Source organism: Gymnoscopelus braueri (assembly GCF_963280865.1).
Source record: "Gymnoscopelus braueri genome assembly, chromosome: 9".
NCBI classification, from domain to species: Eukaryota; Metazoa; Chordata; class Actinopteri; order Myctophiformes; family Myctophidae; genus Gymnoscopelus; species Gymnoscopelus braueri.
Genome location: NC_137610.1, coordinates 30,190,559 through 30,334,737, shown reverse-complemented (window position 1 = coordinate 30,334,737; position 144,179 = coordinate 30,190,559). Strand labels below are relative to the sequence as shown.

General features: G+C 41.2%; 8 protein-coding genes across 11 annotated transcripts in view; 6 read left to right on the top strand and 2 right to left on the bottom strand.

Annotated features, from left to right (window-relative positions):
• The window catches only part of cpne2 (copine II), a 55,373-nt gene extending 31,719 nt beyond the window's left edge, over nucleotides 1-23,654 (top strand). For both annotated transcript variants that reach the window (XM_080437927.1, XM_080437926.1), the window contains exons 10-16: nucleotides 2,905-2,964; nucleotides 10,067-10,200; nucleotides 10,557-10,611; nucleotides 12,433-12,484; nucleotides 13,896-14,029; nucleotides 21,072-21,308; nucleotides 21,974-23,654. In XM_080437927.1, coding sequence (XP_080294053.1) covers nucleotides 2,905-2,964; nucleotides 10,067-10,200; nucleotides 10,557-10,611; nucleotides 12,433-12,484; nucleotides 13,896-14,029; nucleotides 21,072-21,308; nucleotides 21,974-22,081 — 780 coding nt within the window. In that variant the 3' untranslated portion in view covers nucleotides 22,082-23,654. The remainder of the gene's footprint in view (nucleotides 1-2,904; nucleotides 2,965-10,066; nucleotides 10,201-10,556; nucleotides 10,612-12,432; nucleotides 12,485-13,895; nucleotides 14,030-21,071; nucleotides 21,309-21,973) is intronic.
• Nucleotides 23,655-25,385: 1,731 nt separating this feature from the next.
• Nucleotides 25,386-33,983, bottom strand: psme3ip1 (proteasome activator subunit 3 interacting protein 1). Its single transcript, XM_080437639.1, has 8 exons — nucleotides 33,933-33,983; nucleotides 32,371-32,427; nucleotides 32,011-32,181; nucleotides 31,745-31,843; nucleotides 30,731-30,854; nucleotides 28,010-28,147; nucleotides 27,172-27,266; nucleotides 25,386-26,226 (listed from the first exon to the last, which is right to left on the bottom strand). Exons 2-8 carry the CDS (start codon nucleotides 32,417-32,419, stop codon nucleotides 25,994-25,996), a joined length of 909 nt encoding a protein of 302 aa, XP_080293765.1. The 5' UTR covers nucleotides 32,420-32,427; nucleotides 33,933-33,983; the 3' UTR covers nucleotides 25,386-25,993.
• Nucleotides 33,984-40,222: 6,239 nt separating this feature from the next.
• Nucleotides 40,223-76,840, top strand: LOC308091320 (cytochrome P450 2F2-like). 3 transcript variants are annotated; one of them, XR_013933695.1, is made up of 12 exons: nucleotides 40,223-40,644; nucleotides 41,853-42,015; nucleotides 42,386-42,538; nucleotides 43,749-43,909; nucleotides 44,326-44,394; nucleotides 44,838-44,942; nucleotides 47,273-47,414; nucleotides 48,140-48,225; nucleotides 48,348-48,449; nucleotides 49,910-50,051; nucleotides 51,556-52,111; nucleotides 76,599-76,840. XR_013933695.1 is itself a non-coding variant. In XM_080436833.1 (11 exons), exons 1-11 carry the CDS (start codon nucleotides 40,483-40,485, stop codon nucleotides 51,741-51,743), a joined length of 1,473 nt encoding a protein of 490 aa, XP_080292959.1. In that variant the 5' UTR covers nucleotides 40,223-40,482; the 3' UTR covers nucleotides 51,744-53,109. The 3 variants fall into 3 exon arrangements, 1 of the variants encoding a protein (XP_080292959.1); XR_013933696.1 differs by lacking the exon at nucleotides 76,599-76,840 and adding an exon at nucleotides 52,914-52,952 and having other exon boundaries at nucleotides 51,556-52,155; XM_080436833.1 differs by lacking the exon at nucleotides 76,599-76,840 and having other exon boundaries at nucleotides 51,556-53,109.
• On the top strand, nucleotides 66,141-93,675 carry LOC308092267 (uncharacterized protein; the record flags this gene model as incomplete). Its single annotated transcript, XM_080438115.1, has 30 exons — nucleotides 66,141-66,411; nucleotides 67,991-68,153; nucleotides 68,522-68,674; nucleotides 69,151-69,311; nucleotides 69,718-69,786; nucleotides 69,933-70,037; nucleotides 72,570-72,711; nucleotides 73,474-73,559; nucleotides 73,670-73,771; nucleotides 74,536-74,677; nucleotides 76,043-76,226; nucleotides 78,111-78,279; nucleotides 79,672-79,834; nucleotides 80,466-80,624; nucleotides 82,241-82,348; nucleotides 82,801-82,886; nucleotides 83,419-83,520; nucleotides 84,898-85,039; nucleotides 85,403-85,589; nucleotides 87,895-87,988; nucleotides 88,214-88,376; nucleotides 89,006-89,164; nucleotides 89,363-89,523; nucleotides 90,067-90,135; nucleotides 90,264-90,370; nucleotides 90,563-90,702; nucleotides 91,018-91,103; nucleotides 91,351-91,452; nucleotides 92,914-93,055; nucleotides 93,485-93,675. The coding sequence occupies exons 1-30, from the start codon at nucleotides 66,250-66,252 to the stop codon at nucleotides 93,673-93,675; spliced, it is 3,999 nt and encodes a 1,332-aa protein (XP_080294241.1). The 5' UTR covers nucleotides 66,141-66,249.
• A 4,734-nt stretch (nucleotides 93,676-98,409) lies between these two features.
• Nucleotides 98,410-109,038, top strand: pdia3 (protein disulfide isomerase family A, member 3). Its single transcript, XM_080436793.1, has 13 exons — nucleotides 98,410-98,730; nucleotides 99,922-100,000; nucleotides 100,640-100,757; nucleotides 100,972-101,079; nucleotides 101,792-101,912; nucleotides 102,725-102,841; nucleotides 103,958-104,083; nucleotides 104,689-104,871; nucleotides 105,369-105,477; nucleotides 105,806-105,934; nucleotides 106,621-106,703; nucleotides 107,508-107,565; nucleotides 108,347-109,038. The coding sequence occupies exons 1-13, from the start codon at nucleotides 98,597-98,599 to the stop codon at nucleotides 108,446-108,448; spliced, it is 1,467 nt and encodes a 488-aa protein (XP_080292919.1). The 5' UTR covers nucleotides 98,410-98,596; the 3' UTR covers nucleotides 108,449-109,038.
• A 2,215-nt stretch (nucleotides 109,039-111,253) lies between these two features.
• isg20 (interferon stimulated exonuclease gene) lies at nucleotides 111,254-116,796 on the top strand. Its single transcript, XM_080437874.1, has 4 exons — nucleotides 111,254-111,300; nucleotides 113,414-114,095; nucleotides 114,544-114,744; nucleotides 115,340-116,796. Exons 2-4 carry the CDS (start codon nucleotides 113,439-113,441, stop codon nucleotides 115,535-115,537), a joined length of 1,056 nt encoding a protein of 351 aa, XP_080294000.1. The 5' UTR covers nucleotides 111,254-111,300; nucleotides 113,414-113,438; the 3' UTR covers nucleotides 115,538-116,796.
• Nucleotides 116,797-124,181: 7,385 nt separating this feature from the next.
• On the top strand, nucleotides 124,182-126,570 carry rlbp1b (retinaldehyde binding protein 1b). Its single transcript, XM_080437741.1, has 6 exons — nucleotides 124,182-124,307; nucleotides 124,463-124,667; nucleotides 125,226-125,404; nucleotides 125,568-125,726; nucleotides 126,115-126,225; nucleotides 126,389-126,570. The coding sequence occupies exons 1-6, from the start codon at nucleotides 124,194-124,196 to the stop codon at nucleotides 126,515-126,517; spliced, it is 897 nt and encodes a 298-aa protein (XP_080293867.1). The 5' UTR covers nucleotides 124,182-124,193; the 3' UTR covers nucleotides 126,518-126,570.
• Nucleotides 126,571-129,512: 2,942 nt separating this feature from the next.
• LOC308092424 (monoacylglycerol lipase ABHD2-like) lies at nucleotides 129,513-142,505 on the bottom strand. Its single transcript, XM_080438309.1, has 11 exons — nucleotides 142,334-142,505; nucleotides 141,167-141,248; nucleotides 140,431-140,665; nucleotides 138,173-138,348; nucleotides 137,179-137,346; nucleotides 135,707-135,890; nucleotides 135,251-135,343; nucleotides 134,766-134,867; nucleotides 134,390-134,459; nucleotides 134,079-134,163; nucleotides 129,513-132,036 (listed from the first exon to the last, which is right to left on the bottom strand). Exons 3-11 carry the CDS (start codon nucleotides 140,652-140,654, stop codon nucleotides 131,828-131,830), a joined length of 1,311 nt encoding a protein of 436 aa, XP_080294435.1. The 5' UTR covers nucleotides 140,655-140,665; nucleotides 141,167-141,248; nucleotides 142,334-142,505; the 3' UTR covers nucleotides 129,513-131,827.
• Between the last annotated feature and the right edge of the window lie 1,674 nt (nucleotides 142,506-144,179).

Here is a 144,179-nt window from a genome sequence, read left to right as displayed (position 1 = left end):
AAAGAGGGACACAGGTATGGGAAAAATGACACAGGTATGGGAAAAATGAGTAGGAAAAGAGGGACAGACCGACAAAGCCTCATGTAGGCCGACCCCCTGGGTCTGGCAAATATATAAAAACAAAATCGAACCAGAGACCTAGGCTAGGTCTTGTTAATATAAATGAAGAAAAAAAAAAGAAATATATATATATAAAAAAAAGAAAGAAAAAAAAGAATATATATATATATATCTTACTACTATATAATTGACAAAAGCTCCGAAAGTTTGTGCGGGATTCGCAAGCACAGGATCACTCCACATGCCTCCAAGACCCGCCACAGAGCTATGGCTATGTTTTAGGCATCTTACCCCACCTCGATCAGTGATCAGACTCTCGGCTTAATTGATTCTCTGATTTGCCTATCAGACCCTCAGGTTGCCATAGCAACCAGATACAGGAAGTCTGACCTCTTTATCACATGACCGAGGTTGGGAGGTTGGGACTAGAGGTTAGGGCCGCAAAGCGGGGAGGGAGGAGAGGAGAGGAGCCGAGAGGAGAGGCCAGAGGGGCCGGACTTCGCATGACGTGTGTGCAGAGTGACTAGGCCAGTGCTGTCTGGACGGATCGGGCCTAGATGTGAGGGCCGCGAAGCGGCCCTGACATCTAGTATATATATATATATATATATATATATAATTTCCTGTGACATTGCTTTTCTTAAATAAAACCAACAAAAAAGGACAGTCAGGATCCAGTAGTAATGGATTTCTGACATCATAGTGATCATCATTCAATTTCTAGCATTGTGTTGTAGGTAAAATGGACACTGACACACTGGTGTTTCTGGTGTAACAATAAAAAAAATAAAAAAATAATTATATATATATATATATATATATATATATATATATATATATATCTTATCTTACTATCTTACTACTATATAATTGACAAAAGCTCCGAAAGTTCGTGCGGGATTCGCAAGCACAGGATCACTCCACATGCCTCCAAGACCCGCCACAGACTGTTGATCAGAGCTCTGGCTATGTTTTTGGCTCCTCACCCCACCTCGATCAGTGATCAGACTCTCGGCTTGATTGATTTTGCGATTTGCCTATCAGACCCTCAGCCTGATCTGGCAGGTTGCCATAGCAACCAGATACAGGAAGTCTGACCTCCTTACCACATGACCACGGTTGGGAGGTTGGGACTAGAGGTTAGGGCCGCAAAGCAAAGCGGGGAGGGAGGAGAGGAGAGGGGAGAGGCCAGAGGGGACGGACTTCGCATGATGTGTGTGCAGAGTGACTATAGGCCAGTGCTGTCTGGACCAACCTCGGATCGTGCCTAGATGGTCTGCCTTCAGCCTTTCACTTCCGGTGGTGCGACTATGTTTTCATTCCCACTAACAATATTTCTACACGGAACACTAACACCACTTCTCCCAGAGAACATGGATCGTTTTGGTTATAAGCCCACTTGTTTCTATGATGAAAGAGCAAGTTAAAATGTGAATATCTTTCTGTGGTTTTGTCTGCTCCGAGGACGCTATTGTTAAATGAGTTTCGGTTTGTCAGGGCCGCAAAGCCTGTGACATTGCTTTTCTTAAATAAAACCAACAAAAAAGGACAGGCAGGATCCAGTAGTAATGGATTTCTGACATCATAGTGATCATCATTCAATTTCTAGCATTGTGTTGTAGGTCAAATGGACACTGACACACTGGTGTTTCTGGTGTAACAATGATGTTATATGACCATATATGTGACTGTTATATGTCAGTCATCTCCAAATGTGGACATCCAGTATATCAAATCTAAAGGAGCAATTCACCCATTTTCAACCTTACCGTTGGTCGGTAAGGTTGAAAATGGGTCGGCTATGGACAAACCTGCCTACCACTTATATCATCAATCATCAATGGGGATTCCAAGCTAATAGAAACTACAGTCTTGCTGAAATAGAAGCCATTGTTCTTGCAGCCATTGTTCTCGCATTAATAAAAAAAATGAAGTTTGAAATCTTTTACAGAACTTACCTTACCGATTATGTCAGCGTGTAGACAGACATGGTGAAGGTACCATCTTCTAATGAGCATTAGTATGAACCGACTATGATATATATGATGATATGATGATATGTATGGAAAAATTACATGAACAGGTTGAAAAAGGGTGAATTGGTCCTTAAAAAAAAAATCAAAAAATATATTACATGAAAAAGAAGTGTGCTATTTAGGGGTTCTTGCGAGTAAGTTGGCCTACTCGCAAGAAATATGGCGCTGATCGGTACAGTAGTTTTGCTCCACAGTCCACTGTGCTTTGCTGGATGGTGCTTTGCATTGCGCCGCCACTTTCATCTGCTTCCCTCACCACACATCTCTTACTTTCTGTTCCATTGCGCACGCTGCCACTTATATTACCAACGTGGCACAAACAAAGCGAGGCCAATTAGTTAAGCTGACGGGGTGGGGTGGCCAATCAAGGACTTAAATTGACTATGCTTGCGTTGCTAGGCGTTGTAGATCGTCAATTTTCTACATTTTTGCCTCACTTATTTGACATTTTGGACAATGTTTGTCCAGTTGTTATAGTATAGTTGTGTTGATTACTTTTGATGCAGTTATGGTTCTTATTCTTTTTTTTTTAAGGTATTAGAAAGGTCTTACAAGTCCTTAAATTGTCACTTCACTGTTATCTGGGGACCAAATCATGTGGGACCCCCCTGGGGGTCTCGACCCACAGGTTGAGAACCACGTGTGTCTGTCTATGCGTGGCTCTTCTCAGAAAATACACTACTACTACTATACTGATCATCAGATACTACTGTCGTATACTACAGTATGCGTTGTGTAAGGGTCATTGGAGGCTTTGAAGGCTGAAAATGTTGTCTCCTCTGTAATGCTGTGATTCTTGTGTCTCTAGATAACGAGGAACTACACTTTCCTGGACTATATTCTGGGAGGATGCCAACTCATGTTCACTGTAAGAATTACAATGTCTTTCACCACCACTATTATGTATGCTGTATCTCTCCCTTACAATTGAGTACCTCACTTTTTATCATCTTTCTCGGTCTCACCCTCTCTCTCTCTCCCTCTCTCTCATGCGTGAACGCACGCACGCACGCACGCACGCACGCACGCACGCACGCACGCACGCACGCACGCACGCACGCACGCACGCACGCACGCACGCACGCACGCACGCACGCACGCACGCACGCACGCACGCACGCACGCACGCACGCACGCACGCACGCACACACACACACACACACACACACACACACGTATAGACCTTCTCAGTTCTGTAGACTGGACATGTGTACATATACCATGAGCCTGCATGTGAAATGTTAGGCAGTTGTCTGGCTTACTCAATGATTTGGTGAAATGTTCCTAAGCCAGTCTGTTTTCCTGCACTTCTACTGTGCCCCCCCCCACATACACACACACACACACACGCACGCACGCACACACACACACACACACACACACACACACACACACACACACACACACACACACACACACACACACACACACACACACACACACACACACACACACACACACACACACACACACACACACACTCCTCATTACCACCGTCAATGATGACATACATGTTTCCACATGCTTAAAAACAAGGTCTAAAAATAAGGTTCCATCCTTGTGTTCATCATCATCCATATTTCTATTTCCGTGGGGGGTACGACAGGATGGCAGCCATTTACATACGGAGAATAACGATAAAGAAGAAAGGGATTTGGTTGGGGGGTAATTGAGGAAAAGGGAATGAATGGATGTGGATATACTGAAACATGGAAATAGAGAGGGATATCTGTACTAAAGACATAAAAAAAGACAAACAGACAAAGAAAAAGACAATAAACTAGAAAATGTGCTCCTCGGAGCACAAGTCTCCGCCAGCAGACTATAGCAATTATATTATCATAGCAATAACTAATGAGATACAGTAGAGTAAAAGATATATACTGTAGTTAAATAAAAAGGTGTATGTTAAAGAAATATTTATTTAAAAAAAAATGATTTAAAAATCATATTTTGTCTTCTAATGTTTAAAAATATGTTTCTTTTTTTCCTTTCGATGTTCTCTTCAGACTCTTCTACTTTTTCTTCCAGAGATTGTAGCAATCTTTGCTGTGTCATATTGTAAGCATTCATGGCTAGTCTTCGTCTTTTGTCATTTAGCGATTTTTTGTCTCTGATTAATTTCATTCTTTCTTTATGATTCTTAGCTCTGTTTAATTGAAGCAATGCTCTGTTTACATTGAAGCAATCTATCATATGGGAGTCGTCATAATTGACTGGTTTGTTCAAATACTTGTGTCTTCTTCATCTTCATTGTCTTGAACAGTTTCAGCAGTTGATTGGTGTGTTTGATCAGCTTTGGCCTTCTGCGCCTTTGTTTGACCAATGTTAGGTGTTCTCAGAGGGACACACACACGCACGGACGGGTGATTTGGACTAGAAGATACTGTTCCAATCAAGACTGATTGATCCTGTCTTACCTCGCTTCAAAAACGTAAACGTTTTTTTGAAGTGACACACCTATTTATAGAATTGTATTTCGTCATGCATTCCTCTAGCCAATCAAAGGCATTGGTGTCAACATATTAATACGTATTAAGATTTCGGTCTTGTTGTGGGATCAATTCAACTCTAGTCCTCTTCTGTGTTACTGTTGTAGATGAGTATGCTTTCTTAGCTTTGGCCTTCTGCGCCTTTGCTTGACCAATGTCAGGTGTTCTCAAAGGGACACACACACACGCACGGACGGGTGATTTGGACTAGAAGATACTGTTCCAATCAAGACTGATTGATCCTGTCTTACCTCGCTTCAAAAACGTAAACGGCTTTTTGAAGTGACACACCTTTTTATTATAGGATTGTATTTCGTCATGCGTCCCTCTAGCCAATCAGAGACATTGATGTCAACATATTGACACGTATTAAGAGTTCGGCTTTGTTGTGGGATCATTTCAACTCTAGTCCTCTTCTACGTTACAATTGTAGATGAGTATGCTTTCTTAGCTTTGGCCTTCTGCGCCTTTGCTTGACCAATGTTAGGTGTTCTCAGAGGGAAACACACACGCACAGACGGGTGACTTGGACTTACTGAAGGTACTGTTCCAATCAAGTCTGATTGATCCTGTTTTACCTCACTTCAAAAAGTAAGGGCTTTTTGAAGTGACACACCTATTTATAGAATTTTATTTCGTCACGCGTCCCTCTAGCCAATCAGAGGCATTGGTGTCAACAAATTGACACGTGTCACGTGGAGCTTGCCCAATGTTAGCTTGGCTAACAATGTTTGCTCACACAAAGCGAAAACATATTCTCCACCTTCGGCGGAGACAACAAAGCGAAAACATATTCTCCACCTTCGGCGGAGACAATAAAGGTATGTTTGAGAGAGAGAGAGAGAGAGAGAGGGAGAGGGAGAGGGAGAGGGGGGGGGGGAGAGGGAGAGGGGTGGGAGAGAGAGAGAGTGTTTGAGAAAGCAATAGAGGAAATCATCATTATGCTATTTTGGTCCCTCTGGAAAAACTATCCTTTTGTGTCCCTAGTGATGTCATACCTTTGTGTCCATATAAATGGGCAGGCATGATTTGATTGTTGACTGCAAATACACACACACACACACACACACACACACACACACACACACACACACACACACACACACACACACACACACACACACACACACACACACACACACACACACACACACACACACACATTATCAGTAATGCGTCACTCATCCACTTCAAGACATTGCTAGAAACAGGACGGAGATTCCTCTGCTGTTGTGACAAATGTGTTGTGTTTGTTCTTGGAGACGGTGATGACATTTACTGTTCACTGGTTCTTCCGTGGTTTGGGGGGTGGTCCTCCTGGTCTAAGGCCTCCATTGTGTACGGATGAAATATTCTTGTGCCGAGGCACACCGCCTGCTTCAGTAACTCTGCAGGGATGTTGTCACTATGGTGTTGTTACAGATGGACACACACACACACACACGCACGCACACACACACACACACACACACACACACACACACACACACACACACACACACACACACACACACACACACACACACACACAGACAGATTGCTCTTTGTGTCCGTCCATTTTTACCCTCTCATCTTGGTGTCAGAAATGACACTTTAAAGCAAATAGAACATTAGCGTTGCCATAGTTACGCGTTGTGCTGTCGAGGATGGTATGTGTGTGCCACAGTGACAGAAGCAGACACATAAAGATGCTAAAGAGAGCGACAGAGAGCGACATTATGTGAGAAGGAAAAGAGCACATTGAATTCTTCCTGTCACTGAACCACTGGCACATGCAGTGGTGGACAAAGTATATACTCAAATAAATAAATACTAGTATAGTAAAGTATTCAAAAGTACAAATTATGAAGTACATTTTCTTTTTTATATCAATGCATTGCTGTATTGAAATTTAGTGCATTTCAAAAAGATATATATGTTTATTTAAATATAGCTTGCCTGCTTGCTCAGCAGAGAAATTAAATGTTGACCTTCGGTTCAAAAGTGTCAAGCCAGAAACAGGGTTGTGTCAAAGGTTCGTATCCAACCTAGACACAGAATCTCAATGTCTCAATAGAAGAGCCGGGGGACCAAAAACAACCACCCCAATTGTATGAGTTATATTGACATACTACAGATTGGACAAAATAAAATTTTATACAACTAAAATAAGTTACGTAATACAGGTTTAAGTTTATCATTACATCCACCCACTAAGCAGGTTAGTGGGTGGTGGGGCATAACTGAAAGAGATACAGTACTTGCACTGGGTGTAATAAATGAAGTAGGCACCTTTGCAGTTGTCATTATAACAGTACTCTGCATTAAAAGTTGCATTTACATTCATGTTCCTCAATATTGACCAGATTTGAATTTAGATTCCATAGAATCCCCTTTTCGACAGATTTATACCTTAATATCTAACTGAAAATGCCTCCAATCAAGTACACAGACTATATCATATAAGGGATTGTATTTTAATTATATATATGCTTTAATAATAATGGATTTCACTGAAAAAAATATGATAATTATAAAATAACTTTAATTATACCATACTTTTGCTAGCTGTAGTTACTGCAAACAACCTTTAAATCCAATCCAATTCACTTTATTTATAGAGCACAATTTAAAACAGTATTGAACCAAAGTGCTGTACACTCAGTAACAAAAAATTCAAAAAATACCAAGAGCAAAAACAATACACAATACACAATAAACATGACAATATATAGACAACATCCTAACCATCAACCTGAAACCAACAATGTTAACTTCCTACCTAGAAGTGCAACCTAAATATGAAGTTTCTTTGGTATGGAAAAACAAGTTGTGTGATATGACTAGTTCAGACAGCCATGCAGAGATTATAAGTAGTTAAAAACATCCTTTAAATGCAGCTGAATGTCAAATGCAGATGGAAGCATGAAGCCTGTTCTTCTGTGTGCTCTACTTTATGCTAATGCTTCCGCACTAGTGGGCCGGGACCCAAAAGTGAATGTTCTGACAAGGTTGCAGACAAAAATAACACTAATAGAGGAATATTGTGTTATTATGTCGTGCCCTGACTTTACACAGAGTCCAACATTTCTCTCCTGATGCAGCCACAGCCATGACCACAATTCCAGGTGAATCAACTGATTTGTCAAAAGTAAAAATGTGGTTATGCAGATCAACTATTACCCGAAATATTTAACACAATTTGGGTCTCTTTTCTCGATACTCTGCCTTCAATAACTCCTCTTGGTTGAGGTTATAAAGTTGCTGTTACTGCGAAGGTTGTTGTAGTCAATGTTGTTTATTGTGCCATTCTGGGGTGGGGGGAGGGCTTGGAGGGGAGGGTTGTTTTTTGTCTTTTTGCATTCGTTTTTGTCTTTTTGCATTCGTTTTTCTATTGTCTTTTTCCTTTGACTTTTTCTTGCTTTGGTGTGTAAAAAAGGAAATGGATGGATGTACTTTGTACACTGTCAAAAAAGAAAGTGCAACTATTCAGTTTCACAGCGTGGCTCAGAAGCTAGTGTGGCCACTTGGGAATCGGAAGGTTCTCAGTTCGACCCGTGACTCCTCCTGGCTTAGTGTCGAAGTGTCCTTGAGCAAGACACTTTAACCCTAACTGCTCCCGAAGAGGTTGGTGCTTTGCATGGTTGCCTCCACCATTGGTGTGTGAATGGGTGAATGTAAAGCACATTGTAAAGCGCTTTGGATAAAGGTGCTGTATAAATGCACCATTTACTATTTATAACCTGTGAACTAAGATTTTTTCTGAAAAAAACATACAGCTTAAAGAAAAACACAAACGTGAGTGTCTGAGGTGCAGGGTACCTGTGGCATTTTGTCCGGCTTGTTTAAGAGGAACGAGAGCTGTTGCCTTTGCTGGAACTTCTGGTTCTGAGTAGTAGTGGTATTGAGATAAGCAGTTTAAGCCAGAATGGAGCACTCTTGAATCCCTGCTGATTTCCCCTCAGGTTCAGTTAATCTTGTGGCTTTTGTCGCAGACCTGCAGATCTTTCCTCATTGCTCAAACATGCAAATAAATGTGCACAGTGCCATCTTCATACATGCAGTTCCTCCCCCCTGCTGCTAACTCTGGTTTATAGACACGCATGCACGTACGCACGCACGCGCGCGCACACACACACACACACACACACACACACACACACACACACACACACACACACACACACACACACACACACACACACACACACACACACACACACACACACACACACACACACACTCACACACGGGCAACATCTTCCTCACTCTTTCTCTCTTGCTTCTCCTCCACTTTCATACTATGACCAACCAAAAGGCACTTGCCAAGATGCACTCGCACACAATCTTTCTTTTGCAGGAACTCTCCTGCTACTACACTCTGACCAAGACATCTGCATGTTGTGCACATAACCAAACATGCACAAATAACTCCTGCTTACATGCACTGACCCATTTACACATGCACATGCACGCACAATCTCACACATACTGTATACACACACACACACACACACACACACACACACACACACACACACACACACACACACACACACACACACACACACACACACACACTCACACACACTCACTCATATACAGGGAGAGCAGTTCTACGGTGTTCAATCAGACTTAGTATGGCTCTAATCCTAATCTCTGCACAGGGAAAGACTTCCCTGGAGGCGGTGGGAGGGAGAGAACGTACGCGCCCCTGTTCTACACACTGTAACACAAAGAGACAGCATCCTGCTGCTGATGATGGGATGTTTGTGGAAGAAAAATAAATGCTACAGTATTTTGCATATGTGTGTGTTAGATGCCGCTTTAGCCTAGCTGGTTCTATGGAGTTTTGAGGAGAGCAGACCATGGGGTTTCTGGTGGGTGGCTCAGAAGGAAAAAAACGCTCATTAAGGTTTGACCGTTTTGGTAGATATGCAGCAGTAAAGTAAAGAGTGAGGGGCTGTGCACCTGCTCTTGCATTGTAGGTACCACGGTCTCTGTATATGTCTCTTTTTTTAAATATATATTTTAGTTTGGGAAAATTATAAGTACATAGTTACAGGTGTACTTTTTTGCTTTTTTCCCCTTTATTCCCCGGTAAGGATTAGGCCTGACCTCCACTAGTCACTGTTAATAATTGAGGGCATTTTGCTGATATTCTTATTCATAATGACTTACTGTGAGTAAACGTGTAGCCTCTTGAACCACTACTAGACCAATGCTGCCACCATCATTCTAACGGAATTTACATGTGGCATCCAGTTGCATAAGATGCTCTTTTATTTTTCTTTATTTAAGTGGACACTATTTAATAGAGATGTAAGGGGGGGGGTGTAAGTGATTAAATTGCTCGCACTTTATCATGACAGGTTGTGAGCTTGTAGATCGGCTATCTTTGGTGCGGGACACAGTGCACATCAGGCATTAACGGAAATACTAAATGGCATAGAAAAATGTCCATTTCAAACACTGAGCTATTTGTTTCTATCCCTCTAGGTCGGTATAGACTTCACTGCATCCAATGGAAACCCTCGGGAGCCCTTCTCTCTCCACTACATCAATCCACTGGGCAGCAATGAGTATCTGGCAGCCATCTTGGCTGTGGGACAAATAATACAGGACTACGACACGTGAGTACCTACAGTATAAAGTTGCCATTTTGGCTGGAATCCCTGTTGAAGAAGAACACATCAAAAACAAGTTGGCCATCATCTTGGCCATGTGCCAAATTATGGCTAGATCAATACATCAGCACTAATTGGATGTATTGATATATAATAAAATGTCTCTTTTGGGTCTCGAGCTAAAAAACATTGCTCTCTTCATCACTTTACCAGCTGTTGCTCCGTAATGTGTGTGAATACACAGTACAGTATCTCACTGCAAAACTAAATGTAACACCATTGTTTTTGTTTACTGTCAACATCCGTTACTGACATAATGGTCAAAATAACCTTCCAATCTGTTGCCATGGTTTCCTCCTCAGCGACAAAATGTTTCCTGCTCTGGGATTTGGAGCCCAACTCCCGCCAGACTGGAAGGTGTGTGTGTGTGTGTGTGTGTGTGTGTGTGTGTGTGTGTGTGTGTGTGTGTGTGTGTGTGTGTGTGTGTGTGTGTGTGTGTGTGTGTGTGTGTGTGCACGTGCACGTGCACATGCACGCTCCTGTGTGTCTGTCTGTCGGACTGTCTGTCTGTTTGTATAGAGAGTGAAAGAGTGGTGTCATTATGTGTAATTTGTGTGCATAATAGAAGTTCATATCGTTGCTGTCGGGCAGAAACCTCCTATCTCCGTATTTCAACTTTTTGTGTAAATTAACACCCTACTTGACAAAAGCATCAAAAGTAGCAGATGTACAAGCTCGAAACGCAGCGCAATCTAATACTTTTGCTGCTTTTGAATTTGAATCCTGAAAAGTGTTTTGGACATATGAGGTTTCCACCCGACAGAGACGATATATTTTTGTACATGAGACGGCAAGAGATGAAGAAATAGAAAAGTAGACAGTGTTTAGTGGTAAAGCTTGCAATGCAACACACTCAGGTGTGTTTATACTCACAAGTATGTATTGGACACGCACATTCACACACAAACACATGCACAAACAAGTGCACACAGACAGAGTGTACATATTGATATTATACATGCATATTCACATGATTACGCAACTGTCAACCCATCTGTGTTGCCATGGTACTGAGCTGATGAAAAGGACAAAGGAGAGAGAGAAAGACAGAAAGAGAGAAGGGATGCGGGAATGGTGGAGAGAGTGGGAGAGAGGCAGAAAATGGACAGATGAGTCCTTCCACTAGTCAGTGTAATTATAACAAGAGCCTATCGGTGCTGAGAGAGGAAGTGAGACAAGAGGAATGAGAGTGACAGAGGTGGATAGATATGCAGTAGCTGGAATAGTTAATGGATGAGAATATCCTGTGGTACAGGAGGCCACTGGAACCTTCCTCTGGTGTTGAAAATATAGAAATAAATAGGCATATTGCAACAACAAATTTGACCCTGGTGTTGGGTAGCACACTGTTAGTAGGAGCCTAGCTCCTGTTTCTGTACCGCTTGATGTACAAATACACCCCCTGGACATGCTACTAGCTATGTCACCGGCACTTACCCCCAATCCAACCATTGATGCACCAAGCAGGGAGAAAGTGGGTACCATTTTTATAGTCTATGTTATGACTCTGCCGGTATTGAACCCTGACCTCCCAGTCTCAGGGTGGACACTCTAATAATAATACAACTTTATTTATATAGCACCTTTCAAAACTGGGTTACAAAGTACTTTACAAAGGAAACAACAAAAGAAAGCAACACACAAAACAAAACAATCATTAAAAACTATGCAGAAAAATATGCAAATAAATAAGGACATACTACCTTCATACTGGTGAAAGACCAGCTGAGATAGATTAGAATCAAGAGGAATGGGCATTAAAAGCTAATCTATAAAAGTGGGTTTTAAGGAGCGATTTAAAACGGGGGACAGACTCATCAAGCCTGATATCCAGGGGCAGGGCATTCCAAAGGGTAGGGGCTCTGAAGGCAAAGGCCACACGACCTTTGGTATTTAACTGACCTTTTAACCACCAGGCCACTGATCTGTTTGGTTGACAATGTCAATAAAGTGAATTTGAAGCAGAAAACGCACCAGATGTATTTATTGTAGTTCAGGCACTGTTGCAATTACCTCTCTCTTGAGGGAGACTTAAAACGTACAGATTGTTGCTTCAACATCTCTGTCATGGCTTCATTTGAATGGATCTTCTGATGAATATGGAGAGATGATGTACAGTATGTGCAGATGGATGGGTGAGGATGGAGTGAACAGTGTTCTGTATTTCTTTGTTTTCAGGTGTCCCATGAATTTGCCATCAACTTCAACCCCACCAACCCTTTTTGTTTAGGTGAGCTTTCCTTTGCATTTTATGTGTAATTTCTTTTAGAAAGACAGCCTGGGGAATGTTGAGGCAAACAGTGGATACAAGGGTGCTGGGCCACTGACAGTATGGGCAGGAACCGTTCCATAGAGCGCTCACCCAGGGGCACACATCAATAGTGTACCGAAGTCCTGATGTCAACACCACGCCCCCGGGTCATGAAGAATTTTACCCATTAAAAATCCCATTTGACTGTTTTGACTGTGTTCCAAAAACCAAAAATGAGTCCTTTTGGTTTTTTTTACTAGACCCTTGCCCTTTGGGCATTGGCCTACTCGGGACCACACAAGTCGGGAATGATGCAAGTCGGGATTGATGCGAGTTTGTCCCATATATGGAGTTATATTTTAGCATAAAAGGAGGTACATATATGGAGGTACTCCATATATGTACAGATATGCCCATATATGGGCATATACTGATGATATCATAGATCTCCATATATGGGCATTACATATAGGCATGTCCAGTATGGAGATCCGGTTGTCCAGAATCACCGATCCGACAGATATGCCCATATTTGGGCATATACTGATGCCATCAGGAATATCCATAAATGGGCACAAAAAGGGACACAGGCAGACCGGCAGACAGACGGGTACTCTGGCACGGGTACAACAGGTTTTGCATAACCGGGTTGGGCATGCATTTCCAACTTACATTGTTCCCGACTTGCATCGTTCCCGGGTAGGCTGGTGACCAGTCTAGTAATAGTAATTCCAAAGTTATAACTTACAGTTGTGACTGTTCTCCTCCACCATATAGCGCTGTAGTTGGTTTGTGTGACATGTTGTATTTGATACAGACTGTATCAAATATAACTAAATACCATAAATGACACAGAGCCATCCCTGACAAAATAGCTGGACGCTTTTTTTCTGGAACACAATTATTAATAATTGATTTAAAAAAAAAGTCAATGGGAGTTTTTTTATTTGAAAAAATATTTATGACACAGGGGGTGTCATTTTAACTTTAGACTTCGGTATACTAGTCTATATAGCGTCCATGTGTGAAACAAACATGGCGACTGACTGCTACAAGTATGTTATGCCAACAAAAGCTGTGTGTTGGATTTGTTTATTTTGTGCAGTGTACAGGCAATGTTTTGTTACATTTCTCTTCCATTTTTGCTGGTAGATAATTTTGGTTCCCACCCAGTTACAAAAACACAGATGAACTCCGGTCCACTCTTGTCACTACTCAATGATAACATACATTTAAATAAATGATCTGACCATGCATCTGAAAATATTTCGCCCCTGGTGTGTTAGGACCATAATTGTAGTGAGACTAACACTTTTACCAATTTTAACAAACTTGTTCAAACTGGTGTATTTATAACAATAAGTGTGCTCTGTCTGTGTGTCTCCTGTAGGTGTGGAAGGTATAGCCCAGGCTTACTCTACCTGCCTCCCTCACATCCGTTTCTACGGTCCTACTAACTTTTCTCCCATCATCAACCACGTGGCGCGCTTTGCCTCCCAGGCCCTGCAGCAGGAAAGGGCAGCTGTAAGTGATAATGTTGGCCTATATCTGCTACACACTGAGCCACAGAGTCATTCTGCGTCTCTGCAGAGATGCAGAGTGACTGTCCTCTGTCAGCCTCTCATTCTGTCCTCTCTGCATGCTGGCTTTAAAAGTGTATTTTAAAGTTGACCACTTGAACCCCAGCATCCTTATTGTGGGGGAGCTCTTTGCCAAAAATAGCCGATCTACAAGCTCACAACGCGTCGCTTTTCGACGTGTTGTGAGCTTGTAGATCAGCATTTTTTTTTGGCAAAGAGATTTGATGTTGACGGAAAAAAAGTGGTCCATGTATACAGAGCCAACTCAGGTCCAGTTTACTAAGTCTAGAGGGTGTAAGTGATTAAAGAGTAACAGTGCTTGAGTTGGCTTGCAAAACTTATTTTGACCTGAAGAGTGTGAGATTTGAACACATAATTCCCATAGCTTGCCAGAGCAAAGAAGTGTGTGGGTGTGGGGTGGCTACCTTTCAGCAAAATAATTTATTTCACTGTACTCCAGCCAAGGACCTTTCTATTTGAAGTGTTAAAAAAAAAGAGCTAGTGGCTCTAGGCTACAATATAAAACTCATAGTGCCAAAGAGCCTGAATAAATTAATAAGCTTTGTGTTGTTGCTCACAGTCTCTCAAACACATTAACTAAACACATTGAATGACACAGCATTAATTGATGCCAATACATTCCTCATCACATTCAACTCATTATTTAATCTCAGTTGACCCATCATTATTGCCGGTCCCGGGGGACGGCCAATATGAGTCCATGTCGCTTACAGACTGGCTGGGTAACTGACTTGCCATTGTTGAACATGCATAATATGTGAGAAATGGTCCCGCCAGCAGGCTATGGGATATAGTATATCCTCTGTTGGCCTAACAAAAAACTAGCCAATTAATAGCCGAGTAATCGTCGCTCCGGACCATGGGACTAACGAAAAAGCTGATGAGAATAATGGCTGCTCATCTGGGGACAATCTCTATTCCACCTATACAGTCGCTAGTTGCTCAATCTTGATTAATTTCACATGTACAACGGTTAGTTTAAAAGCCTGACATCTGTTGTCTGAACATTCATGAAATACTTTTGCGCTCTAGCTATTACTGTACATAATGCTTCTAGCAATGCTTCTAATTAGTGTGGTTGCCCGAATAGGGCAACCAGACTATAGTACTCTATAAACTTTCTTTATTCTTCTTCTAGATAAACTTTATTTTGTCGCGCTACTCCTCCCACAGTTTTTTTCCCCCAATTTCGTGCCATATGTCAAATTGACCAGCTTCATCGGGAATCACAGGCTTGTACTTTGCTAAGAGATACGTTGTACAGTTTAATTGATATTGATTTATTAGTGCATTAAATTTCCCCATCCACTTTAATGGGAAAATGAAAAAACTCAAATTCTGAAGTATTTTTTTCTCAGAAACCGTAAGGGCTAGAGTTACAAGACTTGGAGGGGAGGTTCATAATTTAGTGTGAAATTATTTAAAAAATAATTATATCATTCGGCCACATGGTGGCGCTATAAAATCCCACTTTACGTTTTGGCCTATAACTCTTGAACCTTAGGTCGTAGAATAAAAATATCCCCCCCCTAGATTCCTTGGGTCATGACGCAACTCCCTATATAGGCCACGCCCATTTGCGTCTGGATAGATTTTCCGCCATTTAGAATTTTCCCTTTCCCACATATTTTGTCCAAATCTCACAAAAATCGGTACACATGATCTCTGGACCCATGCAATAAACACCTCCAAATTTTGATAGTCCTTACCGTTCGTCCGTAATTGGCTTCCAAAGTTAGTGGGAGGGGCCCGTTTTACATTTTTTATGTGCGTGTGTGGAGGGACATGCAGTGCACACATAACACAGTATGGCTATATGTGGCCCATCAGAACATCATACATGTTGCTTAAGCTCCATCCCAATTACACAAAATTTAACAACTCAAATGTTGTTGCCTAATGTTCACCTATTATGCCCAGAACAGGGACGCTACGGTGCTGTATATGTGGTTAAGAACATTTGAAGAGAAGAAAAGAACACAAAGCTGGTTAACCAAATTCCTGGTTACCTCTAGTTGGCAGAGCAACCAATCGATAAGCAGTTCAGAACTACTTGTTCTAGAACATTCTACACAGGAACTTCTAAGTGAGCATGCTGTTTATGGTGCTGACAAACCAGCTGTCCTGCTGTGTGCTATTCTTACTCTCGCTCCGTTCACTGTTGGTTGCATGCTCAAGCTGTGTTCCATGCATCGGGTTAAAAGTGAAGCTTTTGAACAGCATAACTGGTGGTGCTGGATACTGTTGTGTTAGTGCCATGCTTTGTCCTATGAGTTACACAGGAAATAGAAGCCATAACATTGCCTATGATTGTGTCCTGTCAATTATATCATACCCACTTGGCTTCAAAGGGCATGAAGCCCTTAAAGGTTTCATGACGTTCAGTTTTACCACACATTAAAAGTCTTTGTCATGGTCCTTCAAACGTGTATAGAAAGTTTTAACAAAAAATTCAATTTGTCCACACAAGGCATACAATCCCCCAGACCTTTCTGGTGTCAGTGCAATGCTATGGCCATTGAGAACCGCAGAGAATGAACGACCCCCGCAACACACTGCCGTCCACATACTGCTGTGCCTGCCAGCTGTACCGATTCCACTGCTGTGTGTCAAAAGCCGGAATCATCAATTGTGTTGCCGATAAACCTTGACGTTAAAAACATACCATTGTAATATGGTGTCCTGTGGAGGTAAAAAAAAAAACTCACCCTAAATCAAGCACATAGCCTACAGCTTCTCTGTACAGTACACAGTAAAGTACTCACTGGTACATATCCATTAGGTTACATTTTTACACTCTCAGAGTTAAATGAACACTCTAAATTTTGCAGTGTGTATCCAATAGCTTTTCCTCCTGCCTATATCTGAGGGTAATAGCTGGGTATCACTATGCTCCCACACAGATTTTTGTCCCTAATTGCACCCTGCCACCCTTTAGAGAACAGGAAAATAGACAAAAGACTTTGTATTGTTCAGTATTCTCAGTGTTTCAGGGGCTATTTTTTGCTTAATGTAAGAGTCTTTGTTGTTTTATAATATGAGTTCAAGCAGGTTGAAGGCAGGGAGCGGACAATGCGATGTGACATAAGCAGATGTCGATTACATACAGGGGTCGAGGGAAGGCTAGTGTGTGTGTGCGTGCGTGCGATGCGTTGATGCGTCAGTGGGCACGTTGGAATAAGAGGGCGGTCTGCACAAATCTACAGCTATACTCAGTCAATGTACTCATTCTTTGGATAATGAGAAAACCTGCATGTGTGTGTGTATGTGTGTGTGTGTGTGTGTGTGTGTGTGTGTGTGTGTGTGTGTGTGTGTGTGTGTGTGTGTGTGTGTGTGTGTGTGTGTGTGTGTGTGTGTGTGTGTGTGTGTGTGTGTGTGTGTGTGTTACTGTGTTCCTTCAGTTTGTGCAGATGCACTGCAACGCTATGGACTGCCCTCTAGACTGTGTCACACCGTGTGTCCCTGTCTGTCTGTGTGGTAATGATTCACTAATGAGCGCAGCTGCTGGCACATTAAAGACACAGACTTCAGAGCCCTTTTGCTCTGTGTGTGTGTGCACGTGTGTGTGTGTGTGTGCTCGCACGTGCGTGTGTGTGTAGGCCATGGTTGTGTGACATGGAGCCTCTTGTTCTGTATGTCTCTGCAGAGCTGTGTGTGTGTGCGTATGTACAGTATTTGTGTGTTATGCCTAATTTATGCCCCATCGTGCAGCGGTGTCGCATACGGAAATAACAAATAACAATAACATAAATAATGATTTACAAGCTCACAATGCATCGCATCCATGGCACATTCTGAGCTTGTAAATCTGCAATTTTGAGAGCGTGGCAACAACTGCGTACAATGAAGTATGAATCGGTATGCGACACGGATGTGTTTTTTTAACCACCTGAACCCTAGCATCTCTATTCTCTGGGATAACATTCAGCAAAAATAGCCAATCTACAAGCTCACAACGTGTTGCCTTACGATGCGTTGTGAGCTTGTAGATTGGTTATTTTCGGTGAAGATATTTAGTGAACAGCTAAAACAGGAGGGGGCCTAGTATAGAGCCCTTGTGACACACGACGCACGCACACACAAACACACGCACGCACGCACGCACGCATGCACAGACAGAAACCACTGCTCACAGACAACTCTTTACAGTAGCTTACTGGACTATTTCTAGCACTATTGTGTGCATTTGTTGTAAATGGTATTCCTTTCTACAGTGCCTTTATCCCAAGCACTTTACAATATGCATTACATTCACACATCCACACTGACAACTCTACCCCTTGAGCCACTGCCATTGTTTTTCGTTTATGTTGCCCTTTTTCATGTTTTAATGGCATTTTGTGTTTATGTGTCCTTTGAACACTAGTTGAGATCCTAGTGTGATTTACATCCCTCTTCATACTGAATATTATCACTGTATACATTACACTACAGAAACGTAGTAGTTCGTCCATGCACAGCCATACATATCTCCCTTGGTACTGTTTATACAGTATCTGCATAGAAACAATCTAAGTGTATATATACAGTAGCTCACATCTTTTAACAACCACACCAAACCCCACAGCTACACTAAATAAAAACATAAAAAACAAACAAATAAAGTTGTACGGTAGATACATGTTTGTTTTATTTTTTTGTTTTGTTTTGCAGCTAAATTAGCCTCTCTGTCCCAGCATAATTAACATGCATTCTAGCGAACACAGCATGATTGCCATGCTTTATCCCGCTTTCTTCATAAACCTTTCTCTCTGCCTCCTTTTCTCCTCTAGCTCTCAGTCTCATTGTTGTCTCATTCTGTCCTCTTCTTTATTTATTTCCTTCAGCCGATGTGTGAAGCTAGAACCACATGGCAGAATGCTGAACATCGATATAACTTGTTAAATCAACACGTATGCTTAATTCATACCCTGTCATGTGGCGTTGTTGCTTGTCAAAAATAGCAGATTTACAAGCTCACAACGCGTCACATCAGGCTACTTTGCACTTCTACTGTCTGTTGCGTTTTGTGTTACTTTGGCACTTATGACGCTTTGTGACAGTGCTTCCCTGCAGGGCATGGCACTCGTGAAAGCAATTTCTTGCCTTGCCTGTGTGTCCTGCTTTGCGGTAACCAGATATTCTCCTCCACAGTACCTTGCATTATCCCATTTTCCAAAGCCTAATCCTTTTTCCCAGGTTTTTACAACTTCTCTGCTTTTCTATCCCTGCACTTTTCAGTCCAATTCTTTCATCCCCCTTTCTCTCCTCTTCATGCCTTCCTCTTTATCTGTCTTGCACTGGGGACAGATGGCATGATCGGTCATATGAATGAAGTGCAACAGAATGAAAAAAGAGAAAGACTACGTCTATTTCTGTGTTCTCTCCTTTGTGCACTTGTTTTTCTATCCCTTCCATCTGTAATGACTCAGAACAGATCAAAGCACCAGGCACAGAGAAAGGCTCGGGATATAAAGTCAAATGCAAAAAGCATGTTTTTATTGCCTGATAAACAGGTGGTCATACACGTGTAAGCAGTCCAAATGCAGGTGAACAAATCCAAACAGGGAGATGACAAAAATCCAAATCACAGCACAAAGTGAAGTTCACAAAAACATGAGAAATCAGTCTGACCAACGAAAGCGAATCAAATATTAAACGTGATCAAACAAGGGAAAACAAACACACGGAATAAGGCTGGTGAGTGATGATGAACACAAGATAGATCATAGACAGTCTGACAGAGAACAGAGGGGAACGGGCTGGTATGTATACAAGGTATACTGATTATGAAAGTATTTGCATGTGGGTAATTGAATGAGCGGAGGACACGCATTACAAAGAAAGTAACTGATGCAACCATTTTGATGTGACATTTTCATTACATCTGAAGAGTTCAACATTAGGGAACATTGACGAGTGCCCTATCTTTGTGCATTACAGTCACCCAATCACACACGCATTCACACACCCACGGCAGAGGAAACCATGCATGGCACAAACCTGCTCATCGGGAGCAATTAGGGGTTCAGTGTCTTGCTCAAGGACACTTCAACACTAACTCTAGGGAGCCCAGGATCGAACTGGGAACCTTCTGGTTCCCAAACGCCCGCTGTACCTCCTGAGCCAGTGCCGCGTTGAAGCCAATGCATGCCGAAGCGTCAAACGTGTCAATTTCCCATGTTGTCTTGTGGGTTGCAGGCAGTGCAGGATTTTTGTGTAGTTTGTTTGACTTATGTTGGAGTGGCTGTCTCTGTGGAAGAAAACTGCAAGCAAAATGCCTGTCAATTCAACCACAGAACTTCTTTCCTATTGGCTAACACAAAGTTCACCAATGTTGCATTGAAAGCGTTATATCAAAATGCAGCGACCCAATGCTCCAGCCCCTTCCTCCTCCCCCTTGCTCCAATAGAATGGAAGTGAACGGGATGCTTATGCTTCTGAAGCGTGTGTATGTGTCCTTGGACAGGTGAAGAGCCTTGTAAACAGAGTTGCAACAACGGAGCTTGATCGTCACGTGATTCGTGTAGACCGCAGATATGTTATCCGATGTGTTGATTCCGATGTGATGCTAATATAAAATCTGATTCTTTAAATGTCTTAACTTTTAGAAGTGCACCACAAACTGTTTGTTCTGCTGCAACTCTCGTGCACTGCTAGTGGTCCATTGGAGTGAACAGAGTTGTTGCGACTCTCTTTTTACATAGCTCTGGTGAAGACTACACAGCCAAACAGTGCTACACAATAAAACTGGAAAAACACTATTAAAACACAACTACAAAATAAGTGTTTATAGGACATTACACCGTCTGTTCCAATTATTTTCCTACCGCATTTACACCTGTCTTCAGCCTACATCATTATGAATCATGAATGATAGCAGTTGTCATATAATTCACTAATTATATCATCCTCAACATCTTTTATCTGTCTTGCATCCTTCCTTCTCCTCATCTCTCTTTCCCTCTCTTGTCATCCCTCTACAGCAGTACTTCACTCTCCTCATCATTACGGATGGTGTTATCAGTGACATGGACGAGACGCGTCACGCCGTCGTACAGGCTGCCAAGCTTCCCATGTCCATCATTATCATCGGTGTGGGCAACGCGGACTTCGCCGCCATGGAGTTCTTGGACGGAGACGCCAGTGTCCTGCGCTCCAACACGGGAGAGGAGGCAGTTCGTGACATTGTCCAGTTTGTCCCTTTCAGGGACTTCCGTAATGTGAGTATTCATAAAGAAATAAATCTGTACTTTTCTTTCTTTATTGTTTGACTGTCGAATACACATATTTCTTTGTACAAGCCTTAATCACACAGGCCTAAAGTGGAAACAATCAACTCCCCATGTCCTTAGACACTCAGTTGGGTTCTCTAGATATATTGACATGACACTCATGGGTGGCAAACCTCGCACCGGAAGTTTGATGAAATACATTGCAGTGGATGGAGCCGGCTGTACCAGCTCATGAACAAACATTATTTTGAACGATTGCGACCTTTGTCATATAATCTTTGAGTGCTCGGACAAAAAAGTATAATGAAGAAGGTGCTCTTTGGTTGGACACTCAAAACGTGCAACAAAGGAAAATAAACCAAGGCACTCTTCTGGTGAAAAAGTTAAAAGCCTTTATTAAGGTGGCTATTTCATTGAATTGAATTGAGTTAAAAACTGTGACGGGGATAACCCACTCGTAGCGGCCCCACAGCCTTCTTCAGGGTATGCAAATTATGTACTTCATTTGCTTAAACTCATGCCTGTCACTGTGTGTGTGTGTATGTGTGTGTGTGTGTGTGTGTGTGTGTGTGTGTGTGTGTGTGTGTGTGTGTGTGTGTGGGTGGGGGTGTGTGTGTGTGTGTGTGTGTGTGTGTGTGTGTTTTATTTCTCAGGCTCCAAAGGAGACTCTAGCCAAGTCCGTGCTAGCTGAACTGCCTCAACAAGTCACCCAGTACTTCAAACAACGGAATATGTCGCCTTCCAACGCAGCACCAGAGTGAGAAGCCCTGGAGACCATAAGTGTATATTATACAACGTTATAATATAAATTGCCAAAATGTGTTTTCTCATTGTTGAAAACTCTATGCTATGAAAGTGTGTAGATCAGCTGTATTTGTGAACAAAAAAACAATTTGCAGACACAAACATACAGTAAATCTGGTTCATCTACTTGCTAGGTTCTCACAATACAATTCAAAAAGGAATTGTATCCACTTGAATAGGTCTTCAATGAGACTATCAAAATTTAAATGCCATCTGTTTAATTAGTGTCTATAAAACAGGAAACAGTCTGTTGATAATGTAAAAAAATAAATAAAGGACCTTGCATGTGTGCAGTGGTGGCAGGTGTCTTGGAAAATACTTTATTATGCAGGTAAATTATGGTATTGAAATTATCGAGATCAAAGATCACAGCTTTATGCATGTGTATGTTACGTGATTGATACTGTGTGATACATACAATACTGTACTTGGTGTAAACTTGCTCCCAACTTCCCAAGTAAAAAAAATACTGTACTGTGGTTGAAATACCCCCACTTTGCCACCTGGATCCTTTTCAAATGATGCCTCAGATAAGAAGGCTGTATTCCATGTTCATGTTCTCGTGGTGAGTGGTAACATTTTGAGCCTGGACAAAGGCATGTGCTGAATGCACAATGCCTGCCTACAATATGTCCACTGCTTACATGTACAGCATAAGCGTACAATCTAACAGATGCACTACTGCACGACTGTTGCTCCAGCACTGAAGAGGAATTGTTCATTGTATAAATAAAACGTGCTTTATATTACATTATGCTTAATAAGTTCCATGTACCATAAAGAGAATAGTCTCTAGTGATAACACCAACACAAATACAGGATAGATATAGGATAGATACACAATGGAGAAGGCAGGGTGACTTCTACCATACTGTATATAGTATATACTGTACTGCTGGTTTTGGGGTCCATTTGCTGATTTGTAAAAAAAAAACGTATAATACTGTAGCCTGATATATACTTTGTCTTACGATGGTGTCAGACGCCAAAATAACAGATCTACAAGATGCGTTGTGAGCTTGTAGATTGGCTGTTTCTGGTATGCGACACTGTCATACAACAGGGTATAAATTGAGCATGACCTGCTGAAGATTTCACCTAATCCTGCATGTTGCAAATATCAACTCAGTTTACAAAACAATGCTGACAGTGACAAATGCATGTTTTTTTGTATTATGTATTCTAATTTTGTAAACAGTTTCTCTAAAGAAATTTTGTGAAATTACTGGAAAATAAGCTGAGTCAACACGTGGCAAAGAAGGTGTTTCAATTTAGAAGGCTATTACTTTACACTTTCCCGGTGCAGAATTGGGAGCTTTTGAAATGCATATATCGAATGTATATTTATAATGAAGTCATGACAAGCCAATAGACATATTTCTTAATGTGATCTTTTATGCAGTGCTCAAATGTGTACTCTGTTGTACTAATATGTGTATTGCTGTGTACCTTTGTACTGAACATGTTGCTATTTTTTTAAGTTGTGTCTATTTCCCCCTTTCAGGTCAATAAACTGAAAGAAATGTCAAACTGTGTATGAAGAAAAATAATTAACTGGTTTAGGATGATAACAAGACTTAGACAAAATAAAACCAGTTTTAACCCAATATAAACTAGATATGCCAATTTTTTTAAGGAAACATCTGTATTACTCTATTATTATAGGTTCTACCTTACTTGTCTTTTGGAAATGTGCCTCTTCTATTGCTTGCTTATCTAATGATTTAGAATTTTAGATGGACACTTGTACAATGATCAGTTGGCTGTTTGCTGAAAACCCTTACCTATTGAAAAGGGACTTGCAGATAAAACATGTCTTCAAACTATAGCTTTAAATTGTTAAAAACCAGGGCCTTTTGGGGGGCAACCGTTGCAATCGCCCCAGCTTCACATCTTTAGAGAAGGATGCTGCTTCAACCCTCGAATATGTGGATCCGATTTGTGTTTTGCCACAAGGAAGGCCAGAAAGATCATATTGGTGAGTTATTTTGTTGAAATATTTTAATTCAATTGGCAGTTTATAATGACATGAATTGTTTGGTTGCATATATGTGGTTTGTTTGTGCAATGTTATATGTAGTCTAAAGGAGTGGCACACTCAACTGACAAGATTTTTTTTAAAAAAGGGAACATCCACATCTACACACATTTATTTGTTGGTATGCATTGAAATAGGCATTTAATGTCATGCGGCTTGTAGTCTGTCATCACTACCGGGACCCTGGAGTACTCACCACGGGCCCCCACCCTCCCCCTTACCAGTCCTTTTCAAAGTATCATTTTGGAGCATGTAATTTGGCAAATATAACACGATTTTCCAAATAAAGAATTGTGGTCTCTCTTGTAGCAGCATTTGTCATAGCTCTATGAAAAGAGCTGATGTCAAACCCCCTGTTTAACCTTTTTGAAAACACAACTCCATCAATAGATCAGACTTCCTCTTCCCAGAATGAACTTGAGATGACCCTACATCAGCACACATGAAGCTAACTTTAGCTTGTGGCACACATCTGATCCTCTCATGTTTTTCTAAAAGGAGGTGAATCATCCATGCCAGATCAGATTCTTCCCCTTTTAAACACCCATGTCAAGGTTAGATTTACGCCATGAAATGTTGCAAATATAATCATTTGGAAGAAAAAAACAACAGAACAAACAAGCAAGCAGTCTCAATTTCTCATAATATACAACCTACTCGCACTGACTGACACACACACAAAGAGACAGACTCTGTCAAAGGGAAAAGCTCTTTATTTACCTCCCCTCAGGCTTTGACCAAGAAAACAACAGCTCATATCACCATGGAGACAGAATTCCAATCAGCCCGTTAAAAAAGTCCAGCATTCTTTTCACAAATAATCTGCAAGTACATTTGTAAATGGAGAACAAAAGACCAGAAAAACACACACGCACACACACGCACACAACAAAAGCATCACATTTTCTCTCCACTTAAAATGCTTAATTTTCAATTAAATTGTTCAGACCTTTCATCTGAGCAAAGGAGAGAGGCTGCCAGGACGCGGCCTCCACTCCCCTCCCGCTGAGACCTAAAAGGTGTGAATCATGTGACACAGTCTAAGCCCTCTCCTCCATGCTCCACAGCTGCCAATCACTGTTCCCTCAGCCAATAGCACAGCTGCACTGGCTTGGGTTGGGTTGGGTGGGGGGTTGGGGTGGGGGGCAGATGTCATCAGGTTAGGCTGGGCAGGATTGGTTGGTCGGCTTAAACTGTGTGAGATGTGATTGGGGGTTGGGGGGGGAGGGGGTTGGGGTAGGGGAGGAAGGGGTGGAGGTGTCATGTGTGAGTGCAACAATGCCAACAAGCACAAATAAAACACAGAAATCTGACTCAATGGGATTGATTGGAAAGCGGAGCAGAGCACATTTTACTCAAGATTTTATTCAGCGTTGGAAGAGATTGTTGTGGAATATACATTTCTAGGCTGAATATATAGCTATAGTGACAAAGAGCAACAGTAAAACTCACAGCTTGAAAACCAAAAGGAACACACTAACATTGGATAGGAGTAGGCTATGTGTTACGTCTGTTTGCATCACCGCTAATAAGCTACGACACATTGAACATGTCTAGGAGTGCCTGAACATTTCTCAGCTGGCACTGCTTATACAGTATATATCGCTCTAGGTTCTGCTATATATGTATGTGTGTGTGTGTGTCTGTGTGTGTATCAGTGTACAATCATGGCTGTAGGGCCTTTCACATTGAGACAGTGTATTTTCGGAACTGCCACATCGAGTTCATGCCAAGACACGTGACGTTATCTGCCCATATGTGCATGTTGTTGGTATAGTTTATGTGTGCGTAGGTCTGTCCATCTATATGTGTGTATGTACTGTATGTGTGTTTATCTGTAGGCCCTGCCGTGCCGGCCGTACGGAGAGATGATTGCGTCCACGCTACCTTCGCTGTCTGAGCTGCTCTCAGAGTCGCTGCTGCCGGAGTAGACGCCGAGGCCAGGGAGCACGCCGACGCACACGGCTGCAGACGGGAACACACCCCGAGAGGGACCCAGGGACTCTGTGGGGGTACGAGGAGTCTGTTCACCCCCACCTCCCCCTGCTCCTCCTGCCTCCTGCTCTGAACAGGAAAAGAACACTGTCAGATTCTTTAGTACACCGGCATTTCATCTGTGTTCACAGTATGTCAGCGTTGTCGCCACTAAGCAGTGGTGAAATGAATCAAAATTACTATGGTCAAGTCCCTTAGCAGATAATTCCCCCCCCCACTACTGCTAGTTTGACCACTGCAAATGCTCCAATCTTAAAATAATTACCAAAAATAGCCTATCTACATGCGACGCATTGAGAGATTGTAGATTGGCAATTTTCGGTGCGCGACATGCTTCCATAGAAGACATGCTGGCTTCAAACGAAGACATGTGGTGACTGAGAACTTTAATCCATGAGTATCTGAATATTGCAGTCTTTAAATGGGGAAATACCACACCAGACTGTTGGGTCTAAAAAAGCACAATTGTGTATGACATTTCCACTCCCTGTAAAATAGCGACGCACATGACCACACCTACTTTTAAGAATACACACCCATGGGCGCACAGAGGGACGCGAGTCCATTTGATACTGTACACACAACAGGGGTGCTGGGCGTAAAAATTACAACCGCATCAGTTTGAAAATAGCAATGACACTTCTGGGCTGGGTGTAAGAGAGGGCCCACAGGCTTAATTTGATCACGCCATCAAACCGTGTTTTATCGGTTGTCGTGTGACGAAATTGCCATAAATCGGTTCCAATGTGTAGCTCTGATCCACGTAAGCTACATCGCTTTGTGAAGAGGGTGAGGAAACAATTTTGTCATACCTAGAATTCATTTTTTAAGTGCTGACAAGAGCACACAATATGTGAGCTATCAGGGGACTGGGCTGTGAGCAGCAAGTCGGTCTTTGGTCCGTTTCAATCTGTTGGTGCTGTCACTCAGCAAGTCCAGGTGGCCCGCGAGAAAAACACATCTTAGCATTATATCCATCTGTCTATCTGTTAGCCAAGACAAGCTCCAGCCCACCTGTGTGTCTGTCTCCGTTTCCTGTTGCTGCCGTAGTCGCAGTTGCTGTCGTCTCCACCTTCTGTTTTTTGCTGCTGTCCGATGACTGGGATGAGCTGCAGGACAAGATGACAGAGATGGATGGTAAACGAGTGTGTTGAGTGACAGGTTTCCGTTTCGTACGGTCGTCCACTGATAAGGTTAGAGAATTGCTTTATTGGGTTGAATGCCATGAAACTGCTCTCTCTAAGGGTTTCCATGATTATTTGACTCAGTCCTGCAACATAAATGAGTGGTTCTCAAACATTTTCATATAAAGGACCCCCAAATTGATACGAATTAGGCCATGGACCCCCATTTGTAAAATGTTTGTAGAAAGACAGGATTTGTGTTGTTCAAGATTATCCATAGTACAGAATTCTACATATACTTTAAGTGGTGAGATAACAGTGGAGTGAGTTAAACATATGACCTGAATAGTCATTCTCTCTTCGGGCTACAGTAACTTCTAGATGATGAAATAATAGGGAAAGTAAACTGTTCCTCATTTTTCTGGGGACACCCTGGAAACCCCTCAAGGACCCCTGTGGGTCCCTGGACGCCACTTTGAGAACCTCGGACATAAAATGGCATTTCCTAAATGCCCATCTAAATGAAGACGTGAACTCTCTCCGCATATAACTACTAAAAACAAGCGCCGGGCTGTGTAGTGAAACACAGTTTTGAATGTTTAAGTACTTCTGTCTTCAGACACTGGAAAAATGATTTGATCCCTTTGCACAATATGAATGGTGGACCGCAAATGAGTTTATGTGCATAAAACAATTCTGTGTGTGTGTGTGTGTGTGTGTGTGTGTACCTGCGCCTCTTAACAGCCCCAGCCAGCAGGTGTGCTTGAGACAGGTGACTGCTCCTTTGCTCTGCTCCAAAAGTTTTAGGCGCCGCCTTCTTCTCAGGCTCTCTGCGACTCTCAGTGGCCGCTCGCTTCACTAGAGCACTGTGACATCACTGGGTTAAGGAGAGTGAACCGGTGCGCAGAGGGAAGTACACACTGAGACATTGGTGCAGGAATAACGGGAACGCATACACACAAACAGTATGTGCAGAGTAGACCTACAGTAATAGAAATAACTTGATACAACAGCCAAATATTTTGACTTGCAACTAGTCCACGGACACACAACCAGTACTGGTTCAGGAATCAGACTCCCACATCAGCAGTAAGGAAGTTGGTTTCTGAGTCTTAACCTTCTGAAGGAGCATTGGGCTGATCTACGTCACTGTCCTGGATAACGGCGACACAGTTACAACAGCTAAGAAAAACCTCACAGCCAAAGCCACAAGGGGCATAATGGAGTGTGGGGGGGGTTATGACAAAAAGTGGAAGACAGACAAAGACAGAGTTAGACAAATCAAGAATGCACAACTGAAAGACTTAAGAATGAGTGCAGCAGAGGTGACACTCAGGGCAGGGATGAGGTAGAGTGACAAGAGCAGCTAAAAGGACAGAAATAAAGACAGAGACCTGAGAGATGGAGACTTAGAGGCAGAGAGAATGACACTCGGAGGCAGGAAGAGGGAGACCAGATGAGTAGCAGTGCATTACGTAGGCCTATGTTATGTAAAGAGGATCTGCCCGATGAGGTTTTACAATGCTAAGGTGTGCATGTTTCTTGCTCGTGTATGACGTGCATGTATATTCACAGCTGTAAGAGCTGTCACCGTAGCTACCAGCCTACGATACAGTTTCCACGACAACCCCATTCTCTTTTCAACTTCTCTGTCAGCAGACAAATGGATGCAGACAGGGAGATAAAGATGGAGACAAAAGGACAATACAACTGTATTAACGGACAAGAGTATGGAGCCAAGAGGCTGGAGGACAGAAAGGAAGACACTGATGAGAGCACGAGCAATTGCCAAAAATGTGACAGTTTTCCTCCGTTTGACCATGTCACCAAGGCCTGTAATGTAGAGCAGAGAGACAGTGCCACAGCCCAACAACAATGCACAATAACTGTGGAGCAGTGTGCCTTAGTTAAGTCGCTTGTCCTACAGTATGTGTACTGTTCTTAACTGTCTATTAATATTTACTTGTGTGTTATTTATATGGATGTTCGTATAGTCTGTTGGGTGTTGTATGTACAAGCTTCGGCTTTTTTGCGTCTAATCCACGTTGGTGCTTTTGATTGGCGACACTGTTTTTAATTGCCTGCCATCAGTATTCTATCTAACAATGGACAGTAAAATCATCTGGTGTATTTGGGTAATTTTTTACATTCTCAGTTAAATTAACACTGAGGATTTGACTGTGTTACACACACACACCCATTGTCTATGTTGTGTTGCATTTATTCAGCCCCCCATCATGGACAGCACTGGTCCTTGACTGAGAGTTGACTCTTTAACTTTACTCTCCAAGTCATCCATCTAAATGGGCTAGCTTAATAACTGGTAATGATATACTGTATATTGACCTGATGCCATTCTCTTCTCAAGTATTGACAATGCAAGGTTGGTGAGCTTATGGATCCATCATAAAAACATAAAACATAACATAGAAAAGAGTTATATACAACTGATGATCAGATGAGTATGGTTAAAGCACAATTAAATGTGGTATAGGTTTGGGTGGGTAGTAACTAAGTACCTTGCCATGATGCAAGATATATCTTCAATAGTTGCTCCGTTGATTTAAAAAAATTATACTGTTCCAAAATATAATCTCCCATCCCCATTGACTTAAATTGCACGGTGAAACAGGTCTCAAAGTCACATTTTTAACACACGAATGAACATGAACCACAGGGCAGTGGGGGGAATATATTTTGTATCAATCTTTCAATCTACAGAGCAACTATTTCAAGATATCTCGTCAATATTTGTTGTTATGCAAGTTAACTACACAACGCAAACCTTAACCGAAGTTGAATTATGCTCAGTCATGGTCAAATCAAAACAAAATACCTAAAGCCTAACTGGATTGTAAAATCGAACACACACAATGAAGAGCTAGAACGATAAGAACATAATTTCAGAGGCTCTCTCAACATTGATGAGTGCTCAGTGTCGCTCGCTATTTTTAGGTGTAGATCAGAAGTATACAGTAGATCCATCCCCATAGAAGTAGATATACAGGTACACTACAGTATGCCATATACCTGCATATACAGTATGCACCACTATGCCACTGCTGTGGAGTAAATATAGAAATACTGTTGGTCAAACCGCTGCAAGTGATATTGTAGCTTTGAGGTTTTATGAGGTGCCTTTAAAAGGAACAGGATGGTGTCTATGTGTGTGCGCGCTGTGAGCTCACGTGTGCATGCCAACTAAATCCTCAAGTTGGAAAACCTCTCAGGAAGTCCACACTAAGCCAGACATTGAGCCATATTTTGCTGATCGTAACGCAATACAAGAAGCAATACAGTGGCAAAGAGGCGATTTGTGTATTTGAATTAGGTATGAAAGGAATTAATTACGTAGCCTGGGGAATCAACGTTTACCAAGCCATGTGGCCCATAGGTCAAAAGCATATCTCCTGTTTACAATATGTTTCCAGTATAAAAGATAAAAGGATATTCTATATTCCAACAGCTCCTTCTTCTCTTCGTCTCTGCGCTGCTTCTCCACCAGGCTCTGTTGCCGGGAGACCTGGTCCAGGAAGTGGCTCTCGTCCTCGTCCAATCCCTTCACCATGTTCTCTATTGCCATGGAAACAAAAAAATACGCTCAACACGCTGAAGTGAAGTAGAATAAATTAATTCTGCGGATGACAGTCCATAAAAAGCCCATCTTAAATTCCTACATGTGTGACGCTTTTCTAATCTACAGAAGTAGGTTTAAGTTTTGAGTGCTGGATACTTCAATAGTTTAACATAAGGCTTGTGATAATAAGCAGAATTTAAATATTGTATGGTAAGAAAATTCTGCAGAATTTGTCACACATGCGAGACTGAAACGGCCATGTCCCGTTCACTTCAATGCGAGCAAAGGAGTGGAGCTTGGGAACCAAGCTTGGAGCTTCCAGCTGCAAAGCAAAATCGCAATTACAAAAATTTCACCTCTGCATGCATTGGCCATTTCCCTTCAGGCACGCATGTGTGAGCAATACCCTTATTCTTTGAAATCACACGTTAACTGTTTTTTAAATTTATTACTGTGAACATTATGGATTGGATGTTACTAAATTCTGAATAGGATTCTATAATAGAATCGATAATGGTGCGGCACCCCAGTAAAAATTTCAGTAAGTTACTATGTATGTGTTTGTGAACGAATATGCACAAATCATAATGCGGTGTTCAGTGACAAAGCTGCACTAATACTTGTGTGGTGACAGTCTACTGTATGTCTGCTTTGGCCAAATGGAAATAATCTTTATAAATAGTTCACCAACTCTCCAAGTATAAAAGTGCTTCACAAGAACGATGTTAGTGTAACTCAGAGCTTCACTGAAAAAGGATCGAACTTTCACTTCAATAATGTAATGAAACAGCACCTTTTTCCTTGAGGCATGAGCTATGATTGTTCTGCTTTTGAGGAGATCATACATACAGACAAAAACTGTACACACAAAGTCAGAAAGACTTACTAAATTTGAACTGCTCTTCATACTCTTCCTGTTTCTTATCCTTCTGCTCCTGCAGTCTGTCAAAGAGCGTACGGCCGTCATACTCCTCCTCTGGGGCCTCTAAGGAGCAGACATACTAATTCACACACAAATCTTGTACATAGACACACATAGCACATAATTGTACATAGACAGTTGTTTAATGACCATGGATCCAGATGATTTTATGTAATATTAGTACTCTTCAAAGAATCAAGTGTGAGTGGAGGCTGGCAGGTGGGTCTTACCTTCTGGGTCCTCTGGTTTCCTGACTTTCTCCCATTCCTCCTGTCTCTTCTTCCTCTTTTCATCAAGCTCCGACTCCGACACGAACTTCCGGCTTAGGTCAACACCCCCTGCTGCTGGCCCTGCTGGCCCTGCTGACCCACCTCCTGTTGCTGCTGCCATCACCACTGACCCTACCCTTGCATGTACACACACACACACACACACACACACACACACACACACACACACAAAATTAAGTTAAAAACCTTGCAGGCTGGTATACGTACATCAGTCAAAATAACGATATGCTTCAGTGAACCAGGTTTAGAATATAACAAGTCAACTCATTTTGGATCACACAACACCCAAAGCCATACAACCTACCTGCACGTGTTTAACCAACTTAGAAGACAGAAGACTCACAATCATGGGCCCATCTGTTGAAGAAGTGCAAACACTTGTTGCCACACTTGCTGCAATGAATTAAATTAGAATAATTTAATTTCTAAAGACATCTCTGCATTAAACACGCAGCACAAGGTGTAAACCAGAGGGATAAACACGAGCTGCTGCAGGGCATAAAGTTGTGACTTTCTGTTTAATACAGAACAACAGCCTCAAACTACTAAGGCCAACCTGGTGGAGCTGCAAACGTACTAAACAAAATACTGTGTACAGACAGAGTGATGAATTATTGAAATGTGTGCATGTGGCAAGATGGTAAAGTTACAGTCTAGAGCAGTGGTTCTCAAAGTCAATTCCAGGGACCTCTCTGAGTTCCTTTAGGGGGGTAAAAATGTACCCTTACAAGTCTGTAACTCTGACAGTATACAAATGGAACCAAATAGACCCTAACGGGTCCATTTGGTTCCATTTGTACACTGTCAGAGTTAAGGGGAGACCGTGACAATTTAAAGTTTGAGAACCATTGGTGTATGTTAATTGTAGAGACTTTAGGCTCCCTCTTGCGGGCAGCTTTAGTCATTGCAGCAACAAATGAAACCCGAGTCCTTGAGAATTGCGATCAAGATCAATAGGAGGCATAATATCATTAGCATGCCTGTCATGATCAAACCCTTTATTTGTGTCAGACCCGTTGCACACACAGCTATAGTGAAACATTGTGTAAATGTCACGCCCCTGTAATATCCACTAACACTGGCCGAAAAACTAGGTTAGGCCATTCGAGCAGACATTATACACACTATCCGAACGTTGGTAACAAAATACAACATTTTAATTAACGTCTATCTCTACAATAGTTAGATATCATCATAGAACAGCAATATGTGTGTGACAGTTATAGTGCGTACAGTCAGCGCTACACGGCCATCGACAACAGCCAGGTTCATGTTAGCGTCAGCGTTGCCATGTCCGCTTATTATAAGCGAGGTTGGGCTTGTTTTTTCTGCGCTTTGTTTTACCACTGTAATTTGGTCTTGCTTCAAAAACATTTTTATTGTTTAAACCAGTTTCAAACATTTGCATGTCAAGGACGCCTAAATGTGTGTAGTTCTCCGCAGACCCCCCCCCCCCCCCCCCCCATCTAAAAAATGTTTCATATATATCCCAAAGATTTCGCTATAACTTTTCAAGATAGTGAAAATAGCAGATCTACAAGCTCGCAACGCGTCGCGATGAGCTTGTAGATCAGCTATTTTCAAATAGCCAAGGATAGGTTTAAAAATATCATGTGGCTTCGGTTCTTTTGGGGTTGTTTTCATAGACCTGGTTGCTTGTTTCTCTTCTCTCGCAAAACCTGGCAACACTGGTTAGCATAGCATTCCAAGCAAAGAAACTCGTCAGGAATCGTCACTACAAATGCTGTAAATTCTAGAGCACCGTTTTAAGCCGTTAACACGATACATGCAGGTAAAGATGCAGGATAAAGGCATAAAACTATGCAAACTCAGTGTAAGCATGCAGTGTAAGCAGAACTTACCAAGGTAACTAAGCTAGCTGCTCGCTTATCGGCAACAGAAGCCAAACATGAAACCTTGCGTCACAGTCAATGTGGCTCGGGCTGGGCTCTTGGAGCTGGATAATATTAGTTCCGACTTGTTTTCGATGCTGCCCGAGGACATTCGTGGGGGAAAATTTAGTAAAATAAAGTTTTTTAACAAGACATTTTTAATGACTGAACCTGAAAATGATTAAAAAAAACTTTTGTTTAATGATACTGTGTACGGATTTTCGTGATGTTTGGGGAAAATCTGTAGGTGTAATAACAAAACATGTGTTTTGCAAAAATCAATCTCCTGGTGGCGCTATGACAGGCCGATCTGAAACATTCAGGGTAGAGGTTCTGCTCTGGCATCCAGGGAGTGTGCGTGCACAGTTTCGCTGCGAGCGGCCCAACAGTGCCGGAGAATGATTAGGGACCAGTCGAAATTTACAGAAGGGGGTCCCTGGAGGAAAATAGGGGAGGGTCATGCCTTTCTAATTTTAGTCCCACGGAGGGTCAGCTAATTTAACTTTGAATCCAAGGGAGGGTCATGCAATTTTGAATTGATAAAATAGTCCGTTTTTGGGCGGTGTAGCCGCCCCTATAAGTGAGGTTGGGACACCTCATTAGTATTAGTTTCCTGCACTGTGATTGGCCCACTTGGCCCACTTTCCTGTACTGTGATTGGCTGACTCTATTGGCTGACTCTATTCAGCACTGTGATTGGCTAGCGAGACACATGATGACATTAATAACCTATAAATAGGATTATGCACTTCCAAAAATTGAAGTGAGCTTCCATCACTATGATGACCACTGTGATGACCACACCGCCCACTTCACACTGGGTGTGATTTTTGGGCGGTGAAACCGCCCCTATATGTGAGGTTTGGACATCGACATTCGCTGCACTGTGATTGGCCACCATTGTACCCCCCCACCTATTGTACCCCCCCAACCCTGCGCTGTGATTGGCCACCATTGTACCCCCCTAACCCTGCACCGTGATTGGCCACCATTGTACACTATGGTGGCCAATTCAGGACTATTCAGGACTGTGATTGGCTAGTGAACACATGACACATGTGCATAGCCCTATAAAAAGGACTATGCACTTAAAAAAAACACATTTATGTTTTAAAAAAAAAAAACACATTTATGGTTTTTTTTAAGTTAGGGGTGTACAATGGTTGGTCCACAATATTACTTTTCTTGTCACTGTGATGACCACTGTGACCACACCGCCCACTTCACAATGGGTGTGATTTTTTATATACCTTTATAGTACAGCAGAACAGTGGTCAATGACCCCTCTCTATTTCAAAGGATACAAAGGATTCAAATTTAGAATCAATGACGGTCGTTAACAAGCCATCAACGTACAGCAAGTGTGAACGACCCAGTCAAATGTTATTTTTTTATATAATAGAAAAATATACATATTTGTGCCTGATTCACTAAGATGTTTGTAAATAGTGCCTAAATAAAGTGACTAAAGGGGTGCATATTTTCGATAAGCACAAACGGACGTGCGTCGGTGCGTGCCAAGTTCTGCCAACCAGTGTGTAAATCTCTTATATGTGTGTATCGCCGGTCTTCCTCATTTTTGTCTGACAGTCAGAGGCGCGTTCACGTGGAGAATCATTTGCATTGCTCCATGTCCCATTTAAGACCATAAAGGCAACCGGAAACTGACGGAATACATCAACACTCTTCAAAAGGGACAGATCTACAAGCTGACAAAGCTTTTTAAAAAAAAGTATTGGCATCAAAATATAGGCCTACTTAAGTACTAAAAGTAAAAGTAGCCTTGCGCTGATCTACAAATTGAAGATCAGTGCAAGCAGTGGCGTAACGCAGAATCGCGGGGAGTTTCACGTGCGCGCTCGTGCATGTGCGTGCACAACCTGCACGAAAAATTTCGGGTCTAATTCGGTCTAATTCAGGTCTAATTCGGTTCTATTTGACCAATATAAATCAACTTTTTTCTTTTTTTTTGCTGTAAAAATATTTGTATCAGCGCAGGCGGGGCCCCCCCTGCTGGTGGCCCCCCCACACCGCATCACTTGCTACCCCTCCGTTACGCCACTGAGCACAAGCGAGTCCCTCACACGATTAAACGTTTATAAAGTAAATAGCCGACTCTCACGTGTAATGAAGAGAATACAAATTTTGTTTACAGTTTAACCTCACGACCAAAGGCTAATAAAACTTGGAATAGATATTTTATTGTTACGGGGAAAAAGAGATGCAACATAAAGTGGGAGTGAAACCCGTTTTTATTTACATAATAAATATATATATATATAATATATATTTACATTAAAGACGGGGTGGCGTGATTTTCAGTGATTCCCCCCCCCCCCCCCCCCTAAAACATAATGCATAAGTGCTTTAAAGGGGATATTTATAATTGTTATGTCTCATGTGTATGTCTTTTGTTATAAATAAAACAAATCATTATTGAAAAAAATACAATGAAAGTGATTGTGAAGAACACAATTATTGAGTAACTGAGTTATTGAAAAATGACATTGACTTTGATATTTCAATGACAAGATGCTCCTTAAAGGTTTAATGACATTCACTTTTACACCACATTCAAAGTCTTTGTCCTGGTCCTTCAAAAGTGTACAAAAAGTTTTAAGTGAAAATTCCATTCCAGTGATCCATGGCAGGTGTTTTTCTCTCACATTTCTAAAGCCTTTTCAACTGCAATGAAAAAATAAATCTTTGCCTGCGGGTGTCGCTGGTGAGGGATTTTGCCTGTCAATCATCGCCTCTGCTCCGCCCCCCCCCAAAGGAAAGGATAGCGGAGGGGAGGGGCGAGGAGGAGAGTGGGCGGGATTAATCGACTGTGACCTCACTGTCGAAGGGCCAAGCTCAGATTACTTTTCAGCCTAATTATTCAGAAAACCCCAGACCACAGAAAATCCACTGAATGTTCTAAGTTCAGGTTTTTTGGGTGTAATTGAGGTCATAAAACCCCAAATAAAACATTGAAAATAAAAAAAGTGAAAATGAATGTCATGATACCTTTAATGGTCAAAACTTATTGCACCTGTTTTTAGTCCTAACAATGGCCAAGTTATGGCCAAGGACCTTTCAAGGTCAACATCACCCAAAGTGGTCATAACAATATCAGAAATGAATTCCCCACCCCACAATTAGTCCAAATGGAGGTATTGCATGTGTATATATGTTCAGATAAAACTGAAATCCTCATCATAGGCCCCGAGTGTAGCTCAGATGCAATTCGGCTGTCCCTTGGTCCATTGGCTACTAATGTCAAACAGACAGCAAAGAACCTGGGTGTCTTTTTCGACAACCAGATGAACTTTGAGTTCCATGTTAAAAAGGTAACTCAGTCATGTTTCTACCATCTGCGCAACATTAATAAAATAAAACCAATTATCACGTCTCAAGACCTGGAAAAAATCATGCATGCATTTGTCTCTTCCCTTCTTGATTACTGCAACGGACTCTACACCACTCTGAGCCGTGCGTCACTATCCCGACTTCAACTAGTACAGAACACGGCGGCCAGAATTCTCACCAACACTAACCGCAGAGCACACATAACACCAGTGTTAGCCGCACTTCACTGGCTACCAATTAGGTCCAGGATAGATTTTAAAATTTTGTTAACCACCTATAAAGCTCTACATGGGCTAGCGCCACTTTATATTACTGATCTACTGCCCCCTAAGGACAAGGTGAGGTCCCTCAGGGCCTTTGCAGTAGTTGCTCCCACACTGTGGAACGCCCTTCCCCTGGCATTAAAAAAATGCTGAGTCTGTTGAAGGTTTTAAGAGAATGCTTAAAACACTTTTGTTTCGTAAGCACTTTGTCCTTTGAAGTTACCTGACTCACATAGGTCAATGCTTTTGTTTTTATCCTTGCTGTTTTGTACTTTTCACTATTTTTGTACTATAATACCCTGTTGGTATCTTGTTAATTGTGTGTATTTTGTGTTCCATTGTACAGCACTTTGTAACACTGTTTCGAAAGGTGCTTTATAAATAAAATTTACTTACTTACTTACTTACAGGTAAATTGGCATTCCAGGTAAATTGGAAAAGGCAATTCTGTAGAACCAACGCTAGAGGGCAATGCAAGCCAGACATGAGACCCACACCACACACGCACGCATGCACACGAGCACGCATGCGCGCGCGCACGCACACACACACACACACACACACACACACACACACACACACACACACACACACACGCACACACACACAGCCTTATTCCATGCAGTTGAAGCACAAGGGGGCGAGCCTGAGGAGGCGGGGCTGGCGGGGCTATGTTAGTGCAGTGAGTGGCAGTTGGGGCAAACCATAGAGGGGCAAACGCAGTCCCCACAACATCATTTACGATTCTGTGCCATCGGTACATAACTCGGACGGCGCTTAGTCGACTAGCAGACCATCGGCCGGTCATCGTGGGCACTCGCGCCTGGAGGCGCTCCGTCATGGTCCAAAACTATACTTTATCGGCGAAAAAAAGTAGTCCGCGGTTGTTTGAAAAAGTAATGTCTCAAACGGGAGTCAAACCCAAACTCCCAGTGATAGTGGATGGGTAGTCCAATGATTATCGAAGTGCGCCACTGAGACCAGTTTGTATGTTTATCCATGTTGTCGTTCTCGTCCTCGCATCGCAGGCCCGCCCCGAGCCTAAAAACAAGCGCTCCACTTCCAATTTCCCTGGAATGCCAATTTACCTGTGACATATACACTCAGAAACAAAGAAGTTGGATTTTCATCATAGCCGATGGCAGCCATATTTGATTTGGCCATTGCGCCATTCGTGGCACTATGGCGGACGAGCACCTCTGTGATTTTTCATGTCTAGGTAGGCCTACCCATTGTTCAAGTGAGAAATTCTCCTACCACCAAATTGCGAACGGGCCTATAGGCCAGGTACAGGACTACTGTGCAGATGTGGGGGAGATATGGCAAAAAAATGAATATCCTAAAAAAGTATTAAAGCTACTCATTTGAAAAGGCTATCATGTTTCAAAGTACTGATATGGACCCTACAAACAAAATGGTGCCAAAGAGATTTTCGTGTCCCTGACTTCTGGTCTGGCCTAGCTGTAGTATACAACCCTCGTAGACGTATTTATGATTCTTTTTTTTTTTTTACTTTGTTTATTGGGTTTTTCCACAGCAGGATTCAGCATTAAAGACATATAATGAGGTACAGAAAAGCTTTTTAAAGCAACCAATAAAATATAAAAGCTCAATAAACACATTGAATTATCACCCCAAAACATGAAGACATAAAATTAAAGACACAAAATTAAAACAAAATATATATACATATAGACGTATTTATGATTCTGACGTTTTCAATCTACGAGAGTTGTAGGGTTCACGCCCCATGGAGACAAGGACTTTCTGCACTATGCCCCGCAGATACTCCAAACATGTACAAATTGAAAATAAAGGTGCTTACCCCCAAGCCCAAAATGTTAACTGTCTCTACGCGGTAGTAGTTTAATGTAATAATCCATATCTTTCAATAAAGAAGTGTTTTAATGCCGTCTGTGGCCGATTCTGTCGGAAGTTCCCAATGGGCGGTAGTGACGGGTAGTGACGGGGCGCATCCGGTGAAACCCAGAATTACACTAAATGTACACAGGAAGTAAACGAGGGTGAAAAAATGGCGTTCGGCCACAGACGGCATTAAAACACTTCTTTATTGAAAGATATGGATTATTACATTAAACTACTACCACGTAGAGACAGTTAACATTTGGGGCTTGGGGGTAAGCACCTTTATTTTCAATTTGTACACGTTTGGAGTATCTGCGGGGTATAGTGCAGAAAGTCCATGTCTCCATGGGGCATGGACCCTACAACTCTCGTAGATTGAAAACGTCAGAATCATAAATACGTCTACGAGGGTTGTATACTACAGCTAGGTCTGGCCCATGGACTACACAGGGTGCAAATTAAAACATAGTCTCTGCCACGCCTTCAGCCTGGCGGAGACAAAAAAAATATGTAGGCTATATTAATAATCATTTAAATATTTTTAATCAACTGTCAGTGTCAGGTGATATGCAGTATTTTGCATACCTCTCTTCAACAACATGTGTCTTGTGAGTGACTCCCCCTCTTTTGCAGTGTTACCTCAACTTACCTGAGTCCAACCTCGCGTCACCACCAACACCTGAGGATTCGGAGCCACTGTGTCAGATCCAGATCCCCATGGCCCCGATCTCAGTAAACAATCGCGCCGCGGTGTTGTTTACAACTACAGCAGGGAGTGCAGTGCAGTGCAGTGTGCAGAAAGAGGTCAGCTTTGACCAGCAGAGATGGACGGGATGTTTTGTTGTTAAAGAAAGAGAGTGACTGCGTGGGCGGAGAAGAGAATCCTTGCTTCCTGATTTGGCAACAGGATAGATAGGCAGAGTCCAGAATTGAGCAACACTTCCTCTCTGAGTCCAACACAGAACACACAGTTAGGCAGCCAGGCTGCGCAGAGCAGACTAGAGTCCAGTCCCGTTCTGTTCTTTTGTGTTCGGTTCACCATGTTGGGTTCGTTCGTCCTGCTATGGCTCTGTGTCGGTCTCCTATTCTTCCTCCTCAGACCTCAAAGGCGCAAGAACTTCCCGCCCGGACCCACTCCTCTGCCCCTCTTGGGCAACCTTCTGCAACTTGGCATAGAAAACCCCATGAAGGACTTTGAAAGGGTAAACATACTATCTGATGTTACAGTGTGTGACTGTATGAATAGTGTTAATTTAAAGGGCACTTTACACATGTTCTGATGTAGACCCAGGGAAGGGGGAAGCTGGAAAATGTATGCTATGAACTGCTATTTTTACTTTTTGGGCTTAATCACACTGTTAAGTTAGGTGTGTAATAGTGCTGCTGTGAATGCCATGATGCCTTCGCAACGCGTAGCCTGACTGAGGATTTTACTGTGTACAGTGGCACCAAGAATAATCAATGATGCTCTGCTCCCCAACTGGGGTAACACCATGTTAGTAACATGGTTTTGAACAGGAGAACTGTTGCGCCTTTCTTTGTCCTTTTGATGAAGATTAACTGCAGGTGCGGTGGTCTCGAAAAACATAAAGGTAGGCTGACAAGGAGACTCGCTCACTGCATGAAGGTATAGGAAAAACTCCTTAGACGAGACTTAAAGATTTTTTTTTCTTTATTTTATGATGCGTGTGCTCGGTGCTCAGTGAATTAAAAAGCAAAACGTTTTCAGTCCTCCCAGGACCTTCGTCAGTGCTATAATGGTTGGACACAGACAAATACACTGCTTTTATATGGTGCTTGATCACCTCAGCTCAGGTGCTGAGGATCACTACTCAAGGTCATCACCATGGTTACCATAGGGCGTGGACAGATCAATTGCAGACAGGATTACACATTTGTGTTACATTTGAATCATGAAGTTCACTTTGCAAACAGTTTATGCATCCAATCCAGTCATGTCAGCATTCTCTTGATACACATTTTTGAAAAACATTTGTTAAAACAGTCACATTAGTAACATTTAAGATTTTTTAAAAATAAATTATACAAATTAGTACAAAATACTACTTTTGTACAAATTAGTACAAAATACACCTCTTCTGGACAGTATGTTCACTGTTCAGTATGTCAACTAAATATCAACACTGATATGGAAGTTTGTTATCTTTAAAGGTTGTTTATGTGCAGTGTACTGTACGACCATTTTATGGGTGAACAATAGCACTACTTTGAGTTGAATGTATCAATATTCATTATTAATTCAATATTAGAAACATAGACAATACTGTAAGTTGACACTATATGTTCTGTGTGTGGATTGGAATTTGCCCTGTCATAAATCAGCATAGAAGCATACAGGTATGTCAGGTCAACACTCAACCTTGACTGTCTGTCTTATTGTCTCCTACAGCTAGCCAAGACCTATGGTAATGTCTACAGTCTGTTCATTGGCACTAGACCAGCAGTTATCATCCATGGGCTCCAGGCCATGAAAGAGGCAATGGTCACCAAGGCTGTGGACTTTGCTGGACGACCCCAAGACCTCATGGTCAATGATATAACCGAAGGGAGAGGTGAGACAGTGATGTGATGTTGTGAGGTGATGCACACAGAACGTTATGCAGCTAACCTGTCCGTGTTATTTTTTGAGTATCTTGGTAAACAGCAGAGTTTAATTTCCACATTCTGTCTCTCTCTCTCTCTCAGCATGAGAGATTGTTATTGCTTGAGCAACTCAGTGAACTCTTGCTTATAATGTATAGAACATTTCTACAATAGAGAAAAACAAAAACACACCAAAATGGCCTTTATATATCAGTGTTATTTTATCAGTGTGTTGACTGAGTAAGACAACAGAATGGAATAGAAAAGAATTACACTGAAGCTGGATTTTGATTGGACACATTTCCAATTAGTTTTTTTGTCATCACACTAATAAATTAGGAGTGATTCTGCAGGACTACAATCCCAGTTGGAGGGAGCACCGTCGCTTCGCTCTGATGACCCTGAGGAACTTTGGCTTGGGGAAAATGTCCATGGAGGAGAGGATTCTGGGAGAGATAGAATACATGATGGAACCATTGAAGAAGCACGTTGGTACGTTGGTTATCTGCCTACTTATTCCACTTCCCCATGAAGTAGCCAGATTCAAATGGTGTGAGTTAACCACATGAACCGTATAGGCGTAGCATCCCTACTCTGGGAAAGACATAATATGTGAACGTTCGTCGCAAATAGGCGTACATTCGGCCAAAATAGCAGATCTACAAGACGTTGTGTTGTGAGCTTATAGTTCTGATATTTAGGTGAAGAGATTTGGTGTCGAGGGAGTAAAGGAAGGGGCCAAGTATAGACCCCTTAGGGCAGTGTATATCAACCCTGGCAAACGTCCCAATTTTGGGCCGGGGCTACTGCTGAGGTGTGCCGCGCCGTTTGAAGAAGGTTTGAAAAAATATCATTTTGAAAAAAAAAAAAAAAAATTTTTTTTTTTACAATAATAATAATCAGGCGTGCAAACAGCCCCGAGGTGAAAAGGTTGACAACATGCTGTTTTTTTTCGGGTCAGGTGTCACACTATTGCCCTATTTGGATTCAAAACGGCTAGTGGAAGCTGAAAAGCTACAAGTTTGCATGTCTGAATAATGCAAAAACAGAAATATTTGTTTGCATTTGCTTTTTTTCTCCCTCATATGATTTCATAATAAAAAAGTGCATATCGTATCGAAGTTGTGTGCCCAATATCGTATCGTATTGTTTCATGACACCCCTAGTGTGTGTGTGTGTATATATATATACATATAATTATATATATATATATATACCGTATATCTAGGTGTGCCCTGGGATCTTTTGGCTATGCCAGGTGTGCCTTGGCACAAAAAAGGTTGATATACACTGCCTTAGGGGACTCCGTCCAGTGACATAGGGTTTAATTGGTTAAGGGTGTGAGTTGTGGCAAAGTAGCCCCTCAGGTTATGGGACAATTTGTTTGCCAGTGTGGACCTTCCCACCTGCCTGAGGACCCTTCCACCTAACAGAAGGTTTCTGCACACTTGGATCTCTCTGTTAAAGATTCATCAGAGTGCGTTTTGCTCCTGAATGTATACCATACCAAAAGCTCAATAAAGTGAAGTCTGCATACAGTAGATATATGTAGATATTTTGTATGCTTCCAAATAACAGTGCATTCTATAATTGTCATCAGGTCCCATTTGGTTATTAATTATGTAGCCATTGACACATTAAATGTTTCGTTGTTGTGTCAGGTAACATCGTTCATTGTTCATTTAGTCTTTTTTCTCTTCAGGTAAAACCATGGCTCCTCAGGTATTGTTCCATAATGCAGCCTCCAATATCATCTGCCAGGTTCTATTTGGAACACGCTACGATTACAATGATGACTTCATCAAACTGATAGTTCGCCTCTACACTGAGAATGCAAAGATTACCAATGGACCCTGGGCCATGGTGGGTGACATGGTTTAAAACGTCTTCTCAGTCTTTGACGTGAATGACTCGGAAAATGTACTGTAAATCATAACTATTGGTCCTCGTGTTTCTCAACAAGCAGTATGTTGCACCAAGGCTTTACTGATGAATCGCATCTGTGCAAATAAAATCAAAAACCTGGCTGCGAGAGCTGTCCATCACATTGGAGTTACATTTACTGTACCTAACTAAGGATCCAGCCCCCACTTAAACTTTATTTGAGTTTGAACACTTTTACATGTCTCAGCAGACATGTAAAAGCAGTCAGACATAAAGTAAAACCTGAACAACAAGGGCTCTCTAAGGCCACTTATCAGACAAATTTGTATGAGACATTCCATGTACAATTCCATTTATAGTGGGTTAAACTGAATTAATGATTTCTCTTTCCCTAGTTGTATGACTCCTGTTACATGATCCGTTACCTTCCACTCCCCTTCATGAAAGCCTTTAAGAATGTTGAGGTATGTTTACTGGGCCTGGGGATCAAAATCATAGCCTCTTATCATTCTGCTATTACTTTTTCTAGACTTAAGAAGTGGACCAAATTTGTGTGTGTGTGTGTGTGTGTGTGTGTGAGTGTGTGTGTGTGTGTGTGTGTGTGTGTGTGTGTGTGTGTGTGTGTGTGTGTGTGTGTGTGTGTGTGTGTGTGTGTGTGTGTGTGTGTGTGTGTGTGTGTGTGTGTGTGTGTGTGTGTGTGTGTGTGTGTGTGCGTGTGCGTTTTAGAGAGATAGAGAGAGATCCAAAATCTAGAGAGAGAGAGATCCAAAATCTAGAGAGAGAGAGATCCAAAATCAAAACCTCACCTGGCTAACACCAAAAAACATAGCTTTAAGAAAAACATTACTGTGGCTTGGATAAATGAATGCCACAATCTTTCCAAATTAATGCTTTGTCTCTTTCTCAGCAATGTCAGGCACAATCAACTCGTCTGGTATCAGAGCACAAAAACACTAGAATCCCTGGGAAACCGCGAGACTTCATAGACTGCTACCTGGATGAACTGGATAAGGTGAGTGAGCATGGAAATGCATCATGGTTTGACAGATGTTGTACATTACTAGATTCTGTGGTGTTTCTTTCATCCACTGTCTGGGAGCAGTAACCATAGTGTGGCATTTAGAGTCTCTGCACTTATTCTATATGTTATTTTCTGCTTATGTATACAATGTATTTTCTGCTGTGTATGTATGGCTTCATGTTTATATATTATGAAGCCATACATACACAGGGATCAGACCAGTTCAGTCTAGGCGCACAACCGAGAATTGGTCAGCACAGAGACTAAACGTTTGACATGTAATATCCTGTTTTTTAGAGACTGTTTAGTTTTCACTGTTACTACTATAGTGGGTATTTTCTAGGTACTCTCTAACCTAGTACCTTGTATGCAGGACACGAAAATAAAATAATCAATCATACTCTGTCGGCTTAGAGTCCAAATGTGAAGGGACGGACAGACAAGTCACAGTCAAAGTACTGTGGGATTCAAGCCTTTATTGAAGATTGCAGGACACAGAGAGTCACACAGTGCAGTAGCAGAGCCTAGTCATCGTAACAGGGTCCCCTTTTATACTTTTTACACATATTTGTATACATATTTGGTACATTACTTGCCCAGTGACAGAATGTGCTCATTAATCAAACATCCTAAACCCCTGCTGGTACCTAACATGCCTTACTGGCACCAAAAGTACCTTACTAATTGGTTTACTGGCATTAGCCTGTGTACTGTTTCTCAGTAAGCTATGGTGTGTTTTGGTACATTCCTCCAAGCCGCATAGTATCACTGCACAAACTATCTTGCAGGTCTTGTCACAACAACCGTAACTAATGATACCCCTGTGCATTCCTCTCTCTGTTATTGCCGACTCTGCAAGCTCCCTTAATGCCAAATATGCTTTTACTGTGACCCTTAACACCAAACATGCTTTTACTGTTTATTTATTTCTTTATTTGATTTATTTAGCACAAAATTTAAACAGTACACAATATAAAAAGAAAAGTTCCAGGAGGAGGCAAGAAGGCCAAAGGGCTTATATGAGACCTCTACCTATGTATAACAACATTACAACAAAACAATGGAACATGATTTGTAAACAACAAAATATGTATAGAAATTACAAATAACATGATTGCAGTATATAAAAAATCTACAACATAATTGAAATACCTGATTATACCTGATTATCCATGACAAGATTACTGATAATAATTAGCCAACATAGACAGTTGACATATCTGATTTTAAATCCAATTTGCAAATACTGAGAGCAATACTGAGAGCTAGTGATGAGCGGGTCGACCCGTAACCCGCGGGACCCGCGGGTCAACCCGCGGCGCGGGTAGGTCGAGTCAGGATTTCAGAGAAAATTATGCGGGCTGAGGGTGAGCGGGTCAGCCGCTTTCCACGAAAAAAAAAAAAAAAAAACCTATTTTGACCAACATGCTTGTTTATTCAGCCCATGACAACGTTGTGCTACTGTAGACATTTAAAGGGACTTTGGGTACTTAAAAGAGCGCTATATAATATATATATATATTCCCACCACGGGTCGCGGGGCGGGTTGAGCCATAGATTTATATATGGGTTCGCGGGGCGGGTTGAGGCGGGTCGCGTTCCGTCGCGGGTTGGGGCGGGGCGGGTCATGAAAAAACCCGACCCGCACATCACTACTGAGAGCCAATAAAATTATGTAATAGTGTAGCCAATGATAGTGAAAACCACAATACTACACTACACTCATAGGCGGCGGGTGAGCTTGACAATTGGGAAGGCTGGGGGTCAGCCAAAATCTGTGCGCGCGCGCTTTGCGGGCGTGCACAAAACAATGCGGTTTCCAGGCGGATTGTGTTAGTTTCTTTTTGGTTTTCGGTTACTTTATTTCGGTTATACGGTTAGGGTTAGGGTTAGGGTTAAGGTTGGGGTTAGGTTAGGTTATTTAATTCTTATTTTTGCCTGATTTTACTGATTTATTATTTAAAAAAAAACTAAATAATGCTGCACACATATATTATATGTAATTTGCACAATTCCCAGAATTTCCCAGCATAACATTTGGGAAGGCTTAGCCTACCCTAGCCTTCATTACCCGCCGCCTATGACTACACTTAAAATATAAAATGAGTCATATACTGTATACCCATCGATATTGTATTGTACTGCCCCAGCGTGCGCAGGCACGTGCACCCCCCTCCAGTAGCACCTAGACTACTTAAGTTTTGTTCCTGCAGGAAACCCTGATAGATACAGTATACCTTCAAATATAGCATGCATTTTGAAAATGTAAGCCCTCCTCATTCTCCATACTGAACCAAACGTACCTCTCTGTTTCTGTCTAGAGAGGGGAAGATGATGGCTCATCATTTTCAGAGGCGCAGCTGAGAACATACGTTCTGGATCTGCATTTTGCTGGAACTGACACTACCTCCAACACCCTGCTTACTGCTTTCCTTTACCTTATGACCTATCCACAAATACAGGGTAAGTAGTTTTTACTTTGTTCCACATACTTGTTTACTTGGCACTCATTTCTTGGATCACATACTCTGTTGTTGGTTGACTAAGGTTCATGGCACTTGCTGTGACCTTGTACTTTGTCAGTTGTACCACCTGGTTGTACTGGGTAAGAGGTTACTGTGTGTAACTCTGGATCTTATAGAAATATAAAACCGTGTGCTGTGGGTAACTGCGCCTCTTAGACCTGAGGCCGATTCTACAAATGCCCTCTAAATCAGTAGTTCTCAAACTTTCAAGATTGTTCAAAAATGTTCAAAAATAACAGATGTACAAGCTTGCAGTGCGGCACGAAGTGACGTGCTGTGAACTTGTATATCTGCTATTTTTGAATAGCCAGCGCAAAAATCTAAAATGACACAAATGCTTTCCCAAATGCTTTGTGAATTGTGTCCTGAGGTTTAGGCCTGTCGAGGTTCATCCAAATTCATTTCTCAGTCTGTATCTGGATTTATATTTCACCTGCTGTACATAGTGAAAACCTCAGTTAATTTAACTCTGAGAGTACAAATGTTTTGGTTACACATGCCGGGCCCATTTGGTTACATTTGTATACCCTCAAATGGATAAATGAACACGGAGGATTTTACTGTGTATTCTCTGTCTTGTCAATGTCTCCTTCATGTTACGTTCTAACATGTTATTATGAATAGAAGCAGCACAGTTTATGAAAATACCACGCTCTCTCTTAGAACGCTGTCAGCAGCAGATAGACCAGGTGTTAGAGGGGAAGGATCATGCCAGTTATGACGACAGGCACCAGATGCCCTACGTCATGGTACAGTGACATCATAATTGATCATTGTTTCTGATTGACTGATACATTTTGTGGATCATAGGTCCCAGACCGAGAAGTACAATGACGCTGCCTGTGTGTGTAATGATTCTCTGTCCATACAGGCTACGATCCATGAGGTCCAGAGGATAGCTAGCACTGTTCCACTCAGTGTCTTCCACTGTACCACCAAAGACACAGAGCTCATGGGATACTCCATACCCAGGGTAAGAAGAGACAGGTGTTATCGGCGGCAGTGGCTCAGGAGGTAGAGCTTGGGAATCAGAAGGTTCTCGAGTTCGATCCTGGGCTCCCCCTTGTGTTACTGTCGAAGTGGTGGAAAGCCTGGTGACGCGAGGTTACTGTCAAAGTGTCCTTGAGCGAGACACTTGCGATGTCATGGAGAAATACTTAACTCCCCTCAATCCTAATGCCCCCCACCCCCTTTCCTGGATCCGATACCCCGGAGACATGATCATAGCCTAAATCGTCGCTGAAAATCTCTACCAGTCAACTACAATATTTTACAATACTATCAACAATATAAATACTATTATAAAGACAATGATTAAAGTCAACAAGAAGCGATCCTTTTGGCTGGAAGCATTGGAAAGTATGCGCAATGGCTCATGGGAGTAGTTCCTTAATTCTAAAAATATGTACACAGTCTTGTACCTTAAGCCTTTTTTGCATTTTCCAATTCTTTTTATGAACAGAATCAAATGTTTTATGGTCAAGATTCATCAGGGGTGTGGTTGGCTTGGTTCTAATTTTCCGGATTTTCTGAAACGTCAATGGAGAAATTAATGGGATTTCTACCCCTGAAACCTGCGCTGGTGAAAAACATGTCACTTATAGTCAGGGGATATTAGCAGAAAGATTTCCAATCTTGGAATAAATTCCTTACCAAAAAGAATCTTCACCAATGTGTTTGTAAGGTGTCTAGTAACACATCTCACAAAGACTGAAATTCAGTTTCCCTAGGAGAATTTTTTACAGCTGCTGAAAGTTGGGGTACCCACCATTTCCCTGCATTTCCATGCAGGGCAAAATAAATAAAATTTAATTCTGTTTTAAGTAGCATGTGAGGGGTCAAACTAGGGTGTTTTTATGATTCTGAATCCATTGCAAGCATTTGTTTTGCACCAAAACCACTCCTTGGGCTAAAAACAGCCCAATCTCAATGGGCTTTTTACACAAAAAGTATACCTGGACAAGGATGTCTATGGCCGTTTTTAGCCCAAGGAGTGGTTTTGGTGCAAAACAAATGCTTGCAATGGATTCAGAATCATAAAAACACCCTAGTTTGACCCCTCACATGCTACTTAAAACAGAATTAAAATTAGATTTTTTTTTGCCCTGCATGGAAATGCAGGGAAATGGTGGGTACCCCAACTTTCAGCAGCTGTCAAAAATTCTCCTAGGGAAACTGAATTTCAGTCTTTGTGAGATGTGTTACTAGACACCTTTACAAACACATTGGTGAAGATTTTTTTTGGTAAGGAATTTATTCCAAGATTGGAAATCTTTCTGCTAATATCCCCTGACTATTAGGAGCTCTATAGTATTATAGATTCATGATACGAGTTTATCTGTGATCATATGGTATGAGGCATAGCAAAGGTTTTAAAGCGGTAACATAAATAAAACATCTTACTGATGTTTTTGTTTTGTTTTTTCCCCCCAGGGTACTATGATCATTCCCAATCTGTCCTCCGTACTGTCTGAAGAGGGACAGTGGAAATACCCTAACGAATTCAACCCTGAAAACTTCCTTAATGACCAGGGAGAGTTTGTTAAGCCAGATGCCTTCTTGCCCTTTTCTGCAGGTGAGTTGGTTCTTTCAAAGTGGTTTATCTTGTTTCCAATCTGGGTGTGAGAGAACACCCAGTGAAACTCTTCCAAGGCTAAGCTGTCCTGTCCTATCTTTTACTGTTTAAGTGATTTTTTAAAGATTAATTATATTCTGTTTGTAATATGCATAAAGTGATTTTAAAAAAAATAATTATTTTCTGTGTTTGGATGCATGTCACACTTGGGAAAACGATATTTTGCTCCCATATATGCGTGAGTGTATACTGTGAAAGTAACAATAAAGAACCTTCACCTTGACCTTGACCTTGATGTTGGTTAATAGCAAATTTAAAGGATAAGCTAAAGATTAGCTGCTATATAAACTATTACTATAAAACAGGGATATGTGGAAAAAAAAGAAAAGAGTACATTCATGAAGTGTCATTGCCAACTTGAACATTCCAAACTTGGAAATTGTTAAGATCCTTTAACTGCACATCAAGCCTGTATCTGGGGTTTGATACATAACATACTTTGGCCCCGTTATCACGATAAAATACACGTTCAATTGGATAACACGCAGCTTATCATTATAACTACTAGGCTGTTGAGCCTAGCCCTGTTGTGAGGATTTTAAGCAGGGCCCAAGTGCAGGAAAGAGCAGGTTAAGGAGTAAACTTTGTTTACTGACACACATACAGAAGAAAAAAAATAAAGAAGAAAAAAGTGACACACTTTTATTAGCGTTTTGGTCTGTTGGCCTTCCTCAGAATCACACACATACATTCCCTAACACAACACAGTAGACCCAATGGACAATCAACACAATGACATACAGTAGATGAGGGGCCAGATTGTGAGGTGACAGTGCCATCTGCTGGACAGGTGGCACAGCCATGACACAGTATGATGGTCAGGGGCATCAGGGATGACCAGCGGGCAAGCTTTTATCCACGTCGATTTAAATTGTTGTTGAACTTTGGTAGAATAGAACCTAGCATTATACAGTCCAAATATACTGTGTGTGTGTGTGTGTGTGTGTGTGTGTGTGTGTGTGTGTGTGTGTGTGTGTGTGTGTGTGTGTGTGTGTGTGTGTGTGTGTGTGTGTGTGTGTGTGTGTGTGTGTGTGTGTGTGTGTGTGTGTGTGTGTGTGTGTGTGTGTGTGACTGTGTGTACACTATATATGCGGTCAAATTATAAATATTTTTGGCAACGACCAAGGGGCATTACACCTCATCCTGACATACAGCAACGCAAGCGAGAAAAAGTGATTAGGATTAAGTGAAAGTGAAGTGAAAGTGATCTGGGTGGGCGGATAGCCAATGAGTTTGTGTGGCTTCAAACTACGACTAAACTACGTTTTATTAAGAGCTGTCATTTAAAAATAAATCATTTATACTGTACAAATAATCAGAAAATGTACTACAAATGTACTACATATCACATGTAGTATGTGTAACATGTGATATGCTAAAGCATGCAAAAGGTGTCTGTTTTGCTATCATTCATTTACTGACAGATTGTCCTTACATGAACCAGGTCCCCGCATGTGCCTGGGAGAGGGTCTGGCTCGTATGGAGCTCTTCTTGATCTTGGCGACTCTGTTAAGGAACTTCCAGTTCATCTGGCCTGAGGATGCAGGACAGCCAGACTACACCCCTGTGTTTGGGGTCACTCTGACCCCAAAACCCTACCGCATGGGGATCCGACAGAGAGATGTAAAGTAGGAAAGTCTGGAGAAAGAGAGAGGAACTATGAGGACTGAAAAAATGGCATTCATATCTGAAAGCACAAGGGGGAGAGAAAATATGTCACTACTCTTTATGTCTCTGAATGGAACAGTCCATTGTAAGATTTGTACATAAGTTAAGCAAAATTGTGTCCGGGTAGCTCAGTCGGTACTCGGTAGAGCTCTCGCCTTTGGACCACAAGGTCATGGGTTCAATCCCGAGCACTGCCAACTCAGCATGTGAGTAGCCCGGCTTGGGTGTGTAATGTTCTATATGGCTGCATTTCTGAATTCCTAAAGTACAATTTATGTAACATTGGAGAAACAATCTAAGTAGCAGATATAATGAAACAAACAGTACAAGTAGTGATTTTGTAACTAGTTATTCATGATTGAACTCATGATTAAAGGTAGGGTAAGTGATTTTCTTTGGTTAAAATAAGTGTTAAATAGCTCTATATTCTGATTCATTGCTATAGAGTGTTTGTTCAGTAAAAGGAGTCTCCTTGTCTCTCCAGCTCTTTATAAAACAGAAAATGAATTTTTGTTTCAGTTTCAGTTTCATTTCCAATTTTATCCAATCGGGATAGAGAACTCAATCAGGATATAGATTAAACAAGTGAAATTGGAAGTGATGACACTAAGAAATGAGCAGGCAAAATTGGAAGTGGAACACTATAAAAATGAACCTTAAAAATGGGTACTTTCTCCTGATTGGCTGAGATTTTGACACCTACCGGAAAATTTATTTTCTGTTTATTAAAGAGCTTTTTGATTGAAATTTATTAGGCAAAAGAATAAACAACACATTTATACATTTATACATTTATAATACTTTTGTCTAAAAGGTCCGACCAAAAAAGTCCTGGCGGACTTGTTTCCGTTGGGGTCCTTGAATTAATTTCATAGACATATATAGTAGCAACCAAACAGTTCAAATCAACATAAAAAACAGAGAAAAAATACCACTATGTACAAAAAAAGCATCATGAAAAATTAAATAAAAGTATATACAAAAAAAAAAGAGCTGGAGCTGGAGAGACGGGGAGACTCCTGTTACTTAACAAACACTCTATAGCAGTGATTACTATCAGAATATAGTGCTTTAACCTTTTAACAAAATACTTTTTGTTTTAACCCAAAAATATCACTTACCCTACCTTTAAAGTTTGTATTGTTAATAGTGCAATAACCTTATTTCTGACTCAACTTTTTCCGGATGAAAAAGTCTAATTGACTTTTATGGCATTTGAATTCAAGAATTCTAACACCATGTATCTTATAAATAATGTGTGTGTTTTGTGGTGCTCTTACATTGTACTACTGTATATTGTATAATGTGATTAAAATGATTTCTTACATAGGATATGTCTCTTCTTTAGCATACAGTATCTTACACTCTGTAATATTATCATACTTGATATAGATGCAACCACTAAGGAACAGCTGTAGCCAGCCATTGTGTAACATTGTAGTACTGCTATGCACCAAGACTGTAATTAGTTGACATGGAATCACAACGAAAATGAAGATGCCAGTTTTAATGGCAGTTAAGTTTCATCTTAACTGTATCATTTCAGATTTCCCAGAATTCCTCTGAGAGGAGAGCCCCTGAATCTACTGCCCCTGGCAGTAGATTGTAATCGTGCCACAAATTAGGTAATTGACCCTTTTCACAGCAGACATTTATGTGTGTGTGTGTGTGTGTGTGTGTGTGTGTGTGTGTGTGTGTGTGTGTGTGTGTGTGTGTGTGTGTGTGTGTGTGTGTGTGTGTGTGTGTGTGTGTGTGTGTCATTTAGGTGTTTCTGCTCGAAATTAACTCTAAAGAAGCTGTCCATACTGGTACACAGTGTGTTTACTGTCTTAACTGTTGGCCTGCATAGTCAGGGCTGTTAACAAAAAAATGTGGACACGGCTGACAAAAGCGCCAAATTTTTTCTACATGCTCTCCATCACCATAAGTTTCATTTTGGAAGGGGAGCCACATCATCAAGATGGCAGAAGGCGGCCATCTTGGATTTCAAAGATGTCCACCATGTAATATCTATAAGTGCCAATATCTCGGCTTCAAAGCCACTTAGAAGGTCAATCTTGGTGTCAAAATATACATTATCTGGGTCAAGGAATGCAATAAAGCTATTGAGAATACCACTAGATGTTTATTTGTGCCAAGATCAAATAAATATGTTCATTCTTAGCAACATATTTACATAATTTTCAACTCGGTTAGCAATCAGACACATAGAAAATGGAGCATGAAGTCAATTGACATTCAAATTATCTGTCACATTGACAACTGCAAAGATCTGTGCAATTCCAGTGTGCCTTCTTGCATGAGCACCTTGCACCACAACCACGTTTACAACCGCACTTGACCAGTTCATTGCAGGCTTTTGACGCCATCGGTAGAATGCTCCACACAGGAAGCCAGACCTGGTTGTTGTCATCCAATGTCCATCCCCATCCTTCTGGACTGGGTGTCGGCTGCTGGGCCAGTTCAGACGTGGCCCAGATCCCAGACTGGTAGGCAACTCGCTTCACGTGTTGCAACAGTGAATCTTGCGTTGGTGGAATGTGTTCCATCGTTTTGTTCTTCTGGCAGAACAACTCTCGCCGTGCTTCATTGACAGATTCCAAATCACTTGTCTTATCATACATGATGACTGTGAAACGCCCAAGAAGCTGAAAGTGTTGGGCATCTATGGTCACTGAAGTGTATGGATTTTATGCCATGTTGTTGAAGGCCTGGGTGACCTCAGGGTAGGACTTCCACGCCACCCTTGCTGACTTCTTCCCTTTCCCGCAGAATGCTGATGTTGTGTCACAGCCTGTGTAACAGTGGAAGATGGGAAGTGCTATGGACTTGTCTTTGCCCAGAGCATGGCAGATGGTGTTTATATGAACATAGGTGTAGTTCTTGCCAGTGCCAAAAGCAACCCAGATGTCTGCAGCTGGATACTTGGTGAGCAGGGCATGGAACTTGCCGTTGAGGATAACGACAACATCCGTATCCACAGTGCGTATCAAGCAGGTAGAACAGCCATGTTCCAGGGCATCAAGCAGGTGAATTACTATCCTGGTGTCGGCCTCTTCGTGGTTACATGGCAGCATGGAGTGGCTGGTGTCTGTGCCGACCACTGTGATGCCAGATGTGATGAAGACCAGCTTGCCCTCTGGCCAGGCAGTTAATGCAATCTTCCCCGAGAATAAAGTGAAGAGCTTTTGACTTATTTCCCAGCCGTAGTTTCCCTCTGTCAGACAGAGAGGGAGGGCATGGATGGTTTTCATGATTAAAGAAGGTGCTCATGCCCCCCTCTCTGTGTTGCATGGCTATATATAATCCGGAGAAGAGTGCCACCACATCATCCTTCAACATTGAGATCTGCCCTGTCTGCTTGGTCTTGGGTGTTGGGCATCTGAAGAGAGTGAGTGAGTTCTATTTGATGGGCGGTCCCTGATCACTGTCTTAAGGTACTTGTTGTACAGATCTCTGCCCACTGATTCCACAGTGCAGACTTTGTTAACTACTGACTCGTCAATCACATTTCATGCTTGTGGGTATCATCTAGGAACAGATTGCCCATCCAACTGATGGTGTAGTGCTTACTCTTTGAATGTCTTTTGTGTAAACATTACTTCTTCATGGTGTTGTTGTTTATAACCTTTTGCTATACTCCTGCTCAAACTGTATTAGGAGTTGTGCTTGTTTGGGCCCTTCGATCATCCACTTGCTGAGGGATTCTTGGTGAGCTCCACTGCACCTCCAGAACCCTTCAGATAACTATTCTGCTGCAGCCTTTCTTATCACAGTTTCCACGTATGCTACTCTGTCAAAGTTCTGCAGTAGTTACATGCAGACTGCTGGAGAAAACCAAGTGAAGGCAACAATTGAAGGCGGTTCAACACTTGCTTCCTTTCTTTTAAAAATAAATAGGAAATAACAAAGAGTCAGATATGTCAAGCTAAATACAAATCATACCAATATGTTGTGCATAATCTAGCCGAGGCATACAAAGTTGTGTAGATATATTGCCAGAATGAACCAAATGTTAACATCTTGGCAGATATAGTCACTTGTTGATATTCTCAATAGCTTTAATGAATTCCTTGACCCCAAAAACATATATTTTGACACCAAGATTGACTTTCTAAGTGGCTTGGAAGCTGAGATATTGGCACTTATAGATATTACATGGTGGCCATCTATGAAATCCAAGATGGCCACCTTCTGCCATCTTGATGACGTGGCTCCCCTTCCAAAATGAAACTTATGGTGATGGAGAACATGTACCAAAAAAATTGCGCTTTTGTCAGCCGTGTCCACATTTTTCAAAAATCTGGTCTTAAGCAACCGGACTAAAAAGGTATACGTGAAAAATGCAGGGCAAAGGTGTTTCCTTGGCCTAAGGTGTTGTGAGATTGTAAACATGCCATTTGCTGAATGTTCGCCCCAGAATAGTGATGTGCCGTGGCAGACCTGTCACTCTTGGTTCAATAAAACCCTAAAGTCCAGTTTATAGACGACATACACAGAAATTACTGTTTACATGCGCAAGGCATCTTTATTGACAAACAAGGGAGATTCCCTCTATACTATGTGAATAAAAGAACAGCAAATTAATGATATTAAAACAATACGACCCAGTGGCGTAACGCAGAATCGCGGGGCCTCCCCGCGGGAGTTTCACGTGAGGCCCACGCACATGCACGCGAAAAATTTGCACATGCATGCGAAAAATTTCAGGTTTAATTTGGGTCTAATTCGGGTCTAATTCGGTTCTATTTGACCAATATAAATCTACTTTTTTCTTTTTTTTTGCTGTAAAAATATTTGTATCAGCGCAGGCGGGGCCCCCCCTGCTGGTGGCCCCCCCGCACCGCATCACTTGCTGCCCCTCCGTTACGCCACTGATACGACCTGATATATCACGAAGGCAATTCGCTCCACATCAAAGTCTGCATGCAAACAAGCGTTCGGTTGAGCGCCTGGAGAATTCTGAAGTTCTTATCTATTCCATTCAGTATATCAACGCTGTGGCTATCAAGGCCTGTCTTCTGACTGCACTCTATAAAGTAAAGGTTGACGGCCCAAGGTTCCACAATGGACCATCAACCCCTCCTTGGGTACGAATTTAGTACCCACAACAACACAAGATTAAAATCTAAACAGTACTTTATAGCAATTATCATCTAGCACAACATATTGCATGTTTAAAAAAATCAGGTCCCATTTTTTTCCTATTTCAGTCATGTGAGCCGAGGAAAACCCTTTTCTTTGAAGGGGAAACTCTGAACTAGGCTGGGGCAGTCCCAAACCTACCATCTGGACATGAGCTCTTAATGGGGACAATCACACAACATTTGTCATTTGATTTCAATAAGTGTATTGCTAAACTTAGGGTCCCTCAGTGGGGCATTCCCACTGAGTTTTCCTTTACAAGCAACTATTCTATGTATATTATTATTAATTTTATTTATATATTTTTTTAAATCTTGTAATATGTGTGCATTTTTGTTTCTTCTCCAATTCCTCTGGTTGAGGTGGTCACTTTTCCGAGCCCGGAGGAGGAGGTTCCGACAGAGCCCAAGACTAGGCCCCCCCCCCCAACCCATCCAGCGCCATTAACGAATGTACTTGGCACTGAATGAGCTAAGAGACGGAGGTCCCACTCCCGAGCCCCCGGGTCCGTACCCTCCTGGGGCCTGAGACCGGAGCCCCCCGTATTATACACAGGGGCCCCAACCCCCAAGCGCCAGTCAGATCCGTACCCTCCTTGAGGTCGAAAGTCGGGGCGTAGATATCGTGCAGGGGTGTTCTTCGTCAAGTTCAGCATGGGGGCCCAGGTGGCAATATAATGTTTATGTGGTGTGTATTGGGATTCCTCTGTATCTGCTCTCTTATCACTTGCCATGTGCGAAGGGCAACACAGCCTATATTTAATGTGCCTAAAACTGCCAGGGAGATCGCTACGATCAGATTACGTCCCCCAACATTACTATCAAAATCAAAATCAAAATTGTTGTGTATTCTGGGGTCGTTCAGTGGCCTTGGGCAGCATAGATGTAGGGCCGTGTAAAAATCTCTCTGTTTGGTCTCTCAATACTACATCTATATAATACTATACTATCATCACTTATGAATATGCTATTATACTATACATATGCTATCCCTCCTTGACCTGCCACCCGGCAGGGCACACAGCATAGGAATGTGCAGAGGCCTTTACCGTGACTAAATGTAAAATGGTTCAAAGACTTATCTATAATTATTCAATCAAATTGATATTGGGTTGCACTTATAGTTACAATTAGTTAGTTAATTTTCATTCACCTTTTTTTGACATACACAACAACACATACCGTACACAAAATGTAATTGGAAACACAACAAAACAACTTTCCTGTGCCTTATGCACAGGTCAATTTACATTATTCTCGGGCTGTACAAACTTGTGCAATTCTCTTCTGCCACTAATGACCTGTTTCAGAGAAATGGAAGGTTAATAACAGCAGAAGTGTACAAGTGTCGTCTGCAACCAGTTGATCTGTTTTAGAGAAATGGAAGGTTAACCACAACAGAAGTGTACAAGTGTCGTCTGCAACCAGTTGATCTGTTTTAGAGAAATGGAAGGTTAACCACAACAAAAACAACCTTAACTAGAAAATGTGCTCCTCGGAGCACAGGTCTCCGCCAGTACTGTTTCTGATTAATCCTGTCTTACCTATTTATATTACATATTGTCACGTGTCACTTGACCAATGTTAGCTTGGCTGATGGAAGCTCACTTCAAAAAATATAGATGATTTTTTGAAGTGCGTCACCTATTTATAGGTTTCTATGTCATCATGCGTCTCGCTAGCCAATCAGAGCATTGGTGACAACAATTGTCACGTGTCACGCGAAGCTTGACCAATGTTAGCTTGGCTGAGACGGGGACACACACGGAAGGACAGGAACGAAAACATACTCTCCACCTCTGGCGGAGACAATCACACTTAAGTCTTTCGGACCTCCCCACTACCCTTGGTCAATCAGTGGTATCATGGCAATAGAAATAAAAGTTAGGTCAATGATCAGCAAAGCAATTGGATACATTTTGCACCAAAATCGATGATGGAAAGTATGAACTCTTTTGAAGATAGTGTAGGTTTCAGACAGTCCACCGCAACTGGCAACAAACTGCAAAGCAAATGTCAGCAATGTATGAAATCACTTGACATCCACTCTGCAACCAAAACCCAGTATGTTCTCATAATGTACACCAAACGCACTGACCATTAACATAACAGGGAGATATTCTGAGCAGCACACACAAACACATAGTTTCGCTTTCGGTTAATCAAATCAAAATAGCATGACAGAAGCCACCACGTACACCACCCCGAAGTGTGCACCCTTCAGAGGCCGTGGACCGTGCAGCTCCGTCTGTAGTCATAAATGTTCTGCCAAGCATCACCCAACGTGCTCGTGAGTCTCTCGACAACACCACTTAACTCAAGTGCAACAACTACCTTTCAATTCACGTAACTAATTTAGATAAGCATTTATGATATTTTGGTATCTTGTAAGAGCCTAAATGTCCCCAGTAGGTATGATATCTATTGTTTATGTTATAAACTTATCTTGCTATGGTTCACCCTGTCCACCCTGCCACAGTGTGATCAATTTATCGCTGCAAAAATCCATACTCTTCTAATGTTGGAATGCAACCTATTTATGTTTCTCTTCGCTTAAATAATTTTATTACTCTGCCATTCATGTAACATAAAAATAATGAACACTTAACTCTGTCCTATTTTAGCTATAGCCAGACAATAATTCTCATTTCAATACAGCCTTTACTTAATTATTTTCACAATTCTGAGGTTCCCTTGTGCACTTCAGTCTCGTTCATCTGTGCCTGTCTTGTTGACACAGCCACTGAATTGGGTGAACTAGCTGAACTGTAAACATCTTGATAAGAAAGGACATCTACTGTACAGTGTCGATGTGGAAAAATTTGAGCTGCTCGCCACTAAAATCAACTTATCTCCTCCCTTAATTTTTCCCTACATGTATTGTCTTTATTCAAAAATTATAATATGTTGATGAATACTAATAACCTAAATAGTCGTTAAACAGCCTTCATAGTTTCAGACTGAGACGTGCATGCCTCTGAAAAGCCACTAAATTATTTATGTTATATCATCAACTGAGTATATTGAAATCTGTTTTAGTGACCACAAACTTAATTTCTGCAAAAAATGTAATTATAGGGATAATGATGATAATTAATTAGTTAAAGGAGAATTCCGGACATTTTAAGTGTTATCTTTGATGTGTCGTTACTCACCTACCGACGTAAAAAGTGGCATTGTTTTTTTTCCAGAGATTCCCCTGTCGTCATTTTTTCAACCCCCTCCGTTGTCATAATGGGAGCGCGTGGCTTAGGGAAATTCGTCTATTATATCCGATGCAAAGTTATTTTTTTCTCTACTCCTACTCATTGTAGAGTCTCATGATAGTCAAACATGCGCTGAAAGTTCCTGAGAGGCTAGCGCTACTGCCGAACGATTTAACACTGGTTGCTTGTTTCTCTCCAGAACCTGGCAACTTGGTGTTGCCAGGTAGAGAAACAAGCAACCAGTGTTAAATCGTTCGGCAGTAGCGCTAGCCTCTCAGGAAGCCACGCGCTCCCATTATGACAACGGAGGGGGTTGAAAAAATGACGACAGGGGAATCTCTGGAAAAAAACAATGCCACTTTTTACGTCGGTAGGTGAGTAACGACACATCAAAGACAACACTTAAAATGTCCGGAATTCTCCTTTAATACCAAATCTCAATGCTCTCGTAGTTTCAGCTTAAAAAAAACAACAAGCCTCTGGCCTTGCATTTTTAGAACTGGTAAGTGCTTCCTCATCTTTCACTTAACAAAGGTTGCTTCCTTGATTCTTTTTTTTTTTTTTTTCAATATATTGTCTTTGGTTTTGAACAAATATATATATGTGTAAATATTTTAAATGACGACGCTATTCATTAACATATCTCACTTAATTTATTATCAATTATTCTTACATTGGAGTACTAACACTCATTTAAAACTGGTCGTGATTGAAGAACATAACATGTTTCCGTTTCAGTTACCTAGCATGACACTAGGCTTGCATACTTAGATTACTTTGAAAAAAATATATAGTTTGATTGTGGCGTTCTATTTAGCAATAATTCCAAGAGTTTGTCACTTGTCACTTAAGTCCATTGGACCTCCCTCAATAGGGTTGTTTTTTTCACTTATTACATTATTAAAGTTATCACTCTGTAATTGTTTTAGTCATATTGTTGTGTAAGTTCATAACAGAACGAATTATGTTATAGATAACTATACGACCAAGCACTAATAGCTCTGGTGTGTGTGTGTCTCCCTCGCTATTGTATCTATAAACATAAGTCGTGTTGTGTCCTCTCCAGATCGATAGAAATGTATGTATTTGCACATGTCGAGGCCACAACAACAGAGAGTGGGCAAGAGGTCAACCCCGGCTGCGTATATTCCACTGGCTGAAGAGACGAGAGGTCATGTGTCCGTGACCATAGCATAGTAGTGAACTAGTGTAAAGTCTCTGAAACATTCAAAGTAACAAGCTTCCCCAAGGCTTGGTGTCTGTTCCCCGTAGGTGTCATCAGACGTGAGTCTCATACACGTAGCAGCTTGTATCTATTGCTGGCCCTCTACGTCATGTCCAGAACGATGGTTTATGTTGTGGTGTTTCACTTGTAGCGCACACAGTACAGTTCGATGTCCCATCAGGTCATAGCTGGAAGTGAACCTCTGCCATTCATGTTGTAAGTTAGCGTCGAATGTGGAATCAATACATTTCTAACTTCTGTGAAGGTCCATTTTGGGAATATGTATGTATATTAATGTATGGATTACCAACAGGCACTGTGTCTGTGGCACTTGAATGTATTTTGATTCTGCAGTCTGTGTGGCAAATCTCACTATGGTGCATGTGATGTCAGTAAGGCCTCTGTTCTGCTCTTGGCCTTCATGTGCGCGTGCAAGCCATGTTTGGTCTATAACAACTAATGTTTTATGATCACTGCACTCCAAAATGTCACTCTCCACTACAGTATATGTTATGCAGCGTGGCCGTGCTAATGAAACAAGGAATTAAGAGTTCACACTACAAGCGTTTGGGCTTTCTGCCCACTTACATTCTTAAAATTAGTATTGTTAATATTGTTATTATTATTATTGTTACATATTTATTTATTTGAGTCCAACACTCTACTAATTTATTCACACGGTCAAAATGGCATTATTATTATTTTTTCCTAGAATGGCTTCTGCTGGCTGGTCCTCCTTGCTGATATTCATTTCAGTGTCTACAACACTCTCACTCTATGCGTGTTTACATAAAAAATGGCACCTTTATACTTTGCCTCTATTGTTATATTATTGCCACGTATGGTAACTCTTGTTTTATATATATTCTGCAGAATTTTCTGAAGAAACAAATTTATTTGAAGAACATATTCCTCACTTAACTCTGACCTCGCTTTTTTTCATTTTATATTTTTCCAAAATATCTGACTCCAAAGCTTCTAATCTTAAGGGTTACATTCCCTAGTTATCTGTTTCACCCAATCAATAGCATCAACGTTGCCATGTGGAGGTACTCTGCTGCAAGCACAAGTCCAACATTCTAAATTTGCAATAAGTCACTTTTGAACCCACTTAAATATCCAAGGTTTCCAGTAATTATACTGGAGTAGATGTACAACATTGGCCTCTGAAATGTAGTCGAGTAGAAGTAAAAGTATTGGCAACTGGAACTACTCTAGTGCAGTACAAATGGAAAACCTCAAAATGTACTTAAGTAGAACACTAAAGTACTTAGTGACCTTTCACCACTGAACCCCATGCCGGCGGTTATCTTCCTTGTTTAAATTCCTAAGCAGGACAAAATCTCTAAACAAAGTGCTCACGGAGCAGACTACACTATCCACTGACATGTACTTGGGTCAAAGTACCAAAAACAAAAATGGTATCGGAGTGGAGTGGAACACCAACGTGAGAAGTGTTTAATAGGCAGCCTGTCCCCATTCACAATTTCTCAGATTTAACATGCACAATTTTCCTTTTGAAAATAGCAGATCCACAAGCTCGAAGTGCTTGAGATGAAATAGCTTGTGAGCTTGTAGATCGGCAATTTCCAAATGGCTGAGCTGTGTGCAGGGCTGAAGTGGTCTTGCAGCAGTTATCAACATCTGCAAGGTAAACAGTAACCAACATTCTCAGGGTTTATTTGCTGGGGCAGAAGCACACTGTTTGCCTCTGAGATGCAGTGGAGCGGAAGTGAAAATACAGGCAGCTGTAAGGGCTCTTTAAAGCACGTTTAGTTGTCTACCATTGATCATGTTCCACTACATTTTATGATTAGAGTTGTGATGTTTTTTATATATATATTTTTTTTTACATATAACATACATATAAAGACAACATATATGACGACTTGTAGTATTTTTGGGGTCTTCCCTAAGCCGCGGACCCAGCTTACAACCTGTAGTATTTTTGGGGTCTTCCCTAAGCCGCAGATCCAGCTCACACATGTAGTATTTTTGGGGTCTTCCCTAAGCCGCGGACCCAGCTTACATATAACCTGTAGTTTTTTGGGGTCTTCCCTAAGCCGCAGATCCAGCTTACACATGTAGTATTTTTGGGGTCTTCCCTAAGCCGCGGACCCAGCTTACATATAACAACATATAACGACATATAACAACACAACTTAGGCTACACGCTATCTTCTCCCATGAACCCGGCGTGGTTTGCCGTGTAAACGCCACTTAAGTCTTTCAGACCTCCCCACCGGGGCGCAGTCCCAGGCTAGACCCCTTTCCACTTGAGCTCGCCACCCAGGTCACCCTGGATAGAGAGTTCAAGCCTCCTGCTTCCCGGCGTCTTCTTTTCAAAGCCCACCGATCACAGGAGCATGACTCGCTTAGTAACTGTAGCACTCTGCGGTCGCTTTCAGCTTGTCATGGCCTGACTGTACATTGAGCCGGAAGCAGCGACCACACGTCTCCGGGGAGCACGCCATGGTTTTAACGCTATTTGCGATCCGACCGGCGGGTGACCCAGTCGATAGCGATCCCTTACCCGTAGGCGTGGTTGGCGCCCCAGGCAGGAAACCGACGGTCTTGTCCTGGCCCCGCTTGGCTACGGGAACCAGAATATTAACCGTTTTCACCCGCCTTGCCTGTAGCCGGTGAGTCACGCACTCCCGTCCGGTTAGGTGTGGACTGTCATCCACGCACCATGTGCTGCCAACCCTAGGAGAGAGCGGCAGTCGGCACACCGACTAGACGGAAAACACAGCTAGGATGTTGATTCATCCTTGACAGAACACGGGGGCCTTCAGTCTCTCCCCCAGCACTATACTACGTTTTTAACGTGCTCTGGGAGCCTTGCGACCCCGCTGCCGCCTGTTCTAGCCAAGGATTGGGGAGCCTACCCCCTAACCTCAGCTAGTGTAGTGTCTCAGTAAACTATAGGATCATAGAATACAGAGAGACAGTGTAGTGTCTCAGTAAACTATAGGATCATAGAACACAGAGAGACAGTGTAGTGTCTCAGTAGACTATAGGATCATAGAATACAGAGAGACAGTGTAGGGTCTCAGTAGACTATAGGATCATAGAATACAGAGAGACAGATGCTGGGAGGATCGACTCGGTCCACCCAGCCACGCTAACATCATGGGGTATAGGAAGTACAGACTAGAGCCTAAGTATTAATACACAAAGGTCATTCAATCTGCTGTTCAGTGGTGACTTCACATGCATGCAATCATATTTACACATTATCTTTAACAATTGACCTAAATTTGATATAATACAATTCACATATAGCACCGCGTGTACCCTTCCTGGGGCCCCAAAGAATTGTAGCACATAGTGTATGGGCGAATTGTTATTTGGATCTTATGGATCCAGCGGTCGTCTGGACTGGACAGGGTCACGGTCGGGGTCACCAGCTGATGTGCCGTGGCAGACCTGTCACTCTTGGTTCAATAAAACCCTAAAGTCCAGTTTATAGACGACATACACAGAAATTACTGTTTACATGCGCAAGGCATCTTTATTGACAAACAAGGGAGATTCCCTCTTTACTATGTGAATAAAAGAACAGCAAATTAATGATATTAAAACAATACGACCTGATATATCACGAAGGCAATTCGCTCCACATCAAAGTCTGCATGCAAACAAACATTCGGTTGAGCGCCTGGAGAATTCTGAAGTTCTTATCTATTCCATTCAGTATATCAACGCTGTGGCTATCAAGGCCTGTCTTCTGACTGCACTCTATAAAGTAAAGATTGACGGCCCAAGGTTCCACAATGGACCATCAATAGGCATGCTAGGGTTCATGTGGTTAAATAAGTGAATGAAAGAGATTGAATAATGTTTTTTTCCCCTCTGTATGACATGTTCTATTCAAAAAAAGTTAGAGATTTTTTTCATTCTTTGGAACTATGGTTGGTGTCATTGAAGGCTGATAACTGGGACTAAGCTACAACTTGGGAAGGGCTTTCAATTTGAAATATTATCTAGATATATAGACCTTATTTACCTATATAAACATTTTTAATGACTGAACCTGAAAATAATAAAATAATAAAAACTTTTGTTTAATGATACTGTGTACGGATTTTCGTGATGTTTGGGGAAAATCTGTAGGTGTAATAACAAAAAAATTGTTTTGCGAAAATCAATCTCCTGGTGGCGCTATGACAGGCCGATCTGAAACATTCGGGGTAGAGGTTCTGCTCTGGCATCCAGGGAGTGTGCGTGCACAGTTTCGCTGCGAGCAGCCCAACAGTGCCGGAGAATGATTAGCTACTCATGGACAGGGTGCAAACTAAAACATAGTCTCTGCCACGCCTTCGGCCTGGCGGAGACAAAAAAATATGTAGGCTATATTAATAATCATTTAAATATTTTTAATCAACTGTCAGTGTCAGGTGATATGCAGTATTTTGCATACCTCTCTTCAACAACATGTGTCTTGTGAGTGACTCCCCCCCTCTTTTGCAGTGTTACCTGAGTCCAACCTAGCGTCACCACTGAGGACCTGGAGCCACTGTGTCAGATCCAGATCCCCATGGCTCCGATCTCAGTAAACAATCGTGGTGTTGTTTACAACTACAGCAGGGAGTGCAGTGCAGTGCAGTGTGCAGAAAGAGGTCAGCTTTGGCCAGCAGAGATGGACGGGGTGTTTTGTTGTTAAAGAAAGAGAGTGACTGCGTGGGCGGAGAGGAGAATCCTTGCTTGCTGATTTGGCAACAGGATATATAGCATAGAGTTAAAAGGATATATAGGCAGAGTTTAGAATTGAGCAACACTTCTTCTCTGAGTCCAACACAGAACACACAGTCAGGCAGCCAGGCTGCCAGAGCAGAGCAGACTAGAGTCCAGTCCCGTTCTGTTCTGTTGTGTTGTGTTGTGTTCGGTTCACCATGTTGGGTTCGTTCGTCCTGCTATGGCTCTGTGTCGGTCTCCTATTCTTCCTCCTCAGACCTCAAAGGCGCAAGAACTTCCCGCCCGGACCCACTCCTCTGCCCCTCTTGGGCAACCTTCTGCAACTTGGCATAGAAAACCCCATGAAGGACTTTGAAAGGGTAAAAATACTATCTGATGTTACAGTGTGTGACTGTATGAATAGTGTTAATTTAAAGGGCACTTTACACATGTTCTGATGTAGACCCGAGGAAGGGGGAAGCTGGAAAATGTATGCTATGAACTGCTATTTTTGCTTTTTGGGCTTAATCACACTGTTAAGTTAGGTGTGTAATAGTGCTGCTGTGAATGCCATGATGCATATGCAACGCATAGCCTGTTTCTGTCTCTGGACGGTCAAATGTGAAGAAGTGGAGATGATTTACTGAATGTTTTCTGCCAGAAATTTCAAATGGATATGATACCATATGGCACGAGCTGACCCCAATTATGTCGCAGCAATTAATTATTGGCTGATTGGCTACACTCATATCACTACAAATTAGAATGCTGCATTCAATTCCTCCACGAAATTGCATTAGGTAGGCTATAGCTTTAGGTATTCTCTGTATGGAATACATGCAGTGTATGGAATTTTCCAGGGCTGAACCTGTGTATTATCCATTTGGTTACTTTTTACACTGTGTATAATGTAACCTTATTGTTACATTTGCACACTCACAGTTATACATGGATGAATAGACACTGAGGATTTTACTGTGTACAGTGGCACCAAGAATAATCTATGATGCTCTGCTCCCCAACTGGGGTAACACCATGTTAGTAACATGGTTATTGCATGATACATTTAATTTATGTAAACCCTTTCCTGGTGACTAAATTGTTATAACAAGGAATGGTCACAACCTGTGCTACGACAAAGTGTACTGTAGACCAGTGGTTCTAAAACTATGGGTCAAATAATTATTTGGGGGTCCCCAAATGATTTGCTTAATGTGCAACATTGTTTTCTCACTCAAGAGTAAACAAACCAACATAGGCCTACAGTATAAGTGTATACAGGGTATCTGCACATTTCTAAAGTGACAATTTAAGGACTTTTAAGACCTTTTTAATACCGTACCGCTAAAATGAAAATAAATAAATAAATAATAAGACCATTACTGCGTCAAAAGTAATAATAAACAAACTATACCATAAAATATGGTCAAACCAGATTGTCAAATATTACCTTGTAATATGGGAAAATAGACGATTTACGGCTATTTGCACAATGATTATCTGTGGACAGTGGAACCGAGTCTAGACTATAATATGCCTCAAGTCCTATAATTCCAAGTGCTTGTCAGGGTGCGGGGTCCCCAGTTCAAATATGATTATTTTGGGGGGTCGCAGCGTGGTTGCCATGTGGCTGTCTTATTTCCTGTATTTAATACACATGTTCAGTATGTCAACTAAATATCAACACTGATATGGAAGTTTGTTATCTTTAAAGGTTGTTTATGTGCAGTGTACTGTACGACCCTTTTATGGGTGAACAGTAGCACTACTTTGAGTTGAATGTATCAATATTCATTATTAATTAAATATTAGAAACATAGACAATACTGTAAGTTGACACTATATTTTCTGTGTGTGGATTGGAATTTGCCCTGTCATAAATCAGCATAGATGCATACAGGTATGTCAGGTCAACACTCAACCTTGACTGTCTGTCTTATTGTGTGGCATCTCCTACAGCTAGCCAAGACCTATGGTAATGTCTACAGTCTGTTCATTGGCACTAGACCAGCAGTTATCATCCATGGGCTCCAGGCCATGAAAGAGGCAATGGTCACCAAGGCTGTGGACTTTGCTGGACGACCCCAAGACCTCATGGTCAATGATATAACCGAAGGGAGAGGTGAGACAGTGATGTGATGTTGTGAGGTGATGCACACAGAACGTTATGCAGCTAACCTGTTCGTGTTATTGTTTGAGTACCTTGGTAAACAGCAGAGTTTAATTTCCACATTCTGTCTCTCTCTCTCTCAGCATGAGAGATTGTTATTGCTTGAGCAACTCAGTGAACTCTTGCTTATAATGTATAGAACATTTCTACAACAGAGAAAAACAAAAACACAACAAAATGGCCTTTATATTTCAGTGTTATTTTATCAGTGTGTTGACTGAGTAAGACAACAGAATGGAATAGAAAATAATTACACTGAGGCGGGATTTTGATTGGACACATTTCCAATGAGTTTTTCTGTCATCACACTAATAAATTAGGAGTGATTCTGAAGGACTACAATCCCAGTTGGAGGGAGCACCGTCGTTTCGCTCTGATGACCCTGAGGAACTTTGGCTTGGGGAAAATGTCCATGGAGGAGAGGATTCTGGGAGAGATAGAATACATCATGGAACCATTGAAGAAGCACGTTGGTACGTTGGTTATCTGCCTACTTATTCCACTTCCCCATGAAGTAGCCAGACTCAAATGGTGTGAGTTAACCACATGAACCGTATAGGCGTAGCATCCCTATTCTGGGAAAAGACATAATATGTGAACGTTTGTCGCAAATAGGCGTACATTCGGCCAAAATAGCAGATCTACAAGACGTTGTGTTGGGAGCTTGTAGTTCGGATATTTAGGTGAAGAGATTTGGTGTCGAGGTAGAAAAGGAAGGGGCCAAGTATAGACCCCCTAGGGGAGTCCGGCCAGTGACATAGGGTTTAAGTGGTTAAGGGTGTGAGTTGTGGCAAAGTATCCCCTCAGGTTGTGGGACAATTTGTTTGCCAGTGTGGACCTTCCCACCTGCCTGAGGACCCTTCCACCTAACAGAAGGTTTCTGCACACTTGGATTTCTCTGTCTGTTAAAGATTCATCAGAGTGTTTTGCTCCTCTTTTTTCTCTTTAGGTAAAACCATGGCCCCTCAGGTATTGTTCCATAATGCAGCCTCCAATATCATCTGCCAGGTTCTATTTGGAACACGCTACGATTACAATGATGACTTCATCAAACTGATAGTTCGCCTCTACACTGAGAATGCAAAGATTGCCAATGGACCCTGGGCCATGGTGGGTGACATGGTGTAAAACGTCTTTGACGTGAATGACTCGGAAAATGTACTGTAAATCATAACTATTGGACCTCGTGTTTCTCAACAAGCAGTATACGCACCAAGGTTTTACTGGTGAATCACATCTGTGCAAATAAAATGAAAAACCTGGCTGCGAGAGCTGTCCATCACATTGGAGTTACATTTACTATACCTAACTAAGGATCCAGATCCGCTGAAACTTTATTAGAGTTTGAACACTTTTACATGTCTCAGCAGACATGTAAAAGCAGTCAGACATAAAGTAAACCCAAGAACAACAAGGGCTCTCTAAGGCCACTTAACAGACACATTTGTATGTGACATTCCATTTACAATTACATTTATAGTGGGTTAAACTGAATTAATGATGTCTCTTTCCCTAGTTGTACGACTCCTGTCACATGATCCGTTACCTTCCACTCCCCTTCATGAAAGCCTTTAAGAATGTTGAGGTATGTTTACTGGGCCTGGGGATCAAAATCATAGCCTCTTATCATTCTTCTCCAAATTAGATATAAAAAGAAACATGACATTTTACTGTGGCTTGGATAAATGAATGGCACAATTTCTCCAAATTAATGCTGTGTCTCTTTCTCAGCAATGTCAGGCACAATCAACTCGTCTGGTATCAGAGCACAAAAACACTAGAATCCCTGGGAAACCGCGAGACTTCATAGACTGCTACCTGGATGAACTGGATAAGGTGAGTGTGCATGGAAATGCATCATGGTTTGACAGATGTTGTACATTACTAGATTCTGTGGTGTTTCTTTCATCCACTGTCTGGGAGCAGTAACCATAGTGTGGCATTTTGTAGAGTCTCTACACTTATTCTATATTTTATAACATATATGTTATGTTATTTTCTGCTTACGTATACAAACTATTTTCTGCAGTGTATGTATGGCTTCATATGTATATATGAAGCCATACATACACAGGGATTCTACCAGACCAGGTCAGTCTAGGCACAGAGACTAAACATCAGACTAAACGTTTGACATGTAATATCCAGTTTTTTAGATTATGTTTAGTTTTCACTGTTACTACTGTAGTGGGTATTTTCTAGGTACTCTCTAACCTAGTACCTTGTATGCAGGACACGAAAATAAAACAATCAATCATACTCTGTCGGCTTAGAGTCCAAATGTGAAGGGACGGACAGACAAGTCAAGGCACAGTCAAAGTACAGTGGGATTCAAGCCTTTATTGAAGATTGCAGGATACAGAGAGCCACGCAGTGCAGTAGCAGAGCCTAGTCATCGTAACGGGGTCCCCTTTTATACTGTTTACACATATTAGTATACATATTTGGTACATTACGTACATTACTTGCCAGTGACAGAATGTGCTCATTAATCTAACATCCTAACGTGCCTTACTGGCACCAAAAGTACCTTACTAATTGGTTTACTGGCATTAGCCTGTGTACTGTTTCTTAGTAAGCTATGGTGTGTTTCGGTACATTCCTCCAAGCCGCATAGTATTACTCCACAAACTTGCAGGTCTTGTCACAACAACCGTAACTAATGATACCCCTGTGCATTCCTCTCTCTGTTATTGCCGACTCTGCAAGCTCCCTTAATGCCAAATATGCTTTTACTGTGACCCTTAACACCAAACATGCTTTTACTGTTTATTGTCTCCGCCAGGCCGAAAGGCATGGCGAGAGAGTATGTTTTACCCCCTGTCTGTCCGTCCGTCCGTCCGTGTGTCCGTGTGTCCGTGTGTCATATTGTCATATTCCATCCTGATTGGCTAAGGTTGGCTTCCAAAGTTTGCAGGATTGGTCCGTTTTGAACAAAATGTCTCAAATCATGAACGCAGCGTGCGCTTTCTGTGAAAATTTGCACACACATTCCTAATAAGCCGAGGAAGAAATGCCACCCTTTTCACCTTACCCTGTTATAGCGCCACCAGCAGGTTTAATTTAGCAAAACACATTTTTGCAACAAAATGCCTCAAATCATGAATGCACGCACATTCCCACTAGGTCGAGGAAGAAATGCCACCCTTTTCACATTGGCCTATTATAGCGCCACCAGGAGGCCACAATAACCTACCTGACCTGGCGGAGACCTGTGCTCCGAGGAGCACTTTTTCTTGTTTATTTCTTTATTTGATTTATTTAGCACAAAATGTAAACAGTACACAATATAAAAAGATAAGTTCCAGGAGGAGGCAAGAAGGCCAAAGGGCTTATATGAGACCTCTACCTATGTATAACAACATTACAAACATTAATAGAACATGATTTGTAAACAACAAAATATGTATAGAAATTACAAGTAACATGATTGCAGTATATAAAAAATCATAATTGAAATACCTGATTATCCATGACAAGTTACTGATAATAATTAGCCAACATAGACAGTTGACATATCTGATTTTAAATCCAATTTGCAAACAAGCAAACAGGGGATAGACAAAAATAAATCAAACAAAAATGTTATCAGGGATTGGGAATGTGACTGTACTGTCACTTGGTTGACAAACCAATTAATATTCAGTTGGTATTCCATAACCATGGGCCTAGGAGAAGTAACAAATTCTAACCATTTTCTGGCTGTGCAGAGGGTCACTGGAGAACAGACTGGCAATGCCAGACTACCGAGAGACAATACTGAGAGCAATACTGAGAGTCAATAAAAATTATAGCCAAAAAAACACGTCATTGGTGTAGTAATAGTGTAGCCACACTATTACTACACCAATGATAGTGAAAACCATAATACTACACTACACTCATAGGCGGCGGGTGAGCTTGACAATTGGGAAGGCTGGGGGTCGGCCGAAAAAATGCGGTTTCTGGGCGGATTGTGTTAGTTTCTTTTTGGTTTTTGGTTACTTTATTTCGGTTATAGGGTTAGGGTTATTTTTTTTTTAAACTAAATAATGCTGCACACATGTAATTTGCACAATTCCCAGAATTTCCCAGCATAACATTTGGGAAGGCTTAGCCTACCCTAGCCTTCATTACCCGCCGCCTATACACTTAAAATATAAAATGAGTCGTATACTGTATATACCCATCGATATTGTATTGCACTGCCCCAGCGTGCGTAGGCACGTGCACCCCCCTCCAGTAGCACCTAGACTACTAGACTTAAGTTTTGTTCCTGCAGGAAACCCTGATACAGTATACCTTCAAATATAGCATGCATTTTGAAAATGTAAGCCCTCCTCATTCTCCATACTGAACCAAACGTACCTCACTTTGTTTTCTGTCTAGAGAGGGGAAGATGATGGCTCATCATTTTCAGAGGCGGAGCTGATCAACTACGTTCTGGATCTGCATTTTGCTGGAACTGACACTACCTCCAACACCCTGCTTACTGCTTTCCTTTACCTTATGACCTATCCACAAATACAGGGTAAGTAGTTTACTATTACTATTGCATACTTGTTTACTTGGCACTCATTTCTTGGATCACATACTCTGTTGTTGGTTGACTAAGGTTCATGGCACTTGCTTTGACCTTGCACTTTGTCAGTTGTACCACCTGGTTGTACTGGGTAAGAGGTTACTGTGTGTAACTCTGGATCTTATAGAAATATAACCGTGTGCTGTGGGTAACTGCGCCTCTTACAAAAGTAAAATATGTGATATGTGTATATCATTTTAACCCATTAAGACCTGAGGCCGATTCTACAAATGCCCTCTAAATCAGTAGTTCTCAAACTTTCAAGATTTTTCAAAAATGTTCAAAAGTAGCAGATGTACAAGCTTGCAGTCCGGCACGAAGTGACGTGCTGTGAACTTGTATATCTGCTATTTTTGAATAGCCAACGCAAAAATCTAAAATGACACAGATGCTTTCCCGGTTTTGTGAATTGTGTCCTGAGGTTTAGGCCTGTGGAGGTTCATCCAAATTCATTTCTCACTCTGTACCTGGATTTATATTTCATCTACTGTACATAGTGAAAACCTCAGTGTTAATTTAACTCTGAGAGTACAAACGTTTTGGTTACACGTGCCCATTTGGTTACATTTGTATACCCTCAAATGGATAAATGAACACGGAGGATTTTACTGTGTATTCTCTGTCTTGTCAATGTCTCCTTCATGTTACGTTCTAACATGTTATTATGAATAGCAGCAGCACAGTTTATGAAAATATCACGCTCTCTCTTAGAACGCTGTCAGCAGCAGATAGACCAGGTGTTAGAAGGGAAGGATCATGCCAGTTATGACGACAGGCACCAGATGCCCTACGTCATGGTACAGTCATGGTACATAATTGATCATTGTTTCTGATTGACTGATATGATCACAGGTCCCAGACCGAGAAGTACAATGACGCTGTGTGTAATGGTTCTCTGTCCATACAGGCTACGATCCATGAGGTCCAGAGGATAGCTAGCACTGTTCCACTCAGTGTCTTCCACTGTACCACCAAAGACACAGAGCTCATGGGATACTCCATACCCAGGGTAAGAAGAGACAGGTGTTATCGGCGGCAGTGGCTCAGGAGGTTGAGCTTGGGAATCAGAAGGTTCCCGAGTTCGATCCTGGGCTCCCCCTGTGTTACTGTCGAAGTGGTGGAAAGCCTGGTGACGCGAGGTTACTGTCAAAGTGTCCTTGAGCAAGACACTTGCGATGTCATGGAGAAATACTTAACTCCCCTCAATCCTAATGCCCCCCACCCCCTTTCCAGGATCCGATACCCGGAGACATGATCATAGCCTATATCGTCGCTGAAAATCACCAGTCAACTAATATTTTACAATACTATCAACAATATAAATACTATCATAAAGACAATGATTAAAGTTAACAAGAAGCGATCCTTTTGGCTGGAAGCATTGGAAAAGTATGCGCAATGGCTCATGGGAGTAGTTCCTTAATTCTAAAAATATGTACACAGTCTTGTACCTTTGCCTTTTTGGCATTTTACAATTCTTTTTATGAACAGAATCAAATGTTTTATGGTCAAGATTCATCAGGGGTGTGGTTGGCTTGGTTCTAATTTACCGGATTTTCTGAAAGTAAACATCTATGGAGAAATTAATGGGATTTCTACCTCTGGAACCTGCGCTGGTGAAAAACATGTCACTGAGGACTGGAGCTCTATAGTATTATAGATTCATGATACGAGTTTATCTGTGATCATATGGTATGAGGCATAGCAAAGGTTTTAAAGCGGTAACATAAATAAAACATCTTACTGATGTTTTTGTTTTGTTTTTCCCCCCAGGGTACTATGATCATTCCCAATCTGTCCTCCGTACTGTCTGAAGAGGGACAGTGGAAATTCCCTAACGAATTCAACCCTGAAAACTTCCTTAATGACCAGGGAGAGTTTGTTAAGCCAGATGCCTTCTTGCCCTTTTCTGCAGGTGAGTTGGTTCTTTCAAAGTGGTTTATCTTGTTTCCAATCTGGGTGTGAGAGAACACCCAGTGAAACTCTTCCAAGGCTATGCTCCCATATTTTGCTCCCATATATGCGTGAGTGTATACTGTGAAAGTATAGAACCTTGACCTTGACCTTCACCTTGATGTTGGTTAATAGCAAATTTAAAAGATAAGATAAAGATTAGATGCTATATAAACTATTACTATAAAACAGGGATATGTGAAAAAAAAAGAAAAGAGTACATTCATGAAGTGTCATTGCCAACTTTAACATTCCAAACTTGGAAATTGTTAAGATCCTTTAACTGCACATCAAGCCTGTATCTGGGGTTTGATACATAACATACTTTGGCCCCGTTATCACGATAAAATACACGTTCAATTGGATAACAAACACACAGCTTATCATTAGAACTACTAAGCTGTTGAGCCCAGCCCTGTTGTGAGGATTTTAAGCAGGGCCCAACTCCAAGTGCAGGAAAGAGCAGGTTAAGGAGTAAACCAAGTTTACTGACACACATACAGAAGAGAAAAAAAAAGAACACATACATTCCCTAACACAACACAGTAGACCCAATGGACAATCAACACAATGACATACAGTAGATGAGGGGGCAGATTGTGAGGGGACAGTGCCATCTGCTGGACAGGTGGCACAGCCATGACACAGTATGATGGTCAGGGGCATCAGGGATGACCAGCGGGCAAGCTTTTATCCACGTCGATTTAAATTGTTGTTGAACTTTGGTAGAATAGAACCTAGCATTATACAGTCCAAATATACTGAATGTTTTTGTGTGTGTGTGTGTGTGTGTGTGTGTGTGTGTGTGTGTGTGTGTGTGTGTGTGTGTGTGTGTGTGTGTGTGTGTGTGTGTGTGTGTGTGTGTGTGTGTGTGTGTGTGTGTGTGTCTGTGACTGTGTGTATGTGTGTGTGTGTGTGTGTGTGTGTGTGTGTGTGTGTGTGTGTGTGTGTGTGTGTACACTATATATGCGGTCAAATTCTAAATATTTTTGGCAACGACCGAGGGGCATTACACCTCATCCTGACATACAGCAACGCAAGCGAGAAAAAGTGATTAGGATTAAGTGAAAGGGAAGTGAAGTGAAAGTGATCTGGGTTGGCGGATAGCCAATGAGTTTGTGTGGCTTCAAACTACGACTAAACTACGTTTTATTAAGAGCTGTCATTTAAAAATAAATCATTTATACTGTACAAATAATCAGAAAATGTACTACAAATGTACTACATATCACATGTAGTATGTGTAACATGTGATATGCTAAAGCATACAAAAGGTGTCTGTTTTGCTATCATTCATTTACTGACAGATTGTCCTTACATGAACCAGGTCCCCGCATGTGCCTGGGAGAGGGTCTGGCTCGTATGGAGCTCTTCTTGATCTTGGCGACTCTGTTAAGGAACTTCCAGTTCATCTGGCCTGAGGATGCAGGACAGCCAGACTACACCCCTGTGTTTGGGGTCACTCTGACCCCAAAACCCTACCGCATGGGGATCCGACAGAGAGATGTAAAGTAGGAAAGAGGAAGGAGAAAGAGAGAGGAACTATGAGGACTGAAAAAATGGCATTCATATCTGAAAGCACAATGGGGAGAGAAAATATGTCACTACTCTTTATGTCTCTGAATGGAACAGTCCATTGTAAGATTTGTACATAAGTTAAGCAAAATTGTGTCCGGGTAGCTCAGTCGGTACTCGGTAGAGCTCTCGCCTTTGGACCACAAGGTCATGGGTTCAATCCCAAGCACTGCCAACTCAGCATATGAGTAGTCCGGCTTGGGTGTGTAATGTTCTATATGGCAGCATTTCTGAATTCCTAAAGTACAATTTATATAACATTGGAGAAACAATCTAAGTAGCAGATATAATGAAACAAACCGTACAAGTAGTGATTTTGTAACTAGTTATTCATGATTGAACTCATGATTAAGGTTTGTATTGTTAATAGTGCAATAACCTTATTTCTGACTCAACTTTGTCCGGATGAAAAAGTCTAATTGACTTTTATGGCATTTGAATTCAAGAATTCTAACACCATGTATCTTATAAATAATGTGTGTGTTTTGTGGTGCTCTTACATTGTACTACTGTATATTGTATAATGTGATTAAAATGATTTCTTACATAGGATATGTCTCTTCTTTAGCATACAGTATCTCACACTCTGTAATATTATCATACTTGATATAGATGCAACCACTAAGGAACAGCTGTAGCCAGCCATTGTACAATCTGGGAACCCAGAGCCAACTGAAAAGGAAAAACAGCGACCGCTGCTGTTTGTTACTATCTCAGTTAGCTTTGGGGGGAGCAAAATGGAGCACCCGTGCGCAAGGAAACCGGGGTTTTGGTCTGCCTTCAGCCTTTCACTTCCGGTGGTGCGACTATGTTTTCATTCCCACTAACAATATTTCTACACGGAACACTAACACCACTTCTCCCAGAGAACATGGATCGTTTTGGTTATAAGCCCACTTGTTTCTATGATGAAAGAGCAAGTTAAAATGTGAATATCTTTCCGTGGTTTTGTCTGCTCCGCGGACACTATTGTTAAATTAGTTTCGGTTGTTTTCCAGTGGGGAAGGATCGACGGACACGTGAATCCCGCCCACTACATTTGATTGGGTAAAGCGCGGCCTGCTTCCTGATCTGAAGGCACGCCCACTTTTAGGTCAGTGCGTACACGTTATGACGAACCTCCCCGACAGATTCCAACGCAGAGCAGAATCTGTTCTTGAGAGATTAGCCATTGTGTAACAATGTAGTACTGCTATGCACCAAGACTGTAATTAGTTGACATGGAATCACAACGAAAATGAAGATGCAAGTTTTAATGGCAGTTAAGTTTCATCTTAACTGTATCATATCAGATTTCCCAGAATTCCTCTGAGAGGAGAGCCCCTGAATCTACTGCCCCTGGCAGTAGATTGTAATCGTGCCACAAATTAGGTAATTGACCCTTTTCACAGCAGACATTTAATTGCGTGTGTGTGTGTGTGTGTGTGTTTCATTTAGGTGTTTCTGCACGAAATTAACTCTAAAGAAGCTGTCCATACTGGTACACAATGTGTTTACTGTCTTTACTGTTGGCCTGCAGCCCTGCACCTCTAAAGGACTGGTGTGCGTTGCACCTTTGCTACACAATGAAACACACCCACAATTAATGTTATCACATTCAACTGTATAAATGTCTCTGCGAAAGGGGTCAATCAAGGAAAGCAGATGAACCAGATTCCGGGTAAATGAGTGACAGCTGACCAACACAGGCCAAAGACAGGCCACGGTCAGTGCCACACGACCCTGCCAATGCCATGACTGTTTGTTTGGTAAACTAGATGAGAGACACTGCTGTGACTGGTAGAACGTAAAGAAACATCATACTAGTAGATGGTCACCAGTGCCACGATGTTTGCATCATTTATTCTCTTATGGCTGGCCTTTTGCCTCTTTTTTTTTCTTGTATGGATACGCAGGGATAAAAACTTCCCTCCAGGCCCCAGACCCTTCCCCATCTTTGGAAACCTGCTGCAAATCACTCTGGAGAATCCTCTTGAAGATCTGGGGAAGGTAGCGACAGCTAATTTATACAAAACACTACAGACAACACATATGGGCTGATAGTGTCAGATAAAAAAAAGTCTACATTAAACATCTGTTTTAAAGTTCTAAATAGAACATGTTACATTTCCCATTTGAATGCAACCACTAGTAGTAGTAGTAGTAGTAGTAAAGGCCTGTGAATTGAATAGTCCATGCATTGACCAACCTCTGTGGTAATTAAAATTAGTAGCCAAGAAATAATCAAAAACACAGATATGGCATAATTATTGTTTCAAGCATATGTCCAGATCACTGCTTCTATGTATAGCCTATGTATTAATCTTGAATGAAGACTTTTGGACATCGTCAACCAATTGTGATTCTATTGAAATTGAATTGGTGTTGATATTTCTTGGTACCTTTGGACATTCCTGTTTAAACACGCTGAAAAGATGTCGTCCCACCCCAAGCTAAACATTATCCGGCATTGTTAGATTATTGCCTCAGTATTGGGCAGTGATGAGCTTTGCATTTACTGATGGCCAGTGATGGAAAGTAACTAAGAACATTTAGTCAAGTACTGCACTTGAGAACAATTTTGAGGTATTTTCACTTTACTGGAGTATTTACAATTTTCAGTACTACTTTTACTCCACTACAATTATTTGAAAACCTTAGTTACGAGTTACTTTGTAGATGATGATTATTATTACAAAACATAAATTAACCACTTCCGCCCTGTATACTTAAGCTATTTGAAAATAGCAGATCTACAAGATCACAGCGCGTCGCTTTGCGAGCTTGTAGATCGGCTATTTTCAGTTTTGTACATTTTATTTTATACTTATGAAAACTTGTGAAATGGGACATTCTGCGTAATGAGTACTTCTCCTTTGGATACTTTAAGTATACTTTGACACCAATACTTTTGTACTTTTACTCAAATACATTTTGAATACCAAACCTACTTGTAACTGACTATTTCTACATTGTGGTATTGATACTTTTACTTCTTCCACCATTGCTGTATCTGATGCTGTTCATGGCTATCAGTAGCAGGTGAACTAAAACTATCGAACTAAAGAAATTGAAATAAAACATAAAAACAAGGCTTTACAAAAAAATATAACTAACTGAAACCTTTTCATCATCGATTTCAAGTACAGCAGAACAGGACTCGGGTAAGATGAATGCCAATATGGTAGCTATCATTCTGGAATTGGGATTATAAATGACTTGTATGGTTGACCTCTCTGAGTACAGCTAATTTTCAGTTTGAGTGTATTTTCCAGGTTTTGGCATTGAATTGCATTGCACATATATTATTACTGTAGGCCACTTGCAAAATGAACAAAACATTAACGATAGAGACTAGTTATTCCACTTTCACTATAACTGCCAGTGACACTGTTCTCCCAGTTGGCCGAGCGCTATGGTGATGTCTACAGTCTGTTCATTGGCCCCATACCAGTAGTCGTCGTAAATGGGCTCCAGGCCATAAAGGAGGCCCTGGTCACAAAGGCTGCTGACTTTGCTGGACGACCCAAAGAACTGATGATGAATCATATAATACAACAGAAAGGTAAAATGCAAATGTTGTGATACTGTAATTTTAGATACTTTATAATGACATGTAAGTGCTTCTGAACTGAAATGGCTCATTCCAGGGTAAATGGTTGAAAGGGTTGAAACCCTCCAAAGGGCACGTGTCAAAGTAACTGATTGGCTATTGCTTTTGACTGCCATCTTAGCTGCAGTTGTTGCTCCATAAAACAGCTTTTTGACATTTCATACCGTTTGTCTGTAATTGGCTTCCAAAATTTGTGGGAGAGTCCTATTTATTTACAAAGAAAACAACACAACATACAATGAATCTACCCTAAATTGGAATCACATTACATTGGGGCTTCTATAGAGCACACATCGAAAAGCACTTTCACTTCTGCTACAAATGCAAAACGTTGAACAGAACGAAGAGAGACTATCTCTCCACCCAACATATGAAATATGTTGGGTGGAGAGATAGTCTCGATACGATAGAGAACGCTATTTCCCATCGCAGGTTACTCAGGTCCTGACAGCTCCAACTCATTACTTACCCAGCCCTGGATAGGCCAACTGGCCTGTCCCTTAGTTGATCATTCTGCACAAACAACACTGGTTCTATCTTAACAAATAATTTAATGAACTGACCTGCGCCTTTCTTAAATTAGCTCCAGGAGTGATTCTAGCAGACTACAATCATGGCTGGAGGGAGCACCGCCGTTTTGCTCTAATGACACTAAGGAACTTTGGTTTAGGGAAACAGTCCATGGAGGACAGGATTTTGGGAGAGATCAAACATATGGTGGAGCTATTGGACAGCAGCATTGGTAAGATAGAGAACAGCCATTAGAAAGAAAGACGCTCAATATAAGCCCTAACAGGGATAACATTTTTATGGAATTTTAATAATCTGTTCGGCTCCAGATTTGCACATTTCCCTCTGTTGTTGAAATTGTCCTATATGGAGAAATTTTAACTTGTAGTAATCTCCAGTGAAGCCACTTGGTCTAAAGTTTAGACCAAGTGGCTTCAAACCATATAATTAATCAAGATTATTTGTTATACAGGTAAAACTATGAATCCTCACATATTGTTCCATAATGCTGCCAACAACATCATCTGCCTAGTTCTGTTTGGGACACGCCACACCTATGACGACGAGTTCATCAAGCTGTTTCTTGGCATTTTTAAAGAAGTCTCTAAGATTATAAATGGACCTTGGGCTATGGTGGGTAAATTGACTTTATATAGCTTTACAATATATCCATGATATTCAACCATTCAAACACTAATGGCGGAGGCAGCCATGCAAGGCACCAACCTGCTCGTTGCAAGCAGTTAGAGGTTCAGTAGCCTCGGTACCCAGGTGTTTGTTTTTGTTTCAAATCAAACAGGGGTTCAGTGTCTTGCTAAAGGATACTTCGACATAATGCCAGGAGTAAACCTGTGATGTGACAATAAAGATTCTGATTCTAATTAACAGATACTGCCCAAAGTGCTGCTGATCCAAATGACCTGCAAAGAAACCATCAGAATAGTCTTAACCACTATACTTCATTGTGTGTCAAGTAACACAAATAGCCAATCTACAAGCTCAACGTGTGGCAACACAACACGTGAGCTTGTAGATCTGCAATTTTTTCTTTAGAATGTGTCTATTTTTGCTGAACGTTCACCTATATTGACATGCCCAGAATAGGGATGCTATCTGGGTTTATTCACAATAGGTACAATATTCATATTATTTTATAAAGGGTGGTGATTCCTGGCAGATTAGATATTTATGTCCATCTTGTATCAATGAGCTGCTGCATGCAAACATGAGGCTGCTCTGTCCCTACAGCTTTATGACTCTGTTCCCATTGTGCGTTGCCTGCCACTACCTTTCCAGAAATCCTTCAAGCTGATGAGGGTAAGTATGAGCCTGTAAAATATGTCTATGCCCTAGAAATTCTTGTATGCACCAAAAGGCAATCTTTGATGAGAAAAAAGTATTATTGTCACAACTCACAACATAAAACTTGAAAACATCCCCATTCTTAAAATATGAATTGTAATAGAATTGTGAGGAAACCAACAGACATTATATTTGCAGTAGACTATAGATAGATGGATAATATTTTAAAATAAATATCCTGTTCAGGCTGGGCACCTTAAACTCATGGAGCTAGTGGTTGAGCACAAGAACACCAGAGTCCCTGGAAAACCACGAGACTTACTGGACTGCTACCTGGATGAACTGGAAAAGGTGTGTGTGTGTGTGTGTGTGTGTTTTGAGGGTAACTTTGAATCCTGTGAAAATTTCCGGTGAACAGTAGCTATTCAAACTAGTTAATGGGGTAAGATGAAAATGAGAAATGTATTGAATTAATGTTTACCCTCTTTTTTTTCTTCTCTCAATCATCTGCTAAGAGTGGAACTAATGACTCGTCATTTTCTGAAGATCAGCTTATCGCCTATGTTATGGATCTCCAGTTTGCTGGGACTGACACCACCTCCAACACCCTGCTCACTGGCTTCCTCTACCTTATGAACTACCCACAGATACAGGGTATCTATTGTAGAATAATTGTTTTTGTTTTTTTTAAATCCCGCGATTTTTGTAACCCATTTTTTTTCACCTGGTGCCAATTTCCTAAGTGATCCTGGGCGCTACACCAGCCCTACACCAGTCCAGTCCCCCTATTGTAGAATAATTTAACCAATTCTCCCTGTTCAATTGCCTCATTAGTATAGTATGAGATACGTATATGTTGTTAACCACTTTAACCCTGTTGTCCCTATTTAGGACAATTTTCACATTTTAAAAAATTTGCAAACTTTTGAAAAATAATTTAAAAAGAAAATAATAGTTGTGAAGCTCTACAACACGTAGTGATGTGATGCGTTGAGGTTGTAGATCGTCGATTTTTTTTTTGTTCTTTTTGAAATGGGGATTAAGTGGTAAAATTCTCGTCATTCAGCTGGTAATTTTGTTTCTCGGACTATCTTTCTTTCTCTCAGAACGCTGTCAGCAGGAGATAGACCGTGTGCTTGAGGGGAAAGACCAGGCCACTTTTGAAGACAGGCACCAGATGCCCTATGTGCAGGTCCAGTTATTTCATTGAATACAATAACCAATAATAATATCAGTTTTGTCTTCACTTGCACAGCTATACATAGTGTATAGTGTACTTAATGTACTTAATGTACCCCCCACACCACCACAGCCCCCAATTCCGCACATAGCATGTGTCTTAAACTGTTCTTAACCTCTTATGTTGTTTGTTTATTTTAGCTTTTTATTTTCATTACAGTCCAGCATTCTTATCTTGTTGTATACTGTTTGTAGCATATTGCTGTTGTTGCACAGTACACCAACATTTCACTGCTTGCACCTGTATGAGTGAGTGACAAATAGTGTAACCCCCTCTTGATTCTCTTGATGCCTTTAAATGTTTTACAATAGCACTGGAAACACATGCTGTAAATATCTCTACATTTAGTGGGCAGATAAGTGCCTCATGGTGGTGCTATAACACGTCGCAACACAGCCCTGGGTAGGCAACCCAGCCTGGGGGGATTTGCGCTCTGAGGAGCATAATTTTCTAGTACTGTAGTGATTGGTCTCTGTCCATGCAGGCTGTGGCCCATGAGATCTTCCGGATAGCTAACACGGTTCCTCTCAGTGTCTTCCACTGCACCACTAAAGACACAGAGCTCAAGGGATACTCCATACCCAGGGTAAGAGACAACGCAGCATTCATATCAAAGAATGAGAACTGATGGAGTATGATGGTAATCTCCTTTGGGACACCAAGGCTATGATGCAGTGTTTTTTAATCTGTCAGTCTGTCTGTCTGTCTGTCTGTCCATCCATCTGTCCCTCTGTCCTGAAGGACAGATGGAGCCACAACTATCCTGTGGTTGAGAACCACTGAACTAATAAATCTTAATTGTCATCTTTATCATGGAAGTCAGTGATTGAAAAACTGCTTCTTGTCCCACTGAATGTTTTTTATAGTATTTCCTGCATTAATATTATATACTTGATGAAAACTGTAAAGTTGTGCATTTTCTAGAACTCTTTTAGCTGAACATACATGATGTAACTGAACATACAGTACAAATATAAACAAAAACAACATGAGGCAGTTTGCTGAGAAAAACTATCAACACAACACATCATGAGAAACATCATGGAAATTAAAATGTATATTCCATTCTGTTTTCTCATTGTGACACAAAGACAATTGTCACAGAATTAAATCAGCAGCGATGACATTTTGTTATAAAAAGAAAATATCCAATGCTCCCTATTTAGGCAAGGCACATGGTGAGTTTGTCTTCTCCTCAAGAGCTTCAGCTACAATACTCACTTCATAAATACTTAAAATGAGAATGTCACTGGAACAATATACCATTTTGGGGATACCTGTACCAGCCAGGTCCACTTAAAAAAACTATCATTATCCCAGTGACCTGGAGCAGTGTCTGATACTTTTGAGTGGAAACGGTCCAAGTTCAAGGTCACAATAAAGGCAATCTGGGAACCCAACGCCAAATGAAAAGGAAAAACATCGCCCTCTGCTGTTTTTGACTACGCAGAGCAGAATCTGTTCTTGAGAGATTACAATAAAGGTAAAGATAAGATTCTTGGCAAAAATATCTTGAACGGATTGTCTTTTGGGTTAAACATGTCAAAGATCAAATTAGTAAACGAATGTGGAGATATTCATGAAACTAGGTGGGAAATGGTTGGTATGCTGCCCCAAAGACATTACCGGTATTCACTTTTCGGTTGAAAATGTTGACGCTCAAAGTCACAATCAAGGGCAAGGACATCACTCATATCTTCATATCTTGACAATTTGGCTGAGGTATGCACTCTACTCTTTTTTTTTAATGCACAAGCACTCATTCTTGCATGTAACATTTCTTTAAAAAAAGACACAGCTCTGAATATATTGTTTCTCACATGGAATTTTGTGTTTGATAACATTCATGCTTTCATGCACTCACAGCTATACTAGGTGGGCACTGGAGGAATGTTTGGTGTGTCTTTGCTTGTGTATTATCACATTTGGACAGAATCTAATGTTGGTTCCTCTTTTTTCACAGGGAACTGTGATCATACCGAACCTGACCTCAGTGCTGTTTGAGAAGGGACAATGGAAATTCCCTCATGAATTCAACCCTGAAAACTTCCTGAATGACCAGGGAGAGTTTGTTAAGCCAGAAGCCTTCATGCCCTTCTCTGCAGGTGGTTCAGCTGTTTGTGAAAAGATTCTTGTAAAATAGTGACAAATATATTTATTACCTATTTATTGTTATATTGTTAGAGAAAATACTAAAACAAGCTGGGGTCTAATAGCAGCGTATCTCCCCCGTGCAGTCCGTGTTTGGAGGCCTTTTAACATTTTTTTCCTAATAGTGTTTTTATTTTGAGTACTTGATTGGTCTACTTTCCTTGGGGGACATGCATAGATATTTAGATATATAGGGGACCTACAAACACTGTTCTAGAGACTGACCTCTTCTGCACCACGGAGTAGAAATATTGTCAAGTTAGAGAAAATCCAAAAAAACGTTATATAATTATCTTTTCTGCTTTTTCATACCACAGGTCCCCGCATGTGCCTGGGAGAGGGTCTGGCTCGTATGGAGCTCTTCTTGATTATGGTGACTCTGTTAAGGAGGTTCCAGTTCATCTGGCCTGAGGATGCAGGACAGCCAGACTACACCCCTGTGTATGGAATCGTCATCAGCCCCAAACCATACCACATGTATATCAGACTTAGGCAAGACTCTCAGTAGGTCTGATCATTGTCTAAATCAAAATGATGGATTCATGGGGGACATTTTGATCAATGATGATTGATGAATAAAGGGGAATTATTATACAATGCTCTTATTTGCGTGCCTGTGTGCTTGCTTGCGTGCCTGCGTGCGTCAGATACAGTGATATGTAATGTTCAATATGGTAGCATTTCTGAATTCCTAAAGTACAATTTATGTAACATTGGAGAAACAATCTGAGTAGCAGATATAATGAAACAAACAGATGTACAAGTAGTGATTTTGTAACTATGTATTCATGATTTAAATCATGATTAAGGTTTGTATTGCTAATAGTGCAATAACCTTATTTATGACTCAACTTTGTCCGGATTAAAAGGTCTAATTGACTTTTATGGTATTTGAATTCAAGAGTTTTTACACCATCTTATCGATAATGTGTGTGTTTTGTACTCATTTATACTACTGTATATTGTATAATGAGATTAAAGTTATTTCTTACCCAGAGGATATGTCTCTTCTCTACTGTATCTACTTGATACAGATGCAACCACTAAGGAACAGGTGTAGCAGCCATTGTGAAACATTGTATTACTGCTATGCACCAAGTGTCACGATTTACAAAACTGGCAGACCCAAATGCAGACACGACACTTAAAGATAGTCCAAGGGTCTTTATTGAACAAAAGAGGAAGGTGTTGTCGTCTGGAGTGAAGTTGGTATAGCAGGCTGAGGTGAAGGCAACAGGTGAGCAGGTAGGCAGGCAAGCAGGCAGGCAACTGAAGAAGAGGAAAACAGGAGTGAGTAAAAAAAACAAAAACCCTGGGAGCAAAAACAAGGACTCAGTAGAGCTAGAGTGCTAGAATGCTAGGAAGCTAGAATGCCCTCAAAATACACAGAAATAACTGGCTAGAAGCATTACCGCACGGAGACTGAGAAAACGATCTGGCAGAATGCCGATAAAAGACCAGGGATTTTATAGAGTGTAGGTTGATGAGCAGATGGGAGACAGGTGAGTGAGATGAGATGACCAGAGCCAGGTGCGTCAATCTGGGAAGCCAGGAAGCCTACGCCCACACATGCCCAAACACAGACAGACAGACACACCCATAGGCACACACAGGACACTGGCAGGGACCATGACACCAAGACTGTAATTAGTCCCAGATTTCCTCTGGAGGAGAGCCCTGGCCTGGTAATCGTGCCACAAATTAGGTATTTCATTTCATTTCATTTCAAACCTTTATTTATTCTCGAAAGACATTGAGGTTGCCCTCATTTGCAGTGTCGTCGAGATACAGCATAGTACAACATCAATACAACAACATCAATATTCATATCAATGACATTTAGAACAAAAACAAAATTAAAAACAGTTACAGACATTTGTGGGTAGATCTGCAATCAAAGATTTAAATTGACCATATGTTATGGGCGAACTGATCTTAAATTTCAGCTGCAGGTCATTCCACGTAGTTGGGGCACTAACGCAAAAGGCTGTTTTCCCAAGTTCAGTCCTTACCCTAGGGACTTTCAGCGTCAGCCAGTCATTTGAGCGTGTCCCATGCGCTCCAGGATTCCATTCTATCAATGAATTAATATATAATGGCAAAGTCCCATCAATTGCCTTAAAAATAAATAGGTACCAATGTTTGAGGTATGACCCTTTTCACAGCAGACATTTAATTGTGTGTGTGTGTGTGTGTGTGTGTGTGTGTGTGTGTGTGTGTGTATGTGTGTGTGTGTGTGTGTGTGTGTGTGTGTGTGTGTGTGTGTGTGTGTGTGTTTCATTTAGGTGTTTCTGCATGAAATTAACTACAGAAGCTGTCCATTCTTGGCACACAAAAAAAACATCTAAGAGTCATTCGTAGCTGTCTATGCCAATTTTATTCAGGACAAGAGAACACAATTATTTTTTGTGTTTTTTTGTGTCTGTGTGTTGGCCGGTGGCACCTCTAAAGGACTAGTGTGGGTTGCGCCTTTGCTACACAATGAAACACACCCACAATTAGTGTTACATTCAGCTGTATAAATATCTCTGTGAAAGGGGTCAATCAAGGAAAGCAGATGAACCAGATTCTGGTAAATGAGTGACAGCCGACCAACACAGGCCAAAGACCAATCTGCCACAGTCAGTGCCACATGACCCTGTCAATGCCATGACTGTAACTGTTTGTTTGCTAAACTAGATGAGAGACACTGCTGTGACTGGTAGTGCGTAAAGAAACCTCTTACAAGTAGATGGTCAATGATGTTTGGATCATTTATTCTCTTATCGTTGGCCTTTTGCCTCGTTTTCTTTCTTGTATGGATACGCAGGGATAAAAACTTCCCTCCAGGCCCCAGACCCTTCCCCATCTTTGGAAACCTGCTGCAAATCACTATGGCGAATCCTCTTGAAGATCTGGGGAAGGTAGTGACAGCTAATTAATACAAAACACTACAGACAACACATATGGGCTGATATTGTCAGATACACATTTTTCTCTACATTAAACATTTCTTTTAAAGTTTACTGAATTGTATTGCATTGCACATATATTGTAGGCCACTTGCAAAATGAACAAAACATTAATGATAGTGACTAGTTATTCTACTTTCACTTTCACTATAACTGCCAGTGTCACTGTTCTCCCAGTTGGCCGAGCGCTATGGTGATGTCTACAGTCTGTTCATTGGCCCCATACCAGTAGTCGTCGTAAATGGGCTCCAGGCCATAAAGGAGGCCCTGATCACAAAGGCTGCTGACTTTGCTGGACGACCCAAAGAACTGATGATGAATCATATAATACAACAGAAAGGTAAAATGCAAATGTTGTGATACTGTAATTTTAGATACTTTATAATGACATGCATGTGCTTCTGAACTGAAACGGCTCATTCCAGGGTAAATGGTTGAAAGGGTTGAAACCCTCCAAAGGCACATGTCAAAGTAACTGATTGGCTATTGCTTTTTGACTGCCATCTTAGCTGCAGTTGTTGCTCCGTCAAACAGCTTTTTGATATTTCATACCGTTTGTCTGTAATTGGCTTCCAAAATTTGTGGGAGAGTTCTATTTATTTACAAACATACAATGAATCTACCCTAAATTTGAATCACATTACATTGGGGCTTCTATAGAGCACACATCCAAAAGCACTTTCACTTCTGCCACAAATGCAAAAAAGTTGAACAGAACATTCGTGAAGAGAGACTATCTCTCCACCCAACATATGAAATATGTTGGGTGGAGAGATAGTCTCGATACGATAGAGAACGCTATTTCCCATCGCAGGTTACTCAGGTCCTGACAGCTCCAACTAACTTACCCAGCCCTGGATAGTCCATCTGGTCTGTCCCTTTTCTAGTTAATCATTCTGCACAAACAATAGTGGTTCTCTCTAAACAAATCATTTAATTAACTTCTAACTTGTGCCTTACTTAAATTAGCTCCAGGAGTGGTCCTAGCAGACTACAATAATGGCTGGAGGGAGCACCGCCGCTTTGCTCTAATGACATTAAGGAACTTTGGTTTAGGGAAACAGTCCATGGAGGACAGGATTTTGGGAGAGATAAAACATATGGTGGAGCTATTGGACAGCAGCATTGGTAAGATAGAGAAGGAACAGCCATTACAAAGAAAGACCCTCAATATAAATTTATGAAATTTAAATATTCAGTTTGGCTCCAGATATGCACATTTCCCTCTGTTGTTGACATTTTCCTATATGGAGAAAAGAAAACGTAATCTCCAGTGAAGCCACTTGGTCTTAACCATATAATTAATCAGGATTATTTATTTTACAGGTAAAACTATGAATCCTCACACATTGTTCCATAATGCTGCCAATAACATCATCTGCCTAGTTCTGTTTGGGACACGCCACAACTATGACGACGAGTTCATCAAGCTGTTTGTTGGCATTTTTAGAGAAGTCTCTAAGATTATAAATGGACCTTGGGCTATGGTGGGTAAATTGACTTTATTTAGCTTTATAATATATCCATGATATTCAACCACTCAAACACCAATGGCGGAGGCAGCCATGCAAGGCACCAACCTGCTCGTTGCAAGCAGTTAGAGGTTCAGTAGCCTCGGCACCCAGGTGTTTGTTTTTGTTTCAAAACAAAAAGTGGTTCAGTGTCTTGATAAAGGTAAAGGACACTTTGACATAATGCAAGGAGTAAACCTGTTATGCGACAATAAAGCTGATTCTTCTGATTCTAATTAATAGATACTGCTAAAGAGCTAATCCAAATGACCTGCAAAGAAACCATCAGAATAGTCTTATAGTTCATTGGGTGTCAAGTAACAAAAATAGCCAACGCGTACCAATGTTCACCTATATTGATATGCCCAGAATAGGGATGCTATCTGGGTTTATTGACGATGGGTAGCATATCTTATATTATTTCATAATGGGTGGTGATTCTTGGAAGATTAGATATTTATGTCTATCTTGTATCATTGAGGTGCTGCATGCAAACATGAGGCTCCTCTGTCCCTACAGCTTTATGACTCTGTTCCCATTGTGCGTTGCCTGCCACTACCTTTCCAGAAATCCTTCAAGCTGATTAGGGTATGTATGAGCCTGTAAAATGTGTCTATGCCCCAGAAATTCTTGTATACACCAAAAGGCAATCTTTGATGAGAAAAAAAGTAAATTATTGTCACAACATAAACATTGAAAACCCCCAATCTGTTCAGGCTGGGCACATTAAACTCATGGAGCTAGTGGTTGAGCACAAGAAGACCAGGGTGCCTGGAAAACCACGAGACTTACTGGACTGCTACCTGGATGAACTGGAAAAGGTGTGTGTGTGTGTGTGTGTGTGTGTGTGTGTGTGTGTGTGTGTGTGTGTGTGTGTGTGTGTGTGTGTGTGAGTGAAAATGTCCGGTGAACAGTAGCTATTTATACTATTAAACTAGTTATAAAGATGAAATTGAGAAATGTATTGAATTCATGTTTACCCTCTTTTTTTCTTCTCTCAATCGTCTGCCAAGAGTGGAGCTAATGACGAGTCGTCATTTTCTGAAGATCAGCTTATCGCCTATGTTATGGATCTCCAGTTTGCTGGGACTGACACCACCTCCAACACCCTGCTCACTGGCTTCCTCTACCTTATGAACTACCCACAGATACAGGGTATCTACTGTGGAATAATTTAACCAATTCTCCCTGCTCAATTGCAAGTCATTTCTATAGTATGAGATACGTAGACTACATACGTTAACCACTTTAACCCTGTTGTCCCTATTTAGGACAATTTCACATTTTCAAAAATGTGCAGACGTTAAAAAAAAGAAAAAAGAATAGCAGTGAAGCTCTACAACTAGTAGCGATGTGATGCGTTGCAGTTGTAGATCGTCAATGTTTTGTTCTTTTTCAAATAGGGCAATAAGTGGTACACTTCTGGTCATTTTGCTGGTAATTTAGTTTCTCTGACTCTTTCTCTCTCAGAACGCTGTCAGCAGGAGATAGACCGTGTGCTTGAAGGGAAGGATCAGCCAACTTTTGAAGACAGGCACCAGATGCCCTATGTACAGGTGTAGTTATGTCATTGAATACAAGAACTAATACTAATAATAAGGTCCTCTGAGCCTTCTACTCTGACAGGGGTCATCACTAGTGTATGTCAAGGAGGGGCTCAAGGCTTAGGAAGAGCTCTTTCCCTGCAGCTCTAACAGGTCACAACACAGCCCCGGGTAGGCAACCCGGCCTGTGGGGGATTTGCGCTCCGAGGAGCACACTTTTCTTGTATACTCCTGTAGTGATTGGTCTCTGTCCATGCAGGCTGTGGCCCATGAGATCTTCCGGATAGCTAACACGGTTCCTCTCAGTGTCTTCCACTGCACCACTAAAGACACAGAGCTCAAGGGATACTCCATACCCAGGGTAAGAGACAACACAGCATTCATATCAAAGAAGGAGAACTGATGGAGAGGGAAATTAAAGTATCATGGTAATCTCTTCTGTGACACCTATGATGCAGTGTTTATTAATCTATCAGTCCCTCCATCCGTCCGTCTGTCCCACCGTCCTGAGGGACAGACGGAGCCACAACCACCCAGTGGTTGAGAACCACTGGGGACTGGACTAGTAAATCTTAATTGTCATCTTTATCATGGAAGTCAGTGATTAGAAACACGGCTTCTTATCCCACTGAATGGTTTTATAGTATTTCATCCATTAATATTAAGTATGCCTTGATGAAACCTGTATAGTTGTGAGTTTTCGAATTAACCATTTTAGCTGAAACTGAACATACAGTACAGGTATAAACAAAAACAACATGAGGCAGTTTGTTGCGAAAAACTATCAACACAACAACTCAGCATGAATTGTTTTTCAATGACACATGGAAACCATGGACATGAAGCATAATGGACATGAAGCAAATTATTAAAATCTTTATTCTATTTTGTTTTCTCATTGTGACACAAAAAAAGAATTGGCACAGAATTAAGTCAGCAGCGATGACATTTTGTAATAAAAAGAAAATATACGATGCTCCTTATTTAGGCAAGGAGTAGAGCACATGGTGAGGTTGTTGTCTTCTCCTCAAAGAGCTTCAGCTACAGTACATGTACAATACTCACTTCATAAATACTTAAAATGAGAATGTCACTGGAACAATATGCCATTTAGGGGATACCTGTACCAGGTCCATTCCAAAAAACTATGCTTAGCCCAGTGACCTGGAGCAGTGTCTGATCTGTGCATCTGTGGTAGGACCATCAGCTTTTGATTTGTTTGAGATTCTTCTGCTTTGGAACGTGTGACATTATTTGAAGGGCACAGATATAATCACCTACGCCAACAAAGTTTGTCAGGGTTTATGTTTGTCCCATTACGATTGTTTGTTTGTTTGTCTGTTAGCAAATCAATTGTAACGGATGGAAAATCTTGAACGGGTTGTCTTTTGTCAAATTAGTGAACGAATGGGGAGATATTCATGAAACTTGGTGGGAATGATTGGTATATTGCCCCGAAGACACGATTCACTTTTCGTTTGAAAATCTTGACGCTCCAAGTCACAATCAAGGGCAAGGACATCACTCATATCTTAGGTGGATATGGTCAATCTTGACAATTTGGCCGAGGTATGCGCTCCCTGCACACTGTTTAAGAACCACTTGTGGAAGGGAATATACAGTACTGCACAAAACGTTAGGCTTGTTGTGCAAAGTGTTTCACAATCTGAATAGTGTTTCATGTACACACATATGTATACTAGGTGGGCCTGTGCCTGGTCAAATGGGCTGGGTAGGGAGCAGTGGAGGAATGTTTGGTGTGACTTTGCTTGTGTATTATCAAATTTGCACAGAATCTAATGTTTAGTTCCTCTTTTCACAGGGAACTGTGATCATACCGAACCTGAGTTCAGTGCTGTTTGAGAAGGGACAATGGAAATTCCCTCATGAATTCAACCCTGAAAACTTCCTGAATGACCAGGGAGAGTTTTTTAAGCCAGAAGCCTTCATGCCCTTCTCTGCAGGTGGTTCAGCTGTTTGTGAAAAGATTCTTGTGAAAAAAAGATAATATTACTGTACCATGACAAAAACAAGCTGGGGTATAATAACTTTTTTAACTAGCTTTTCCTAATGAAGTGGTTTTTATTTTGAGTTCTCAAAAAGCGCTATATCAATATGTAGTATTATTACTCTGGAGCCGTGTGCCAAGACTGACATCACATTGATGACATTGTGGGGAATAATTGTTGTAGCAATGTCAGCTGAGCTGTGTTTGCTGTGATTGGTCTACTTTACTTGGGGTACAACATACATAGATATTTGGTCAAGATTTTAGGGGACCTACAAACACTGTTCTAGAGACTGACCTCTTATGCACCCCGGAGTAAAGAATATTGTCAGGTTAGAGAAAATACAAAACAGAAAATACTTCATGTTGCTCTTTCATACCACAGGTCCCCGCATATGCCTGGGAGAGGGTCTGGCTCGTATGGAGCTCTTCTTGATCATGGTGACTCTGTTAAGGAGGTTCCAGTTCATCTGGCCTGAGGATGCCGGACAGCCAGACTACACCCCTGTGTTTGGAAGCGTCATCAGCCCCAAACCATACCACATGTACATTAGACTTAGACAAGACACTCAGTAGGGCTGATCATTGTCTAAATCAAAATGATGGATTTAAGGGGGACATTTTGATTAATGATGATTGATGAATAAAGAGGAATTATTATACAATGCTCTAATTTTCTAGATTTTCCCCCTACCATATAGTAGCTTACCATTCTTTCAACAAACGCAGGTGAGCAGAGCTCAGTGGATTAGCAGTCTCAATTTCTCTTTTGACAAGATCTCTTATGGTTGGAATTGGTGAAATAGGGAAGCTATAGGGTTCACGTGGTTAACTTTAACACACACAATATTACAATTGATATTAAACAACTCAGTAGTCTAAATAGTGAATGGTAGAGAAACTTATTGACAATACTGTATTGATATTGTAAAAGTAATATAGTAGTCTATTTTACTTATGACAGTAATATTATTATTACATAATGCATTGCTTATGTGTTACCCGGAACACTGTGTGCAACTGGTTTATATGTGAGGCATAATATTGGTGCAAAAAGAGAGAGTGTACTCTGTTGACCTTTCCTGTGTAAACAGTGTTGACATCTGTCAACAAAAGCATAGACTATCACACCCTGGAAGGTTCCGCTTCCGTCTCCTTAAAGACCTATTTTTCAATACTAATAATTTGCATTATTTTATATACAGCCAAGTATGCAACTTTTAAAGGGAAACTTTTGTGTATTGTTTCACTGACAGTACAAAAGCAAGGGGCACAGGTAAGAATGTTTTGTCAGGATTCAGTATACTTGGGCCAGGAGAGAGCACAAGTGAGTCCAATGACAGATATGCCCAAATACTATTTATTATACACTATCAATGGACACGAGCATAAACTTTCTAGCCTGGCTCCAGCCCCTGAATCGCTAGCCACGCCCATTAAAAAAATATGTTCAGTGAAATGAAATGAAAATTCAGGCTGAGTGTCAGGCTACAAACTTTCCTCTATTTGTGAAATTGTTTTCAGTGGGATGTACCAGAAAAGAAAGCGGACTTGTATTATACATCACTGTCTCTATGTCATTTTAACCTGTGACTTTAACTTGGGTTTACTTTACAACATGAAATATCTTTATGATCTTATATCCCTATTAGCCTTCATAGACAACACAGACACAGTATGTAAGATCATACCCATTCAGGCCTCCTCCCAGTCACAAAGATGAGATAGCCAATTATGCTAGTCACGGGGGTCATCAATATGTCCGTACACGGACAAATGTGTCCGTGGCAAGACTTGGCCTTGTCCGTGGGAAATTCTAGATTTAGTTTTTACACACCATTATAATGTTCTTATTTTGATCATAAGACCCAATTACTGACCCTGATTTGCTATGACACATGGCACATTAGGAGTCCACTAGGACAGCGGTTCTCAAACGTTTTATTTTCAAGGACCCCATAACTCTGAGAGTGTATGGTCCATTTGGTTCCATTTGTACACTCTCAGTTACAGACCTGTAATGGTCATTTAGGGCTAGCTCTTTATGTTTTTCTACTCATTTTATATGTCCATGGAAAAAAAATAATGTCCACTACAAGCCAGCATGGCGATGACCCCTGTGCTAGTACATAATCCTCCCGAAAGCATGTTGTCAAGGTAACAAGCAGGATGGATGTATGTTACAGGCACACAAACGTAGGCACATTAACTTAATTAAAAAATGATCTACCTCTCTCAAAGAGGTTTTTTTTATCAAGATGACTCACATGGCTGCTGTATGTGAATCTTATCTGGATGACTAACTGATCGTAGGAGCTTATAGACTGTGTTTTTTATAGTCCATGTAGCAATTAAGGACATTTTACAAAGCAGACAGATGCATGTGTCTGAGGCAGATAAACACACACACCATGCATATGGTATATTGTATGTTAGGGTTGGTGATTTGTGAGGGTATTATGTACTGTAGAAAGATAAGTGTGCTGTAAAAGCAGGGAGAGGTTGAAAATGTGCAGAATGAGTGGTGAGGAGTATCGAGGTGGATAAAAGAGCATGGGGGTTTGTAACAAGATAAAATAAAATACACACACACATCTAACTCAAGCGAGTCCAACAGGCACATCTACTCTATACCTACGACTTCCGCTTCAATTCGAAGAAATGTCACCTCCAGAATGTTGGCAAGACCAAGGAAATGGTTGTGGACTACTGCAAGAGCATGAGAGTACCACCGGTGCACAGCGTCATACATGGCATGGGGAGGTGGTGGAGATCGTGGGCAACTGCAAGTTCCTGGGAGTGTACCTGAACAAGCAACTGGACTGAACTGACAACTCTGATGCCCTCTACAGCAAGGGCCAGTTGTACACTGTTCTTTCTGAGGAGGCTCAGGTCCTTCAGGGTGTGTAACAGGATGCTGTAGATGCAGATGTTCTATCAGTCTGTAATGGCTAGTGTCCTCTTCTTTGCGATTTCCTGCTGGGGGGTCACATTAATGTTGGGGAGACGAGCAAACTGAACAGTCTGGTCAGGAAGGCTGGCTCCGTCATTGGGGCTATTGGCGGGGTGGCGGCGAAGGTGCGTATAGCGAGGAAGTTGGACACTATCATGGACAACCACTCATACCCCCTTCACATGGAGATTGTGGGGTGATTGAGCAGGAGGAGAAATGATAAGATGAATCTACCCCAAGGGGAAATACAATAGACTTAGACTGTCTTTTGTGCCGGTAGCCTTGAAGATTCATTATGAGGCACACGGTGGTCGCTCTGCTCGTTCGATAGTCTAATTAGAAGTTTAGTTAGTTAGCAATTTAGCAATCTGGTAACCCATAGCCAACTGAAAAGGAAAAACAGCGACCTCTGCTGTTTGTAGCAGAATCTGTTCTTGAGAGATTAGCAATTTAGTAACAGCAAATTGTCTGTAAGGACACTATCTGACATGGTTAATGTGTGTATTCTTATTTCTTTTGTCCGGCATAATACAAGCTTTGTTGAGGGTGTTTTCTTTTGTAATAGGCCTACTATTGTTCATTATTGTTGGTGTTTCTTTAATCTTTTGTATGTGATGTCTTTACCCTGCTATATCCACAGTACTTGCCCAAGTTGCACTGCAATGGTATCTTAACTGCTGTGCTGCCTCTGGCGACTGGTTTACAGTGTGCTGTCAATGTTTGCCAGTACTGTGATTGTCAGAGTATGTGTAGCCTACTGTGATTATGTTTGTCAAAGTATGCTCTGTTATGATATTTATCAGAGTATGTGTAGGCTACTTATATTATATTATATCAGTATACTGAGTAGGCTATAGTATTTAGTACTGAGCTTATATTTACTGTATATGGGGTATATATGTAGGCTACTGTGATTATGTTTATCAGAGTAAATCTTGACAAATCATCTCACAAAATATTTTCAAACCAGGGTCCACCACAAAATCCTTCTATTAATTCACGAAACCTGTGTGTCCTGGGCATAACTCCGGCGGCGTCCGACTGAACGCCTCAAACTTGACCTGTGCCAATGCGCAGGTCAATACGTAGGACGCACACTGCACAGATTCTGCCTGCACACTGAATCTTTGTGTTTGTTCAGGGTGTATGCATTGTCTTCTCTGATTTGCCCATGTCGTGTATTAGAGGCATTAAACTGATACCACACCCACCCAAATGGAAATGGAACAGAGAGTAAGTGTGAGTTGTGGTGAGTGGTCATAGTAAAGGAAGCAAATGAAAGCACCAACGCAAAGCAAAATGCGATGCATGTGGAGCTGGGCATGGCCCCGAGTAGGCCGCTGCCTGATTAATTTGAGGGACCTTGACATTAAAATGTTTGAGAACCACTGCTATATGAAACAGAAATATAGGCCTCTGCAGTCTGCACAACCTGTCCTAACCCACATTAAGCCATATTTTCTAATTAATCGTATGGCGGCGTTGTAGCAATCTACAAGCTCACAGCATCACCATGTATGATGTGTTGAGCTTGTAGATCTGCTATTTTCTAAAATGTTTGAAATGAAACATGAAAGAAAAAAATCACCTATGCCCAAAACAGGGACGCCAGGTTGAAAGTTGTTAATACACAAAAGCCGCAAAAATTCCTTAAATATCTCTGAGTCTGAACGATAAAACGCAATGAAAGAAAGTACAATTTCCGTTTCCACCGTGTATCTAGCTAAGAGGTTACGCCCATAAAATGTTCCCCGCACGGTGATTGGCCCCGAAGCCAGGAAGCCGTGTGTTGCCCGCCTCTCATTGGCCGACGAGGGAAGGATGACGCGTTTCAAACTCCAATAGTGAGATGCCACAGTGTGGTGAGTGAACATCCTCCCCGCCGCCTCCATCGACCAGTGTTGCCATGTCCGCTTATTATAAGCGACTTTGGGCTTATCTTTCTGCAAAGTTGCTTGTTAAATGTTGGTAGTTGCGGGTTGCGTTTTTGGGGGGGCTTGTTTCTAAAGTGTAGTTGCTTATTGGGTCTTGTTTCCTAATGTTGTTGAAACCAGTGGTTCTTAAACATTTTCATGTCAAGGACCCCCAAATTAATATGTATTGTATTTTTCTGCGGACCCCTGTCTGAAAATATGTTGTGCCAGCCGCCAGGGACCCCCATACAAGATTCATGTTGTTAAAATGTTCCAAAATTACCTCTCTTTTTTCGCCAAGACCATTTGTTTCTTTTCTTTTTGAAAATAGCAGATCTACAAGCTCACAGCTTGTAGATCGTAGACTAGTGGCCTTGTTTTCCTAGACCGACTTGCTTATTTCTCTCTCAATTCCTGGCAACAGTGCCTCAATCGAGCCTTTCTCTTTGCCACTAGTCGTAAGTGCGTCCTCCTCCTCCTCCTGTTCCTGGCCTTTACGACACACAAGTCAACGTTGGCCTTTCTTTATCTCCTTCACGAAAGGGAGCTGCAGCAAAGCGACACAGTTTGCAAGAATTAGCTGTGTTTTCCCCCCCGTTTTAGTTCCACAGCACCGAGGAGCTGAGTGAACATGTTGAAGTGGCTGCTTTTCGCTCTGCTCGCCGGGTTCACACTGGCCAGCGACGTGCTCGATCTCACGGACGATGATTTTGACAGCAGGATCGGAGATCACGATCTCATCCTGGTGGAGTTCTTCGCTCCTTGGTAAGTTCAATTATTAAGGTTTTTATAGAGTTAAGAGTCCATAACCATAGGTTACAAACGTAACAGTTTGATTATTTTGAGCTATATGTCTCACTCGTAACAATCAAATAAGCGGGGTTACGTTTGTAACCTAGGCTAATAGTTCTTCGCTCCTTGGTAAGTTAAGTTTAAGGTTTATTATAGAGTTAAGAGTCCATATTATCCATAATAACCACCGCTCTCTCTAACGTTTGAGAAGTTGACGTGTACTTTATTGCTCGACGTAAATATTAACCTGACTAAGTGGCTATAACGAACGTTCCCTTGTTGGATGCTGTGTTTAAGTGTCTGCACTGCAGCAGTGCGCTCATCTTTAATTCTTTACAGGTGACTAACGTTGTCTGTACAATCTCCACTGGAAGTGTACAGTCAATGGCTTTAACTGCAGGAATGTGTATTATGAGGCCTTTAGTATCACAGTTTGTTAAGGATGTTCTAGACTGGAGAGAGGCTAGTGATTTAGCATGTTAACTGTCAGTGGTGAGGAGAAGGGTTGACGGTGGGGTTGCTTGTTTAAAAAGCAACCCCACCGCAAGTTCGAAAATGTAGAGATAATTCAATAGTTTCAGAAATAGAAAGTGTTTCATTGAATTAAGTTTCATTAATTAGTGTAACTCAATCAGGTCAGCTGTGAAGTCTCGTGAGAATGAACGGGCCCGGGGGTTACTAAGGAAGTTGGGGGCGTGGCCTTATACTGTTGTAACGTCCTGATTGGCCAGGGGTGTTTTGGTGGCCTCCTCCGATTGGTTCACTGTAAACAGTTACATGTCTCCACAGTGCAGCCGAACTTGATTGAACAGGATTCTCCGAAAACTGAGATTGATTTGAGGCTTAAAATGTTTGCTCTTCATACAGGTTCACTGCATGAATAAGTTGAAGATTTATCCTTGTGCTTTTTAAAAACAATGATCTTGCTTTCCTTTAAACTTGGTCCAACTTGAGTCCATTCATTGTCCTTATCCATTTGATACTTAGTGCAGAGATCAGATTCCACATTGCTAAGTCACTGCCCCCCCCCCTTCCCACAGTCAATGCCTGAATAGATTTCCAACAAAAACAAAACCAAAACCAAACACAGTGCTTTTGTTTGATGGATACTGATATATCCTCTCTCTAACAGTCTATATATATTATCTCTGCCTCTGTCATCAGGTGTGGCCATTGTAAACGACTAGCACCAGAGTACGAGACAGCCGCCACCAGGCTGAAAGGCATGGTCTCATTGGCCAAGGTATTGCATCACTCTCTTGACACATTCATAGTTGGTTTTGAACACCATTCAAATCCTCTTACAGTTACAAACCTAATGGGAACCACAAACTAAAACTCTAATCAAATACTCTCATTTGAACTGCAACACCCCTTCCTTAGATAAACCATAACCACTTCATACATGTACAAGAATTTGTCATGAATCAGACATAACAGCCTAAAAAGTTACACAGTACATATTACCACACTTGTTTGAGCAGCGAGAATACATATGGGAGATGGAGTTGCCAAGGACCACTACCTGTGTTGTAAAGCAGGACAGTCACAGTTCAACATCCACTAGCCATGAATCTTGTCGATGTGCTTTTGAGCAAAGACATTAAACTCCTGCCAGCTCACTCAGCTGTTGGGTAGCACACAATGATAAAGTTAAGTTACAGAACCCCAGACTCAAACTCAAACTTGGGCAGCATTCATAGTCAGTCTTTAGCACAAGATGCTTTTACATTGTTATTGAAGAGAATTACAAAGTTTACGACAATCACGACAAGCAGCCACTTCATAGCAGCTTGCATGTTCAGTGCCATTATTGGCATCAGCTTAATTATGTAAAATGAATAGAGTGACTTGAACAGGAGTGTATTTTATTTGTCCTTAGGTTGACTGTACAACCAGCAACAATGTCTGCAGCAAATATGGAGTTAGCGGCTACCCGACTCTGAAGATCTTCAGGGATGGGGAGGACTCTGGTGCCTATGATGGCCCCAGAACTGCAGGTATTTGGTTGTGAAATTATTTTTTGATCAAAGCCTCTATGAGAAGACCAGTAGGTCATCTTCACATCTGTATATACCATACTACCTCTAATGTCCATTTTATGTCTGGGAATAATCAGAACTTCTTTATCTTTTCTCGCTTTCTTCCTCCTCCTTTCGTTATCTCGGTATCTGTTTCTTTTTCACGTCCTACCCCACCCGCACCCTCTCTCAGATGGTATTGTCAGCCACCTTAAGAAGCAGGCTGGCCCATCTTCAGTGGAACTCAAGACTGAAGCAGATTTTGAGAAGTACATTGCAGACCATGATGCCAGTGTTATTGGTATGTCTGATTTGGTAAACATTTTTTTATTAAAGGATGGAGGATGTGTGGTTATGTGAACCATTATAGTTTAAACTGCCTTGCTCACTGGCTCAGATGAAATATGAGTCAAGGTCACTGGGGAATTTGTCTACCAATTAAAAAAGTTTATTTACAGATCATGGATAACCATACTATTTTCTAACGAATTAACCCTCATTGGTAGGTCAGACTGTCCACTCTATTAGTAGCCTGAGGCTACGAGCTCAATCCATGGTCTTGAAGGGCGGACCCAAACACAGCCGCCTGGATTTGTGCGTGGCTTCCGATTGCTTCACCAATCTATGTCCCCGCCTCCCCTCCCCTCCCCCCCTCGGCCTGTGCAGGGAGCACGCTGACGTCACCTAATTTAGAGCGACGCCCCTCTGCACTCTGATTGGTTAGGAGATAACAAGGTCCAAGACCATCGTTCCTGCATCGCTCCCCCAGGCTTTTTTTCTTTTGTAACAAAAAAAAAAGCCTGGGTTTCCGAGGCTACTCTATTAGAGACTTTGGAATGTAAACGACCTGTAGGTTCATTTCTAAACATCTAGTTGGATAATAATTTGGTATATACCACCATCCAGTTGACTACTATCCTTACAGGATTATGTTGTATTAATAAATCTCACATGACAGTGGTAAACAAAGGTATAAGTGGAATCCATTAGTACTTTTCTTTCCTTTTTCCCAGGTCTCTTTGCTGACAGTGGAAGCGAATCCCAGGTTGAGTTCCTGAAGGCAGCCAGTGCTTTGAGAGAGTCTAACCGTTTCGCCCACAGCAACCTGGAGTCTCTCATTCTGAAACACTCAGAGTAAGCTACCATTTTGGTTCCTTATGCTCAGTTTCAGGTGCTACTTGTAAATTTCATCACCCAGCATTACTAATTAGGAGAGTCTGAAACAACTGTTGTTCAGTAGCAACATATGTGATGTTGGTTTGGACTGTTTGTCCATATTATTATGATTTGTTCTTGAAAATTCATCCATTGGAACATGGCCTGATTTCCAGATACTTGAGTGATATTCGGCACTAATCACAATGAACTCTAACCATCATTTTCAATCCTAGTAAAGACATCAATATCTGGTGGGAGGAGATTTTAAGAAGCAAAATACAACTCTTGAGAATGGGGAAAAAGGGTTTTACTCAGTAAACTAGGCCAAAGTATTTTCATCTCACGTGTACAAATACCAAGAGATTAAACCTCAGAAATTGATGTGACTTGGAAGAGTCACTGATGCCTCTGGGATGGCAGGTTGTGTTTGATGTATGCAGTCCAACCATTGACTCAAAGCTTGCTGGTTCTATCCCTGGCATAGATTGAAGTGTGTGTATTACCGTTGTGACTGGTGAAAATGCTCCAGTTGTAATACATAGAATATTGCAGGTAGAGAACTGTAACTAGGAGTTTTAGGAAAGAAGTACATTTCATTAAAGTAACCATCTTCCACTATAAGCTCAGGGAAATACTGTGCTGTCTTGCCATTGTGGTGTTCATTGTGTGAACACAGCAGGTTACTTAACCGTTACATTATGTGTGTGTGAAACTGGTGGTGGTTTACAGAGCTGGACTGAGAATGCCCTTTAGCTGAGTAGAACTTTTAACTGTGACTGTTGTTCCAGGGGAGTGATCCTGTTCCGCCCACCACGTCTCAGCAACAAGTTTGAGGACGGCACAGTGGCATTCACCGAGGAGAAGTTCACCAGCAACAAGGTCAAGAAGTTCATTCAGGACAACATGTGAGTTCTTCAGACCCTGCTCTGCTAGGCAGCAGAGTTACTCCTGCTCCTCCAGCAACAACACTACCACCACTAGAGAACACATGCCCACTAACATCTCCAGGATCAGATTAACGTCTTATTTAAAGTGTAAATGGACATGCACATGCGCCACAAAAAATACCACATTTTGTTTTGACTTTGGCCTGCTGAATCTTGTGGTCTTTTTGATCCTCTGGATTGGGAGTTGGTTGATTCCAGTGTAGAACATTTCTAGGTCAACTATGGAATATTACACCCAGGTGTAACCTGCACCATGACTCAATGTAGACTTGCCAAGACACTTGTGTCTGTGGGAGAGAATAGAAACTATTAGGCCTACCTTGTGTAGACCTACTAGTTTATGCTCTTTGTTACGGAAAACGGTTTAGTCATTTGGCGTTGACTATTATAATAAAACGAATAATTAACATTTGTCAAAAAAATTGACAATTCTCCATTTATCTGAACTTGTGTTTTAGTGTGACTGTATGAGTAAATGCCACAAGTGTATGAGTAAATGCCACAAGCGTACAACTTCCTGTTTCCTGCTTCCGTGTGAAATGCCACACAGCGCTCTCCACTTAAACTTCAATATCACTATCACATCAGCTTCTTTGTCCACTGCTGATGTCCACGTGTATTTTTTTTATTTTTTTTAAATATAGGCCGTTCTTGATGCATCTCATTATTCAGTAGTGCACTGTGAACCTACAAAGTGCAGCTCACACGCTTTTATAGTGCGTGCAGGTTTGCGTGCAACTGTAACTTGCCAAACCTGGCCACAGCGGAAGTCTGGTCAATGCATTTCAATGAGAATGCAAACGGAAAAACTTGTTTTCTGCCCAGAGCGCGAGTGGAGTGTCCGTGCATGGCCAGTGAGAACGGCTGCATTCATTAACATGGATAGGAAGAAAATCGGTGTCTGTGCGCTTATGCTTGCGTGCCTGGTGGGTCCTAGTGTTGCAGGGTAGATCATAGGGAATGTCAGCCATGAGGTGAATACTGTATCTAATCCATGAAGTTTCTAGAGTCATCACCTGAATAGGCTTACCTTTTGGAGATCTGTTGGTTTATGGTTCTCTCACTCTTCTTCAGCTTCGGCATGTGCCCCCACATGACAGATGACAACAAGGACCAGCTGAAAGGGAAGGACCTGCTGGTGGCCTACTATGATGTGGATTACGACAAGAACCCCAAGGGTTCCAACTACTGGAGGAACAGGTAGGAAACTGTCTAGTCTGAAGTTTTTTGGCGGGATATTTACTTATTTATTTACTGTCTAGTCTGAAGTTTTTTGGCGGGATATTTACAAGCCTTTATATAACAGTGACATTGGTAGATGTAGAAAAATATATGTGCAAAGGTTGACAAGTCGGCCTCAAGGAAGCTGTTATTGGGCAGTATGGATAGCCTTGGGGCCAATGACCACCAGTTCTCAAGCGTGCATGTAGGACATTATGGCATAAGGGGTTATGAAATTATTATAATATTATACTTTTCTTCAAATATCTCTTAAAAGCACAAAATACAAAACCCTTTTTTTAATCTAGAAAAAAACAACACAAAAAACATCAGTTCCTCATTGCCGTTTGTGTTTTCTGGGCCTGGAACCTTCCTCTTAGATGATCTTTTTAGGTTCACAGGAACACGGCTTGTCTGTCTTGCACTGGTTTGTGGTAAATGTTGGTGATCTAGTAGCTTGTGTGTGTGTGTAACTAAATGCCAACTAAAAAAGGATTAAAGGATTGGGAAAAAAACTAAGTTGTTCTGTCTGTAAACTTACTGCAAAACTTTACTCAGAATCTAATTAACTTTTCCCCCCACAGGGTGATGAAGGTTGCCAAAGGTTTCCTGGACCAGGGAAAGAAGATGGGCTTTGCCGTGGCCAATAAGAACTTGTTCAGCCACGACGTGTCAGAACTGGGCCTGGATGGAAGCACGGGAGAGGTGCCTGTGGTCGGACTCCGTACAGCCAAGGGAGACAAATACGTCATGACAGAGGAGTTCACGTGAGTGATCCTTATGCCTGACTGTGGCTAGTATGATGTTCTGATTTCAATCCGATTCGTCTGTTTCAATTCACTGTATACATTTATACCGTTGCCTTCAGGTAGTTGGGCATGACGTAATTGTGCCATGAGAAGCATTTGCTTTGCATTAGTTGTGAGGTCTTGTTTTTTTTATATACTGCCAAACTCTGCTTTGGGTTTTTTACATGCTTAATAAAAAGTATGCCAGTTAAAAGATGTTAACAATATTTGGAAATTCTGAATGAAAATGTTACTTTGACAAAGTGGGTTGAATTTGTACACTCAAGATATTAACCTGTTATGTACATGCCGATGTAAATGAAAACCAAGGTCTCTTGGCAGTTAATACCGGTAATTGTAAGCCTGTTATACTATTTCATGAACAAAAATGAAAAGGAATTACTTTTAAGCATAGATGCTAGATGTTTGTTCTCCAGTGTGTTCAATGTGGTTAATGTTGCTGTTTGTTTTCTCAGTCGTGATGGAAAGGCCCTGGAGCGATTCCTTCAGGACTATTTTGATGGTAATCTGAAACGTTATCTGAAGTCTGAGCCAATCCCAGAGAACAACGATGGACCAGTCAAGGTGAGGATGAGGAACGGTGTCCAGCTGATTACCATTTAACTAATCCTACTTACTTTGAAGCACATACTTGTTCTCTTAGCGCTCTCATTCCAAGATTTCTTATTCTGTTTTCTTGTTGTTGTGCTGCACTGTAAGCCACTCTAGATAAGAGTCTGCTAAATGCCGTATTGTGTATAACTGACATGGACATCGGATGGTTTAAAATTGACCTCTTCTGCGTCTGTAGACAAAACTCCCCTTGATTTTTAGATAATAGTCTTCCTTTTTTGTACGTTTTCTATTAAACCAAAATCAAGTTCCTTTGCTTTGTTGGTTCTCCTGTGTCCAGACTCTGGTGGCTGAGAACTTCGACTCCATCGTAAACGATGACAGCAAAGATGTCTTGATTGAGTTCTACGCCCCCTGGTGTGGCCACTGCAAGAGCCTGGAGCCCAAATACAAAGAATTGGGAGAGAAGGTAACATGATGGACCACAATGGAAACAAGCCCCTGGGGCTTTTTAGCGCAACCTTTGACTGTACTAGTCTGTTAATAATCATGTTAATAAAGTATCCAATCAATTATGTTAAAATATCCAATCAATCAACTGATACTCACCTACTTTACCTATGATTTATGAGTGAGTAAGTGTGTATACATTGTAAGCAGTGAGCACTGACAATTATTTCAGGTGTATGGTATTATTAGAAAGACATGCATCCATGAAGTACAAAATAAATGTCATAAAATGCTGAAGCCATAAAAACAACAAACTGTAACACAGAATAGTATTCAGGCCACTAGCAAACACTAGCAAGAAATATAGCCATGAATTAATTTTGTGGTTGCCATATTATTTTAAAGTTTTTGTTGTGTAAAATTATAATAGTATTTATCTAATGCTAAATAGGTTGAAAAATGCTGTCATTTTTACCATGGGTTGCCCCAGTGGGTGTCAATCCCCCAACCTTAGTGTTGATGCCATGCTCAACACTGGGAGATGATCTCCTAACCCTGATAGTGTTAATGCCTTGCTCAACACCCCTAAACCTTATTCTGTTAAAAAAAAAAAATTTTGATATAAAAGACTCATGAAAATGGGTCTGACCTACTGGTCTAGATTAGATTTAAAGACCAACTTATGTTGTGCCGTTTACTCCTCAGCTGGCCAGCGACAATCCCAACATTGTCATCGCCAAGATGGACGCAACAGCCAACGATGTGCCTTCCCCGTATGAAGTCAGAGGGTGAGTTCTATTTGTTAAATGTTTGAAGAAAAGCGTTACGCAATGAAGTATAAATTAAACTTAACGTTACATCAAACGTAATCATTTGGTTGGACTATGCAAGGAAACATCTGTGAAATAAACACAAGTTGCATCTTAATGATATTGCAAACTATAAAGGCATAATAAATGCCTCTAATAAAAGCATATTTTCCTAAATCGTCATATGTAAACTAGACTGATATTCCTGCTCATTACTGTGCACAAACGTACTGTATATACTTAAGCCTTAGTGTTTGAGTGTGAAATACATTTTGAGCACAATTTAAAAAATGTGTGTGCTCAAAATAAGTAAATAAAACAAATATTCACCATCGCTGCTACAACTTTATCCTAGGGGAAACACTGTAGAGCTAAGTGAAGTTGGGTTCTTTTTGGAGATTATCAGGCAATGGTTTGTTTGCATGCAAGTGCTAAATACAGGAAATGAACCGTTTCACACATCGTTTTAACAGCCAAGTCAAGTCTAACACATACACACTGTCTGATTAGGTTATTTGATTATAAAGGGGCTTTTGTCTTGCAATTTCCCTCCGAGGTCTTTCTGTTGTCATTCATCTGAGAAAACTGGCAGATCCGTGCAGAAACACGGAATCTGCCAGCAGCTATATTTAGGATTGTTCATTTTGGTTTAGAAGGCGCTATCTGTTCATTCTGATTAGCGGCTCAACTAATAATAGTGCCTCTATAGATCATAGCGGACGGCGCTGGCCTCTGTGTTCATCTTTAAGAACCTCCTAACATGTCTGTTATATTTCTTTACAGATTCCCCACAATCTATTTCTCTCCTGCTGGACAGAAACTGAGTCCGAAGAAATACGAGGTGAGTCTCAAACTGAGGGTTCATAAAATAGAGCAATTGAATCTACTAAGCAGGAGGAAGTGCACACATGTCTAAGAATCCTGGCCAGTTGCTTGACACATAAAGAAAATCGATTAGTCACCCCATGGATCTTTTTTGTGCCAGCGGACCGGTAGGCAGCGGTTCCGGTAGGAGATACAAAGGAGACTCTTTGTGTCTCCTACTGGAACCGCTGCCGGTCATCAAATTATTGGCTTAGGAATGCGACAAAAACAAAAAAATATCCCAAGTCTAGGGGGGGGGTGACTAATTGATAGGAAAAAAATCATTTTGGGGGTGAACTATCCCTTTTTTAAGCAGCATTTGAACTTCAGTTGCTCTCAGCCAGGCCTGCCGGCTTTGATCACTTGAACAGTAAAAATGTCATCTGTGTTCCACAAGGTGGCAATGTGCACACCAAGTTTGACACATGGCTGAATAAATGTGTCTTTTATGCATGTTTGGAAACTGAAACACATCTTTGTGGGGTTCTCTCTCCTGATTGGATAAAATCCCCTACTAGTACCCCTACTAAGAAAATGTTTTCTGTTTACTAAAGAGCTTGAGCGATGAGAGCACTGTTACTGAACACTATGGGAATGATTACTATTGGGATATAGAGTAAACTTTTTAACAACATTATTATTTTAACAAAAGCATCACTTGCACCCTTTTTTAAGTTTATAATCTCAGGACTTCATCCGCCCTATGCTGCAGTACAGCTGTTAACTAAACCATCCTTATCCCTTCCATCCCATTTCAGGGAGGTCGCGAGGTCAGCGATTTCCTCGCCTACCTGAAGAAGGAGGCTGCCGCTGTGGTCTCAGAGGACGAGCCAAAGAAGAAGAAGACGGAGGAGCTATAAAACGGCAAACTTCCCCCAAATGAAAACTTGACGTTCCCTCTTGTGGAAATCTGGGGAACCGAAAGCGAGAGAGAAGGAACTAAATTATATTCCAGTTTCTTAGTGAACTATTGAATGCTCTGAAAGCGGGGTCACAACACCCGGGCACTTGACCCCCCTCCCCTATTCCCCTCTGTTGGGTCCTCGCTGCTCTGGGATTATTACTGTGGAAGGTTGAGGGGTGGTGGCCAGGGCCTGCCTGATTACAAAAACAAAACAAGTAAAACAAATGTTAGGGAAGAGGGACCATTTTTTGAGGAAAAGGTTAGAGATTATTTCCCCTGCTCTGTCTACTGCTCCTGGTCTGTTTACTGCTACACCTCAGACTGAAGCACTTTGGTTTGAGACCAATTTCCAATCATCTATGGCTCTTTATGTTTTGTCTGTTGGTCTTCTGGACGAGGGGTGGTGGTGGTTGTGGTGAAATGCTTTTTTTTGTTTTGTTTATTTTGTACCACGACTTTTTTCTGATTTTCTTTTTTTTTCTTTTTCTTTTTGTACATTTGGAAGGATCGTGAAATTAAAGGCCCACAACTAAAAACTAAAATCAATTGATTTGGTTGAAGTGATTTTTACAGCTTCATATAGAAGTTAGAACTGTTGATTATAATCTGGGTCATTTATATAAACTGAACAATGTATCTTGTGACATGTTCAGTGGAAAATCTGTCATTTCATATGCATGTCATATACAGTATGACATATTAGTCGAGCAATGACATCAAGAAACAAAGTTTCCGAAATGTACATTTTCATAAGAATTGAAGGGTTATAAAACACAAAGCCAAATGTGGAAAGAGTACTGACTTAGCTTAAGGACCATAGATGAAAACAATCTTCTTTTTTTTTACTCGTTTGTTTCCTTCTGGAATTGTCATCTAATCGCGATCAGTGTGCTTCTGTGCCTGGACCAAGACGAGTAGAGTGCATCGTCTGATAGCTTCACATTTAAAATATCAAGAAATGGGTTCAATGAACCTGCTGTGGATGTAAGATGCTTAACAATCCACAGCATCTAATTTAACTATCCTTTTGTACCTTTTTTGCTGGGATGACATGTTGGAAACGGTTGGTTGGTGGAACTTGTTTTGTCATTGTTTTACTAATTTATCCACAATTCTATGGCCTCTACATACTATTCTACATACTATTGGTACAATTGTGTGTCACTGATGCACAGAAATGAGCAACAGTCATTAAGAAAGATTTCCATTTAGAAAATAAATGTGTAGCTACATTTACACAGATGAGAGTATATTGTTAAGATGAATAATTGGGATTATTATTTTAGCAATAATCGTGTTAGCCTGCCGTGTTGTGTAGTTTATTTTGGTTGGTGGAAAAGGTAACTAGAGTGAGGCTGCCCCTTAAATAAATAAAAAGTCAAAAAGACAGGTTCAAGGCCAAAAACAAGCGTCTGCCTATAGTAGAGTATCACATAAGGTATTATGGTGAATATTTTACTTAATACCATGGAAGAAAATTAGTTTACGCAGAGTTTTTTTAATAATGGGTGCCGTCTAAAATAGGCCTACATAGGCGGGTTGTTTCTGTACAGAAATGACAGGTTTTGAAATTCACTATTGTGAGTGAGAATGCCGGAAGTATGTTTATGTAACAAACAACTTTCTCTGGGATGATGGTATCACAGTTGCTAATGTTGTGCTTTGTGTCACATATTCGCAGTGCATGTTTGTCTATCTTCGGATATATTCGTTTTGAATATCAAATTTTGGGACCATCTTCTTGGTATCAGAACAGAATCGCCTGCACATATGTACATTTTACATGTTTCAAATGCTTTAAAATCACCTGTCCCCTTCCCTTTCCTATTGTCTCTTATTGACTGAAGTTAAACCTTGACCAGGGTCCCCCCAGGAAAGCCTATTATGACATGCCCATAATAGGGATGCTATGATTTATGTGGTTTAAAAAGGTTAATAACCAGCATTGCAGAATTGCAGATCAACAAGCTCACAACGCGATGCGTTGTGTCGCATTGTGAGCTTGTCGATCGGCTATTCCCCAATCCCCACAATAACAAAAAAGTTACTAGCATTGTAAACGCGAAGGAAAATAAAATAGATTGAGGCTACTAGTATTGAGCCCTGAGGGACTCCGGCCGGGTTCAAGTGGTTAGACCAATGTGAGCACAAAGCGAGAGGATAGAGCACAATCAATGGAGAGGATGCAGTAGCAGCTGCACGTCGCCCGGTGGCAGCCACGACCAGATGTGACGTTTGATGAATGCTGGGGGTTACTCGAAGAAGAGAATCCACCAATCACATTGTAGAACGGGGAACTTGTCAGTGTTGCCATGTCTTCTTATTATAAGCATCTTTGGACTTGTTTTTCTGTAAAGTTGCTCGTTAATAGTTTTATTGGGCTTCTTTCTAAAGTGTAGTTGCTTATTTGGGCTTGTTTCCAAAACATTTTAAATTATTTATTTTAAACCGGTGGTTCTCAAATATTCTCATGTCAAGGACCCCAAATTAATATGTATATCTGAAAATGTTTTGTGCCATATGGAGCCCCGTACCAGATTTGTGTTGTTACTAGAATGTTAAAAAAATCTTCCAAATCTTCCACATTTTATTTCAATATTATTATTTTTAAACAGCAGATCTACAAGCTCACAACGTCGCATTTCCACGCGTTGTGAGCTTGTAGATCTGCTGTGCTCGTGTGGCGTGGTCGCTTCTTTTGGGCTTGTTTTCCTAGACCTGGTTGCTTATTTCTCTCATAAAATCTGGCAACACTCTGGAACATGTCCAGGCACGTTCAGCTGTCACAACACGTGTTGTCAGAGAAAGGTTCGTAAAACCCAATGTTTTATACGTGTTATTATGTTTATATCGTTAGAATGTTGTTGAAACGGGTCAACTTTAATTGGAATGTCAGTTGACTTGTAAGAGGCTGTCATAAACACTGTTATGTATTGTTATGGCTCTCTGTAGTGCTGTGATGTCGTGGCAGTGTCCCTCGGATTGCTTATTAGCTAACGGCTAACCAGCCGCAAGCAACTCTTGGATCCTATTTTTAATATCTGGAATGTAGTTGCAATATCAACCCTTGACAGCCCATACATTTAAACAGAAAAGTCCTATCTGATTGTATTAAACGAACGTTAAACTCCCTAACATTGCAGCTGTACGGAAAGCTTGAATTTATCTATCTGGCAAGTTTTTTTGGGATAAAAAAAATCAACCAAAGACATGTTATGAGCTACTTTCTGTCAATACATTCCGTGCAGGTGATAATTGTTTTGGAGTTTGGAAGGTGGTTCCTCCCAGGGGGTCCCCAACTAAATGACTGATAGTCAGGAATAGGAACAAAATGGACCCTTATGTGTCTGTAACTCAGACAGTGTACAAATAGAACCAAATGGACCCTGACGGGTCCATTTGGTTCCATTTGTACACTCTCAGAGTTAAATGAACACTAATGAAATGGTATCAATTGGGGGGGGGGGGGGGTCCTTCAAATTTTAAATGTTTGAAAATCACTGCTGTACTTCCATTAAAAAAATCTCTCGTCTCTTTGGGGGTCCCTGGCATATCTTTTTAAATGGTCCTGCGTACCACCTGTTTAGAAATGTCTCGTAATACAGGAGGCAGCAGGACGTCACGTTATTGAAAACGAGCGCTTCCAAACTCCAACACTTAAAAAAAATAATCACCTGCATGGAATGTATTGACAGAAAGTAGCTTATTACATGATGTCTTTAAGGTGGAATTTTATGAAACAAAAACTTGACAGATAGAAACAGGATAATTCAAGCTTTCCGTACAGCTGCAATGTTGGTGAGTATAACGTCGTTTAATGCAATCACATTAGAGGTTCCAAATGGGGGCTGGGGCTACAATCAGATCGGACATTTCTGTTTGGATGTTTGGGCTGTCAAGGGTTGGGATTTGCAACTCTAGATTCCAGATATTAAAAATAGGATCTAGAGTTGCTTACGGCTAACTAGGCTCACATTACCACACTACCAACACCCCTGGTGTTATGTTTTGTTCAGGGGTCATAACTATGTCCATACACAGTGTCCGTGGCAAGACTTGTCCTTGTCTGTTAGTCCATGAGCCAGAGCCCCAAAATTGAGCAATGATTATCGAAAGAGTGGGCAAAACCAAACCTATATTAAATTGTTCATAGAGTCAATACGAGTAAATAAATATATGATAACCTTTCCACAGGAGCAGCATTTTCATAGTTATCACACATTTTGTTATTTTCCCCATACGTACATGACAGGTGAAAAAATGACAACATTTTAAAAAGAGTTATAATGAAACTTCCTGAGTTGATTACTTGCATGAAGACAATGATTTATCGTATTACAAGTTTTCTGAAATTGTATATTTAAATATGCAAATTAGGCATTTAGTCCATGAGCCAGAGCCCCAAAATTGTGCCAGATATTGAATATTCCCTCGTTAAAAACCTTTGACTCCAACATCTTAACAAAATGAAATAAGAATGTTCACTCTGGCTTTGTCCAATGTTCCAATGTTGATTCTGGAAAGTTACAATTACTGGAAATATACAATTTCAGAAAACTTGTAATACGATAAATCATTGTCTTCATGTAAGTAATCAACTCAGGAAGTTTCATTATGATAACTCTTTTTTAAATTTTGTCATTTTTTTCACCTGTCATGTACGTATGGGGAAAATAACAAAATGTGTGATAACCATGAAAAAGCTGCTCCTGTGGAGAGGTTATCATATATTTATTTACTCGTATTGACCCTATGAACAATTTAATATAGGTATGGTTTTGCCCACTCTTTCGATAATGAAATCTTGTCTGGCTCATGGACTATGTGGCAAATTCTAGATTTTGTTTTTACATATTATAATGATTCAGGGCTGTGTTTCTGATATTAGTATTGTCCGCTCATTTGGTTGTGTTCCTCACAGGTATGTTCGAGAGACAGACTGGCCGATGGCACACTCTTTAAACGGGAGTAGTTCGTGTCACAGCTCATCGTGGGGGCTCCTCAACAACAATTACAATTACAGGGCTTTATGTCGTAAAGCCATGATGCTTCGGCTTGCGGAGACCACCAAAACAAGACGAAAACGAGACCACCAGAAAAACAAAATGGCCAGCGGCCTGAAGAGGAAAAGTAAAGACGTGCAGCACAAACAACAATCACTGAACACTAACGAAACAGTCAAAAGAGTAAAGCTTTGTTCAACAAGTCACACAGAAGACACTCTAAACTCTGAAGACATGATAATAAGGACAGCAGCTGACCAGCAGCACATGCTGTGCACATCATCATCTGTCACTGTCAGGGACAAATGGGAGGTGGACAGTGGCTTTGTATCCGAGGCCAGCCCCCCCGCCAGCGGGCGCACCTCGCCCTGCGTCTGCCCCGTGGCGGTGGTGGCCATGGACTGTGAGATGGTCGGCACTGGCCCTGGGGCGCACTGCAACGAGCTGGCCCGCTGCAGCATAGTGGATTACCAAGGTCACGTTCTCTATGACAAGTATGTCCGTCCCTGTCAGCGCGTCGTGGACTACAGGACGCGGTGGAGCGGAATCCAGAGGCATCACCTGCAGGATGCCGTGCCTTTCACTGAGGCCAGGGAGGAGGTGAGTGTGAGACCTGGGCTTAACTCTAGCCTTGGATCAGGACGGTCATCGGTCATGACAGTCTTGTACCAAGGCTAGGCTGAACTCTCAACTGGGAGCAGCCTTTGTACTAAGACCTGAGGCCGATTCTACGAATGCCTTTTAAATCAGTAGTTCTCACACTTTCAACATTTTTCTAAAATGTTCAAACATAGCCGATGTAGAAGCTCGCAGTGCTGCACGAAGTGACGCGCTGTGAGCTTGTATATCTGCCATTTTTGTATAGCCAAAGAATGACACAGATGCTTTCCCGGTTTAATGGGTTAATAGAATTTGTCCCCTAACTGTTGCCATACCATACGTTTTGATCAGTTTGAATTATGTCAAAAGATGGTAATATATAATATGATTGTGTGTATTTCATATTGTAACTGTAGTGTTTTAATGTCCTAATCTCCATTTGCTGTAGATCCTGAGGATACTGGAGGGCAAACTGGTGGTGGGTCACTCCATCGACAATGACTTCAGGGCTCTGGGCATGGCCCCTCCATGTCACATGGTCAGGGACACCAGCACCAACTGCTTACTCAGGCGACTGTCTGGCCTCCCGCGCAGGTATCGCATCTCCCTCAAGACCCTGACCAGTACGCTGCTGAAGAGGAACATCCAGGTATGATACAACACACAATACACTTCACACACTGTACACACTTGATACACTTTATACTATACTACTTATTGATGTATTATAACATTTCTACCTATGTATACCTTGTGTTTATTATATCTTGTATGTTTAGTTGTTATTATACATGCTGGACAGTAGTAGCACAGTCTGGCGGTGCATGCCACACAAACATTTTACTGCAGATACTTGTATGAGCATTTGACAAATAACATTTCTTGAATCGTCTTCACCTCAGGAGAGAACACACAGGTTAGCATGGATTAAAGATTAAAGTTCTTGCCACGACTGATTTCAGTCATTTGCATTCCACACAAGCCAGCGTGTCTTCTTAGAAAGCATGTCGCGCACCGGAAATAGCAGATCTATAAGCTCACACCACGTCACGCTGCGACACGTTGTTAGGTTGTTGATCGGCTATTTTCGGCCATTAGTTATTTTAAGATTAAAAAGGTCAAAGCCTCTATGTCTTTCAACTGGTTGGCTGTATGTAGAACAGCAGCAACATAGGTTTAGAATGATAATACCTAAACATTGTCACATTATTTTGTTTTGCTTGATTGTTTTTTGTCGTTCCTAGGTTGGTAAAAGAGGCCACTGTTCAGTGGAAGATGCCTTGGCAACTCTGGACCTTTACAAGCTGGTAGAGGAGGAGTGGGAGGCGGGGATAAGGAAGAAGAAAGGAAGTGGAGACACAGCGCTTCGGCCTAGCCCCACCTCTGACCACTACATGGAGGACCAGTATTGGCCAGATCACCTGTCAGATGACAACCAATAATAGTATGTTTCCATCTGCCTGTCAAACGAATTTGAAACAAAATGTGAGATTTAGGTGTTCCATTTCCATTAGTTGGACTAAAGCCACACACACAAAAAAGTGTCTATAATATAGCTACAAGAAATTGTGGTTGAGAAAAATTACTATTGAATTACTGTTTATTTATTAAACATATGGGTTTCAGTTGTTTGTCAACAGAAGTTGTCCAGCAAATTAAGAAAAAGAAAAGCTTACAAATTTGCCATTTCTATTTAGTAATCTAATGTGATGTTGTAATAAAATAACTGAAACCCAGCTGGTGAGAGCTTCTAACAAAAAGGTTTGGACAATATACAGGGATGGTCCAATATACAAACAATTGTAAATTGGAAAAACGGTAACTTAGCAGATAAGTTTGAATATGAAAGGTTGTTTTAAGTATTGCATATCCACAACATGTGCCATATAACCGAATGTCCCTAATAATATATTCCAAAAATAGATTAGATCCAATTCAATAAAACAAAATCAATATTTATCACAGGTACACTTGTGAAGAACAGCAACTTGTTCATATAATTGAAGTGCTTAAGTGAAAAACATGTACATTTATTAAGAATTTTAAACATGTTGTACATGTGTTTAAAGTTACTAACAGCATATTGTTTGCTGAGTTATGTTTTATTACATGTTATGTCTGAGAATGGGATTTTATCCCTTGTGGTTAAATGAACCCAGTTACTATTATGGGGCAGTATGTCCAGTTCTCTAATGTGAATATTTTAATGAACAAATGATGACAAATTCTATTGTGAAATAATTAAACCACCTAGTTTCACTAAATAAATGCACATGATAACATGTAATCATTTACAGACACTTAATTAACTTGAAGTTAAATGTTTAAGTAAAAATATACCATTGTCATTTGGTTCCTCATCACATTAATGCAGTCACCTGATGGTATTCGATGTTCTGGTGCTTTTAAAATGCAGATAATGCTGCAGTTCTCTAATACCTCAGCTGCCCACATTTCATGTGTCATTAGACATTACATTTTGGGTCAGGGCAAGTTTGCTTAAGATCTAAGCATGTTTTGGACTCTTTGTTCCCTACTAATGGTTGGGATTTCTTTACCTTGTATGGTATGCTGCTCTCTTAAAATGCCTAATGTTGAAATAAAATTATAAACATGCTGGCCTGTTTTGTCTTTGGTTGATGTCAGTGAGGAAATATTTAAATGGTTATTTAGATACCGGTATTTGCTTGTTATGATTTGATTTGCAACAGCTACTAGAGAGAGGCCATGATTCCTGATTTGAAACCCTGGTTATTCCTGGCATCATGTCAGAAGTGTCCTCGAGCATTCCACTAAACGCCTAACAGCCACTGATGAGCAGGTAGGTGCCTTGCGTGGCTGCTTCAGCCATTGGAGTGTGAACGGTTAAATTTAAGGCATGCATTGTAAAGCACTTTGAGTGGTCAGAAACTTGTTCTAATCTTGTTCTAAAGAGTTGCTTTCAAAAAAATAATTACTATGTGGATGGTTCCCATCTCCAACCCCTTCTTCACAATAGGAGAAAGCTATGGCCATGTTACTCTGAATCTCTTATATACACTAGTACTTTGTTGACCTGGGTCTCCGAGAGGTCTTAACTTGGCTCGCTACTTTTTTTTTTCCTTCTACACCAAACGTCCTCGCCGAACATGGCTGATCTACATGCTCACAACCCATCGCAAACACGACGTGTTGTGAGCTTGTAGATAACTTTTTCACAGAAAGCTCACCTATTGTGACATGCCCACACAAGGGACACCAGGGTTCATGTGGTTAAAGGAGAACAGAGTGTTTTCATATGACTCAACAACATGGCAGCCATTGTTGTAATGTCTATTGAACCGCACACAGACCACTGTTGGCTTTGGATTGAATCTAGCTGGAGCCTTCTCTCTTTTGTCTGTTCTATGCTTTCATATTCAATGTAATTAAAGTACATGAAATCTAGTGTCACAATTCTGGGCTTGTCATAATAGGTAGGCAAACATTTGGCAAAGAGATTTTCTGTAGAGGGGGAAAAAAGGAAGGGACCAACTTGACCAAGTATAGACCCCTGGAGGTCAATGAACCATATAGAATTAATTGGTTAAAATGGAAGTACTGCGTTGAAGGAAGGACTGCCTGCTTCCCTTAAAAAAACTAAACTAAACGACTTGGATCATTTCCTGTGTCTTGAACGATTGGGTCATGGTCAGGTTGATTCTGGAGGGATGGCATCACAGAACGCAACTACAAAATCCACCAGGTAGCTTTAGGAAAGGTTAGATCAGGAGATGGACTGTTGATGTTGGAGAACCTAAATTGGGTACAGAACCCAGTGGCACCCTGCTTTACTGTTCCACAGCTACAATGGGACATGACCTTATGGCACAAATTAATTTTTTGTTTGACAGAATTAATTTATTGAGCAGTGTCTATAATCATGTGCCATGGAGAGCCAAGTTTGTGAGTTCCCACCTTAATACAGACCAGGGCTGTGTATCAAGTCACTTTATTAATACATTTTCCCATATTTTTTTAAGACATTGAAAATAGTCACGCATTGTGAGCTTGTAGATGTACTGTATATAGGGTTAAAGTCATTAAACTAATTTGTATGCCACATTAAGGGACCCCTGAGGGGGTCGATAAAACACCTTTAGGTTTAACAGTGACTAGCACCTGAATACTAATACTGATATATACATTTAACCACTACAACCCTAGCATCCCTATTCTGGGCATGTCATAATAGAGAAACATTCCTCAAAAATGGCAGATCTATGGGGCGCCGATAGCGGAGTGGTTAAGGCGTGTACCACATGGGCGCTGATGCCTGACAGCGAGTCCCGGGTTTGATTCCCCCTGACGGACCTTTGCTGCATGTCACTTCCCGATTCTCTCTCCCTGTTTCCTGTCTCTCTTCACTGTGGACTATCAATAAAGGCAGAAAAAATATATAATTAAAAAACTAAAAAAACAGCAGATCTATAGCAGATCCACAACGAGCGCTTTGTGAGATTTGGTGTAGAGGGGGAAAAAAGGACCATACTGTACAGACCCCTGGGGACCGGGGACGGGTATGAATGAAACTGCAAGCGTGCGTATGTACACAAGTGCATGAGAGTGAGCATATATGCACATACACCTCTCCATAAACAGTAGCATTAATATGGCCTTATGGCATGCACATACACACACACACAATCACCCCACTTCCTAAACCTTTACCATGGCCCTATAGCTCAGCACAGAGCCTGGCATTGTGTTTCCAATCCAGATATTGCCCTATGAGAGGATCAGGTTTGCTTTAGCAGCTTACTGCCCTGCTGCATTTAGCGTTGCATCAGGACAAAAACGTGCATCAATGATTTCCCCTGTACTCTCTGACATCCAATGACGTGCCACACAGAAATATCAGAAGAACTCTTCTGTGAAGATAACAGTAGTTCTCCGACCCATAGACACAGAGGAAGACTATAAAATGTAGAAAAAATATCCTCGCTGTCGATAATCCCACACTATATCGTACGAACATCATGATAATATAATGTAAGATACGTAGCCAAGTAACAACAATTTGGAGTGTATTGGATGACCATAGGTCACACATGACCTTGGAAAAGCTGGGCTGGAGTCTGTTGACCATGTTGAATGTTGAGAAGATGCTCGATAGAATATACAAGATGCTAGGGGTGCAAGAGTTATCAATCAATAGTTAGTAATCAAACTTATCTATTTAATCGATCATACAAAATTAAATAATAATAATCAATTTGGTATGGAAAATTTTGATTTATTTGTATTATATTTTTTTAATATTTCTTGTCCGGTCAAAAAACAAAAAAAATATAAAAAAAGAAAATTACAGACAAAAATCTTCCAAAAGGTTTCTTCTTAATAAGCACAGACTGAGTTAATGTGTCCTGCTGTATGTAGGCTGAGGACGTTATATAAACATACCTCTCAATTTATAATCGTTACAATACTCCATAAGACTTAATACAAGGAGGAACATTCACTGACAATAATGTAGCCTGTTGTGTGCATACACAATAGTAGGCCATTGGAATGTGCCCAGTATTGTGTGTAAGTGGGAAGTTAACTCATGTTTCAAACACCTTATGGTCAAAATGGATTAGCCACATAAACCCTCAAAGTTAAAGTCTTAGAGAACCGAACCCGAAACCCGAATATGGATACTGGGGTTCAAGTGGTTAATGGGCTGTTGAAAGTTTGGCCTCATTCAATCAGAGGTTAGTCTCTGATTACTGATGCCAAAACAAAGAACAATTCATGAGAGGTTTAAGCCAGGTTATTTCTTCTGCTGACAAATAACATCCACTTTGGATCTCTGATTAGTCATAGTCGATGGGGAAAGGGCATTAAACAGTTGATGAGTTTCATTAAAAGGTTCTTATTTTTTAAGTTCTCCAAAATATAACATTTAGTCTTTATGAGTCCACAATTGTTTAGATTATTCATAAGACTTTAGTTTTATTGTCTAATGAAGAGTGACAGCACAGTGAGGGCATGGTGACACATACATGAACTGGTCTTCTGAGTACTTTTGTGTCTATTTTGTAGGTGCAATAACCGGTTGAGCAACCAGGATCACAATCGCTTTAATAAAGTGATGTTGAACTTTGGTAGAGCCTTGGGATGTATGGGCATGATATACAAATATTGAATATATGAAGTACAAATATTGTCAACTTTATTGGTTGCTTCTGTGTTGTTCACATAAATGAAATCTAACTGGCAGGTTCTCTTTATATTGACAAACTCGTTGCTCGTTTATTCATGTTCTAAAAGCAGTGGGGACTCCCAGGGGTCCTTGAGGGGGTTCCAGGGGTTCTCCAGCAAAATTAGTTAATACAGCATCAAAATCTGTTTAACCACTTTAAACTCTATCTACAAGAGATTATCTTTTTTTCGAAAATGTTCGAAACATTTTAATGACACAAATCTTGTATTGTGGTCCCTGGCACGAAATATTTTCAGATGGGGATCCATGGTCAAATACATATTTATTTGGGGGTCCCTGACATGAAAAGGTTTGAGAACCACTGGCTAAAAGTATGACTTTGAGATCTGTCTCTCCATACATCTCCTTCATCACAGAGCACAGAAGCAAGTTAAGAATCAAGCCCCCGCCTCCTCTCTCTAACCAGGCCAGTTCAAGTTGCGGGCACGATAGACCAACATTAAAAAAAAACTCCAAGTACACCCCCTCCCCTCCACACACACACACACACGCACACACGCACACACGCACACACACACACACACACACACACACACACACACACACACACACACACACACACACACACACACACACACACACACACACACACACACACACACACACACACACGTCATCACAACCTACACACCTCCACCCACCCAATCCCCTGATATCCATACCTTGCCTAAAAGTGTTTTTGCAACATTACATCATCTAATCAGTGTCATGCCGTGGTCAGTGTCGTGCCCCCAAACCCAACAAAATATCCACTATTCAGCAAGGATCAAACCCCTCCCTCCCCAGCCTCGTCTCTCTTGCTCCACCTCTTTCTCCACTGATTATGAAGAAAATGTTCAATCTGTGTGCTGTGATCTCATGTGACGTCACTAATCCCAGGACTACATATAACAGGTTCCCTCTGTCCCCCAGTTCACACGAACTCCCTGTGACACCAGCCGCAGATACTGTACCTCCACAGGTAAGCAGCTTCCTCTTCCTCATCATCCCTTCTGGGTACCAGTGCCTCCACGCCTTGGATGTTCCACAGTGCTTCACGATGCTATAGCGGACTTTGGAACGTTCTCGGCAGCTCTTTTGGTTTCGAGAGGGAATTTTAGAGAATGGATTGTTGGGGGGCCCAGTAACTGAGGATATACTTTGGTGTCATTGAGAGCGAAACTGTGTTTGTGTTTCTTTCTAAGGTGTTTGAGTCAGCAATGCTGAACATGTTTGTTACTGTAAGGCAATATGGATAAAACCTTTACCACATGACACATTATGACATGTAGATACTATTGCAGTGATTTTGTCTCCAGTCTGCCTTATGACAGGAAGGCACTATACTGTAGGCACTCTGGGGCCTCAGATGTATTGGAGCAGATGTTTAGGAGCAGGAATTTCATTTTAGTTCAGTGATGCATAAAACTGAGAGGATTAGTTCTATAATGCAATAACACAGAGTGTTGTTAACGTTTCATGGAATCATTGACACATAATTGAGTCTGTTTTGTTGACTTTGTGTACCTACTGAATCTTTGTGTACCTACAGTATCGTAATGTTAAGGGAACAATCAACTGAAAACCAGTGTAACTACTTTTGATCATAAAAGTGATATATTGTGAACTTAACTCTGCCGATGAATCATCTGATAATGGACTAAAAATATTGCTGAGATCAAAACACCCTGCCATGGCTGGGAGGGTTAATCTGTTGTATAATTAGTGAATTGTTTCTTTCTATATTTACTACAAGCTGAACTTGGCTGTTATGTCATCAAAATCCCTCTCCGTCTCCCATTTGTATTTTTCAGCGTTTAAACAGCAGTTGTAAAGGACCAGCAGACATGGCTGTCGTCGTAAGTACAATATACCTTTGCTTTACATTTCATTTTGAATGCTCTTATCTAAAGTGACTTGCAAATTCAACTAGGTCTAAATAAGATTCAGTTCCTGAATCACAAACATAGTAAGCAAGCAATAGTAACAAATACCCACAGTATTGCACACTCTTCCTGTGATCTTAGAAGATGGAGGGTGAACTAGATCTGAACTCAGAAAGTGGCTTCATAGGGATCAGAACTGTTTTGCCATACTTATATTCAAATAACAGCAACACAAGTAGATGTGAGAAGTTAATTTCCTGTCCCAACATACTGCTGTTGGTAGAGAACTTGATAGAATTATAGGTGTATCATAGTTATTGATATGAAAGGCCTAGGTTTGACCTTTGACATTTCTAACACAACATTTGTTTTTGGCTCTGTGCATAACTGTAGTCCCAGGGTACCAGAAGGCATAACCTTTTCCTGTTCCGGATGGGGAAATGAACCAGAGCAGGAAACGGGTATTCCACTTTCTGGAAACCTGGGACTACAGTTATGCACATAGCCTTGGTATAGGAATGCAATGCATTTACAAATCAAATCAGTCAAGATATTTAAAGGTTATTTGTAGGCATTTGTGCTTTTATTTAGCTATGATACAGTAGATAGACAGGATTGAATGAGTAGAAAGGTGGATCACATACAGGTCCCCAGGTGGAATCCGATACTTGAGACACCGACTGACTCAGTGAGGTTAGCCCATGCAGTATATCAGAGCTAATTTAGACTATAATTATGGCGTGATTATACAAAGAGGAGGAAAGCGCATGAAGTAGATTATTGTGTTGATTCAGTGAGGCGACATTTAGCCACGTTTTAACCAGGGCAGCTTAAAGTACAGTAAGCAGGTTCAGTAGGTGCCTTGCTCAGGGGCTGCAGCAGAGATTGATCCAATTAATCTTCCATTTCAGGGAGGTCATTCTAACAACTAACTACTTCTAGGCTTCCTTGGCTCTCAATTTAAGCATAAGGATCTTCAACCAGTAATGATTGTGTAACTTCCTAACATGAGTCCAGTCACAGTGGCTCAACATTTCTCAACACCAAAGCTGCTTGTTCCAGCCGACGATACAGTCAACAGCAGCTTCTAGCTGCTAATCCCTGATCCCAACCTTAGGTTTTTACAAGAAGACTTGTAAAAACCTGTATTTACGGTTCACATGGACTCATGTGAGTCAGATTAACATCCTAACAACACTGAGGTCTATTGATTTAGAAACTGCGAATTGTAGTGGAAAGGCATTCTTCTCTGACTCACGTGTTTAAACCTCACTTACAGCTGATGGCTTACTGGGAACTTCCAAGTTTTTAGTGAGAGTTATAATGAATTGGTAATTGTTACTCTAAAATCAGTTTGTATGATTGGTACAGTAAATATCCAGGAATGTGTCTTGGTGGCAGCGGTAGACAGGCATCTAGACAACTAACAATTCAGTTACTCACTGACTTAAAGGTAGGGTAAGTGATTTACTTTTGTTAAGATAAGTGTTAAATAGCTCTATATTCTGATAGTACTCATTGCTATAGAGTGTTTGTTCAGTAAAATGAGTCTCCCATGTCTCTCCAGCTCTTTATTAAACAGAAAATGCATTTTCGGTGCTCTCTCCTGATTGGCTTAAATGTTGTCACCTACCTGAGAATGTACTATATTCTGTTTATTAAAGAGCTGGAGAGACACCTGTGACCAAACAAACGCTCTGTAGCAATGATTACTATCAGAATATAGTACTTTAACCTTTTTAACAAAAACAAAAACAAAAACCAAAAATATAACTTACCCTACCTTTAATGAGTCACGGTAAGTACTGACACAAACGGTTTTGGGACAACAGTAGGCCTATCTCAAATAGCCATACTGTGTGAAGGGGATTGTGTAAAATACTCAGAGTAACTTGTATTAAAACAACTCCTGTCTAACAACGTATAATAACACAAAAATGATAACCTCTATAATAACTCAGAATAACTCCCGTATCTCTTGTGTCCTGACAGAGTGGAACGTTCCGCATGGTGTCGGAGGAGGAGCAGGCTCTCAGGGCCAAACTGGAGCGTCTGACAGTGAAAGACCACGGCCCAGTGTTTGGACCCTCTCCCAAAGTACCAGACCACACCATGCAGAAGGTGACAGCCGTTCACTCACACACTAGATATACCAGACCACACCATGTCATTTACCTGACACAGAATAAAATAAAAATAAAATATTGTGTCTATAGCTTGCCAGTGGCCCGGATAGCCAAGCTAACCGTCTGCTGCATGTGGTTTGACTCCAACAGGCCAAGGATGAGTTGCTGGAGACAGACGAGAAGCGCGTGTCTGCGGTGAAGGAGCTGAGGGGGATTATCAAGGAGAAGGCTGACGGAGGAGATGAGCTAGCCAAGGGCGTCCAGGACACCTTTGGAGACAAACCTGATGCCGTGCTGGTCCGCTTCATACGCGCCAGGAAGTACGACGTGGCCCGCGCCTTCGACCTTATGAAGGGTGAGTCAAGTCATTGTGTAGGGACATACGGAACTCTGAGATGGTGGGTTTTTATTTGTCTGTTATGTTACCTGTATAGACAAATGGTATCGACCAAATCTGAGACAGAGCCAAACCATAACAGTTCATGTTAAATTATGAAAATAATAAGAATCTTTCTTATTACCTTTTTAAACAGTGTGTTAAACAAAGTTCTTTGTTCTTTAATAGAATAAAACAAAAATAGTTTTAAACCATGGCATTGTTGATGACCTGCACATTGTTTTATTTTATTTTATCTTGTTACGAATCGTAATGTGTCCTTTCATCCACCTCGATACTCCTCACCACTCATTCTGCACAATTTCAACCTCTCCTTGCATTTACAGCACACACTACAGTACATATACCCTCACAAATATGTCTGTACAAATCACCAACCTTAACATACAATATACAATGTGTGTGTGTGTGTGTGTGTGTGTGTGTGTGTGTGTGTGTGTGTGTGTGTGTGTGTGTGTGTGTGTGTGTGTGTGTGTGTGTGTGTGTGTGTGTGTGTGTGTGTATGTGTGTTTTCAGGGTACGTGCGTTTCAGGAGGGACTACCCAGAGCTGTTTGAGAACCTGACTCCAGAGGCTGTCCGCAGCACCATTGAGGCTGGTTACCCTGGAATCCTGTCCAGCAGAGACAGATACGGACGTATCGTTTTACTCTTCAACATCGAGAACTGGGATTACGAGGAGATCACCTTCGATGAGGTCAGGATCCAATCCGGGGGACTACATATCCCACAGTGCATCTACTGCATAGACATAGATGTAGACTAGACTGTTCCAGATATGTTGACCTTTTCTTACTACCATGACTTCATGGCTGCAAGGTCCCTCTCATGTAACTGTGTGTGTGTGTGTGTTTCCATAGATCCTGCGTGCATACTGTGTAATCCTGGAGAAGCTCCTGGAGAACGAGGAGACGCAGATCAATGGTTTCTGCATCATTGAGAACTTCAAAGGGTTCACCATGCAACAGGCCGCAGGAATCAAACCCACAGAGCTCAAGAAGATGGTGGACATGTTACAGGTAGATCACCACCTGACCCAGCCAGCACATATCATCACCCCACAACCAACCCGGTCCCTCGCTCTAGATTAGAATCTGACTATATAAAGGCCTTTTCACACCAAGTGATTTGGGTTTTGCACAACACCGTACATTTTTGATAATCATGATATCCCCCCCCCCCCTTAAAGAATATTGCTCCCAGAACTTCTCTGTACGTCCCCTGGTTGGCTGTACCGCCCCTGTTGAGAAACACTAGTGTCACTTAAAAAAAAAAAAAAAAAGCTTGACATCATCGTGAACAAACTGTAGTAATCTGACACTGTGCAACAATAGGATGAAGAATTTACAGCACAATGCTTAATCAGTATTTGGATTTGTCCTCTCATCTTTTTGCTCCATGCACCAGGATTCCTTCCCTGCTCGTTTCAAGGCTGTTCACTTCATCCACCAGCCCTGGTATTTCACCACCACCTACAACGTGGTCAAACCTCTCATGAAGGGCAAACTACTGGAGAGAGTAAGTAGGAACCAAAGACACACAATGGTTCTGTATGAGGAATATGCTGCAGGATTCTCCTTTATAGAACTGAAACCAACCGCAATGACAGGGATTTGTCTCAGATTATTTTATCACTTTGAGGGCCAGAAAGGATCTATTACAATTTGTCTATTTCCTCTAGGTCTTTGTCCATGGAGATGAGCTGGAAAACTACTACAAAGATTTTGACCCTGAAATTCTCCCTTCAGAGTTTGATGGGAAATTGGGAAAGTATGATGGCAAGGCCATCGCAGCCAAGCTGTTTGACTAAACGTCCTCTGAACACCCTCACTGTCAACCGGGCTGGGACTCCAGACTCTCACAACCTCCCTCCTTATTAGACCACTGGTTCTCTACGTCGAGTTTCGGGGACCACCAGGGGGTCCAAAATGGACGCTTACGAGTGTACAAATGAGTAAGGGTCTAATTGGTTCCATTTGTACACCTGGTGGGCCCCGGACCAGACGTTGAGAGACAGTGTTTTAGACCATTGGTTCTCAAAGTGGGGTCCTTGGGGGGGAGGGGGGGGGTTCCAGGGGTCCCCAGCAAAAAAATTAACATAGCATCACAAACATTGTAACCCCTTTATCCATATTTTATACGTTGGCTATTCAAAAATAGCACAGCGTGTCACTTCGTGCTGTGCTGCGAGCTTGTACATCTGCTATTTTTGAAATTTTGGACAAATCTCGGAAATGTTTGGATTTTTTTTGAATAATTGTTATTTTTTTAACACAAATCTTCTCTTCTGGGGGTCCCTGGCACGAAACATTTTCAGAAGGGGGTCCGCGTCCAAATATATTATCAATTTGGGGGTCCTTGACACGAAAATGTTTGAGAACCACTGGTTTAGACTGCAGAGAGTCACAATCTGAAGATGTCTTGTTAAAGAGAAGACACTCATCCAGAGCTTGTGTACATCTGAAGGTCTGGGCAAAGCACAACTAAACAGGGCAGAGGGAGTTTGGACTTCCTTGGGGCTGAAGGCCCTGGCCTGGCTCTAAAGATTGATTGATAATTTATCCATAACCACTGAAGCTCTATATACTTCATCGTATAATGAATTGCAAAAGTAGCAGATCTACGTGTCGCATATCACAATGCTTTGTAAGCTTGTAGACCTTCTATTTTCACTATCTTTCAATTTAAAGAATTTGAATTTTGTTTAAAAAATTTGCATAAAACATGGATGCATTGGTTTAAGTGGTCAATCACCATGGACACATTTTAAACAAAAGAAAAACAAATCCACACATAACATAATAAAACCCATTGGCTCTTTCCTTGTGCTAAAATGAACTCAGATTTGAGCTGGCTTTGATTTGAGCAGCAGAGTGTGAAAGCACTGTCATGTGCTGTTGAGCTGTGCTTTGTCAGGACTACAGGCCACCCACCCACACAGCACCCTGACCACCACCCACCACCACACAGCTGATATTCCAACAAGTGCCTGTCTCGTTTGTCTTCTATTTTTGACTGTCCTTGGAAATGAATATTATGGAGTTTCACCCTTGTGCTACCTGTTGCACCATGAAGAATGTCACAGCTGAGAAATTATGTGTACAATAAACTGTATATAATCGTATTACCTGTTGGTCTGTTTGTCTACTATGATACTGATCATGATGCTGACATGATACTGACCTACTGACCATGATACTGGTGTAACCGAAAAAACTTTGAACCAAATAATTCAACTTGCTTAAAAAAGGTGAAATTATCACTAAAACACCCTATCAACTAGTTGGGTATGATCTTACATTAGAACTATGTAATAGTCATTGAAAGAAATGGATCACGAAAGCTCTGAATTTCATAATTAATTTGGGGGTTTAATGTCAGTCAACTAAATGAATTGTCAACTAACTAAGTTAACCACCATTCAAGGAGCCATGTTGTATACTGTGCAAGACCATATGTAGTAGCCATACTAATGTAGGCTACTACCTGTACATACTACACAGTATGCCATTTTTAGCCTACTATTTAGTTGAGTTTCACTTATACCAAAACGTAATTTGATGTACATTATAATGCCTGCCAAATTAGATTTTACATTGAAATGTCAAAATGGTGTAACTGTTTACATTTGACTCCCATCAAAAGTCTTTCTGTTAGAGGTCAATTGTGTCAAATATTTAAACTTTTAAATTGAATATTAAACATTTATGATGCTGATTTAATAGCACACAATGTCCATTAAAAAGTGAATTATAATCACACTATGATTATAAAAGTGATAATGAATTGTAACAGTGATTATAATGTATCCTACATTATCTTGTTTTACAAATGACAATTATGATACACTATGATCCTTTCCCCCCAAACTGTAATTACAATACTTGCCCTTGTAAGTAGTTATAACATGCTTTATAAGATATTATGATTGTTATAAAGCATTATGTATGTTTATTATAAACACATTGTAGACATGGGATGCATATCAAGTGTTACCGTAATTTTCAGTTCAGAGGCCTTATCCACAACATGTTCGTCTTTACAGTGGTGAGACTCTGGCTGGCTCCACCACAGAAGTAGTAACTTCTATCTTAACTTCCACTGCCCAAGTTCATTTATAGTACGCAAGAGTGATCATAAATGCATTTACAAAGCTAAAACTAACTTAAATCATAGAGAAAATGTCCTTAGTTTTTGTCTGTCAGGTATATATTAAAATTATGTTTTGTTCACACAATGCTTTCTGAAAATCACCCCTGACAAAAAAAATAATTCAGATAGCATCATCTTCTTATCATCTTCTTATTAAGTGACAGAAAATGTAGTTAATTTCCCTTCAGGGTTGAGTATTACCTTAGTTAATTTGAAACACTCTCTTGTGACCGTCTAGTCTTATACCTCATTGTACTGTTCTACAGCATAGACTTCAGCCGTATGACATCTAAATAGACTGAACAAACTATACTTTTAAACCAGGTCTGTCCAGAAAGCAGACTGTAAGCTACATTAGCATGCATTTATGCAGCATCCAGTTTTCCTGTCGTGGGTTGTTCATTAGGGCTGTACGCATAGTAATTCAACAGAGCTTGTGTGGCAGATTTGCATTGAATTAATCCATGTTAACAGACACATTTACGTAATTATATCACATGATTTTTCCGCATCCAATGGAAGGAGGCATGCTAATCCTCAGCGTCCCAAGTGTAATAAAACGAGGAGCAATATATAGCGAAGCTAGACACTGTATTTACCTTGGTTCATAATGAACAGCTCAGAATTAGAAACAGAGACATTTTAATACCAAGTATGATTTTCATTAGGTTTGTTTTTATTGTCAAAGTCAACGAATTTAAAATCCCTTGGAGACTCAACATAATGCCTCACCCAGCTTAATTGATAGGTTCATGGACAGAACTAAGAAAAGTAGAAAATTAAGTTCATGTTATGTAAAACACTGGGCCTCTACCTCTTGAACAATACAGTATTTTGGTCCAAAGATCGATGCCTATAGCCTGGGTGATCCTAAATAAATCACCACAGGCTTATGGACCAATATAAAAATCAGGTCAAAGGCACTCTTTATTAAATTTAAATGCCTTTAATGTAGGGCTAATTCATATAGAACTGTTTTTTTTTAAATATATTATTTTTTAAATTCTTCCAGGTGAACAAGCCCTATATTAAAGGCCTTAGACCTTGGTTACCATGGTCTCCCCTGGTTTTACCAAAAAGCACCTTCAGTCACGTTTTCACTTTAGGCAGTTTGATATTGTAGCACTCTTCACTCCTTTTTTGACACCTCAGTCTAAGCTAATGGACCAGGTTGTTAAAATAAGTGTTACATCCTGAAGGGCAGCATCAACTTTGTGTGATGTAAAAGATTAAGGAGACATACTCAGGTTACTTAACAGAACAGCGTTCCTCAACATAACCTCTTAGTAAATAAACAAGAGATAAGACAATATAATTAAATTAACAGAAATATTAGCACAAGACTGCATGGTGAGTTGATCTGAATAAGAGTATCATTTAAAATAGCCCAAATATCACCCAGTTTGCTCAACACGCTCTTTAAGGAATGCTCCAAATCAACAGCAGAGGGTGCCATAGATTAAAAATACACATGAGCAGGGCCATGGAAACAGGTAATGCATAACACAGCATTCAAAACAATGTTTCACAACCAGTGGTTTGGAATCCAAAATCTGTTCTCACAGAGTCACAAAGAACAACTCTAATGGAGAAATATTGTTATGCAATAGGCTGGGTCCTGAGCTCATGGTCAATGTTCGATACAGCCAGGCCCCTTGTGCAAAAAAAAAGCAGAGAATGACTATTTAACCAGTTAAACGTTCTATATTTAGTAAACAAATACTTATTTGACCGGGGTGGGCTCTGTGCTTGGTCCTCTTTTTTTCACACATCTACACCAAATCTCTTAGTGGAAAATAGCCCTCACAATGGGTTGCATTGCGATGCGTTGTGAGGTTGTATATCAGCTATTTCTGGTGAATGATCCCCCTAGAATAGGGATGCTAGGTTTCAAGTGACAAGTGGCTAATAAAACAGGACTCCTGTGTAAACCACATTGAATGTGCAGCTTGGTCATGTAGCTAATGGCTATAGTAGTAACATATACTATTTAGGTCTATAAGACTAATTGTGTAAACATGAATCAACTGCCATGTTCATCAAAGAGTAAAAGATTGTCAGTGTCATGTCCTAAAATACTTTATTTATTAACTTCCATTTTTTAAGACGGCCATGTTATATGTCGTCTTTTGATCGGCTCTGAACTTTGTGCAACACTTTAAGTGCTTTGTTATTATCATCATGATTAGTAGCGACAGCAGCCTTAGCAGCAATAGTAGTAGTGGCAGCAGTATCACTAGCAGCAGTAGAAGGCAACATACAGTTTTGAAAGAGACATCGTTTGGTTCAAAGAGGCCAGTACCTCTGCTTAAATGTGTTGCAGAACAAACTTAAGCACCAACAGATGTATACAAAATGTGTTCCAAAAACAGTGTGTTTGAAAGGCAGTAAGAAAGAGTCTCTGTAGGCCAGCAACAGCAATGGATAAAGAACAGGAAGAGGTAGAATCAAAGAGTTTGTTATATTTGTGTATGTTAATTTGTGTGTGTGTGTGTGTGTGTGTGTGTGTGTGTGTGTGTGTGTAATAATCCATTTGATGATCGGATATCAGAATATCGTGATATGGAATAAGTATTGTAGTTAAAGGCTGCATTACAAGTGAAGTTGATGTAATTTTCGGAATGTTCCTGACTGTTCTAGCGCTTCTATTATTTGCCTCTACCAACTGAGTTATTGTATAGGCATGATTATCAAAAATCCCATTGTGTAAATATTTTGTGAAAGCACCAATAGTAATCCCCACAATATCGTCACAATATCGATATCGAGGTATTTGGTCAAAAATATTTGATTGGGTCCATATAAACATTTCCCATCACCCCACACACATACTGTACAACAGCTGTATGTGTGCATACACCAGCATACATTAAACTTATACTGTGCTTTGGAAGCACATATAGAGTGTGTGTGTGTGTGTGTGTGTGTGTGTGTGTGTGCGTGTGCGTGCACATCTCACGAGCAGGCGTTACGCTTGGTGTGTGTCGTGTGTGCATGTCTGTTGGTTCCTCTGACAGGGCGGCCGGTGGTTCTCTTCCCACTGACAGATGATGTCTGCGTAGCCAACGATGAACTTGTCTATCCAGGTGAGAGGTTGAGGCACAAGCCCCGCCCCCTCAAAGAAGCCCAGGTGACCTCCGTGCTGCGTCAGGGCAAACACCACGTTCTGCTTCTTCTCTGTTAGGAACAACGGGGGGGGGGGGGAGATTAATTCTGGTGGAAACCTTGTATGTCCAAAACTGTTTCCTTTTAATTAAGGACAAAAACGGACTAAAGATCCACATGGAGTATTCCTTTTAGCCGACATTTCTAATGGGAAAGTAGGGAGACCACCTCAAACCACTGCAGATGTGCCATTTATATTGTATTAACATATTCTACCATACAGATTGAGTCAAATAAAAAAAAGCAGAAACTGCTTTTATTTGTGATCAACACACCAGCTCTCCAGTCAAAAAACAGGACCTTGAGTTTCCCCACACGGAAATACAAGGCCAACTGCTTTCTCTTTCTGTCACCCAACACTCCACCTCTCACTACCTCTTGGCGTACACACACACACACACAGTAAATATTTTACAGTAGTAGCTGTAATGTAACTTGACATTTGGCTGGTGTCACTAAAAGCCTGTGCACACAACAGAGTAAGGAGACTAACAAGTATTCACTAAGTCAAGCGTAACACAAACACACCTATTCCCTCATTCTTCAAGTTAGGTTGTACTGCCTCACCAGCTGGTCTGCTGATGCACTGAATACTTGTTGTAAGACTACAGTAAATCACTCAACAGTGACAAAAATATCTTCATTATTACAGGAGGAAACATTGATAAAACCTGGGTTTGACCTTTGTGTTCAGGTGGAAGGTAGCTCCACCCATTAGTTTCAGGTAGAAGAACAGGAAATAATGTCATGTGAGACTAGTATTTAGGTCTTTAAGTGACCTAAATACTTTTAAGACTAAGTGAAGATGTAATGTTAAAGGAATACACGTGTAGTGCAGGCAAGTACAGGTTTTGTCAGTGCTGATATGAGAGTGGGTGTGTATGGAGATAGCGGTGTGTGTGTGTGCATGTAATTCAGTGAAGCATTTGTGACAGGACGTGCTCACGTGATAGCTCTTTGTTTACATAGTTTTAACTGATAATAATCATTCATTTGAATATGTGGGTTGGTGTTTAATCTCATGCTGTACTACAATATAAGTTCGGAATCAGAAATCCCTGTTAGAAAGCTTCACAGTGTTTCCGTTTCTCAAAGACCAACAAACACTTAGTGTACACATTTTAATGCTGGAATACCCAACGAATATACCAGTCAACCACCATTAATAGGAGATGTCCAGGAGTCTTTTGGAATGCAACTAAATTAAGAGTTTAACCCTTTCCTTCATCTACTTTTCAATAGCAATATAATGAACCTTAACAGTTAAGCCACGCCATGGCTCAGGGTTCATAATTCTGTACTATAAATGCCCAGAGCTATGAGCCATTGGCTTTGCTCACACAGTATAAAGTAGGCTATAGGGCATACATGTCCAACAAGTCCAGCCCAGGGGCTAATCGTGGCTTAATAAGGGTAGTTTTTAAATGATTTTAATATATAATCAAATAAATTCAATTAAAAGATATTTGTAATTGTATGAATACTGATTGATAGTTCATTTTAGAAATGGAAGAAGTCAACTCTATTAATCAGTAAAATATTACACAACTTTGGACAAATGGCTACTGTCAGCAATTGAAGAAACGCTGTGAAGGGAAGAGAAAGTTGTGACTTCTACAGAGCAGTGTATTCCTGATTCCTTCATTAAGACACAAGATCTCAGATCTACGGAGACCAAACTACACACACTAACAAACAAACACAAAGACACCCAGGGCTGAGGGATCGTGTGGCCTTGAATTATTCAATAAGAATGTCTGGCCATGGAGGTGAGAGCAGTAAGACTTCATCGACACTTAACCCCCTTAGACTTAAGCCCTATATACGAAGAATCGCGTCGTAGTATTGTTGTCCATTCTGTGTAGCTAAATGGGTGGCGCACACACACCAAGGTTTCCTGCCGGAAAGAACTTGCAGGAAAAACAGGCAACACGTCCCGTCAAACTATTGCGGTGATACTTGTCTCATGCACACGCCCTGCCCGTACTAGAGTTAAATATCTAGTTGACGATATGATAATGACACACACACACACAGCTCCAGGTGAGACATACCAGCGAGTAAGCGTGGGATGGTCAGTAGACTCGGATGAACCAGGGGGTCATCTGAAGCATTCACCAGCAGAAGAGGAATGCTGATCTGAGACCAGGGACATGGCATCATCAGTTACTGTTTAAAGTGTTTTGTTTATTTTCATTATAGTACAGAATTATTGTATTGGAGCAGTAGTAGTAAAAGTTTCAGCAGTAATCATATTGGCATTCATTAACACAATCTGAAGATTTGCATAAATATATTTATGAAATGATTGATGGTAATAATAATAATCAATAATTCACAGTATGTGAATGAATACCAAACTCACATGTTGAATGTATTGAACACAGCTCTCCTGGTCATAATACTCCTTTAAGGAACTGTAGCCGTGGAATTTCCTGCAACAGAAGTTGTAGAAGTGTTATTAAGCACTTAAACCCTACATACTTCGTTGACACTGACAGCTGTCCCCCAGGGGTCTGTACTTGATCCCCTCCTTTTCCCCTCTACACCAAATCTCTTCGCAAATAGACCTACAAATACAGATCTACAAGTTCGCAAACGTGAGCGTGTAGATATTTTAGCCAGATGTTCGCCTATTTTCACTGAATGTTTGCCTATTATGACATGCCCACAATAGGGACGTTGGGGTTCATGTGGGTAACATGAATCAAAAGGGTCAAATACACATACTAATACAGTACCTCATAATGGTTTCATCAATCTGCATCAGAGAGGTGGCTGTGCAGAGTCTGCTGAGGTCTGGCTCCTCCGTCATACCAGAGCTCATTCCAAACAAACTGCCTCTGTTCAACAACAAACACACACACGTTCAACCATGTAACCTAACCAGTCGTTTGTAACGCTGAGGATGTAGGGTGTTGATTTGTAGGGTGTGGCATGTTGTGCTGCGTATCATGTGTATTGTTGCTGTGTGTATTGTGTAGCGTATTGTTTCGTGGTGTGTGTATTGTCGTGTATATTGCTGTGTATGGTGTCTTGTATTGTGTTGTGTATTTTTGTGTAATGGTGTGTTGTGTAACACAACAATAAATAATACAAGACGCACCATACACAACAATAGTGTATGTTTGTGTTGTATATTGTTCTCTGTATTGTTGGTGTGTAATGTTGTGTTGTGTGTGGTGGTTATTGTGTGGTGCATCATTGCATATGGGTTAACAGTCACCTGTGTGACAGAATGATCTTTTTCATGTTTTCTGCCATCAGGAAGTTGTAGATTCTACGACCATGGTCCCAATGTTGAAATGTTTCCTGAGCCCTGCGAGTGCACACACACCAATAACATACAATTACACACCGCCAAACACATACGTAATAATATATTCACAGCTACTACCATCATAGTAGTTGTAGTACTGGTACTGGCATAGGTACTACTACTGCCAAATCGGGCAGAAACCACTTATCTCCACATTTTAACTTTCATTTTAAAATGCTCAAATGCAGCGCATTGCGACGCATTTTGAGCTTGTGGATCTGCTATTTTTGAATTTGAATCCTGAAAACACACGTACAGTATGAGGTTTCCATCCGACAGCAACAAAATATTACTACTACCACCGCTGAAGCTAATACTACGTAGGTTAGTTGTACTAACACAACACTCCTTGGTGGTACTGACCTGTCGACGTTGTATCCCTGGCACACACTGACGCAGCAGAGAACTCGGTCCTGGTTGGAACGGTTCTCTCCAAGGAACTTACAGACGATGTTTCCTCCCAGACTGAAGCCTACAACTACCAGCATGCTCTGGGGCAGGCAGCATTTAACGTAGGCCACCATGGCTGCATACTCCCACGTACAACCTGACAGAAGACAATTGCACATTTTTAGAAGACTTTCTTATACAGAGCGTATTATAAGGAAATGGCATGAACCCTAGTCAACAAACAACAAGGTAAATGATAAACTGAATAAGAGTGAAAAGAAAACAATTTAGTGCTACAAAGTAACTAGGATACCGGGTAGGTATAAACAATATGCTATCTAAAGCATTTGTGGACAAGCAAACAATATACAGTATGTCTATCTAAATAATATAAATAGCATACAGTATATGAACAAGTAACCTATATACATATTCATAGTATAACTAGGATCTATCATAGGCAACAGGAGGTAGTGATACTAGTAATGACGAATGCTAGGGAGTGAGGTAGAGTCTGAAGTGGGGAGTTTTCAGACTGTGGTGGATGATAGAAAGTGAGTCTTCAGTCCTGACCAAGAGGGGTAGGTCATACCACAGCATGGGAGCCAGGAGGGAGAAGAGGATGCTTGCCAGGGTGCCGTACGGAAGGGAGGGACAGACATCCTGTGTTAGCGGATCTAAGTGAGTGTGTTTTGACGCTGTAATTCTCCCCCTGCTTAACAAGTAATTCCACAAATTAAAACAATTTCAATGGTAATAAATTAAACTTCTTTCCAAAAACTAGGTTTAAACAAAGCGAGCTCCCACATGTAAGCTGAGATGCTTTGTTTGTTCGTTTTTTTTTTTATATCCCACGATTTTGCAACCCCATAATTTTTTTCACCCAGTGCCAATTTTCTAAGTAATCCTGGGCGCTACACTCCCTCTGCCAGCCTAGGGAGAGCCCAGAGCCGAGCTCATGCCTCCTTCAATGCGTTACTCCAACCAGTTCCTTTCCCCTCCATCAGGCACCCCAGCTGACCAGGGGGAGGCGGTATAGAGACCAGGATTACTGCATGTTTTTTTGAGGGTACCTACCCTCGGGGACACAGGGAGAACATGCGAACTCCACACACAAAGGCCCTTTCACCAACCCCACCTAGGGTATGGGCACTGATGACGCGGAGGAGAGGACACGCCCCCAGCGCCCCCGGCGGGAATCGAACCCAGGACCTTCTAGCTGTGAGGTGACAGCGCTACCGACTGTGCTACCGTGCCCCTTGAGATGCTTTGTTTTTTTTTAGATTAAAACTTGTTTTTAGAATAAAGAACATTATATTATATCTAAATAAACATATACTACAACATTTGAACATATAATTCAATATCAACACTTAAGAGTCATACACACTGACAGACAATAGTTACATTGCTTTCTTTTCTGTGTTGTCCTCTCCTGTGCTTACCATAAGTGAACATGCGCGGTGAGGTGAGCTCGACGTTGGGTAGGGCCCCCAGGTGGTTGAGGACAGCACATCTGTAGCCCCGCCTCTGGGCATGGTCAACAAAGGTCCGGATGTAGTGCTTCTCGCTATGGTTACCGATCCCTGGGCAAATCACCATGGTGATATCATCTGTGGCGACGCAGATGCATACACACAAACAGAGATTTGGGGTCACTGTCAGGAAATGTTTACTGTATGTGTGCGCATGAGGGTTAACTGAACACGCCTGTTTGGTGTGATCATGTCGATTTGCGTGTGTGTGTGTGTGTGTGTGTGTGTGTGTGTGTGTGTGTGTGTGTGTGTGTGTGTGTGTGTGTGTGTGTGTGTGTGTGTGTGTGTGTGTGTGTGTGTGTGTGTGTGTGTGTGTGTGTGTGTGTGTGTGTGTGTTGAAATACATGGTCTCCTCCAAGTGGTGGTGGTGGAGGCAGACAGACAACCATAAACTGTTCTCTGGCTCTGAAAACCACATGATGTTATTCTGCTCATGATCTAATTTACAAACCCATGACAGTCCACGATTATCTGTCTGTCTTTGAGGTTCAGTGGTTCTCTCACCTCTAGGCCTAGAGGTGCCTCTTCGCCTAATCGCAATTATTTGAGATAATCGCAATTATTTTGCATAATCATCATAATCGTTTCTATGTTGAAAAATGTTTATACATTTTCTAACATTTTCCAAAAATTATTAAATATGTCAGTAATTTCTTTGTGTATTTAAGTTATTTGTCATATCTGACCTGAGCCTAAAAGGCAAACAGAAATTATGTTGTTATTTACATGTTATGTAAATAACAACATTGACATGTCAACATTGACAACATTGACATTTACATGTCAATGTTCAATGCCAAAAACACAATGAAATCGTTAAATCGCAATTATTTGTGTGACAATTACTCGTCAACTTATATTTTTAATCGTGAAAATGCTATTTGAGGTTCAGTGGTTCTCTCACCTCCTGTGCTGTGGTCTCCCAGTGGTTCAAAGAGGTCAAAGGTCGCAGTGGCTCCATCCTGCATGGGGAGAAACTTGCGGACGCCACATGGTGTGGGGGTTTTGACACGGCCCATCTTCGCATACAGAATCGTTTGGAGGTGGCCGCTTTTACCCCATAGTAATGGAGGAATGTACCTACAGACAGATGGACAGAAGCAATGCTTCCTTTAAACTTTGCCGCCTTCAATACATGCTACAAAGTAACTAGGGAGAAATCAAACCTAGCATCTATTTAAATAACAACAACAAAAAAATAACAGTAGTAAACACATACATGAATCTAAAAACAACATGACATGCATTCATCTAAATATGCAATAAGTATAGACACAAAGAAATAAAGAGTGCTAAAGGATGAGGTCCGGAGTGGTGAGAAATGTGATAAGTCAAATAACGTAATTTACGTTCGGCACCTTGAAGGTGGAAAACTGGTTAAACAACTTGTTGGACATGGACAGCAACCGGGACTCAGCATGCATACTATGTAGAATTTGACTGGGAAAAGACAAATTTTAACAGAATCATTGTTAAGTACCATATAACCCATTACCCTCTACCCATTAGGATGTGTTGTTGTTTTGCATTACGTGTGGTTTCATTCTCTTGATCATATATTCTAGTGAGTGAGAGAGTGTTGGTGTGTGTGTGTGTGTGTGTGTGAGTGTGAGTGTGAGTGTGAGTGTGAGAGTGTGAGTGTGAGTGTGAGTGTGAGTGTGTGGGGGGGGGGGGCTGGCCCAGCTGCCCAAAGCTGGCCCTGGGTCAAATCTATATGGTGACCCCTGCTCTAAAAGTGCTCGCTCTTCACCTACACAGGGAAGCTAGTGTGTGTGTGTAATTGTAATTCCTTTCCATTTCTTTTTGGTTCTTTATTTACCCAGGGTAGTAGCTGAGCACAAGTGCTCATTTTCAGCAACGCCCTACAAATGAGTCAAAGATGAGTCAACAGTTGAGCGTCCAGCTCTTCCAGCCATTCTGTAGACAGCTCTGTAGGTAGTGCACACTTTGTCTACATGAAAGTCCAATGTCTTCACTCTCTGAAGTGAAGATGGTTTCCATTTGTGGCACGCCTCACCATAAAGCCACCAGTGATCAGCGAGCAATGGTGTGTTCTACCGTGTTACACTATATACCCTCCAAGATTTTTTTTAAAGAATCCTATACAGTCTACTAACCATCCGAGGTAGCGTATCTGGCACGCAGGAGCAGGGGCTGGGGGCAGCAAGAATGTAGCAAGCGTCCGAGGTGAAGGCTTATGTGTGGCTATTGAGGTGATAATGACCGCTGGCCATGGAAGTTTCGAAGTAGTTCACACATTAACTTAAGAATAGATATGGCACACTTGACTTAATTAGTATTCCAACTGCACATAGGCTACATCACGAGTGCAACAACACTGTTACACACAGTATAAAACTCAAAGGAACATTCGTCTAGATTCAGTCTACTCTTGCAAACGAAGGGATGGGACCACCGCTAAAAATTAATAAGTTCGTTCAAAGCAATCTTTTTAAGGGTTTCGCCGCAACATCTTGCTACATGTCTAATGCGTCTCCTACACGGCCGCTGTCTTCACCGATAGACACACCACTGTCCCAGACAGAATCTCTGCTCTAATCTGCTGACACTGACACTACACAAAATCAGGCATGCAAACAGCCCGAGGTGAAAAAAACATGTTTTCTTTCGGGTCAGGTGTCACACAATTGCCCTATTTGAGTTCAAAAAGGTGACTGTAGCTGAAAAGTGACACTTTTGCATGTCTGCAAAATAAGGAAAACCAGCCTGTTGGTTCATGCTCTCACTACCACTGTCAAGGAGGGAGACGTATGGCTGGCTACCTACTGTACCTGGACTTCCGCCCCCTTCCCCAGTTCTGTAAGTAACATCTCTTTCGATGGACATGGTCAGTATGGTGTCCAATAACCAGCTGACGGTGACCAATTTCTCCCCAACAGGCAAGGCCAGACTGAGATTGGTATCAAGGCGCTTTGGTCCATCTTCCTTATTCTCTTCACATATAAACGTTTCCCACAAAATGACGCCAGGAGAAGGTAAAGACACAGGCAACACCATCTTCTAGCACGGCAAGTCTCAGTGGAAGATCAAAGCAGAAATGATGGAGAACCATTTCTGTGCCCCACACCAGTAGATGTCACACACACACACACACACACACACACACGTATATATAGTAAAACCCAACACTTTATAACTCACTCTTGTGTGAACAAGGGACAGGACTTGAGCAGGAAGTGGTTTAGTGGCGTGTCCTGACAGATGACCTCGGGCGGGCCTGGGGTACTCTTCAGGTTCAGACAGCGCACAATGATGTAGAGGACCGTGGCCACCGCAGCTAGCTTCATACCATCAAACATGGCTGGCATCTCCGGATCGATGGTGTCTGTGTAGCCTTCCCCCAGGGTGTTCGTGGGGGAAGACATGGCAGCAACCTCTGTTAGAGAGAAATATTTAACATTTTACACAAACTTATGAGATGTGACACACAACAGGTCTATTCACCCAGTGTCTAATTATCTGATTAAAGAAATACAATGTTGTACAATGTACAATGTAAACAAGCCCCCTGGGGCCGTTTGTGTTATCCTTTTAACATAACCTTGGACTGTACTACCTGTACTGTTAAAAACGACTTGTTAATAAAGTATTCAATCAATCAATCAATAGTATCCGATTCAAGTAATATAATGAATTCCAACAGTACTTCTGAACACCTGTTGAATGCACACAGTAAAACAAAGAATTAGCTGTATCCCCAGGCCCAGTTTTTAATCTGAATGTATCAGTAATATCACTAAAACCATGGTATTTATATCCAACACATTCCTGTACATTTAGCCAATTATAAAAATGACACTTGAAAGAAAGAAAGAAAAGAAAATACTTGTGACGTTGATACAAACTTTACAAAGTGATGTCATGAGCATCCACCCACCTTGTCTTGTGACTTAGAACTTCAAGAAGAGCTACAAGTCTCTCCCCACTAGAACAATGATCCTAAAGTGTGTCGATGGTCACTGCCGGAGAAAAGAAAAGTACTTTTGATAATAGTACTTTATAAGGAGGAGCAAAAACCTAGAAATATCATGCCAAAACTAAAGTAACATGTCATTACGATAATTACTAGGCTACACCACGTTAACGTTAGCCTTCGAGCAAGACTATCATAGATGTATTTTATCGAGTATGACTTTTACTTTCGTATCTACGTAGCCGTAGATTACGACTCTCGTAGAGATATGTTATGATCCTGACATCAGAATCATAAAATACATCTACGAGAGTCGTAATCTACAGCTAGTATCTACTTTAGTCTTGGCTAGCACCCCCAGTGCATCTGGCACTTTCACCAGTAAAGCCGATACTTCTCCGTACATGTACAAAAATACGTGTATAAAAAGGTGCTTACCCGGTTGCCCCAAATGTTAACTCGCGCTTCGTAGTCTGTGCAATTTATAAGTCCGTATTCTTCAATAAAGAAGTTTTTATCCCGTCTGTGTCAGATTCTGTCGGAAGTTCCCTGTATCCTCAATGGGCGGTAGTGACGAGGCGCATCAGGTTAAAGTCGGTATTACACTTAATGTAAACGGGAAGTAAACGAGGGGGGGAATGGCGTTCGGCCACAGTCGGGATTAAAACACTTCTTTATTGAAAAATACGGACTAATACAGTGCATTAAGACTCCGAAGCGTGAGTTAACATTTGGGAAAACCAGGTAAGAACCTTATATATTTATTTTTGTACATGTATGGAGAAGTACGGGCTTTACTGGTGAAAGTGCAGGACACAGTGGGGGGTGCTGGCCAAGACTATCGTAGATACGAAAGTAAAAGTCATACTCGATAAAATACATCTATGATGTCTTGATCCAAGACTACGTTAAGGTGGTGGCCTACTCCTGGATAACACCCCCGGATGCAACAATAACTTCCCTCGCTATGGGATGAACTTTCTGCAGAATCTAATACAATAGAAACACAATGCAGCAAAAAGTCTAAGCGACGTAGTTACTGTAACCAGTTACAAGCGCATTTCGTCACGTACATTTTATCATCCCCGGGTTAAAAGCAGCACAACTGATGATGATCGCGTACAAACATACCATGATGTGAAGATTTACACACAGTGGCACTGTGGCAGGCTGGTCCAACTGTTTAGCGTTGAACAGAGCGGTTCTATTCGGAGCTGTTTGACTCCGTCCGACCGCAGGTAGCAGGTATACCCGAGATCCGTTGTGTTCACTGTGTTGTGTTTACCACAGAGCGGACCAGCGGTAACAGGAAACTCTGCTTCCTTCCTAAAAGCACTCTTTTTTTTTTTACATGTAGCCTTTTCCTCATTGGACGCAGCTAGTCTTTACGTCACATTTAAAATATTAACGTACGACGGTGTCGCGCGCCGATCTACAAGCTCACAATGTGTCGCTTCCGCGACGAGTTGGGGGCTTGTAGGTCGGCTTTTATCCCCCGAAACCGGCGGAGAATATTGGCCGCTCGACCATGACTGACTCTGATGGTTGACCGTTATACATAATCTCGTGTTATTATTTAACTTAGCTTAAGTTAATACATGTAAAAATAAAATAAAAGACAGGTAGGCTACATGGGTAAACTGTGAAGAAAAGACTTATTGGCATTACATATCATCAATGCAGTTGTAAATGTGGGAAATGCCTGTCTTTTGCGTCTAAATTTGTATTTGTAAATTGTATAATCAAGCTTTTAAATTAATAAACGTCTTCTAGTTCTAGACTCAAAAGTCTAAGCGGTGCCTCGTGTCTCTGCACACTGCAGAGAACATCCTTTGTTCTTGTGTTTAACACTCGAATATCAAGCTGAGTAGCTGACCCATAGATGTCCCAGTCTAGTTGAAGTTATGCTCAGTTTGCGCGCGTGTGTGTGTGTGTGTGTGTGTGTGTGTGTGTGTGTGTGTGTGTGTGTGTGTGTGTGTGGGGGGCCCTGCCTTGTGTTCTGGGTGACCTTAGCCAGCAGCAGTGGAACCTGTCAACACAAGTTGCAGATTGTACCAGTGGGTCAGATTTCATCTTTGTATTGTAATGGTATTTGAGGAGTTTCCAGCAGCATCAGACAGACAGTAGGCCTACTAGCTGAAAAGTAAGGCCAGCCAACTTCTGCTAATCCCAATATCTGACCACTAGGAGGAGACATTTAATGTGTTTCCACGTCTTTTCCATGGTCTCTGGTATCTTTCCTTCTTCTTCTTCTTAAATAAGGTAGACACTGATTATAAAATCCATAAGAAAAATGTATGGAATAGATTATAATAACTAGACTGTTTATCCCTGAATTATAGCAGCTCTTTATCTAAGCTATCTATACATTGTTGCTATACAAGTTGCTCTAGGCTAGAGGAAAGGCATCCAAATCTGTAGGGGTCATCTCAGGACTATAAAGGTGCACAGCAAATTCCATGGCAATCTAGCCAGTAGATATCTTGTTTGGGACCAAAGTGGTGAAGTGACAGACGTGAGTGAACGTGTATGGGCGATATGTGAATTTGTTTGTTAGAGGGATAGTCAGCAGTTTATTAGAGGTAATAGTCAGTGTCTATACTCAGTGTCATATCTTTATCTTTGGATGTTTGATTTGATTTACTGTTTGTAACTATTGCTAATTATCTGTTGACTTCCCCCTGTTCTTTAATTTGTTTGTTTCTATATGATCTGTAGCTGTGTGTTGTCCTTCTAAGACTCAAAAGTCTGTATCTGTTTGTTTCTATTTCTATATGATCTGTAGCTGTGTGTTGTCCTTCTAAGACTCAAAAGTCTGTATTGAGTGTTTTAGACAGTTTATTTAGGTCTGAAGAGCTGTTTTCTCTTTTACCCCTTTTAGCTGTTAAAAAAGTAGTTTTTGTGCTTTTTCATCTTTACTACTTGAAGATAGATACTGTATGGCCGATTGGATAAACAAGATGGGGTCTAACTGTGC

Coding starts and splice junctions, on each gene's coding strand:
- psme3ip1 (XM_080437639.1), bottom strand. CDS start 32,419: ATGATTGTGAGTCTTCTGTCTTCTAAGTTGGTTAAACACGTGCAGGTA. Junction 32,182..32,370: donor GGTTAAACACGTGCAGGTAG/GTTGTATGGCTT, acceptor ATGCAAGGGTAG/GGTCAGTGGTGATGGCAGCA. Junction 31,844..32,010: donor GAAACCAGAGGACCCAGAAG/GTAAGACCCACC, acceptor TCTGCTCCTTAG/AGGCCCCAGAGGAGGAGTAT.
- LOC308091320 (XM_080436833.1), top strand. CDS start 40,483: ATGTTGGGTTCGTTCGTCCTGCTATGGCTCTGTGTCGGTCTCCTATTC. Junction 42,539..43,748: donor ACCATTGAAGAAGCACGTTG/GTACGTTGGTTA, acceptor TTTTCTCTTCAG/GTAAAACCATGGCTCCTCAG. Junction 48,226..48,347: donor ACCAGATGCCCTACGTCATG/GTACAGTGACAT, acceptor CTGTCCATACAG/GCTACGATCCATGAGGTCCA.
- LOC308092424 (XM_080438309.1), bottom strand. CDS start 140,654: ATGTCTTCCCCCACGAACACCCTGGGGGAAGGCTACACAGACACCATC. Junction 135,344..135,706: donor CAGGGATACAACGTCGACAG/GTCAGTACCACC, acceptor GTGCACTCGCAG/GGCTCAGGAAACATTTCAAC. Junction 134,868..135,250: donor AAGATCATTCTGTCACACAG/GTGACTGTTAAC, acceptor GTTGTTGAACAG/AGGCAGTTTGTTTGGAATGA.
- pdia3 (XM_080436793.1), top strand. CDS start 98,597: ATGTTGAAGTGGCTGCTTTTCGCTCTGCTCGCCGGGTTCACACTGGCC. Junction 98,731..99,921: donor GTGGAGTTCTTCGCTCCTTG/GTAAGTTCAATT, acceptor CTCTGTCATCAG/GTGTGGCCATTGTAAACGAC. Junction 106,704..107,507: donor TCCCCGTATGAAGTCAGAGG/GTGAGTTCTATT, acceptor ATTTCTTTACAG/ATTCCCCACAATCTATTTCT.
- rlbp1b (XM_080437741.1), top strand. CDS start 124,194: ATGGTGTCGGAGGAGGAGCAGGCTCTCAGGGCCAAACTGGAGCGTCTG. Junction 125,727..126,114: donor AGATGGTGGACATGTTACAG/GTAGATCACCAC, acceptor TCCATGCACCAG/GATTCCTTCCCTGCTCGTTT. Junction 126,226..126,388: donor AGGGCAAACTACTGGAGAGA/GTAAGTAGGAAC, acceptor TATTTCCTCTAG/GTCTTTGTCCATGGAGATGA.
- isg20 (XM_080437874.1), top strand. CDS start 113,439: ATGGCACACTCTTTAAACGGGAGTAGTTCGTGTCACAGCTCATCGTGG. Junction 114,096..114,543: donor TCACTGAGGCCAGGGAGGAG/GTGAGTGTGAGA, acceptor CATTTGCTGTAG/ATCCTGAGGATACTGGAGGG. Junction 114,745..115,339: donor TGCTGAAGAGGAACATCCAG/GTATGATACAAC, acceptor TGTCGTTCCTAG/GTTGGTAAAAGAGGCCACTG.